The following is a 144,179-nucleotide window of genomic DNA, read 5'->3' as shown; positions in this document are numbered from 1 at the left end:
ATGAGCTGCACTACCTGAGCCACTTGTGTGGGTTGTAGAGTCCGTCTCATGCTACCACGAGTGTGAAAGCACCACCAACCAGTGGCGGATCTAGGATTTTTCTGAGTAAGGGGCCATCAAGGGGGCCATAGTATACATAGAGGGGCCAAGTATTTGTGGTAGATGTGGTGAAATACGGACCAATAAAAATGAAAGCCATTACATTAACGTTATGGCAAATCTTATCACCATGAGATGTAAGAATTCAGTGAACTTGTGTGCCATTTCACTAAATAACAATATCAGACATTTCATACATTACAGCATTAAGTGTTGTTACTCTCCCTAAATTATTGCTGACCTGATGAAAAGGGACTGGAGGTGTGCTGCTCTTGACCAGCCTCTGGTCTACTGTGTTCTGCTGCTCTCTCCCTCCTCTCACCCTGCTCATTTTCAGCTGGCAGACTCACTCTTTTGCTCAAAAACTGCTGAATTCCCACCTGAGACTGACCCTTACTTTTCATATTCTTCTCTATCACTGCCAAACATTATAGTTAATGTTAACACACAAATGCAAATTACAAACAAGTACATGAATTAGCAAAATGCTAACATTCATGTCCAAACACAAGTAGGGCCCCTGGTTAACATTGTTCTTAACTAACTTTGCTTCTTAAATTAATGTTTGTCAGATTTACACTATATGTGATAGCTATAAGTAAAAAGGGATTTATGACTTATCATTACCAACAAACTCCTCAAAATGTAGACTGGTTGTCGGTTAAAAAGCTTTCTCCGCGAGATCATTCAAATCTTCTTTTTCTTCTGTAAGCTTTATTCATGCTGAGCATTCCGTTTTGGCTCATTAGCGCTACTGGAGTTTCGGCATGGAAATGCATCCACCTATAATGTGATCCTTGCTCTTGGACGAAGGACAGATGAGTGACAGGACAGGGGCACTTCAGGGGGCCAATCAGATTTCAGATGGGGCCAATGCCCCTGTGGCCCTGCCCCTACAACTGCCCCTGCCACCAACATTCAAAAGTGACCAAAACATCCGCCAGAAAGCCTAGGTACTGAGAAGTGGTCTTTGGTTCCCGCCTGCAGAACCACTCCTTCATTGAGTGTGTCTTGCTAATTGGCAATAATTTCCACCTGTTGTCTATTCCATTTGCACAACAGCATGTGAAATTGATTGTCAATCAGTGTTGCTTCCTAAGTGGACAATTTGATTTCACAGAAGTTTGATTTACTTGGAGTTATATTGTGTTGTTTAAGTGTTCCCTTTATTTTTTTGAGCAGTGTACTTGTTTAGATTTAACCCACAAGAATAAAATATCAAGTGGTAAGAAATAAAACTACTTGTTCAGAAGTACTTTGTTTGGTTTGAGCAACAAAGCTACTCATTTATTGTTAGATTCAAAGTCCTCAAGACTTAGTCATAAAGAGTGTTTGCTTACATTTAGGGAAAAGATAATCTTTCAGAAAAAAGATAGGGCACATATTGATTTACTTTCTTTCAGCTTTGGAACTGACATGAACCTATTGATTCTCTATTGTTGAGAGACTGCTCAAGAGTTTTCTTATCACTGTCTTTTCTGAGACTCATGTAAGTTGCATCTGAGCCATAGAATTTTCTGACAGTCACAAACTGCTTGACTTGCATCCCATGGCATACATAATCATCCTCTGTTAAGATTTCTCCACATATCAAGGGCTTCCATTGAATTTGTATGAGAAGAGAGATTCAAAGAATTTATAATTTGATTGAGAAGGTCTGTTTCACAAATAGATTAGCTGAAATCAAAACATATTTTAGATAACTTTAGACAGTCTCATAAGCAGTCTGTGTGCTCATTCATAAGTCATCTGCAACACAAGCAGCCATTATGGGTAAAGGTGTCAAAAGATTGAGATTCCCTGGCTCATCTCTACTGGTGTTAAGAAATATATGTCCATAAAGTGTGGATGTTGGTAAGGTGTAGAGTGTGAAGTGCAAAAAAGTCTATGCTCTGGCTTACAGCAGAGCTTTAATGGCTCTGTGGAAGAAGCTGTGTTTAAGTCCTTCTGTCTGTGCCCTCATGGCCCTGAGCCTGCCAGAGGGGAGGGTGCCAAAAAGACTGTGCATGTTGTGTTTTAACCAGCCTGATTTTTTGGGTCGTTTTCTCAGTCGGGTAGAGTGAATTTGGTCCAGGGATGGGAGAGGGGCACCAATGATCTTTGATGCAGTTATAATGACCTGCTGCAGGGCTTTTCTTTCCTCTGAGGTGCAGCTAGAGAACCACACTGTGTATCCATAGCTCAGGACACTTTCGATGGTGCATTGGTAGAAAATGTGACGTGTTTTCGTGGGAGCCCAGTTTTCTTGAGGGACTCCAGGAAGAAGAGTCTCTGCTGGGTCTTCTTCACCGAGACTAAAACAGATACAGAAACACAAGGGAGGCAGGAATAAACAGGGGGGATTCAAGGAATAACACAAACCAGACTGAAACCAAAAACAGAAGTAGATAGGAACTAAAATCTGAAAATATAAATATTAAGAAACAAACCAGAATACAGAACTGTAATCGGAAAATACAAAACTAGAGAAAACAAAAACCAAGACCCAGGGACCGTGACTGTTTGACTCACAATGTAAATGGTGAATGGACTAGTTCTTATATAGCGCTTTTCTACTCTGTCTGAGCACTCACAGTGCTTATACAACATGTTTACATTTACCCATTCACACAAGCACTTCCATGAGTAACTAAGCTAAGTGCTTACTGTCTAACATTCACACACATTCATACAATGACGCTTGTGTCAGAGAGCAACTTGGGGTTCAGTATCTTGCATCATTTGAACAAGGAATTATATTGATGATTTGTAGTTGCATTTTAGGCATGGAACGCAGGAAGATCAACCATCAGTAAGCAACTGTGATCTGAAATTTGGAACTATAATTCCTGTTTCTTCTCTGCCCATGGACTGCAAACTTTGAGGACATAAGGGGACTTTGGAAGGAGTCATTGCTTACACATCTGGTTCCTGTTAAGTATGGCTAGGGTTAGGCTGCGTCCCTGGCCAGGAATCACCCTTATTCCTACTCTCACCTCTCAAGACCGGTAGTAAAAGTTAGTACCAAGGAAGTGTTAGAAAGCTCTTGATATGATTTCTTATGATTTGACTATATAATTTGTATTCCAATAAGTAGAGATCATTAGAAGGAATTGAGCATGATTTGTTGATAGGAAATACAATTATCTATTTCGTGATTAGACCCCAATGGCCCATCAAAGCAGAAGGGAATGCCAGTGGAGACAGGAATAAGGGAAGGACCATCCCCCACGGAAGTCGAGACGCTGGTGGTGGTGGTGGACTAGATTGTACTAGAAGTGAACGTTTGACAGCATGGGAAAGTAGAAGTGATAGAAATAGATAGTAAATAAAGAAGCAGCCAAACGCCTGAAAAAGTAGGCAGATGAGTAATTACAGATCTTTACAGAACTTATGCCTAAGCTTCATTTTAATAGTTCTTACAGTTTGTTCTAACCAACAAAATTAACAGATCCCTGATCCCTGACCACTAAAGTAACAACCTAGCCATTTTACCAAGTGCAAAGATCAACAAGGAGAGAACTGCTGTTACCAGGTATGGCTGTTGACTGACTAACAGGATTTTTCAGTTGGGTTGTGTCATCAAACATATGTGGGGTTGGCATCTGGATGTAGGCAGTTAGAGATAGGCATGTCTTCTCACCATCAGCTTAAATTAGTTTCTACATTTCCCATAGCCCAACTTCAATAGTTATCCAAATGGTCAATGTTGTTCCAAGGCTGTTCCAAGACGTTCTACCATTAATTAATGGTTTAATCTTAAATATGATCAATCTATCTATGGGCTACGTACCACAGGCCTTTAAGGTAGCCATAATAAAACCATTACTTAAAAAGCCATCACAGCTGTCTTAGCTAATTATAAGCCAATTTCTAACCTTTCTTTTATCTAAAAGATTCTCTAAAAAGTAGTTGTATAGCTAACTGCAGGGGAATGGTTTATTTGAAGAGTTTCAGTCAGGTTTAAGAATTCATTACATCCTGAACTGTCACAGTCACCTCAGTCTTCAGAGGCACCTGCTGCAGCGCCACCTTCAGAGTTGCCTGAGCCTGAAGGTCCAGAGCTGCTTGTGTCCAATGCCCAGAGAGTCTTCATCGACATCCAAGGAGTTTTGTCCGCATCAGCCACCTGCCAAGCCAGTTTGGAAATGTTCCTGCAATTATCCAGAACAGTTGGTTCTAAGGAGGGCTTTTTAAGCAAAGGAAAGATGCTGGCTGTTTTAAAGTAATCTGGGTTGCAGCCTGATGAAAGGGACTAATTTATAATAGAGAGAAGCCATGGGGAGACAAGTAGAAACTCTTTAATGAATTTAGGAGGGATAATGTCAATTGGGCAGGAGGAAGTGTGCATGTATAAAACAATATCAAGAAGATCTGTCATGGAAATTCATTTAAACTCAGAGAACAAAACTGGGTGAGAGTCCTGGAAAGGTTGAAAGGGTACAGACTGAAACTGTGACCTGATACAGTTGAGCTTGCCAGTAAAGAAATCTAAAAATGTTATGCAGTTATAAGAGGACACAGCAAGGAAAGTGGACTGAGGGGTACTGAGGAGTCTGCTGATGGTGTCAAACAAAAACCTTGGATGGTGTTTATTATCATTAATTGAACCAGCAAAAGAAGATGTTCTTGCATCTTTTATGGGTTGGTTGAGTGTAATATGACTTTTAATGGTGCTTGTTCATTATTGTTCATTAAAGATATGAGACTCACCAGTATTACTCTGGGTAGACAACACTGGCTGTAGAACTGTGTCAAAAAGTATACATTTGTGATCAGACAGTAGGTCAGACATATGCAAGGAGTTTATAGATAATCCAAGGATAAAAACTAGATTCAGTGTGTGGCCACCATTACTGTATGTGTGGGGCTAGTAACATGTTGCATTAAATTAAATGACTTTGCAATGTTTAGACATTATGGGGCAGTGCAGTTAGAGTGATCATCAATATGTAAATTAAAGTCATGTATCAAAATGATTTTGTCAAATTTAAGAACAACAGATGAGAGAAGATTCCAGAATTCATTCAGGGAATAACTGCAGGTAGATAACAATGTAGGACTGCTTTCTTGCATTTGCGCACTGTCTCTAAAATTAGTAATATCCTGTGATAAGAGTGCTGATGAAAAACTATGATGATTAAAAACTAGTTTATGCTTTTATTACTTCTAGGCTGAACTACTGTAATTCATTATTATCAGGTTGTCAAAAGAACTCCCTGAAAAGCCTTCAGTTGATCCAAAATGCTGCAGCTAGAGTACTGACAGGGACTAGAGAGCATATTTCTCCCATACTGGCTTCCCTTCATAGGCTCCCTGTTACAAGGTCTTCAATAATCAGGCCCCATTTTATCTTAAAGACATCACTGAACCATATTACTGCAGTAGAGCACTTCGCTCTCAGACTGTGGGCTTACTTGTTGTTCCTAGGATACTAAAAAGTAGAACGGGAGTCTCTTCCTATGTGGAACCAGGTCCCAGTTTGGATTTGGGAGACAGACACTCGGTGTATTTTTAAGTTTAGGCTTAAAAATAGACTGCTGGGGGCTGTCCATAAAGCACTTAGTTTTTCTTCACTTATCAGTCTGCATTTAATCGTTGGCTATTAATAATCTCTTGCTCTCTCCCACAGTGTGTCCTTTTGTCTGGTCTCTCTCTCTCCTCACCCTCAACCGGCGTGTGACTGGTTGGGGGAACTGGTCGCAGGCTCAGGGAGGAGCTGATGGCTGCCCCTTCCTGGTTCTGTCAGAGGTTTCTTCCTGTTAACAGGGGCCGTTTCATTTTTGGGGTTTTCTCTATGTTTTTGTATGGTGTTTACAATATAAAGAAACTTGAGGCGACTGTTGTTTTGATTTGGTGCTGTGTAATTCAAACTGAACTACTCTACTGTGAATTTCATCATAGTTTCATTTTATTTTGAGTTTCAGTGCACCAGTGCCAGAATCAGCCTCCAGCCAAATGAATAGTATTCACATTTGGCCTCTGACAGATGTAAATATTTGTCCCACATCTTTATTCATCATGTTTCTTTTTAAAATGGCTTGTTAAAGAAGTTAATAGGATTAGAAATAGTTACAAATCTATTGTATTACTGTATTATCATGACAGCAGGACCTGTATTATAATATTCAATAGAGCTGAATAGAAAAATTTAATTTAACCAAACAGTGGTAACCTGTGGCATTAAATGCTAACACATTTTTGGCTGTCTTATCCTCCCAGCATATGAGAACGTTAATTTCTCATACATCCTAAAAAACAAACAAACAAAAAACAAAACAAAAAAAAAACTTTAAAGCAGGGTCTCAGAGCAGGAGTCGCATCAAGCCTGAGAGAAAAGCCATCTTTTCTAGTTTTTGTTTTGTTGCAAGGCTGCTAAATCCCAGCAGAAAATATGCTTTTCATTTTAAATTTATCAAGCTGCAACCTAAGCAGAGCAGTGGAAAAACACTCTGACCTTGTTGACCTACAATTACACAGAAAAACAAGCTGTTTCCTCGAAACTTTTTCCTCAAACTGCTGTCTTGTTTCTCGGCGCTGTAGCTTGTAGGTATTCTGAAGCCACAAAAAATCATGAGTGTACTTTATTGCTCCTGTTCTCTAAACTGGTGCTCCATTGAAGTAACCAGTAACTAGTTTTATTAGAACCCGTTTTGTGTAATAAAATGATTCCTTCAGATGATTAAAATTCAAAGACTCCCTACTTTTTAATCTTTTTTAAAGGTACAGTGTGTAAAATCTTTAGTATATTGCATGAGGGAGGAGAGAGAGCAGTGGTAAAGGAGGAGAAAGTCACAATGAGATGATGAAAATATATATGTACAAATGTTAAATTTCTGTCTCCCCGTGTCCGTGTTTCCTTTGTCCAGTTCTTGTTCCTCTAGTGTAGGTGTTGTATTCCCTAAGTGTGCCTGCTTCCCTGTGTTGTGTTAGAGCTGCATTCCTGTTTCCATGTCTACTTCTTATTTTACTTTGGCAGACCTTTGTATTGTGTGGTTTGTGTTCAGTTTTGCTTCCCTTGTCTTATTAGTTACATTCGTTCAGCTGTGCTCTCTGGTGTGTACTATCTCCCTGATTATCCCATCTTTGTATATATAGTTTGTGTCCTCCTGTTCTTTGTCACGCCGTCCCACTTTGGGTAGTGTATTCCTGGTTCTGAGTTTCCCCATGCATTCCTAGTTTGAATTATTAACTCCAGCTGAGCTTTTCTAGTTTCCTTGTACCTGATGTGTAACCAGCAATAAAGCTGTGTATTTCTGAGTTCTCGTTGCCTCCTGAGTTCTGTGTTTGTGTCCTGCCTGCCACACTGCACAAGCAGGACTGGGCTGTGGTTACCTTCTTGAGAGAAATGGGGAACCGTGAGCCATGAACCACTCCGGAAGGCAAGTTACCATTTCATGGGACTCACCTGGTCCTGGGAGGTTCTGAATTGAATTGAATAGCTCAGATTCTGAGTCCAGTCTCGTAATTACATCTTCATCCAGCATCTATAGGACCATTTCAAATGTATACGTAGCAGCAATGACACCTTGGATGAGGAAATGTAAAAGAAAGAGAACATCTGAATGACAAGCAAACCTACTGATCAATATGTAGCAATATAACTAATTCTACACATGCATGCACGCAATACACAGACATACACAATAGAGTAATGGTACCTAGCTAATTTTACAAATCATTAAAAAAAAGCAAATTTGATGACAAACTCTCTTTCACACAATAGTTATGAATGCACACACATTTCTAATGTAATAAATTAAACCGCTACTTACATGTATCAGTTTTTGCGTTCTAAAATAATCTTCTTAATGAACGACACTCTATGTGGTCCACAAAATATATATTCCTGATAGTCACGGTTGATAAGAATTAAAAGTTCGCATGAAATTCCATAGGAAATGAATGCAGGTCATTTTTGACCCACTTGTGGAAGCTTGGTTTTGGGATTTTGTAAAATTCACAAAATAAATTTTATTATTATTTTATTATTATAGTGCAAGAAAACAAACACGGGTCATTTTTGACCCACTTATGCAACTAAGGTTTGACAAAGATCATTTTAAATGTAAGTCTTTCATTATTTATAGCCATTAGATATATTATGTGGAATCATATCTGATCAATATGATCAAATGATAAAATCTGTAATTAACACTATATTGTAATTACAATACCAATTTCTGGATTAGAAAAAAAGTAAATCTATTAATTTTATAGATCAGAATACATTTATTAAATATATTGTAAAGTTACATATAAAAACCCATAGTACAATTGATATAATCAAAATTGAACAGTGGATATTATTATTGCTTAGATAAAGCCATATGACAGTTTGTGTTGGCAAAAGCGTCATCTCTTTTCTCAGGCTTTTTCTGCACTGATGGTTAATTGTGGTTTAATATAACCTCAGTTTTCAGCCACTTAGGTTGCTGCTTGTGTGTGATATAGCTACGTGTATCTTTCACATACAAGCCATCAAATTTACTAGCAAGCCTTTATTGGTGTAGTCCTACATTTCTTGTTGCCATGACCCGTTAAAGGAACCTTATAAAGGAAATGTATTTAAAATAATTAAAAAATGAAAAAAAAGTTCTCCACAAGATTGTCATGGGGTGCAATAATTTTTACAAAAAGTAACAAAATGAGAGAAATCTACATATTATCATAGAAGGATGGCACCAATTCAGGATTAAATGTGCTATTTTTTAATATATTATTGTTACTTTTCTTATCAGTCTAATTAAAATGATTGGATGTGTGGTAAATGCATAAATCCTTTTTCACATAATTCTATTTTTTCTTTGGAAAAAAAATCTTGTTTTCCATCTCTTATCTCTTATTTTCCCTTTAGCATGCATCTTGGCTCACAGTCAGTCGTGTACAAGAGGTAAATTACTTATAGCCCCCGGCAGGGTTTTAAGTTACATTTTTATATTAGACTATTTTTGCTGTGACTGTTTATCATTAGAAGCACTCACCTGTATAACAATCTAACTAGTCTGCAGACCAGAATATTTCATCTTTGCTCATTGTCCTGTTGTGTCTGGTCCTTGTGCAATACACATATTTTTAGACTGTTAAATGTGGTTAAATTAATTACAACAACAGTCAGTAATGTGAACATACTGTATTTTAAAGGTAATCAGATAATGGCAAGTAAAAATTAATTAATACAGATACAAATGATTACAATATTATTTTTAATGACAATGTTGCTGGTTTGTTATAAGCTAAAAAGTAGTGTTTTACATAAATAGTTCAATATATTTCTGTATTAGCAGTGGTTTTATGATATATTCCCGTTAGCATGCAATTATGCACTGTAGCAGCAAAAATCAATAATAATTTAATTTCCTCAGTTTGAAAGTATGTTGATGGATGGTTTGCACCTAAAGCCAAACATCACTGTGTTAAGTTTACTTACAAACTGAATTAGAGTTTAATTGATTTTTTAATTGTATTAAATAAACGTGTTCATATGTGAATCTCTGAGAAACTGCTCGAACAACAGTTGATTTACAGCATGCACAGACTATTCTTTTTATATTCTGTTGCCCTGTTTGTGCAGTCAATCACATTATCTGTGCAGACTCAAAGACAATAAGCTGCTTCACAGCAGTAAAGGCCAACTAGCTGGAGATCCAACTGTGCAACCGTCATCACTAACTGACATTGCTTCAGAGGGGGATTAAGGTACTGAGAGAGGAGGCTTACTGGTAGATATAAAGGAATAAACGGTGTGATAAGCTCAATAATGCACTGCACACTGAATGAGCTACTGTCTGCTTTAAGTGATGAATAACCTGTTAAATAAATACAAAATTATCTAAGAGGCCATATAAGGGTCAAAATTGAGGTCCTGTTATCTCCCACTGTATGTTAATACATGATCTTTTTTTTTCAGAAAATATGTGGCTGTCTGATTTGTGAGATGTTCCAATGTCTGCATTAATCCCTCCATCAGTAAACGAACTGGGGCCTATACGACAAAGTAAGTTCAGCATACTCAAGATATCATTTCTTTATCTGGCTTCTGTTACTCGAACATCAGCAATCAGGCTAAGTGGCATCAAAAAATAGGGGAGGCCTCAGCAACATGTGACCAGTGACAAACATGCATACATCTACTGACAACAGAGTAGCAAATTTTACAAATTTACTAAAAAGAATGTTTAAAAAAAGTGGGGTGTGTGACTGGAAAAGCACTGTATAATGTGCAAAGTATAAAAAAATATTCCTTCAATTTAATTAAATTTTGAATATACAATGCACAATCACACAAACAGTTGCCTCAAAGTACTTTATATTTTAAGTTAAAAACCCTACAATATTTGAGAGACAACCCCCATATGAGCAGCTGGTGATGGTGGGGAGTAAGAACTACATTATTATAGGAAGAACCCAATCACTGCCGGGACCTGAAGGGTGAGGGCAAAAAAAAAACAAAGGATCTGCTTGTTAAGTTCAGAAATGATTGTTTCCGGGTCAAAGAGTCAACACCTAGTGTGTTTACATTAGGTTAACAACAGCCCTGTAGCTAGTTATGAGGGTCACCTAATCCAGCACTTGCATGAGCTTTATCAAGATGAAAAGTCTGAAGCTTGATCCTATAAGTAGAGAGAGTGTCTCCCCCAAATCCAATCTGAGAGCATTTCCGCAGGAGAGGAGGCTGATAACCAAAGGCTCTGTCTCCCATTCTATGATCATTTGTGTGCTTTAAATGCTTTAAGTGGTCAGACTGGAAAAGCTCTTGCTGTAATAAAATCCATTTAAAGCCAGGAAGGAAAACGGGAGAAAAAAGTCTTACAAGGTCTGTTTATAGACTTATTGGTATCATAGCACCATTGTTACACAAAGCTCTGGCTATACTTACAGTTTCAGTAAGGTGTTACTTAAATGTATGCAGGCTGCTCTTTTCTGTCTAAGAAAGCTGCATCTGTCTTCTCTTAGCCTAAACCCAGGTGGTTTAAATGGTATGAGAGCAAGTAAAGAAGAAATATAAAAACCTGTAAGTAGATATATTTGCATATTTGCATTTTTTTTAACATGGTCAACAAGAGATTAGGACAATATTGCAATAATAAAGCTTAGTAAAAAATGTTGTGGCCGAGAGGAGCAAGGAATAATTCTCTTCTTTAAAAAAAATAAAAAATATAAACCTTCTTATTTATGCATACGGCAGTCTGAAAGGTCTTTCAGGAGTACTGACACTATTTTCCAGAGATTGATTGGTTGTACATGCTGGTTTTGACCTCTTATCTCAAACATAACCGGCTCTTGAGCATGTTATAAGTGCAGCTTACAGTAAGTTACCATGGAGATACAACCCGATATGAAGTGAAGCCCCTTCATAACTCTCAAAATCCATGATTACTTTTCTAGGGTCCAAATCCTTCTTCATGGAACCAGCCTTTGGAAGCTTGCCATGGTCTTTGTTACCTCACCCACCGATTGGCGAAAAGGTAATGTTTTCAAAATAAAAAGAAACAATTATTAACTGATCACATTAAAAATTTCTGGAGTAGTTGCGAATGGTACAAAGAACGACTGATTAAAATTTGGTAGCAATACAGTGAAATGTCAAAGGTACATGTCACTAAAATTTTCTAACCTTTTGAAACTCCCTATCTCAAAAACTTTTGAAGCATAATTGATGAAACTTTGTATAAGTATTCCATAGGGGCCCAAGAACATATGATTTCATTTTTAAAATTCATATCACAGGTATAAACAATTACTGTTGATAATTCATTGTTTTTATCTTTTTTAAATTAAAATACTCACAATAATGCAACGTGAACTACAAAACCTACACAAAAATTGCATACACATATACAAGTCATATCTCAGTAAATGCTTGTTTTTCTTTTTTATTTTATTTGTTAGAGGATCGCAGTAGTGTACATAAACTGAATAAGATATATCCAGATTATATTTATACCATTATCTGTTCATGTGCATTTCATTTTTTTAAATAACTATTTCTTTATAAGTATAAAATCCTATTTTACAATGATTAGAAGGTAATAAATAAAATTTTTAGTCATTGTGATCTAGTAATTTATGATGGAGTACAACAGCATATCTATTGCAGCGTAATATTGGGGGTGGGCAAGGTATGTGCTCTACTGAGTATTGTTGTGTACTGTTGTCATTCTCAGTTTATTGGTATTGCTCTTATGTTCCACTGTGCCTTCCTTTTCCATGTCTTTCCTCTGCTCTTCATGTTGTCTGAATGAGTTTGGTAGTGGTCTTCTTTCAGTTTACTTCCTGTTTTATGTTGAAGGTTAGTTTCTCAGTGGTTTTCAGTGTTTTGACTTCCGTCGTTTTGCCCTCACCCTCCACCCCCTTGTTAATGACTGATTGAGTTCATCACTGAGTTCAGTTCATGCCTTTTTTTTTTCTATTTACTGTAAACATATCTGTTAAAACCAAAATTTGTAGCTGTCACAGAACATCATAATGAGGACATGTCAGAATATTTTTTAAATTTCCTCATTTTGATAAAATGATAAACTGAAGGAAGCGTATTTGTTGTCCTTACATAAACATGACATTTATGCTGACTAGGTCTTCTTTGAACTGTGGAAGCCATCAAGCCTTGTATAATTTACATTTCTGTCATTAAGCCAGACATCATACATCCATCCATACATCTTTTTCCACTTATCCAGGGCCTGGTCACGGGGGCACCAGCAAAAGAATAGAATAGAACTTTATTGTCATTATACATACAACGATACAACAAATTATATAACGACATTCCATCATAATATAACGAAATAGCGTTCGGAACAGCCATCCAGAGAACAGACAAGACTAACATAGGGGAGATGGGTGTCCGCAGCCACTGCTGTAAATGTCCAGAGAAGTAAATGTCCAGAATGATGAAAAGCCGGTCCAGTGTTCTGCAACCAGGACAAAAACTGTATTGTTCTTTTTGAATCAGAAGTTTGATAAATGGATGGATCCTCCTTTTCCAGCACCCTGGCATAGACCTTACCGGGGAGGCTGAGGAGCGTGATCCCCGATAGTTGGAGCACAACCTCCAGTCTCCCTTCTTAAAGATGGAGACCATCACCCTGGTCTGCCAATCCAGTGGCAGCACCCCAGATCTCCACGTGATGTTGCAGAGGCACATCAACCAAGACAACCCTACAACATACTGAGCCTTCAAGGAACTCAGGGTGAACCACATCCACCCCAGGGGTCCTGCCTCCAAGGAGTTGTCAGTGGGATTAAGGAGGTCCTTGAAGTATTCCTTCCAGCGCCTGACTATAGCCTCAGTTGAAGTCAACAGTGCCCCACCCGCACTATAAACCGTGTGAGTAGAGCACAGCTTTTCTCTCCTGAGTCACCTGACAGTTTGCCAGAATTGCTTCGAGGCCATCTGAAAGTCTTTTTCCATAGCCTCACAAAACCACTCCAACACCCGAGTTTTGGTTTCGGCCACCACTCAAGTTGCATTCTGCTTGGCCTGCCGGTACTCATCAACTGTCTTGGGAGTCCCACAGGCTGACCAGGCCCAATAGAACTCCTTCCTCAAGTTGATGGCTCCCTTCACCTCCGGTGACCACCATCTGGTTCAGGGATTGCCACTATGACAGGCACCAACCACCTTGCAGCCACAGCTCTGAGCAGCAGCCTCAAGAGTGGAAATGTGGAACATGGTTCATTCGGACTCAATGTCCTCAGCCTCCCTAGGGATGCTGTTGAAGTTCTGCCAGTGGTGGTAATTAAAGATCTCGTGGACTGGGGCCTTTGCCAGGCATCCCCAGTGCACCCCCACAGTGCGTTTAGGTGCTTCAGCTATGTCCGGCATCCTCGCCACCACCCGATCCAACTCACCACCAGGTGGTGATCAGTTGACAAATCAGCTCCTCTCTTCACCTGAGCGTCCAGAACATACGGCCACAGATCTGATGATACGATTACAAAATCGATCTGCGACCTAAGAGTGTCCTGGTGCCATGTGCACTTATGGACATCCTTATGTTCAAACATGATATTTGTTATGGAAAAACTGTGGTTTGCACAGAAGTCCAATAATTAAAAAACAAAACAAAAAAAAACAAAAAAAACATTCAGGTTCAGATCAGACAGTCCGTTCCTCCCAGTCACGCCCCCCCAGGTCTCACAGTCATTGCCCACATAAGCATTGAAGTCTCCCAGCAGAACGATGGAATCACTGGATGGAGCACCCTCGAGCACCCTGCCCAGCAACTCCAAGAAAGATGAGAACTCTGAACTATCTTTGGTGCATAAGTGCAAACAACAGTCAGTACCCTGGCCTAAAGGTGGAATTTTCGTCCAGCGGTAAAAACTCTGACGTACAGGCAACGTACAAGCTGAGGGGATACAAAAATACCCACCCCAGCTCGCCATGTCTCACCGAGCGCAACTCCAGACTGGAACAGAGTCCAGCCCCTCTCCAGGAGACTGGTTCCAGAGCCCAGGCCATGTGTTGAGGTGAGCCCGACTATATCTAGCCAGTATTTCTCAACCTCGCGGACTAGCTCAGGTTCCTTCCCCACCAGAGAGGTGAGATTCCACACCCCAATAGCCAGTCTCAATAATCGGGGATCGGTTCGGCAGGGCCTCTTCCTCGAACTCCCTCCCCAGGCCTGGCTCCAGGGTGGAGCCCCGGTAACCCTATCCCAGGCAGGGTAAACAGTTTCCTTGGTGACTTTGCAATCGCTCTTTGTCTGGCCCCTTACCCAGGACCAATTTGCCATGGGAGACCCTACCAGGAGGACAAGCCCCTGGACAACATAGATCCTGGGATCACTGCGACACGCAAACCCCTCCACCACAATACGGTGGTGATTCACAGCAGATTCTGTTATTAAGCCTAAAGCTTATACAGTAATAACACTTAAGCACCATCAGCCAGATAAGTAGTCTCTGGCAAAAGCAACCTTTTCGAAGAACATGAAAGTGCATTGTTGACTGAACCATGTTTTCCTCAGCTGCCAGTCTGGCCATATCTCATAAGATATTATGAAATAAACATTGTAGACAACAAATTAGGCTAGCATTTTAGACTGCTACAGGTCCCCCATGACTCTGAATTGGATAAGAGGAAGAAAATGGATGGATGGATGGATGGATGGATTCAGTCTTTATGCTGAGGTAGGCTTAAAAGATTTTTTTTCTTTTTTCCCCTTTCTTTTTTTATTTAAATTCCCATAAATCTGGCAAATTTTCCTATGTAGTTAATCAACATGTTTATTCCAGAGGCCTGTGCTATAAAGCAGAATTTGGGCCTAAACAAAGTAACTTCTTCCACAGCTTAGCACTTGGTTTTGGAACTTCAGTACTTCTGCCTGATTTACACCCAAAGTATGTCTCTCTCTCTCTCTCTCTCTCTCTCCCCCTCTCTCATGCACATACACATGCATACCTTTCAACAGATATGACTCATTATGAATTGGAGCTAATTTGTTTGTCTACATATAAGGCAAGTGATTGGTACAATACTAGCTGCCTGTCCATAGTTCTATAGCTTAATGAGGTAGGCTTCATATTCTGTCAACACATATTCAACACTCCATTCTCCTGGGCTCTCTTTTTATAATCAACACACCCACTCACTCAGTGAAGAATAATTCTGTAACTGCCATCAAACTGCTTCCATCTGTTTCTCCTGTTGGGTTAAACTCATAGCTTTGTATTCCCACTCTCTAAGGTGACATGGCCTTTGTTACTGGATTCAATCATTGACAGCCATCCTAAGCCTGACATAGTATATTTTTGGCTGATATGCCAGTATGATTTTCTTCCAAAGCCTCTGGGTTTCATAAATCCCTCAGCATCGAGGGATGCTTAGTATTGATGGCTCTACACAAACACATTTCCATTCCTTTTGGCCCTTCGTGGAAGAGAACAATCAAGTGGGGTTAGAAAGTCATACGGTACATTACAGTGACGGATTCCTGAAAGCCCAATAAAGACCCTTACATCAATGTCAGTTTCAATTGATTACTTTTAATGAGTGCAAATAAATAATGCAAGACCATTCACACACACTCCCACAGAGACAAACACACACACTTGCAAGAAACAGAAACTTTTGTTAAGTTTAATGCCCTTCAATTGTTTTGGGTTTGTTAAAATGTCATTGAGCAGAACTGCTTGTTAGCACTTTGCAAGCCACCAGATCCCAATCGCGCCAGTCAAACAATGGCAGAGGACTTTTCATTTCGTTACACCAGTCAGAATTTGTATTACTTTCTGAGATATCAAAATTTGCTCAAATAGCACAACCTTTTTTCAGCCTGTCCTCAGAGTGAAAACGTAGGTATTGGTCATTTCTGCAGGCATGAATTACGACCAATATTTACATTTTGGAAGGGGGGGAAAGCGACATCTAGTGGTCGTAGACAAAAGTGCGTTTAAAAAATGTATTCGGTTTTGTCCGGCAGACCACAAAAGAAGATTAAGTATCGATTTCGTCACATTCGTTATTCATGTACGGAAGTCATTATTTTGCCGTGGGATAGTTTGACAGCCTGGGCATGAACCATCAACCTTCCGATTGATAAATTACTATTCTATCCTCCAAGCCACGGCAACATTACCCAAGGACGTGTCCATACGACACGTGAAGCCGGAGGTAGGCGCGGTCATTTGGAAACGTAAATATAGGTCGTATTTCGGGGCCCTGCAGAAACGACGGATGCTTACATTTTGATTGGAGGACATGTTACCTTTTTTTGTTTGAGACACGTTTTCTTCTGGCTTTGGCTTCTTCTTCGGGAAAGTCCCAGCTAAAAAGACAGAGATATTTTATAAAACATCACAAAAAACATATGAGCTTTCTCTGGATCTGAGGCTTGGTATAGATTTTCGGAGATAATTTTGGGTATGCCTCATCTTTTCTGCTTTCAGTTAGTTTAACATTTTATTTCCAGAGCATCTAAAAACTGCTGCTCCAGCTATTTCCTCTGCCCATCTACAGTGTATCACAAAAGTGAGTACACCCCTCATATGTCTGCATATATTTAAGTATATCTTTTCATGGGACAACACTGAAAAAATGACACTTTGACACAATGAAAAGTAGTCTCTGTGCAGCTTATATTACAGTCTTCATGTAGAGCAACAATTCGTCTTTTACGATCCTCAGAGAGTTCTTCTTGGAACTTTCAGTGACCAGTATGAGAGCGTGTGAGAGCTGTACTACAAAATTGAACACACCTGCTCCCTATGCACACCTGAGACCTAGTAACACTAATGAGTCACATGACATTTTGGAGGGGAAATGACAAGCAGTGCTCAATTTGGACATTTACGGGTGTAGTCTCTTAGGGGTGTACTCACTTTTGTTGCTGCTGGTTTAGACATTAATGGCTTTATATTGAGTTAAAAATAAATTTACGCTGTTATATAAGCTGCACACAGACTACTTTTCATTGTGTCAAAGTGTCATTTTGTCAGTGTTGTCCGATGAAAAGATATACTTACCGTATTTTTCGGACCATAAGGCGCACCGCATTATAAGGTGCACTATCAATGAACGGGTCTATTTTCATACATAAGGCGCACCGGGTTATAAGGCGCATGATAAAACATATGTAGAGCGAAACAAAAGCGTCAGGTAAGTCGAACTTTATTCAACTCATTCACAATGACTCAGAATATTTTTCAGTTGTAACAAATACAGAAAAATACCCTAACATTTTAAATTCCTCATCTTCAGTGTCTCAGTTTAACAGTTGGGCGATTTCGGCATCAAGCATGCCGGGTTCCCTCTCGTCATTATCCGAGTCAGTGTCATTGTTGTTACTGTTTTGTTTTGGTTGCGGCACACAGCAACCATTTAATTGTTAATAAAAGGGCTGTTGAGACAGGCAACAGCGAGTTTTGTTGCACTAAAGCTGGCAATAGCGCCAGCCGCTGATCGCTAGATTACGCGCAAATATCCGGGGCAGCATAGATGAAAATAGGCCAGGAACATGTAGAATAAAATCCATCATCGTTTTCTGCAGTTTACTGTGTACGTTTCTATTTTTGGAACAATGTTTCCACTTCTTTTTGAATTTATCTCCGGCGGCTTCGGCTGCTTTCCACACCTGCTGCGCCGCACTCCCAGCTTGTTCCTGTCTAATATCGTCAGTAGAATCATTTTGTGAATCGATGATGGACGCACTAAAACATTTTGACATATTTTTGAGGGCAGTGTACTGTACCACATAAATTTGGTTCAAGGTCAGTAAGCACAAGAAGAATTCACACATAAGGCGCACCGGATTATAAGGCGTACTGCCGATTTTTGAGGAAATTTAAGGATTTTAAGTGCGCCTTATAGCCCGAAAAATATGGTAAATATCTGCAGAAATGTGAGGGGTGTACTCACTTTTGTGATACAGTGTACTTCATGTGTGCTTGGGGTTTAGTATGAATCTGTAGTTTTATATTCATGCAAATGGTGATTACTACATTACTAGTTAGATTCCTTGGTTGCTCAGCTACCATTTATTGACATGTCAGATAATAAGATATTCATTCTCTCCAGAGGATCAACCATATTTATCTGAGTCTTTTCTACAAGGAAGAATAACAGCACTTGTTCTTTTTTCAAATTCCTCAAATGGCTCAAGGCTTTACTTTCATGACTATTTATCAAACGGATACTGATTACAGCCACATTTGCCTTTGGTACTGAGATTGTTATACGACTCCAAAAATGGGAGAAGACATGAAAGAAGAATAATTGATTTATAATACACGCGACTGTTTCTGTAAGATTTCTCTTTTATGAATAACAGTTAACAGTTTTAGTTGATTAAATTTTAAGAATCCTTTTTTTTTTCTTGCATGACTGACCATGACTAATTTTATCCTTGTGCTTGAGAGACTTGTTGGTCCTCAAAATGATCACGTGTTATAAAAGGGTTCGAGTTGTAGCAGACTATTGAAAAACACAACAAACCGTTGGGAATTTGTTTGCTGTAAAGTGTAATGCATCTTTTTAATATGTACAATGGACAAAAGCAACATTGCATTCAATTTTTAGGCACATGAAGATTGTTGCTTTTTATAAAGTTGTTGAAGGAAGGAACAGCATGTTTGTTTTGGTTTCTTTTTTTGCCTACATCCTTTGAAGGAATTCCATGCTACTAACCTTTACTAACACAATTACATCCACACAGTGTTTCTGGTTATGTTATCCTGGAGGTGTGAGGAAGCTGCTGCGAGCACACTGCCATACACCATGCAGTGGCTCCATTGGGGTGCTTTACATTAAAGCTGGAGTCAGGGTCGCTGTCAGTCTCAGCATGGATCTTGTCTCCACAACGTATACATGTATATTTTATGAGCAAATGAAAATATAAACTTTGTTTCTTTACTGTATTTTTTTTTCCTCCATGGAAACATTAAAAACATGAACAGCTCTTACCCATCTGTGATTCGTCATCACTGCAACAACAAAACATATTTGAATATGCAAGATGCAGAAAGGGCAATAATTTCCACATACAATAATTTCCCCTATTTCTTTATGCAGCAGTAGGAACAGTGTCCTAATTCGAGTGCCAGAGGCTGGTCGGCGGTTTGCTCTGTCTTTGCCTCCACATAAATAACTGTCATTGCTTGCTGAATTAACTAACATGAGCTGAGGGTTAATTTCATATTGTTGCCCATGTGTCTGTGTTGCTTTTTTCTCTCTTTTGCTACTTTGCCTGCTTTGCATTCTGAATTCACTGATTAAGTAAACCTGATTAGCTGAGCCACCGCTGCCAAATTCACTCCGCAATTCCAAAGAGGATCTCTCTCTCTTCATTTTCTAGTCCTCTTTCTTATCTTTCAAACAGACAAATGGATGATGAGATTTGACAGGCTCATTTCTACCAACTGGGAGGTAATTTCCTGTTACTAACTTTTGTACTGATGAGCACCGCCAAAAGCAAGAGACCTGCAGGTAGATCAAATTGCAAACTACCTAAAGACTTTTTTTTTTTTTTAACTCCTCAAATTCAACACCACAGTACCTGGGTTATTACTTGTTTAGGAACTATTAAACCATTTTGGCTTAAAAAAAACAAAAACCCTTAAATACACTCCATTTGTACAACACCTTTGTCCTCACATTCTCCTGCAGTGTTCACTGTGTCCAAGACTTTTCATGTTAAACTGTGAGAAATTCTCTTTGCATAAATCTTCTGCATTTATACTGACAGCTGTCATACTATATGGGGTGATGTACAGCTAAATATCATACATGAGGTCATATACTACAGTTTAAAATCTGGAGGCCCAAACAGTGTATTACAAAATAACTCAACACCTGTATAGAGATAATTCTATAGGTCCTTCAAAATGTTCCACTTTGAACACTAATTTACAGATTTATATATTATTTATTTAATAGTGTTTCATTGGCAAAATTCTTGCATATAGTAGGACCATTATTCGTTTCTAGGTTCTATATAGGCTGTTTCATCAAGAATGCATTTCTGTATCAATCACCCAGTCTACACCCAGCTGTGATGGTTTGGAAAGTGTTTGAGTGCCATAACAGCTAAAGGTCAGGCACTGATTTCTATAAAAAGAATAATTATATAAACAATAATTTAACGATAGATACTATTAATAATATTAAGCCACTTAATTAGTAAACAGATCCTATAATTACTATTACACTGGTGATTGGCTAATTTTCAAAGTCTGCATTAGGGCTGGGCGATATGGACGAAAAATGATATCTCAATATTTTTTAGCCGAATGGCTATATATATATATATAAACAAGATGGCGCCGGTGAGGTCAGCAGCCGTCGTACCTGCTCATACGCTTTGTTTGTATATATTAGCTTTAGCTTTAATTTTCGACTTTATAATTCCGCCTGCTCTGTATCATATCACGTATGACAGACAGACTCTTTTTAATATCAGAATAAAGCACCCTGGCTGTATTCTGACACCTTTTTCTCCCGACCCGACTTGGCCCCGGGAGATCCTGCGCCAGTGGGCCAGCTCAAACAAAGGAGGGCGCGGAGCACCCAGGTCACAGACAAGGCCCTGAGGGAAAAGAGCCGGCGTAAGAGGGAGGCTGAGGCGTAGAGCACACCAAACACCACTGCCAAGCATCCTGTTGGCTAATGTCCAGTCACTGGATAACAAGCTGGACGAACTCAGGGCCAGGATACAGTTTCAGAGGGACATAAGGGACTGCAACATCATCTGTCTCACAGAGACATGGCTGACCCCCCTCATACCACGCCGTACAGCTGTACGGAGTTCTTCATTGTTCATCGCATGGACAGAACGAGTGAGTCTGGAAAATCAAGAGGAGGAGGTGTGTGCCTAATGATTAATAACAACTGGTGTGACAGTAGGAATGTCGTCCCTCTGAAACAATCATGTTCGCCTAACCTGGAGCTCCTAACCCTGAAATGCCGCCCCCACTACCTGCCCCGCGAGTTCACTTCGGTCATCTTCAGCGCCGTCTATATTCCACCTCAGGCGGACACAAACACGGCACTATCCGAGCTACATGAGGCTGTTTCCACCTATCAGGCTAACCAGTGTGATGCGGCTCTCATCATAGCCGGGGACTTTAACAGTGCAAACTTGAAAAAGGTGATACCGGAGTTTACTCAACACATCGACTGCCCCACCAGAGGAGAGAGGACCCTAGACCACTGCTACTCTCCATTCAAAGAGGGCTACAAAGCAAAGCCTCTTCCGCCCCTTTGGGAAGTCAGATCACACCTCTGTCCTTCTCATGCCGAAATACAAACAAAGGCTCAGGCAGGAACCCCCTGCTGTGAGAGAAGTGACACGGTGGTCTGATCAAACAGAGGCCGCTCTGCAGGGTGCGTTGGATTCAACCGACTGGGACATGTTTCGCAGCAGCGCGGGCGGAGACATCGAGGAGTTTACGGAAACGGTTGTGGGATTTATTGGGAAAGTTGTTGATGACACTTCACTTAGGAGGACCATCAGGACCTTTCCCAACCAGAAGCCGTGGGTGGATAAATCTGTCCGCGATGCTCTGAGGTCCCGCACCATTGCCTACAACTCCGGCCTCGCCTCTGGGAATATGGAGGACTACAAGGTTGCATCATACAACGTCCGCAGAGAAAGAGGCTAAACATCACCACCACACACACCCCCGGTGAGTGCCGATGCTTCTCTGGCTGATGAACTTAACAACTTCTTTGCGCACTTCGAGTCAGGAAGCCGACAGCCCGCTGCACTCAAGGCCGGAGGGGCGGAGACACTCACTGTGACGGAGCGCGACGTGAGGAGGGCGTTTAGACGTGTAAACACCAGGAAAGCGGCTGGACCAGACGGTATTATTGGACGTGTCCTTAAGACCTGCGCTGACCAGCTGGCGCCTGTGTTTACACCGATATTCAACCTCTCACTGAAACTGTGTGTGATTCCCACCTGCTTTAAAAAGCCCATCATTCAATTCAGTTTCAATTCAATTCAATTTTATTTATATAGCGCCAAATCACAACAAACTGTCGCCTCGAGGCGCTTTGTATTATGGGTAAAGACCCTAGTCTGGTCCCTGTCCCAAAGAAACCCCACCCCAGCAGCTCCAATGACTTCAGGCCCATAGCGCTCACCTCTGTGGTGATGAAGTGTTTTGAGAGACTCATCAAGACATTCATCACCTCCTCACTGCCCACCACCCTCGACCCACTACAGTTCGCATAGACAGATCCACAGACGACGCCATGTCCTTCCTTCTCCACAAGACCCTTTCACACATAGACACTGGTAAGGGGAACTATGTGAGAGTGCTGTTTGTAGATTACAGCTCAGCATTCAACACCATAGTTCCCTCCAGGCTGGTCTCTAAGCTGCTGGACCTGGGCCTGGGCCCATCCCTGTGCAGGTGGGTTCACAGCTTCCTGACCAGCAGACCACAGGTGGTACGAGTGGGTCACTTCACCTCATCCTCCCTCACCCTCAACACTGGATCCCCCCAGGGCTGTGTGCTCAGCCCTCTGCTGTACTCACTGTACACCCATGACTGCGTGGCCACGTCAGAGTCCAACGTCATCATCAAGTTTTCTGACGACACTGCTGTTGTGGGACTAATCTCCCACAGTGAGGAGACAGCCTACAGGAGAGAGGTCTCCCGCCTGGACAACTGGTGCCAGGAGAACCACCTCCTGCTCAACGTCAGCAAAACGAAGGAACTGATCGTGGACTTCAGCAGGAAGCAGCAGAGGGACTACCATCCACTTGTCATCAGTGGTGCTGAGGTGGAAAGAGTGGACACTTTCAAATACCTGGGAGTGACCATCTCACAGGACCTGTCCTGGACTCATCACATAAACATCACTGTGAAGAAGGCCAGACAGCGTCTGTACCTCCTCAGGCGGCTGAGAGACTTCAAGCTCCCACTCAAGGTGCTCAGGAACTTTTACACCTGCACCATCGAGAGCATCATGCGTGGGAGCATCACCACCTGGATGGGAAACTGCACTAAGCAGGAATTCATGGCTCTAAAAAGGGTGGTTCGTTGAGCTGAACGGACCATCAGAACCACCCTCCCCAACCTGCAGGACATTTACACCAAGCAGTGCAGGCTGAGGGCCATGAAGATCCTAAAACAGCCCAGCCACCCCGGACACTCTCTCTTCTTCCTGCTCCCATCAGGCCAGCGTTACCGCTGCCTGAGGACTAAGACTGAAAGGTTGAAGAAGAGTTTTTACCCACAAGCCATCCGTCTGCTCGACTCTGAGGCCTAACTGGACTATTATTGCACAATGTAAATATTATAATCTATAATTCCATGTAAAAGTGTGTATAGTGTATAATATATAGAGTATAGTGTATAGTGTGAATTACCTATTTTTATTTTTATTCTTCTTATTTATATGTGTGTGTATATATGGTTGCAGGTACAAAATACATTTCACTGTGCATTGTACTGTGTATAACTGTGCATGTGACAAATAAACACTATCTTATATATATATATATATATATATATATATATATATATATATATATATATATATATATATATATATATATATTCCCAAAAGGTATAAACAAAAAGGCACTTCTGAGTCAAAGCTACATGTCCCAAATGTCATACACATACTTTTATTAACATTCACCTGTGGATATACATGATAAATTGCTCAAACATAAACTATTGGCATATTTAAAAAATAATGCTCCTCAAATAAATTAATGCTTTTTTCCTCTGTAAAAAAAAAGACTCACAGCTGTGCTATTAAAATGTAAAAAGAAAAGATACAGAGCAGAAACAGCAAAAGGCTGAATGATTCTTTAAAAAGCCAGTCTGCAGTGAAGTAGACTTCACCAAAGTGCTTCGTCCTGTGGGTCCTCCTGTACATCCACTACAGAATTCCATCCTTCAGTCAGCAGGGTTATAGCTAGCTCAGTAAATCCATGGACATATACGCTGACGTATCACAACCACGGGCAGCGTCTACGTATCTGCCGGCTGCTTCACGAAAAACAAAACACGGCGACAGTGGAGGATTTCAGGTTTCCAAAAGTTGCCAACGTCACTGGAAAAAGTCGCTAAATTTGTCGCTAATCGCTTTCTGGAACGAAAAAAAATGTCACCAGGGAGGGTCTGAAAGCCGCTAAATCTAGCAACAAAGTCGGTAAGTTGGTAACACTGCCATGCTGTCGCTTCCAGCACGATTTACAGATGAAGCGGTGAGGGAGAGAGGCGGGGCAGTGTGAACTAGTGGATCTACAAGTATGATTGTAACACGACATAGACTATATCGATGTAAACGATATTGTCTCATCTTAGATCGCATATGAAAAAATATATAAACGAAAGGAGACAGAGCATTTGCCTCTGTGGCCCCCCATCTGTGAAATTCTCTCCCTGTCTCCCTGAGAGCGGAGGATTCGGTGGCGTCTTTTATATTGCATTTGCTTAAAGTTTTTTTTTTTCTTTGTACTGTGTTTTATTGTTCTAAAGCACTTCGTGGCAGCTGCCTTGAGAGGTGCTATATAAATAAAGTTTTACTTACTTATATTGACATTTCTTAAAAACTCACCCATCCCTAGTCTGCATTTAAAGAATAAACTTGAAAATTGCTTTTAGTATTTGCCTTACAGTTGGTACACTTTACAAGTGTCAAATTCAACTTTACAAGTGTAGTAAATTTAAAAGCATCATTAGAAACTACGTTCCTTTCTGTCACTTTAACTGTGTTCTGTTGACTGATTAGATTTTTTTTAATTTATACTGTTTAAATTATACTCAGTGTCATTGATATTGAGGACACTTTCTCAAGATTAATATAGTGAATAAATTAAAAAAAAAATAGTAAATGAAAAGTAGCCTTATCGTAAGTGCTTGCAAATTTTGAAAACTCCCTCCTGGAAAAGCTCCATCTTTTAAAGGTGGATCAAAGAATGATAATTCGATAAGGACATATAATTTATAAGTTCACAATATATCACAGTAACATAAAAATACATTTCAAATTTGTTTGAATCCAATTAAATTAAACATTGTTAAGTAAAGTCCCACATAAAGAAAGGAGAGAGGAACATGAAACAGGAGTTCAAACACTGATCAAGACACTGTTTGAGACCTTGTGGACAACCAGGATGGAGCTGAGAAGCAGGAGGGTTCCATGATAGAAAGTTTAAAGCAGTTATAGTATTACAATAAATTAGTGGTATGCTATGATGCAAATTCTGGTATCGATCCCATACAGTGGTTTGCAAAAGTATTCATACCCCTTGAACTTTTCCATATTTTGTCACATTACAACCACAAACATAAATATATTTCACTGGAATTTAATGTGAAAGACCAACACAAAGTGGTATACAATTAATTATGAAGTGGAAAGAAAATTACACATGATTTAAAACATTTTTTACAAACAAAAAACTGAAAAGTGTGGTGTGCAAAAATATTCAGCCCCTTTTCTCTGAGTGCAGCCAATTGCATTCAGAAGTTGTCTGATGACTGCTAATGACTAACAAGAGTCCACCTGTGTGTAATCTAATCTCAGTACAAATAAAGCTGCTCCGTGACGGCCTCAGAGGTTGGTTAAGAGAATATTGGGGAGTAAACAGCATCATGAAGTCCAAAGAACACAGCAGACAGGTCAGGAATAAGGTTGTGGAGAAGTTTAAAGCAGGCTTAGGCTATAAAAAGATTTCCCAAGCTTTGAACATCTCATGGAGCACTGTTCAATCCATTATCCGGAAATGGAAAGAGTATGGCACAACTGTAAACCTAGCAAGACAAGGCCGTCCACCTAAACTTACAGGCCGAACAAGGGCCTCCTCCCGGTGGGACATGCCTGGAACAAGTCACCCAAGAGGCGGCCAGGAGGCATCCTAATCAGATGCCCGAGTCACCTCAACTGGCTCCTTTCAATGTGGAGGAGCAGCGGCTCTACTCTGAGTCCCTCCCGGATGGCCGCACTCCTCACCTTATCTCTAAGGGAGAGGCCAGCCACCCTTCGAAGGAAACTCATTTCTGCCGCTTGTATTCGCGATCTTATTCTTTCAGTCACTACCCAAAGCTCGTGACCATAGGTGAGGGTAGGAACGTAGATCGACCGGTAAATTGAGAGCTTCGCTTTTACACTAAGCTCCCTCTTCACCACGACAGACCGGTGCCTTGTCCGCATCACTGCAGAACCAGCCCCAATCCGTCTGTCGATCTCCCGCTCCCTTCTCCCATCACTCGTGAATAAAACCCGAGATACTTGAACTTCTCCACTTGGGGCAGCCAGAGAGGGCACTCCACCCTTTTCCAGCTGAGGACCATGGCCTCAGACTTAGGTGCCGTTTACACGAGACCGTTTTCATTTTGAAACGGTGTCGTTTTGATGCGTTTCGGCCTTGCGTTTACACGACAACGGTGTCGTTTTGATGCGTTTCGCCCTTCTGTTTACACGACAACAGAGTGAAAACGATGTGTTTCAGAAACGGGGTCCAGAGTGGAGCGTTTCAGAAACGCACCGGCTTGCGTTTTCGTGTAAACACTTGAAACCGGGGTGATTTGAAAACGCTCGACTCGCACATGCGCACTATGGTTGCGACGGCCAGTTTTTCGCGCACGCGCAAACTGATAAACAGCACTCGCGGATTCACGAGTGCTTCTTATGCTTTTCCTGTGTTTTTACCGTTTTGTAATTCAGCGTTGTGTGCAGCAGCGATCCAACCTCATCATCTGTCCACACAAAACCTCTCACATTGGCCGTTTTGTAAGTAATGAACAATTTGCCGCACTACCTACTGTGTCACTCCACGCATGCGCGTCTTGCGTAAACAAACTGCAAAGAGAAAACCAACGCCAACTTGTGGCCTGGCATGGGAACTACATCGTTTTCATCGTTTCACATGTCCTCGTGTAAACGCGGATCGTTTCTGAAACGCCATCGTGTAAACGAAAGGCTGAAACGCATCAAAACGACACCGTTTCCAGTGAAAACGGCTTCGTGTAAACGGCACCTTAGAGGTGCTGATTCTCATGCCGGCCGCTTCACACTTGGCTGCGAACCGTTCCACTGCGAGCTGGAGGCAACCCCCTGATGAAGCCAACAGGACCGCATCATCTGCAAAGAGCAGAGATGAGACTCTGAGGCCACCAAGGAAGAAGCCTTCCGCCACCTGGCTATGGCTAGAAATTCTCTCCATAAAAATTATGAACAGAATCGATGACAAAGGGCAGCCCTGACGGAGTCCAACACCCACAGGAAACGAATCCGACTTATTACCGGCTATACGGACCAAGCTCTCATTGCGGTTGTACAGAGACTGAATGGCCCGCAGCAACGGGCCAGACACCCCATACTCCCGCAGGACCTCCCAAAGGATACCCTGAGGGACACGGTCGAATGCCTTCTCCAAGTCCACAAAGCACACGTAGACTGGTTGGGCAAACTCCCACGCACACTCAAATATCCTTGAGAGGATAAAGAGCTGGTCCAGCGTTCGGCGACCAGGACGAAAACCGCATTGTTCCTCCTGAATCGGAGGTTCAACTAACGGATGGACCCTCCTTTCCAGCACCCTGGCATTGACCTTACCGGGGAGGCTGAGGAGTGTGATCCCCCTTAAAGTTGGAGCACACCCTCCCGTCTCCCTTCTTAAAGATGGGGACCACCACCCCGGTCTGCCATTCTAATGGCACTGCCCCAGATCTCCACACGATGTTGCAGAGGCGTGTCAACCAAGACAGCCCTACAACATCCAGAGCCTTCAGGAACTCAGTTGTTTAAACAACTCCTAAACAACAATTAGTTGTGCACTGCACAAATGTGGTCTTTATGGAAGAGTGGCAAGAAGAAAGCCATTGTTATAAGAAAACCATAAAAAGTCACATTTGCAGTTTGCCAGAAGCCATGTTGGGGACACAGCAAACATGTGGAACAAGGTGCTTTGGTCAGATGAGACCAAAATTGAATTTTTTGGCCAAAATGCAAAACGCTATGTGTGGCAGAGAATTAACACTGCACATCACTCTGAACACACCATCCCCATTGTCAAATATGGTGGTGGCAGCATCATGCTCTGGGGCTGCTTCTCTTCAGCAGGGACAGGGAAGTTGGTCAGAGTTGATGGGAAGATGGATGGAGCCAAATACAGGGCAATCTTGGACGAAAACCTGTTGGAGTCTGCAAAAGACTTGAGACTGGGGCGGAGGTTCACCTTCCAGCAGACAATGACCCTAAACATAAAGCCAGGGCTACAATGGAATGGTTTAAAACAAATCATATTCATGTGTTAGAATGGCCCAGTCAAAGTCCAGACCTAAACCCAATCGAGAATTTGTGGCAAGATCTGAAAACTGCTGTTCACAAATGCTCTCCATCTAATCTGACTGAGCTTGAGCTGTTTTGCAAAGAAGAATGGGCAAAAATTTCAGTCACTAGATGTGCAAAGCTGGTGGAGACATACCCTAAAAGACTTGCAGCTGTAATTGCAGCAAAAGGTGGTTCCACAAAGTATTGACTCAGGGGGGCTGAATACTTTTGCACACCGCACTTTTGAGTTTTTTATTTGTAAAAATTGTTTTGGATCATATATAATTTTCTTTCCACTTTACAATTGTATACCACTTTGTGTTGGTCTTTCAGATTAAATTCCAGTGAAATATAGTTTTTGTGCTTGTTCATAGGGGGTCATTTTGACTGTTGGGTTTTCTCTATATTATTCTAGGGTCTTTACCCACAATACAAAGCGCCTTGAGGCGACTGTTGTGATTTGGCGCTATATAAATAAAATTGAATTGAATTGAATTGTAATGTGACAAAATATGGAAAAGTTCAAGGGGTATGAGTACTTTTGCAAGCCACTGTACAAGTAAATACAGGGCCAGTACTATGTTGTTTAAATGTGCTATATAAATAAAATAGACTTGACAGACAACATAAAAAGGTTATTATATTCAGACATGTTTCATGTTTGAGGACAGTTTCAATAAAATAATTTAACACAATTCAGTGGGATGAATATATTATTTGAATATCTGTATACAGTCTATAGGTAATCAGTCTGCTCAGGTAGCAACTATGATGGCAGAGTCATGAATGAAATGATACTTTGACAACTATATGAGTTACCTGTTATTCTTTGCCTCTGAAAGGACTGTGACAGTGGGGTCTGTCTCTGTGCTGGTGGTGTGGGTCTGTCTGATGGATTTCCTTCCTCCTCTCTTCTTTTCTTTTGCTGTTCATTCCAGGACAAAGCCCTCTTTTTTTGTGGTTTTTCATGTCTGTATTCATTTTATTAAGTTGGTGGTGTTGCCATAGTGGAGAATTTCCTTCGCTGTTTGCAGTGTTTTCATTCACAGCTGTAAAGTGCCTCTACAAGATGCTCTTCTTCCTCACTCACTGCTCAGTGCCGCCAAGTCACATGGCCATACAACAACTAAACACAGCAGGGCAGGGAGGAGGGGGCAGAGCAAAGTGCACCTGCATGAGAAGAGAGGTGCTTGCACAGACATGTCTCCTTTGTGATGAACAGGAGCAACGTACTGAACTTAAATGAGACAAAGTAAAGCAACAATCCTATCACGCTAGTTTCAATCCGATACCAATACCAGTGGCACTAATCAATCCGCCCATCCCTGCATTGAATTTAAATGATGAGGATTGGAGTGAGCAGCCTTAAGAGAGGTGAAAGATTTTGACAGTGTGTCAGTGAACAACAACAGTAGTCCATAACCACCCTAAATGAATAGAACAGAACAGAACCCGTGGGAGCAGGTTTCTTAGAGGGCATATATTTCATAAGTGCACAAAGCTGTTCTCAAAGCAAAACATGGCTATGCCGATGAATAATTTTATACATTTGTTATTCAGTAGCACTGATGCTGTCAGTTTTAAGAGGTCAAAACTTCAGCAACACTCGTAGTAAATACAACTGTAAGTGTTGCTGCCTGACTGACATGTTTTGGACAGTGGATTTTGTCACAGTCAACTTGTCATTGATGTGGAAATATGTCCAAAAAATAATAATTTGCATGTGTAGTGCAAACTCCACTGAATTGTAGAATTTGCTAATGTGCAAAAGGAACATAAGGGACATCAACACTTCATTTCATATATTTTTGTTTTTGTTTGGCTTTGTTTTTGTTTTTTTTTAATTATGTGATTTTTTACATCTGTGGGTGCCAATTTACCTCCTTTGTTCATATTTCTCAGTGCAAAATGTCAGCACAATAACCATTATCATTTATGAGCTATATACCCTAATATATAAAAGGCTGCTGCCAACATTTCAAAACATTTGATTCCTTCTTATATACTTGGGTCAGCCACTTTTTAATGATTACAAAGTCATTTAAAAATGATGCCAATCACACACATTTTCCCCAGGACATGCTTTTCTTGCTTTATGTTTCTGTCATCCCATTTCATTTCTTTCACACTTCTCCTTCTCTTGATGGTGTATAATTGAAGGGTGGACTGATTTGAAGTAAGATTCTACAGTGCTATCAAACAAAAAGCTATTAAATGCCAACAAAAATAACTTTATTTCAAGTTGGAAACTGGGCCAGTGTTTAGCACTGTCAGCGCTCTCTCTAGCTCACTCACTAAAAAGCTCAGTATTTTACCAACCAAACAGATGGGATCCCTTGGTGTTTGAATTTCATCTGTGAAAATGGTTTATTTAAATATTATTCTGGTATTGTCATTATAATACAAACTGTTGCAATGTTGCAGTACAGAAGCCTCACACAATAGCAAAGAAAAGAGAATCGTAATTCATCAGAATTTTTGACAGCTCAACAAACAGACAGGACCGCATTGAAATGAAATACATTAGAAGAAACAAATACATCTAGAGTGGGTGAAGAGTCGGCATTTAAGACAGAACAGAAAAATGGTTGTGTGATGTTTCTGAAATAACATCCCTGGATGAAGGAACTGCTGCTGTAGCCATCGTCGTGAACTGTTCTCCTCTTTGGTAATAGAGACCTTGCTACGTGTAAGCAATTCAGCCTCTCCCAAAACTCATACTAAACATCATTTTTCACCAATCAATCGCTGCTCCGATCTCTCCTTCTTTGTTATTCAGTATGTTGCAAGGACCCACAATAAAGGGAGTCCTCTAGATTAAGATGAAAGCGTTATAGAGGAGATGTTTCTAATATATATAGATAGATATATACTTTTTTTTTGTCAAATATATTTTACCCATTTTCATTTTGAAGAAATGAAAAACCCACTTTGGACTTGTTAACACTTGAATATGAGTACATGACACCATTGTTACAAGTACAGAACATCACTGGCCTCTGCCTTTTTAAATGGATTTTTAAAAAATGTTATCATGCTGATTATTTCATTTACAAGTTGTACAGTTCTGCATCTTTTTACATGAGGGTTGGACACACTGTCCACTCAGACTCTGCATGCTCTCCCAAAAGTTCTCTGGCACACATCCAAATCCCATTCTCAATACACTGGAATAGCTTTTTTCCCCCCCTTGCAAACTAAATCATATTACATAGCATGTTTCTTTTCAAAACAATCCATTGAGTGGCATACATGTGACAGTGATGTTAGATTAACTGTCTAAATATGCACTGAAGCTATTTGAAACTTGACGGATTAGACAGGGTTGCCCTCCATCGCCTGCACATCTTGTACCCAGACTTGATGCTTCCGATCAGGAGATGTCTCTGCTCTTATCCCAAAGCATGACAAGTTCTGTCAGCCTTTGAAGCTCAGAGCGGGATCAACAAGTTTTCACACAACTGGTATTTGGAAATGCATCTATACAATTTTATTTTACTTTGACTGCAAAGCAGAATGAAAGCTCAAAGTGAGGTGAATATTTAGCTTTTTTTTTTTATATATATATATATAACACACAGCACAGTAATCCTTTCAAAATATATCTGTACGATGTGTGATCAAAGAACAGGTCCATAAGAATTGAAAACCCTGATTTAAACTCATCTGATCTCTCATTCAAGATCATCTTCTCTGGAATATCCAGACAGCTTCCAGCACAGCTGCTATTTTACGATCACTCCCTGGAAATTTTGTTCTGACCACTTGCACTGTCTGCTCTGCGTTTTCACCATGGACCTCAAACTTGCACAGTGACCAAACATCAGCTTCTGTTTTTAGTTGTATAAGCACTTTGAGTGGTCAGCTAGAGTAGAAAAGCGCTATATAAGAACTAGTCCATTTACCATTTACCAATTGCTGGTATTGGGATCTGGGTCTCCAGCTATGATCAAGCAGTCCACAGTTTCCAAGCCCAAAGGCAGCACATCTGGTGAGATGGGAAATTAACAGCATACTCATCTTTTTTTTTTTTTTTTTGACATTCATAACGATGTGCAGCATGATGTTGTCCGTTAGGACGAGACTGTAAAAGCCAACTTCTGTAATATTGTTTTGAGGTGCCTAAGAGAGAACATCCACAGGCAATGACAGGAAGTTCCATCATGTGCCAGTACAGAGTGCATTGAAAACTGAGTTTTTTCACCCACACAACACAATCTTTGCTGACTACCTGCCTTATTTATCTCCCTGTAACTTCATCCATTTCCTGAAACTGAAAATACAGTTTTAACACAACTGAAGGACATCAGCACATATTGCAGAGACAAGCCAAGGATAAGACAAGACATCTACAGGGTGATCTAAAAATAGCACCTATACTGAAATCAGTCCAGAAGTGCACGAGAAGATGATCTTGAACAAGAGATTGATTTCAATTTCAGATGATGTAAAGTTCTGATTTTTAGAATGGCATTCCCAGAAATGTTATCGCTCCTTCAAGGTTATGTATGAAAGTCAGTTTATACCATATAACAAATGATGAATTCTATAATCACGCTTTCTATGTTTGACCATCTTGGGCTAAGCAAGAAATCATATGGGAAATATTAATTTCATTGCAGGGTGATTGGTGCTCTCTGGCTTATTTTATGGTAGATTACATTCACTTACAGTATCCCTCTTGAGACATAAATCAGCTATTCTACTATTCATAAATATTTCACTTTAAATTGGAACATTGGTGCACATTGTCCTTTTCAGCTAAAAAGTTAACATCAACAGAATAATCAGTTTCTCTTTTGGAGGTTATCCTGGATCATGCTAATGATCAAAGCTGTGTGCACTATGAAGCCCTCCACTCCTTTGCCTGTGTTTGTGTCAGATTGTCAAAGCGTTATATTTTTAATAAATGCTCTGCATGAATAAAACTCTCTATGGAATATCATCTGAAAATAAAGTAAAAAATATAATAATGTGAGGTTAAGAGAAAAATAAACACATTTCTCATAATGAGTATACCATCATTGTTTCACTGGATCTCATGTCACCACCCTGCCAGTTAAACTTCTACCTGGAAATGTGTGTCAGTGTGTGCATTAGGATTTAACATAGTACAAGCTATCCTCATCATCCAAAGTGGGTAAAGCCTCATTCATCCTCTATAATTATAGCAGGGAGGTGCACAGCATCTGAAGCATGTCATTTAGTAAAGGTCCAGATCAGTTAAAATTAATCATCCAATGGTCACATATCAGGATTTTGAATGACTCTTAAATTGTAACATCCTTTTTTATTCCTACCAAGGATGCAATACAAATTAAAATGACATAGGGACAAATTTCTTTCACATCAAAGTTAGCACATTAAAATAAAGCTAAATTCAACATATTGTAACACTGAACTCCAAATGTTTGACTTATGTAGTTCAACTAATGTATTATCCTCTCTTCTAAGCCTTCAGACCAAATAAGCATGCACATCCCAAATGTATCACTAACAAGATGTAAAATTATGCACAATGGAAATTTGGGTGGCTGATACAGCTGAAAGGAAAATTGGAAAATTTAACCTTTTGTTAACCTGTTGGTAAATGGTAACAGTCTAAATTAACACATACTTGAATATAAATTATCTCTTTGAGAGGGCTACGAGTGCCTATTCACATTGAAGTTCCATGGTCAATATGATGGGTGGCAGCTATGCATACAACACATACAGTAATTCTAGGTGCTTCAAATAAAACAGATATAGATACAGATCTAGAATTATAATTACACAAATATAGACTCTCCTTTTTTTTTTGTTCACTTTTGAGCAATGAACACATGAACTGGAACAGCAGAACCATAAGAAAGTCATTCTTCCATGAGATTTATCCAACAAGATACAGAGTCCAGTTGCCACATTGAAGCGTTGCACCTCAGGTGGTGTGAGGTTGACGTCTGTACAAAAGGTAATCCAACAGCTTTAAATGTGACTGGTGTTTACAGTGGCTAATATCAATGTGCTGGGTGCAAGAGCTGTAGTGGCTAGGACATGAGGGGGCCAACTGTGCTGTCCGCAATATGGTGAAGAAATGGGGATGGGGTCAGAGTGGGGCAGGGTTGGGGAGGAAGGGACGGGAGGGGACAGGAGGGAGTAAAACAGGCATTTTTTTTTTTTCTCATTCACTTTGAGAGCAAACAGAAAGAAAGAGAAAGAGAGAGAGAAAGATCTGGGCGCAAACCATGTCAGTTCCTCAAATTATAACAAGGCATTCCTCACCAAACCACATGCCACGAGGAGGACAGCCAGTCCATAGCTGGATGATATTCTTGTACCTGAGAAGATATGAAACAGAAGATTAAAAGCACTGTTAGCATTATAATTTCTGTGTAATATTCTCGATACAGAAACACTTGTTGATGGCCTGCAGCATATATGACTAAATGACTCTAATATTGTGTTTGGAAAGAATATGAGAACTGGAACATTAAAAAAAAATGTTGTTAGCAAGATCAGTTCCCTATTTCCACATTATTGTGTATCAATACACCACTACTGCACCTTTATAAATAATAACACCACATCAATGCTTTACAGAGGAGTAACATGTTCTTCTACCTCCTCTTAGCTCACCCATATCAGTAAGTAATGATTGCTATTATATTCTCACCTCTTTCCTTGAGCCAAATACCTTTTTTTAGCATATCATAGATGAATATTTCTTGAACAGTAAACTTGTGTTTTCTTCTGTTTTACCAGACCAAAATTAAAATGATTACTTCAACTACAGTATCAATAATCAGTAATCCATGACGCTCACCCCATATAACCAGCTATGTAGAGATTTATTGCTCCTCTTCAATCAAGCTAAAGTTTTACCATATCACCAATCAATATTTTAATGAGCGTATTGGGTTTAATTCTGTTTTGCTGGAGCAAAATTCTAACCTTTAAAACAACTATTGAAAGGTTTGTAACAAGCTGACTCAGTACTGGGAGTTACAGCTGCATCTGATATCATCTAACATGAACTAAAATTAGCAACCATTAGCTACCAGTAAAACCAGACCAGTTAAACTGTGGCATCAAAACCTACAATAATGTAAGAAAAAAAATATTCTATAGTTCTCAATACACATACACACTTACACACACACACACCTTTAGTATTTTGTTTTCATTGCTCACACTTGGTGACTTGTGCAGTTAGCTGTAGCTCAGTAGGTAGAGCAGGACACCTATTGATCAGCGGTTCGATTCCTGGCTACTCCAGGTTACATGCCAATGTATCCTTGGGCAAGATGCTTAACCGCAAGTTGCTCTCCGACTGTCCTGTCGGAGTATGAATGTGTGTGAATGTAAGCTAATTAAAAGCACTTAGCTTTGTAAACATGGAAGTGCTTGTATGAATGGGAGTGCATGGGTGAATGTAAACATGTTGTATAAGCGCTTTGAGTGCTCTGACTGAGTAGAAAAGCGCTATATAAGAACTAGTCCATTTATATTTATTTATTTTAATTTTAAAAAAACTACCTGCCTGTGTTTTAGAAAACTATTAAAAAAATAAATAAATAAAAAAAAACACTATAAAATAACAACACCAAGTGTGAGGCACTTCTAAATTTGTTCAAAAAGTACAAACAATTTCAAGTACACAATTTATGCACAGATTTGTGATAGTAAATCTGTGCATGAATTGTTAGTAAATTAGGGTCAGTGTCTAGTAACCAGTTTGTGCCCTGAAGCTGAAGCACATTTGTCCATGTCCACCTCTGAATGACTCACCCGGCTGCAGTTCCTGTTCCCAAGGGTGGCGCAACAAGTTATTAGGTTTAGGGCCAGGTGGGTTTAGATAACTTTTATCCCTCAATAAATTAAATCATAATTTGAAAACTGCATGTTGCATTTACTTGGGTTATTTTTGTCTAAAATTAGATGTTTTTTGAAGATCTAAAACATGTAAGTGTGATGAACATGCAAAAAAAAAAAAAAGTTTTTAGAAAACAGTGACACTCCCAGTAGACCTCACTCAGCTGGTATAAAATCTTTCATGGAAAATGAAAACCAAAACAAGGAGAGGAAAAGAAGTGGTTTTGTTTTTTTCTAGGAAGATAATATAGCAGATTTTTTTAACAATTGGAGTAAATGTGGAAACCCAAAAGATGGTTAAAGCGGGAGATTGGCATAAATTAAAAGTAAAACAAAAGTGCTTTTCAGATGGACATTCACTTGATGAGAGAGCCCTGTGAATTGAAATGATTCAAAACTACCATTCACCAGGCCTTACTTCTACCAGATAAGAAGTGCATAACAAACACTGCCTACGTATTAGCCTAATACTGTCTGTCATTTGAAAAAGGAAAATATGATCTCTGCAGCAACAGCACAGAAGGTGGAGGGTTGGGGGTGGCAGATGAAAAGTGTGACTTCAAGATACTTTTTAGAAGAAAGACTGATGATATGATATATGATAAACACTCAGAAGCAATTTAACTTATGAACTCTTTTTTTTTTTTTAAATTTTGACTCAATTCAATTTAATTTTATTAAAATTGCACCAAATCACAACAAACAGTCACCTGAAAGGGCTTTATATTGTACAGTAAAGATTGTACAATAATTACAATATTTCTATCAAATTGTCCGGGTAGCTTTACCCAAGAACTATGACACTATGTCAGGGTTGAACAAAAAACATTACTGAACATGTCTGCTACACAGGTTCAGGGTTTCACGGATCCCAGACCTAATCCCAGAAAGCCTGTCCATCTGAAAATTCAATCATTTGACCAATCAAAGAAACACAAAATAATTACAAAGTGCTGTGATTAAACTAGGAGAGACAGACAACCACAAAGAAAGTCACAATGACCAGAAAGACACTCAAACTGAACACTACAAGAAAAGAAAGATGCAAATTAGCCCAAAAAAGTGATTGGAAAGAGAGAAAAAAGATGTCACTGAGATGAAACATGACCAAAACGAGACAAAAGCAGACCAGAGACAGATATGGCTTAAAAGAAATGCAGATTGAACACAAAAACAGATGCAAAGAGAAAAGAGAAACAAATAGGCCACTATGACATACAAACTGACAGCAAAGAGATGCAAACAAAGTTGTCTTGTCTGCTTTTTCCTATAAAATAGGGAGGCTGTAATCTATGGGTGAATGACCTTATAAATGCACCCATTTAATGCCAGTACTTTTACTGAAATCCCTTGAAAACTGGAAGTAAACGGCTTTTGAAGTGCTCTGAAAACATTTTACATGGGCAGTTACTGTTGCCTCAGCTCTGACAAGCTGCTATCACCACTGCAGGCAACGCTGACTGTTTACTGAGCATCTGACATGACTAACAACTGCAAACTAGAACACAGCCTCCTCAGCCTAGAGTTTGATCCGCTTGCATCTTGGAGACATTGAGCCAGAACTGATGAGAGAAGAGTGACAGAGAAACAAGGCAGGATTTGAGAAATATTCACTAAATCTATTTGACATTTTACTAAATTCCTGTGTCAGACTGGACAATGGTTGTAGGAAGAAAATCTACCAGGGGAACACAATGTTCCTCACAGTTTAGCTCTGGATTGTCAGGGCTGCTGAGGGTTAGGGGATATAGGGACGATAGTGGAGGGTGCAGAGATGGAGGGCTTTGACCCTTTATTCCTCACCACCACATCTCATTTGGCTCGAGGTGATCTAGAGAACAGGAGTGCCACAGAGGAGCAGCAATCACTCTAGGCCAAAACATCCTTCACACAGAGAATAATTAATCAGCTTCCAGCTAGGAGACGGAGAAAGGCACAGATGCAGTGATACAGGAAAAAAAAATAAATCTGCTCATCCACTACACTTTTTTCAATAATTTACACTGAAACCACAGTTAAACATGTGCTGTTATATTTTCAAACAATTATTAACTGTTAATTATCTTAGGGTGGAGGATGTCCCTGTGATTATATCTATTTTTCACTGTTTTTTCTAAACAAAAGTAGCACCATGGAAGATTTTTCTGACGGTTTTGTGTTCCTATTCTAACATTGTGATAATCCTACCTCCTAGGTTTTGGGAACAATAATTAACTTGTTGACCTTTCTCTCTCTCCTGCACATACAAACCAGGCACCAGCTTTTCCCATAAATGTGCTGTTCTGTCTGGATTAAGCTATAACACACATTTAAATGTAAAAATCATTTCATGAAACGAAGCTGTCCTTTTAAAGGATTTCTAACATGATTTTCCTTATTTTCACTCATATATATCGTATTCAAGTAGAGGATGCTCGTATTAAATATGTTACAGGTTACACAAATAATCCCTATGAGTCAAAAACTTAGGCTCCAGACTGCCCTAAATTCTCAGTTTTTTCTGTTCTCAACATGTCTGTATGATATCACTGAGAGCCAACATCAGTATATGAACATTTTAGGCTAGTAGAGTCCAGTAATCTGTTAAATATGTTGAGTGTGTCATATTTGAAAAGGGCTGCAGAACTCTAAACACCTGTGTTCTGTTGCTGAAGTAAGACAACCTCATTAAAAATCTTGCCTCGGCCGCTAAACCCTTTCTTCTCAAGCTCTACAACAAACTGGCTACCTAGCAACTGGGGTGGCTGTAGCTCAGGAGGTAGAGCAGGTCATCTACTAATCAGAAAGTTGGTGGTTCGGTCCCTGGCTGCTCCAGTCTGTTGCCAAGTGTCTTAAGATACTGAGTTCCTCCCAGTGCGTTCACTGGCATGTAAACGCTAACGCTTAGGTGTATGAGTGTGTGTATGAGACTGGTTGCATAGAGTGCTTTGAGTACTCATGTAGAGTAGAAAAGTGCTATATAAAAAAACAGTCGAGAGTGTCTTGTCATATTTTAGTTGTATGGATCCTTTAACTTTTAATTTCAATAAATGTTTGGGGACAAAATAATTTCACATTATTTCTCAAAATCAGCAAAGATGAGAAAATGTAACCTATTTGGGTGGGAAATATTGCATGGCCAACAAGATCAATAACTCTAGGTTGGTTAGTAAGACTGAGAATGAGAGAATTATGTATATAATTATATATATTCAATTCAATTTTATTTATATAGAGCCAAATCAAAACAAACAGTTGCCTCAAGGCACTTTGTATTGCGGGTAAAGACCCTACAATAATACAGAAAAAACCCAACAGTCAAAACGACCCCCTATGAGCAGCACTTGGCGACAGTGGGAAGGAAAAACTCCCTTTAACAGGAAGAAACCTCCAGCAGAACCAGGCTCGGGGGGGGTCATCTGCTGGGACTGGTTGGGTCTGAGGGGAGAGAGACAGGACAGAAGGCATGCTGTGGAAGAGAGCCAGAGATTAATAATAACTAATGATTAAATGCAGAGTGGAGTATAAACAAAGTAAAAAAGGTGAATGAAAAAAAAACAGTCAGTGCATTATGGGAACCCCCCCAGCAGCCCAGGCCTAAAGCAGCTAAGGGATGGTTCAGGGTCACCTGATCCAGCTCTAACTATAAGCTTTATCATAAAGGAAAATTTTAAGCCTAATCTTAAAAATAGAGAGGGTGTCTGTCTCCCAAATCCCAATTGGGAGCTGGTTCCACAGAAGAGGGGCCTGAAAGCTGAAGGCTCTGCCTCCCATTCTACTCTTAATTATCCTAGGAACCACAAGTAAGCTTCCTAATAATACTGCCTAAGGGAAGCATGTATAATGTAAATAGAATTGGTCCTAGCACAGAACACTGTGGAACTGTAATTGGAAGTCTCACAGGAGCTTAGCTCAGTCATTCTCAACCACCCTCGAGGTGTGGCCTCTATCTCCTCCTATGGCCAGCATATTTTCCCAACAGAGTATCTGATGGCCAGCAGGGCATAGGTGCTGATTGCCCAGATCTTGTTCTTCCCATTCACCTGACGACTCTGGACTTGCCTTACTTTCTGCAGGTACTTGGCTTTCCTAGTGGTTTCTTTATGGTTCCCATTTGCCTGTGGGATTCCAAGGTACTTGTAATTATCATAAGTTTCTGCAATGGTAACTTCTAACAGTGTAATCCACTCAGTTCTGACTACATTCCCTCTATTTGTTTCCATCCAACTACAGTACAGTTCTCCAGTCCAAATGATATTCTGATGTCATTGCTGTAGATGTGGTGTGGATCAGTGAATCAATGTCTCATTCACTCCTGGCGTACAGCTTGATATCATCCATGTAGAGGTGGTGGATGATATTTGCTCCATTCTGTAGTTGGCATCGGTAGCCAGTCTTGTCTTGATCTGGCTGAGGGGGTTCTGGCCTATGCAGAACAGCAGCGGGGACAGAGCATCTCCTTGGTAAATCCCACACTTGGTGACTTGTGCAGTTGGCTTGAAGTTGGCCTCTAGTGTTGTTTTCCACATACCCACTGAGTTCTTGATGAAGGCTCTCAGAGCCCTGTTGATTTTCTACAGTTCTAGGCATTCCAGAATCTATGTGTGAGGCTTTCTTGTAATCAATCCAGGTGGTGCACAGGTTGGTCAGTCTGGTCTTACAGTCCCGATTGACTGTGCTATCTACCAGTAGCTGGTGTTGCCCCTCTGGTATGTCTGCCAATTCTCTGCTGGGCCCTGCTCATGTATTGAGCCATGTGCCTGTTCATCTTAGGCACTATGGTGCCTAACAGGAGCTTTCATGTTATGCCGAGGCAAGTTATTGGCTGGAAGTTGGATGGGACCGGTCCCTTCTGTGGATCCTTGGGGATCAGGACTGTCCAGTCTTTGGTGCATCTTATCCAGGAACAGCTTCCTCCTTTTGGCTTTACACCTGTGAGGACTTATGAGATCAGTGGATCCCTATTTAAGCTGGAGGAAGGCACCTGTTCGATGCCTGATTGTTGCTTTGACAATAGTCAGTGGAAATGGACTTCTGAATCTGCATGTTTGTCTGCCTATGTTCTGAGATCACTGTTGGACTTCTGTTTCCTTCTGTGCAGGAGACCTGGAGCCTGTATTTGTGAGTAACTTGAGGGAGAAAGTCTTGGTGAGGGATTGTGTGGAGGATCAGCTTTTATTTGGAAATGTTTAATGGCTGGTTTTGTGGAAACTTTGGACCAGTCTACATTGGAGCCCTCGAACCTCCCAAACTGCCTTGCATAATTCCATCTGAGAACACCTTTTGCTGTTTCATCACTGTACATGAACGCACCAAACTTCATTCTGCGAGTCTGCACTTTGAGTCCACTTTGACACTCAGTTATGACACATGGTATCTCAACTTCCTACCTGTTCCTTCTATAGGATCAGGGTACCTGTCAATATTTTCTGGAGGCCCTTATGAGAGAAAAAAAGTGCTTCCAACTTGCAGTAATCACCTATAGAATTGTTGATAAAGAATGACAGCTAAGGGGAACAGTAGAAGTTAAGACGTTTAGCTAAAGCTACACATCGGCTGTGCAGAAAGCCAGAATTGCCACATGACTGCAAAAGAAGTGCAGGGAGGTTTAGCTGACAGGGGACTTGCAATTCACTATTTCACTGTGCAGCAGTGCAGAATTTCAACAACTGAAGTTTACAAATACTGCAGACAGGACAAGTTAAAAAAGAGAGAAAACTGGAGCAACAGCTGATAAAAACCGCCACTTGCCATCTGTCCAGGATGGAAATATTTTGCTTTAGGATTGTGTTTCAATTCAGAGTAGGAAAAATTGCAAAGATACAAGTTGTGGAAGCAGCAGTCATGCAGTCCATTAAGAAAATAATTTTGGACATAATTGGACTTCCATTGCATCCAAAAGAGACCTCCGTGAACTCATTCAACCCCTAAACCCCACATAAATGAAACTCTATAAGAATATCTTTAATATTTCATGTGTGCAAGACAGCCTTTATATATCTCACAACTTGAAGGGATATGGAAGGAAAAGTGGCAATAATAATAATATTCATAGTAATCTTAAATCAAAAACTCGCTATCAAAACCTCAAAATCCATGAACTACTGATAAAAGGAATGACAAACGCAAATCTAGCGAGCTATTTTTACAACCAAATACAGCAGCAATACAATGCAGTGAGGCAGGGCTGCCTGATTGGGTTATAATGACCTCCTTCTGGATATAACCCAACAATGAAGGGTCACTGCACACTGTACAGCTGTGTAGGGTCATTTCTTCAGTGTTAGTTGTGACATCTTCCAGATACACTTTAAAATCTGCTGAACCGACTCTAAATTGTGCTCTAGTCCCTCCAGAACCTGGTGATTAAGTCACACTTGTACAAAACAGCAGAGAGATTGTTATTCATACATTATTGATTTGCTGTTGTGCTTCTATTGTTTTGTGTGGGATTTCCAAAGCCATTTTTCACTTTGCTTATCTGAGAGAACACAAACAATAAGGGAAGGCACATGTACTATAGATATGATTCTATCAGGTAAAAAAATAGTTCACCCATACTATCTGCAACTACACTATCTCATGTTCATATAAGATCTCTGAACCTAAATGTTGTAGTCATTACAGTCCTCCATAAGTCATACAGATTGCCAGTTGTGTCCAGTAAATCTGAGGTTTGCCCAAAAGATCATTTAGTTTAATGTTTATTTTTTTTTTATACATGGAAGTCGTAATACCAGAGACTGTTAAGATTGAATCTTTGCAGATCTAAAGACAAAAACACCACTTTTTCATGCACTTGTCACTTTAGAGAATCTCGGCACAAGGAGAAACTACCAAAATACCCATTTAGGTTTTATTTACTACATTTTATGCAAATTTGTGCAATTTTAATGAGAAAGCTCATTTATATATTTAAACAGAACTTGTTCAAAACTTGGAACACAACAAAATGGTACAGTGCTTAAGTACTGTCACATGCCTATGTGAGTTTTCTCCATATCCTCTGGCATATGCTTTACAAAGTCAAAATTCATAAGTATAAAGGATGAGGATTTTCAATAGCCAGTAAGTGTGGACACAACTTTTGGATGAAATTATGTAGTCACCACACTTGAAAGATCTTCCTTCTGTTTTCTTCTTTTTTTTTTTTTTTTACTTTGTAGCAAATAAACAAATCACAGGTATAACACAAAAGTTTTTTTTGTTTAATTGCTGAACATTTATCCTTAATGATATGTAGCTTCCAAAAAATAAAAAAATAAAATAAAAATAATTACAGATTTCTTCCAGAGCAAGGATGGGAAAAAATATAGTCATCCAATGTGCATTACTAATCTAAACTTGCAAAATAGTCTGCAGTTAAAACAGGGAGTTTGCAGACCTTAACAAGCTCTTGCACCTGACTGACTGAATGGAAATATGGTCCCAGCAGCTGTCAGTTGAAACAATGGAAAGAAAACAACTACTTCAAGGAGTAAAACAGATGATTGGTGTTCCCAGTCAGCTGTGTCTAAAATTTAGAAAAAGTAGAAGTACAGTAAAATAGGAAAGTTATAAAATGAAAACACAGACTGAAGATGTCAAAGTAACAGGATAGAAAACTCAAAACAATATGCCTTAACAGCAAACGCACAACACAGAGTTACAAAGGAGTCAGTTCTTGTGACAGAACCGTACGAGATGGGCTGAATGGACTCTGATTTACATACAGATAAGCCAAAAGAAAATCAGTATTAACACCTAAGCCAATAAAGAAAAAAAAAAGGTTACAGTGGGCTATTTCTTTGAGTTTTCTTTCTTTCTTTTCTCTTTTCTTTTTATTACCTTCAAACTTTATGGTATTTGTTCCCATTGTTACAAGTGCTGTGATTAAAGTCTGATGGACTTTACATGCAGTCCACTTCAGAAAACCTGACTTTTAAAAATGTGTCAGACAGCTGTAGCTTATTCAGAACTCTGATGTTAGAGTCCTTACTGAGAACAGAAAAGTGGCTCATATTGGTCCAGCTATTCAGAATCAGAATCAGAATCAGAATCAGAAGGTTTTTATTGCCATATGGGTGAACAGGTTCACAGCATTAGGAAATTGCTGCGGTACTTCGTGCTTACAGAAAAAAACAAATAAGTATAAAAACTATAAGACAATATACAAGTATACAAATTGCAAATATACAGAGATATTAGAGCTATAACTATAGCACAATATTACAAAATTACAAATTACTATTACTATTCAGATGCATCCCATTTTTAAAATGCTCTTGGTTTTAAAGCACTAAATTGTTTAAATCCAGAATGCTGCTCTCTTATCAGCCATCCAGACAGTTCAGATGGCTGGGGACAAAACAATGTTTTTATGTACCACATAGCTAAAACAAACTTTCAGGGAACCTGAAATCTCTTAAAACTCTCAGGGCTTAAGACCTGTCTGTTTGCTGCTATTGCTACCTTGAATTAGGTAAGACTTATTCCTAGTTTTCCCTGCACTGAAGCTGCTCTGGGATTATTTATTTATTTATTTGTTCAGTTACCTTATTATGTCTGTGCTTTGCCCAATTATTTTATTATGTATGTTTGTAAGATAGTCTTTTTTTCTATGTATCTGATTGCATTCTATGTCTCTTGCTCAACCGTGCATTCTCATTCTATCTAGTATTAACGTTATGACCACATACATAGTATTGTGTTGGTCCCCCTTTTGCTAAAGCAGCCCTGAGTATCTGATGGCCGGCAGGATTCCACTGGGCCCCTGAAGGTGCACTGTGGTATCTGGACCAAAATGTTAGCAACAGATCCTTTAAGTCCTGTAAGCTGTGAGGTGGGGCCTCCACGGATCACACTTATTTATCCAGCATATCCCACAGATGCTCAGTTGGATTGAGATCTGGGGAATTTCGAGACCAAGTCAACACCTCAAACCATTCCTGAACCATTTTTGCTTTGTGGCCGGGTGCATTATCCATTAAAAAAGTCAGGCATCAGGGAATACTGCTTCCATGAAAGGGTGTACATGTTCTCTAACAATGCTCAGGTAGGTGATATGTGTCAAAGTAACATTCACATGAATGGACCCAAGGTTTCCCAGCAGAACATTGCCCAAAGCGTCACAATGCTTATGCCAGCTTGACTTCTTCCCATAGTGCATCCTGGTGCCAGGCACTCCGTAGGTACGCAATGCGCAGGCACCTGGCCACCCATGTGATGTAAAAGAAAACATGATTCATGCCTCAGGTCTTCTGAGCTCCGAGTGGGCTGTGGATGGCCTGGGTCCCCTGGGTCCTTTCCTATTTACCTCTGGATCGCGGGGGGCATGGTTGCAGTTCTTACCCTCATTGAGTACATTCCACGACAGAGGCGCATACACACATTACTGCAAACAGCAAAACTGTGTGCATGTGTGTATATGTATATGCATTTGTATAGACATGTGAATGTGTGTATGTATGTATGTATCTTTGAGTATTTTTCTTTCCTTTCTCCCCTTTGTGCCCCCCCCCTGTTTTTTTTTTTTTTTCCAGATCATCGTTCCGATTCCGAAATCAGCCAGTCATGACAGGCTTTAAAAAAAAAAAAAAAAAAAATCATCAGATTCACCCGTTGATTCATCAGGCCAGGCCACCTTCTTCCATTGCTCCATGGGTCCAGTTCTGATGCTCACATGCCCATTGCTGACACTTCTGATAATGGATAAGGGTCAGCATGGCCACCCTGACTGGTCAGGCAGCATGTTTTCTGACACCTTTGTGTCAGAACCAGCATTAACCTCTTTGGTAGTCTGAGCGATAGTTCACCTGTTGGATCGGACCACACGGGCCAGCCTTAACGCCCCACATGCATCGATGAGCCTTGGCAGCACATGACCATGGAGCTGGTTCATCACTGTTCCTCAGACCACTTTTATACGTACTAACCACTGCAGACTGGAAACACCCCACAAAAGCTGCAGTTTTGGAGATGCTCTAAACCAGTTGTCTTCCTGTCACAATATGGTTTAGGGTGGGCCTATGTTGCCAGTGACAAGTTGTTACCACATGAACATGTCGAATGTATCAATCAGTTATGCATTCATAACATTTAGTTTCAAAACACAGAGACTTCACGATAGGATGTACTAACCAATAGGTGACGTAACAGTGGCTACATCCATCTTTACATGAGTTTTAGGGTTGAAAGGGAATATATAAATGAACTTGCCTTTTATTGTGCTTTTATGATTTCTTTCTCATCTGCTTGTCCTCCATTTTGGTATTGTCTCCCCAGATAACTGCAATAATGTCTGGGAATGCTATCTGAACTACAGCAGTTATCTCTTCCCAACAGTACCAATCACTTTGAAAGACTTGCATAAGAGTCTGCCACCTTCTTACAAGCACTGGGTGCTAGATTGTTTAAATTTGTTCAATTTCTAAATGATGTAAGCAATCCACATAGATCTGGAAAACAACAGCAATTATTCTCATAACCTCACAGATTCTTTCAGCTTTTTTGTGAGCTGTTTTTCACTTCCAAACTAACCTTGCCAGCGAGCACACTAAAGGTAAAGCCTGTGCCCCTGTGCTATCTTTAGAAAACAACAAAGGAAAAAAAAAGTGAATTATTATTGTTGTTGTTTTTGTATTCTGCTGTACATTTTAATTGATGAGCAAAGGGGAAAATGTAAAAAGAAGGCTCCAGTAACAAAACTGAATACACACATACACGAAAAGAGCTCTCATTTGAGTAGTAGCTTTTTATTTCATTTCACATTGCTGTGGCTAAAAGCACTTTCAGCCACTCCCTGTCATAGTTTCCTTGACAAGGTCACTGTGTCTTTACATGTCATTTGGGATGAATTTGCAGCTCAATTCTTACAGCTAAAGAGGAACGCTCATGTAAAAGTGGAGAAAAGGGTTTCCGGTGGAGAATTGGAGACTTCTGTACAAGATCTTAGGGTTTACAGCAGTATATGATGCCACTTTGAGTTTGTACTTTTTCCACACTTTCCCCACTGTGAGTAACTACAGACTGAATCATGTCAAAGTATAATGACTGGGAGTATCTAAGCTAGCAGAGACCTTTTCACTGAGTCCTTGGTACATGCTGAGATAGAATAGAGCCATACTGAATACCTTTCATTTTGTCCTACTTAACCTAACACAACACTCCTCATTTTGCCAAAATGTTTTTGGCTCGGTGGAACGGTGATGTGAAATATTGATTCCAGGCCAGTGAGGCAGTCAGGTTCAGTGAGGCAGGGAGGTAATTCACCACAGCACCTCCACAGGGAGCTCAAACTGGCATGGAGCCAGTTCTATCTATTGCTGCTGATCCCTGGCTGGCTGACCATCTCTTTGACTTGCTTGCTTATTTGTCTGGTGGCTCCAGTATATAACTTGCTTTCTGATTTGCTTGTTGACTGACAGACTCTAACCGACTCATAGACTGTCCAAACCAGAGGTGGATTCTGAGCTGACTGACTGCTTAAATACAAGTGGATGTAATTGGCATGAAGCATGACTGTTCAACTGTGATGAGGCAAAATGTGATAACACAGTCTAGTGAATAAAGCTCCTAAATTACCATCCACATCTAAAAGGACCACATCAGCAGTTTTGTATGTTTTAGGCTACATAACAACTATTTTTTAAACCGTGTAGCCATTAACTGAGAAAGGGAACAAACAACTCAGGGCTTCAATAGTTACTGTTGCTTTTCTCACACTGAAATACTGACAAATTTAATACTGACACTGATGATGGTCGCAGCTTCCATCCGCCTTATTCCTGTTAAATGGTAAATGGGTTGAACATAGTGCTTTTCTACACTACATGAGCTCTCAAACCACATTTTACAGCATGTCTCACTCACACATTCAAACACGCACTTTTTTCCTGTGTTTATGTGCTTTCTGTGTAACACTCACATACATCTACGCTCCAATGAATGCATCGGGAACACGGATACTTGACACACAGACTGGAGCAGCCACTGATCGAATCACCAACCTTCCGATAAGTAGATGTCCTGCTCGACCTCCTGAGGCACAGCCACCCACAATGTCTTTTAGGAGCCTTTTATGTTCATTAGCTGTGGCTCAGGAGGTAGAGCAGGTCATCTACTAATTGGAAGGTTGCTGGTTCAATCCCTTGCTGCTCCAGTCAGTGTGCCAATATGTCTTCGGGTAAGATACTGAACTCCAAGTTGCTCCCAATGCATTAATTGGAGTGTGGATGTTAGATAGAAATCAGTTAGAAAGCGCTTGCATGAATGTGTGAGGCATGCTGTCTTGAGTGCTCCTGTAGATTAGAAAAGCACCATATAAGAACCGGTTTATTTACCATTTCAACCTCCACCTTTTCATCATATTTCAAACACAATAGAGGATGTCTTTTAGTCGGAGGACAAATACCCCAGTTACAGATTCCTTTCACCCTCCCTTTAAGACAGGTTTCTATCCATTGGCTGCCCCTTGCTAACAGAAAGTTTGAATTGCAGGGCTTTTGTGCACACATAAAGAGCTGTGCACCTGAGCCTGACCATATTAGCGATATCCACTCTTGTACACTCTTGTATAAACAGCACTCAGTGACAAGAATAGGAAAAGCAGGCTGAAACTGAGTGTTTAGAGCAGTGTGAAGCCTGAGCCTTTGGCTCAAAGGGATTACTTGTAGTTGTACTGACCTCACTATTTAAAACTTTGGCCATGTTTACTGTGAACATCCAGCACTGAATGGCACAAAACAAGGAAGTGAGAATTTTCAATACGTGTTCTGGAAAAATTACACCATCTGTATCTATTTAGTGTACAGCACCAAATGGCTTCCTTGCAACATCTGGCTTTCACTATTGTTAAAACTTTTTTTTCCATTTTTAGGTTTCAGTTTTCCAAAACATTAGTTTTACAAACTCTTTTCTAGAAGTTTAATGTTGCCAGAAATGTAATGTAAATGTTATACTGTTATACTCACATTGTCTCTTTACAGAGGGACCTGTAAGGTTCATGATGCACAGAATTCAAAATACTGCACAAAATTTCACTTCACCTCGTATACTGCATATTTAAGGTTATTTTAATTTAAATGTTATTTTATTTTAGGACACATTTAATTATTTCACTATCCAGTTAATTATTTCATGGTTCCTGTGCTGCAGTGCATCATTAAATAATTTAAACTGTCCCCGCAGCTCGTCAGCAGACCCAAACATCTGACTGGTTATCCTGCACAGCTGGATAATGGACTGATGCAGTGTCACAGTCAGTTAGTGGTGGTGTGGACTTGTGGCAGCCTGGCATTCCTGAATACATTATGAATGAAATTGCAAGCAGAAATGGTGGAGGAACACTTCCCAATATGTAATGTTTTGAAATACTGGTGCTTCTGTGTCACAAAATACACGTTTAAGGCAAGAATGTCCCAGTGTAAATGACATTTTTGGAGGTGTCCCACTAATAGCCAGCTATCAGCTGACGGGGCGGTTGGAGCTCATGATACCCGCCGTGAACAGCACACTGTTTTCAAACCAGTGGAGCACTGTGAGTATATTTTGAACTGAATCAGTTGCTTATTTCCTGATGGTCAGGTGTGTTATATGTGTTTATAGCAACTTATTTTCACTTAAAACACGAGAAGAATTTTAACAGCAGGGTACACAGTAATGCCTTGTTGATGTCATCAATTATGCTGCTGTCGCACTAGGAGCTGTTGATGTGTTCCATTTCACAGAAGTCTGGTATTGCAGCTGAGAGCGACATCACTCCCTATCATGGATAAAGCCCAGTCAGTGTTATAGGTATGGCTCATTTAGCGAGTCACAAATGCACAACAGTAGTAGTACAGAAAGAAAGTTGTAGTTTTACTAATGTTTGCGTGCACTGCTGCCATCTTGGGCTGGGGCTGCTCTGACTTTCTGAGTTGGAAGTCCAGCTGGAGGCGGTGTTCCAGTTGAAAACTCTGACTGGGAACTCAGAAATTCTGAATTCCATTTCTGAGTGAACTTGCCAAGTAGGAAGTGGCAAGGTTGTAAGTACAAACTGTTGCACTTGTTATTGAGAAACACCCACAGACTACAGCAACGATTTTGACCAGATCAGCATTAGTCACATCACCTGACTTTAAAAGGTGAGGTTGATACACTGCAGCACAGGAACTATGAAACAACTAATTACATTGTGATATAATTAAACATGTTTTTAGATAAAATAATTTGATATTTTTATTAATGTATGAGTGACACAACCCTAAACATGTCTGCATTTTTTCATCCAGAATCCAAACTGGGTTCAATTCGCTGGTGATTGAAACTTCGAACCCAACGTTGACATTTTTTTAATGCTAAATGTGGTTGTTGGTTGTGGCCTGTCAAAAACCGTCAATGAAAATTAGGCTGTGTTTAAACCTTCAAATCTGATCCAGATTTAGGTCAAGATGGCTGAGATTTAAGGACCACTTATAGTCCTTTTATAGCCATACATATACATGATATAGACCAATATGATCACATCTCAAGCAGCACCCAGCATTCATACTTTTTTTATTTATTTTTTTAACTAATCAGTAAATACAGTAGGTGCAGAAAATATAGTATAAATGCAGTAGCAGACTCAAAGAAAGATTTATTTGCAATCTTGAAAATTGAAAATGCCACAGCTGAAGTACGGTATCATTTAAAACAAAGATGTTTACATTCATCCTCCATCAGTTTTCAGTGGTGTTCAGGTCTGGGCTTTGCCCCTGCTGAGCACTCACACACACTGTGTTAGACAGATTTACATGCACCCACAAGACAAACACAGAAGGACCCACATTAGGTTAATGAATGTCTAGAGCAACACTGCCATACCACGAGAATTCTTGAGCAGTATAAAAGCAGCCTTGAACAGCAGTCGTGCTGTTCCTAACCACCTACTGGAATGATGACTCATTGGTGTTCTTTCCTTAGACATATGCAGTTGAGGGAGTTTAAAAAAAATATGGTAGTTCTTTAAAACAAGGTCAGTGATTTTTTTTTTCTCTGTTTTTGGATGAATGCTTATGCAATCAAACTGAGTCCATATTTGTTTTTACCTTCATGCGGGAACAAGGCTGGCCTCAGGGGTAGAGGGACAAGTCTGGCTTTGGGGATATTTTTCTTTCTTTTTTTTTCCCCAGCTCCGGTCACCTCTGAGCTTTGACAGAACAACACTGCCAGGAACGATGGAGGCCGAGCTGTGATCTAACAACAGCTGACACACTGGTGGGGAGTAGCTGTGAACAAACCACTCTGCTACTGCAGCCGCTCCACCAGCCATAGTCGCATTCCCCCATCTGGAAAGTGCCTCATTGTTTACAGATGCAGCAATGCGGAAAAGGAAAATATCTGCACTCTCCCAGGTTTAATTTCATCTCAGCCCATTTGCCTATTGTGGCTCATCTGCCTCAGACCTGAGCGTAGCTGTAATAGAACTCTGTCGCCCTCAGCTGTAACACCTCTCTGCCACTCAGAGAAGGAGGCTAAGGCTGCCTGAGCAGCCACAGAGAGGCATTTATCAGTGTCAGACACACCACACACAGGACTCACTGCAACACAGTTGTCAGCATAATTTGGCTGCCTCATAATCTCACACTCTGCAGCCCTGGGGATTATTCAACTTTTTACCTCTATTCAGTGGCAAGTAATATCTCTCTGTGTTTTGCTGCACAGTGCAGAGGGCTATCTGAGCCTAGAGCAGGGTTCACTTTGTGTTTGAAATATCTGCCCAGTGGAGAAATGACTGGCATTTAGAGATGAGGGGCAGCACAATTATAGCATAGTCGAATAGTGAAAAAAAAAATAAATAAATTATTAGTGAGAATTTATACAAAGCGATCTGAGGGTGAAATGTAGGTTACTGCATAGGGATCTATGGTGTTCTAATGGTTCTAATGGTGAAATATAAATTCCCTCCCTTATCTTGTAAACAAAGAAATTGAAATGATCAAAGCCCGTACAAAACATAGTGTTCATGGGAATCTTAAGAATTGTACTTCATTTTGTTAAAGCCTTTTTTTTGTTTGAGATGTTCCCCACCAGAAAAACTTCAGATCATTCACTCTGTCACTTAAAGCAACTTAACAGCTCCGTTTCCCCCAGATAACCATCAACAACAAACAGGAAGAAATAACATGATTTTCTTCTATTTCTGGCAACAGGGCAGAAATAGTGCCAGAATAGTGTATATGGTGCATATATAAAGTTATTTTGATGTTACTGAAGTCATCTAGCTACTGTCTGGCTGGATCACTGTCCTGTCTTTGTTAGGGGCTAGCATTAGCCTTACCCACAGCAGCTATGCCAGCTGGAATTTTCATTTCGAGTAGGTTCACCCCAGTTAGGTAGGTAAAAGGGTTGATGCCAAATGAATTTCTTTCATTGTGTGAATTCCATACAATGATTTTGGAAGGCTCAGGAAGAAAAACACACCCACACACACAAAAACAACACATCTGTTGCTGTGTATTACCCTTTGCATAAGAGCGAGCTGACAGTTCACCACCAGAAAGAAAAAAATAAATAAATAAATAACTATTCTTTCTTTCAAAGATTTAAAACAATTTAACAGATACATTTTACAGATAGCCATCCTGTCATGGTGAGCAACAACAGACATAAGTACCATGGTTTTGTTATATTGCTGTAAAAAAAGGGATATGGGCAAATATAATAAATAGTGATTTGATATTATATTTGATATATATTTGACCACTTTTTGAGTAATGAAGTAATCTACCTACTACACTTGTTGGGCTAGCATAAGGTTATAACCCCGGGAATGACAATTTTCATTTTGAGCATGTTCATGGTGGGCAGGTCAAAGGGCAGACACCAAAAGGGCTGCTTGGTTAAAATTATATATATATATAATATAGTGATACAATATGAGAGATTGCTTTTTGAATATGGTTGTCTACCTTCTCTCTGGATCACTATCATGCCTTGGTTGGGCGGGGGTGTCCAGCTGATCCAGAGAGCCAGAATTGTCCTTTTGTCTTTTTTCCACTCATCCTCAGCAGGTTTAGGGGTGATGCTATGAAATAAGTGGCTGACTTTCATCAGCCTTTACTGAGCCTTTACTTACACACTGTAACATTTTAGCAAGAAAAGTTCTCACAACAGGCTTTTGTTTGTGTTTAATACATTTATTAAGTCCCTTTCTCTGTTACTCTGCTGCCTGTGGTGTATTACGTCTCACTAAATGGTGGGTTTTGTTCACGTTTGTATAAGTGCTCCAGTGGTAACATATATGACCTCAGCATCACAATTTTCAGTGAGCTTAAGGCACATGTTTTCCAGTTCTTTCAAATGCTAAATACTTTTGCGCTTATCAATGCAACTCAATAGGTATGACATCGCACACATCTTGAGAGATTTTCACCCTCACTATACTTAATGAAGGATAAAGGTATTGTTCATATTCTTTGCCATAATTGTCACAGCATTAAAATTCTTGTGGATTACAAGTAAAAAGAAGCAATTATAATTTCAAGCCTGTTTATGCAGCATTCTAATGGGATTTAAAGATCCTCCGGAATCTTCGTATGGTTTGGGGTGAACATTACACAATTATGGTGACATTATATGTTGCAACTGGACCTGTTGTTAATCCCTGTGTCTTTGTTTTATACAACTATTGGGCCAGTTAGGATGTAGCAAATTTAAAATTCTGTTGGAACAGGGTTACAGTTATAACAATTGTTGTAGTGACTAATAAATCTGTAAAATAATTGAGTACAGCTTTAGCTGGCCTATGACACTAAGCTATGGAGTCAGAGAGCCTGCAGTGAGGAGACACTCTGTAATAAGGTGTTTTTTTTTCAGATGCACCAGAGGAGTCCTGCCTGAAGAGTTCAGGCTGCTTATGAACATTTCTAAAACACAGCTGGGGGCCTGGCCATGTAGTGCCTTAGACATTAACAGTGAAGTCTTAAAATCATTTTGAAAACTCACAGGTGTTCATTGAAAAGGATGAAAGGGTAGAGTGTGTTATCATCTCCTAAAATTAGTTAAAAGCTTAAAGCAACATTTTGGGGATGCTAGAGGGAGGCGACTGACTTATAGCTGCCTGCTGAAAAAGAGAACTATAACATGCTAGATGAGATTAAATAAACCAGAGACTTCTTCAATATCCCCGGTTACTAAAAGTGTGAAAATTTAAAGCACTGATCTGCTGCAGTTTGCAACATTAGCATCTTGTTGAAAACTGGCAGGGCTCTGGTCCTCTTGATGCAATAACTGTTTACTTCCATCATTCCCAAGCAATTAGATTTCCTGGAAACCCCAGTAGATCATTTCCAAGTTAAGATTAACCGTGAGTCTAGAGAAAGTTCACTTGAGGCTCCTCACAGCCTTGACGAATGTTTGGAGTTTTATGAGCCTGTCCTGAAGATTCTTTGAGTGTAGCACAATCTTGACTAAGAAATATCACATGTAGCTATTTTTTCCTTTTTTCTTCAACAGCCCCTTTGCCATATACTGTGGTACATTAGTCCATCAAGGACAAGAGTATAACTCACGCCAGTATGAACACATTACTTGCAGCTCTATAGAAAATGCTGTGCAGATTAGCGAGGGGCCCGTGGAATGCCCGCAGGGTTCACTCCACATTGTTGGTGTGCTATGGGGTAAGAACATCAAACTCCATTGATGGACTTGCATGCTGCTGTGATCTTACATGCCTCACAGTCACAGTCAAATTTAAACATTGAAGTTTGCTGTAACCTTTTTAATGTGCAACCAGTCAGATGACAGCCTATTCTGATGTCATCTGAAAGCCTCATGACAGATGCTTTCAGTGTTCAGAACCTACAGTCTCTAAGAACTATATACCCTCCTACCACATTTAATTTGTCCACAGGTGACAGTCACACTCATGATGGTGAACTTTTATAAGGTATGCTAATTCTCAAAAGCGTGTAGAGCTTGTGTATTTTTTTCTTTGATCTCTTTACTTTCCTCTGGCATTTTCTCACTATTCTGCACAATTTTGTGAATTAAAAAGTTATTGGAGAGGATAAATAAAGCAAGACAACTGACTGCTAACAGACTGTGGCTAATGATCAGCTGTTAAGCTTGTCAGTACATTAGCTTAGCTGATAGCAAGTTTACTCAAACCAATCAGTCAGTTTTGAGGGGCTCTAATTGCTTCCTCTGAGTTCACCAAAGTAGACCTATGAAGCTAAATATTTGCTCAGATGAATTTGGATCCTTCAAGCAGGCTTTTAATGCTGAAAATCTTGTTAGTATATCAACTCTTAGAAGAGGCTCACAGTTCTGTGAAAAGGCACACAGTAATCAATGGTGTATTCTTGGCACCTGGCACACGCACTGGAAGTTTGTGCTCCAAATTGAAATCATGTGGTTTTAGTAGTCGTGTTGAGTGTTGCTATTATAGCCGTGCTGGTGTTTTTTCACTCCACTGAGAGCATGCTATTTTTTAAAACGAAAGTTCTATTGTAAGCTCAGTTGCTGTATAACCTCATTCTGAGGTCTACTGTTGTTATCTTGAATTTTAACCAAGCAGCCCTTTTAAGCAAAGTAGGTGACTCATAAATGTGTCAAGTGTGTTGCAAATCAGAATTTTATGGTTGTAGTGAAAAGTCAAGTAATAAAAGTCATAGGAGACTTTTTTGTGTTCCACAGTTTTTAATGTAACTCCCTGAGGGCCTTACCTGAGCCGGGGTTGTGTTTAGCTGTATTGGAGGATGTGTGAGAGGTGGAAGTTGAGACCACCCTCTGGTCTGAACTCATGTTGTCCTGGCCCAGCGGTGAGCTGGACTTTTTTGGCTTCTTGTTTTTCAGGTGCCGTAGGGAGTTCTTCTCGGGAGGCGGCAGTGGTCGCTGAGGCCTGGACGTGGTGTTGACCTTCAGCCAGGCTTGGGCTTTGTACTCCGCAATCTCTCCGTAGTTAGCTCGTGTCACCCGGCACTCGTACAGTCCTTCATCATTCTTGCTGACTCTGGAGATCTGCAGCTTGTGTGAGATGTCATTGCCCTGGACTTTCACTGTCTGTTAGAGTGATTAAAAGAGATCACATTGTCATAACATTGGATGATCTGATGAAATACCATAAGTTTCCTAGACTCACATGACACATGACTTTTGTACTGTGGGTTTTCCCATAAATTTGACATAAATTTAAATACATGTTCATTTAAATTTCAAGTGTATAAATGACAAAATAAAAAATAAAGTTCAGAGTAGTTTATTGTAATAAACTGCATGAGGTATGTTTTGTTTCACAGTACACCTTTTTTTCATGACATTTTCCTAAGGATGACTGTAAATAATTAAGTGTCAAGAACGGAAAACATCTGTCAAGGCTGCAAACCACTCTAAAACCCACAAATGTGCATTTGTTAATAAGGGGTGAAGGCGTGATCTGTACGGCTCTGAGAGCAGGGCAGCAAAGTCAGCCAAGCATGTTAATATGGCAGTTCAACTAGTCGTATGGGTGGCACACATGACAGGCAAATTTTTGCTCAGTTCATTTCACAACCCTCTCTCTCCCTCACTGATGTACAATTTTCACATATTTTTAAAGGAGACACTGAGTTAAGGTGAAAAAAGCGCACTGCAGATTAGGATTAGGGTAAAAGCTTGGTCTTGGTTAAATATTGAGAACATCAGCATATCCTCCTCATGTGTCAAGTCATGGTTAACTTGAATAAGTACAGATTCAGTGTGAACATTTTATGATTCTGCAGACTGAGTTTAATGAGAAACAGTTTTATTTTTTAATGAAAAACATTTTAGGTGGCGTCTAAGAGAAGCAGTTTCATATGCTACTAAAATAGGTGGACTCAACAGCGTGTACATGCACATTTAAATTTCCCATCTTCTGATTCAATTAATATTACCACTCAGAACGGGAAAAAAGCTCTCTATATCTGTCAACGTTCATTATGGCTTTGGGCACAAGAGGCTCTTGCAAAAAATTTAACTTTTTACTTGTGCTAACATCCCTAAAATAAAGAGTGTGTAACAGTGATGTTACAGAAGCAGTTCTAAAAAAAAACTGCAAAAGAAATAAAGTTTGTTAAAATCATATAGAAAACACGGATGAACAGTAGGTATCTCTGTTTTATGTTAGATATCGTAAACGAATTTTTAAAAAAATGACAAAAACAGGGTCTTTTGCTACATTCAGTTTCATTTGGAGTTCAGAAATTTTCCATCCAATCATCCTTCCATTCGCTTCCACTTATGCAGTTCAGGGTTGCAGGGGAGGGGGCTGCAGCCCATCCCAGCTAACCCCACTAAGTACATGTCTTTGGACTGTGGGAGAAAACCCACGCAGTCACGGGGAGAACATGCAAACCCAACATGGATAAATGCTGGCCAGATGGTAGATTCAAACCCAAGACCTTCTTGCTGTGAGGTAACAGTGCTAATTATCGCACCACTGTGCTGCCCCAATTCACAGTTAATAATAATAATAATAATAATGGCAAGAAACATTGCTGGCACTTACACTTGTGGAGGTGCATTATGTGTTAAGTGGAAAAACTAGAGGGACAAATATGTTCACGGCTGAAAAACTGACCGAGGAGGGAAAAAAGTCCCAGCAGTTTATTTGTTTCTGTCGGCCGCATCGCACATAAAACACCGGGAAACAACTGCAAGGTAATTAACACAGATGTGCTGCAATCATGATTATGATTTTTTCCATAATCGAGCAGCCTTACTCTGGAAGAGGCTGCAAAACTTTGTGAAAGGAGTCCGACATGGATCGACGAATCAGAGGACCTCAATATTGAGGTGAGTTACTGAGAACATAAAGAACTTTTCTGTCTCATATGATGGCAGAATGTAGTCACATTCCAACAGCAGCCGCCATAATGCTGGCTTAGAGATGAGACTTGAGGCGAGGATGATATTTTAGTAGGATGATATTTTTCTCTTTCCTTTGCATTTTCACCTCTTCAATGAAAGGGACCCCTTGACCAATGATAAAACATAGGTATGATGCTTCATATCTTGAGTCTGAAAGTGCTGGCATGAATTCAAATGTCCCTCCACAGCAGGTACGACTTCTCTTCCCTTCCACCTTTGGCATACTAGGTATGTGGCAGATCTCAGGCCACATATGTAAAACACAATTAGTTAGAAGGAAGATGTCCTTCCCGGCCTCTGAATTCAAATACAGTGGTGGGAACATGGCAGCTTCCTCAAACCGAAGCACGTGCTCATGCCTATGTATATTAATATGTAGATTCATTTAAGTTTATGAGAATCGTTCAGTTGTTGGAAGACATAATTACACACTAATCAATGTGTATTTATGAGTGCAATTTTATTTTCTATTAAAAATCACTCACTGTACCTTTAAAATTCCTTTTAAACCACTTTTTTTTTCTCTTTTTTGTTCCTGATTGGCCGCTTCTCCTTTAAACAGCAGGTGGGTAGAAAAAAACTGATGCCTGAGCTTTTGACTCACTTGCGCAGACACTGACCTCATTATTTGAAACTTTTCCAAGTTTAATAGGAGCATCATTGTAAAAGTATCTATATCACAGAAATTGGGAAGAGCTATAACAGGTTCACTTTAATAATAATATTACATCATTAATTAATAATGAAATGATTTTAGAATACAGTCACACTAATAGAAGACTGTCATATAGGCAAGGACTATGTATAACACAAAGAAACAGTGACCCAATTTCTAAGAAACCAGCATCTACAAACTTAGCTTGATCGTAAATCTGTCACTTTCCATTACACATGCCTGCCTGGCTGTCTCAGGGCTCCAATGAGGTCATTTAGAGGAAGGCTGCATGGTGCACTGGGCACAGAAGGCGCATACAGAGTGGCAGGAAAAAGGGGCGGAATAGTTGGTGGGGCATGAGCGCAGGGAGGGAACCACTTTGACAGTAATAATATACTGCCACTGATTTCACTGATTAGCTCCTTTCTCTGGTTGAAGGTGTATTATTCGAGGAAATCAGCTGCTGTTGTGTTGGCTCGGAATGAAACGCTGCCAACTTCGGTTACGATGGCTGGGAAGCACTGGGCTGTGTGATGTTTTCTTGTACTTACACTTATTTTCGTCCCCTCGTCATCAGGATCAGGCTCTGATATCATTTCCATCTGGAAATACAGAAAGAGAGAAAGAGAGCATTAGCAAAGTATAGAAACTTGCCACTTTGAGGACATATTTAGAGATGTATTTTATGCAAGTCTAGAGTCAGACACCCTAAAACCAACTAAGAGATGCCTACAACAACCTTGAGAGCACGCATGATCTATTCGCTGAAGGTTATAAATCTTTCAAAGCAACATCAACACACAGTTTATGGAATGAGTGACTGCATTGGTACCGTTCTGCCTTTAAAAGTAAATGGCACTCTTGCCACTGTTTCCGATTTATTTTTAGATTGTCTGAGTGCTTCTGTGGAGAAATTAAAGACGGCTTCCAGATGCTGCTGTGAATTTAGTGGAAAAAGAAAACAAAAGCGGTTCAAACCGGGATGCTGTGTGACAAATGAACAGTTTCCTGAGACAAATCACACCTCAAAACCTCTATCAGTTTCTGCAGTAAAAAGTAATATCACCCAGGAAAACTTATGACAAATAATAAAATGTCAGACGGCTGAGAATAGCTTTTTAGAAAAGCACAAAAAAACACAGAACAGCAGCATGGCTCCTGGGCTTACAAAATGCCTCTGTTTGAGCATAATTCTAGCATGGTGGCAAGCACTAAGCCTACAGCCTACATCATGGACCGAGCATTGATTTTAGAGGCTATAATTTATTTATCCCACATCGGATGCCAAATGGATGCGTGCCCGGGAAAAAAAAAAAAAAAAAAATAGAAAAGGCTGCTGACTACAAAGCTAAGGAGGAGCAAGAGCTGCACAGCACAAAAGGAAGTTTCTCCAGAGGACATGGAAGCTATTGGCTCTACAGTGGAGACAAAAAAATGAAGAGCAGGAGGAGAGAGGGATAAGATGGCTACTTATAAGCATTTGCTGCAGAGAATGTTCCTTCAAGTGCTGTAATTACCTCAGAGGAACCAGGGCGCTTTTCCCCAGAGGATGTTCAGTAGACAGGTGATTAATGAGAAGAATTAGGAGCCATAGCTTTGTCTGCCTGCATGTATGCACGACTCTTACATTGTGACTTCACAGATGGATCTGGCATCCTCTATTGTAACAAGGAGATGTCTTTAACGGCGAGGCACGATTAATTGTCCTCAGTCTCAACTTTGGAACGGTTTCAAGTCATCAATTTCAGCCTCTGCTTTTACAAACCGCTATAACAGTGGTTATATGGGCTGGGTGTGCAGTCTATAGATGTCACCTGAGGAAGATCAAGTTAGACTTCCAGCAGAAGAAAGATGCTCTGTTGTACCACATCCAGAGAGGCTGCTGTGTTAAGGAAAGCACTTTTAATGGACAGTAGTTTAATGACTTCTCAAACACTTCATCATGGAAACACCTGTAAAAATAATCAAATCACTTTAACAATACAGTCGAACTCTATTATTTTGCAGTGTCTAATCAGTTCTTGTAATAAAAAATAAACCATTTTTATTATTTGTTTTAATTAGTGTCCTGTGCTGGCTTTCCTTGGAGCCCATATTGTCAGTGTTCTACTGGTTTTTCAATCTTGAATTAATGGTGAATATCCAATCTTAGTTACCATTCTAACTACCCATCTGGAAATGTTATAAGAGTCCTGTCTGCCCCATCTCAGCCCTGTTTTTTTAACTTTCTGCCTCTGTCTCCCACTCACCTTCCACCTGACAAATATCTCCAGGCTTTGTTCCATCTTCCTAAATCTTCCCTTATATCCCAGATCTCAAACATCTCACAATGCATAGTAGAACAGCCTCATGGTTATTTATGAAATAACATGTGGTCTATTTGTTTGTGTATGTGTACATGAATTGTCCTGTTTTATGAAAGTCAGTAGGCTATGATGTTGAAATTGATGCATTTTATCAGGAAGTATGTTTTATGCCCACACCATGTAAAACCCAATTCCAAAACGAGGGATGTTGTGTAAAATGTAAATAAATACAGAATGCAATAATTTGCAATTCTCATAAACCCGTAAACTCATAAAACCAATGATTAGGTTAACTGGCAGCAGGTTAATAATGTGGACATACCAAGATTATCTGACAAAGGCAGAATTTTTCCAACGTAAAGATCGCTGTGAACACAATTCGCTGTACCACGCACAAATTCAGATTAAAGCTCTGTCATTTAACAAAGAATTCATATGTGAACACAACCGAGGAATGCCGCTGTCAAAGTGGAAAACCGCTTAGAGAAACATATGCTCCCAACCATGCAACGACTTTTCCAGGGAAGGCTAAATTGCAAACCGCATCTGTTACAACAACGCGGGTTTGTAGTAGAAGAGTCCAGGTGATGAACTGACCTGCCTGCAGTCCAGAACTTTCACCAATTGAAAACATTTGGCACATCATTAAATGTCACAAAGAAGACCCAGTCTTCTCCCTGAAGTCTCCCAAAAGTCCAGCCAGGGGTTTCCACAGTTCCCACACATTTACAGACAGTTGTTGAAAGAAGAGTAAACATGGCTCTGTCCCACCTTTTATGAGACCTGTCACTGCCATCAAATTCAAAATGAGCTAATATTTTTTAGGATAAAGTAAAATGTCTCAGTTTAATGATTAGATATGTTTTCTGTGTTGTGAATAAAATATTTATGTGCTGTCTAATAATACTTTATGTGATTTTTGTGCCATCTGTTTTTATTTACATTTTACACAACATCCCAATGTTTTTGGAATTGATGTTGTAGTTTTTGTGATCTTCCTCTCACAAGAATTATTACTCAGGTAACTTAAACAACCTGTGCGCATATCTAAGACATAATGAGGCTTAGACATAGTACTAAGTGAATAGAAATATGAGGGTGGATTATAAAACACTAGAGATGGAGGCTGTCATGCCTCTTTTCCGAAAGAGCTTGGACATGTTGGTGCAGCAGACATACCTACTCATTATCTTGTCTGTGGTTATTCTAGTAAAAATGCAGGTAAGTGTGTTTATTGTTTTTTTCTAGGCTTAGCATATACATAACACAAATCAATATGGAATTTGTTAAGTGCTCTAATTGGATGAGTCAGCCATGTTGATCATGTTGTGACTCTGTATGGAGCCGTTAATGAAGCTGTGAATGTTGCAAAGCTATGAATGTGGATAGTAGAAGTATAACTGAGAAAAAGTCTCTTTAGCCCATATTTTCTAACAAATTTACTGCTTATTTGACCAGTTATCATCACATTTGTCTGTTAATTGTATACATTCATTTTCAAAGTTATGGTCACCACTATATTTATTTAGATAGGTGCTTTAAAACGTGCCTAAATAACTGCAACACTTAGAAAGAATGTTGCTTAGTGGCAAGATTTGCTTCTAGAAGGACTTTGTTTATAAAGTGATTTTTAATCTTTGTACCAAGTGGTTTACAGTGCGTGTTCAGTACAGTTCATGTTCACCTTTATTCACACACACTCACACAGCAATGGAACCATGCCAAGTGGTTGTCAGCCATCAGGAGATGCTAAGGTTTCAGTGTCTTACCCAAACACAATCTTCCCTGAAACCTCACCTGCTGTATTTTGGTGTTCAAACCGTTTGTTTTGTTTTTGTCTAAACCAAACAAAACAGCAATGATGAAAGGAAAACAAGTGCAAAAAGTGTAAAAAAATCATTATCATCATCTTGTACCAGTTTTGTTCTGATGTTTTTTGAAATAAAACTCAGTGAACTGTTTGTGTGTGTCTTCCTTCCTCTTGTCTAATGTGAAGTGTCAAGTATCCACACAGTGTAATTATCAGACTGTCATGGATGTGGCTCAGTTTCGCCAGTGTTTTTGACTTTGAGTTTTGGACTTTCTAGTTTGCTTATTTAATTATTGTGATTCTTGGATTATTCAGTGTTTTATATTTGAAGAGTTCAGATGCAAAAGCTGCTAAATACCATCTCCATCATAAATGATAGAGCAATATTTACGGAAGCCTTTCCACACGTACTAGATGCCAATCAAATCTGTTTGTGTCATACACTAAAAACCGATCTCTGCCTAGTCTGAATTATCCATGTGTTGTCAAAAGCCACTAAAAACCACTTCCCATTGCCAGAAAAAGCCTCTACGTCCCCAAAACCAATAATAACAATAGATCGGATCATGTGACTTCAGGTGTTTTAAACATTGCAGTGCACCGAGGAACCGGCTACAAGGATCAGTATTGGCTGCTGAGCCTACTCGCTCGCCCTGTTTCCGAGGGTGTCTTGCACATTCCACTTGCCAGGGGATCAGACAGCAGAAGATGTTGGACAGGTGACTCTACATCTACCCCCACACAGGTCACAGCCCCCCTGTCCACATGCCTTCATCGTCACAGCCCCTGTGGCATCCTACCTACTATTCAATTCAATTTTATTTATATAACACCAAATCACAATAAACAGTCACCTCAAAGTGCTTTGTATAGTAGGTAAAGACCCCACAATAATTACAGAGAAAACCCAGCAGTCAAAACTATGAGCCCTTGGTGACAGTGGGAAAGAAAAAGTCCCTTTTAACAGGAAGAAACCTGCGGCAGAGCCAGGCTCAGGGAGTCATCTGCTGAGACCGGTTGGGGCTGAGGGGCGAAACACAGGACAAAAGACATGCTGTGGGAGAGAGACAGAGATTAATAACATGCACTGCGGGGTATAAACAGAGTAAAAAGAGGTGACTGAGGAGAAACACACATGCACCCGAGGCCTACTGCATAATAATTAATCGATTTTAAATTCAATTCTGGCTTTAACAGAGAGCCAGTTAAGAGAAGCCAGTATGGTAGAAATCTGCTCTCTCTTTCTAGTCCCTCTCAGTACTCTAGCTGCAGCATTTTGGATCAGCTGAAGGCTTTTCAGGGCGCTTTAAGAAGCCTGATGGTGATGAATTACAATAGTCCAGCCTAGAAATAATAACATGGTTCACTTCCTACCGAGGTACATCACCGCGGTAACCGATGCTGCAGGCCTAATCTGCTCCAGAGCGGGTTATGTTTCACATTAGAGATCAACAGGTATAAAATTTCCAATTACTGATCAATCAACCAGGAGTATTATTAGAAAGCATGCCATACCTTTTCATTGCTATGCAGATGATACCCTTCTGTATCTATCCTTGAAGACAGATGACACACCAATTAGCTCAACTGCAGGAATGTATTAAAAACATAAAGGCCTGGATGACCTCTAATTTCCTGCTTCTAAATTCAGATAAAACTGAAGTTATTGTACTAGGCCCTAAAAATCTTAGAAATATGGTGTCCAAAACTGTAGATGGCATTAGCTTGGCCTCCAGTAACACAGTGAGTAAATGGACTTGTTTTTATACAGCACTTTCCTCTTCAAGCACTCAACATGCCTCATTCCCCAGTTCATACAAACACACCTAAGTGCTTTCTATCCAACATTAACACTGATGAATGCATCAGAGAGCAACTGGAGATCCAGACATACAGACTGGAGCAGCCAGGACTCAAACCACCAACCTTCCAATTAGCAGGTGACCTACTGTACCTCCTGAGCTACAGCCACACCAACCCCATTAAGATGCTCTGCAAGGTTAGAATTTTATACTGAAGGAAACTGTTACAGTTTGGATTTTTACAGCAAGCAGAGCATATTGTAGTATCACTACACAGCAAATAATCCACACATTCAGATTGCAGTCAGCAACAATCAGAAGTCACATTTCTTTGTTTGACTTTGGCAAAATCAAGAGCCCAGCAATAAAAAATATATCTAGCTACCTCCAGCTGCTTGACCAAAATCAGCTAACATTCATATTATTGCTGCCAGTAACTTCCTTATTTTGCTCTGTGTTATATTTTACAAAGCAGAAAACACTGGCACACAGCACTGTGTAATTGTATTACTTAGAAGCACATTTAAAACTCCCCACTCTCTGACAGGACCTGGTAGTAATTAATTCACATTTAAACATAGATTTGAGTTTTTCTACGGAAACATTTGCATTGCCATTAACTGATATTTTTAAGCGTTTATGTTCAACAGCAAAAACTGCAGGTTGCTGGCAGGTTGTATGTGCTACAAGCAAAATTATATAAATGAATGTTTTATTGAAAGGTTAGGCATTGTGGTAAATGGACTTGTTCTTATATAGCACTTTTCTACTTTACTTGAGCACTCAAAACACTTCATACAACATGCCTCATTCACACAAGCACTTTTTTTTTATCTCTAAGTGCTTTCTATCTGACATTCACACACCATTGAACGAACACATCAGAGAGAAACTTGGGGTTCAGTATCTATCAAACAGTGAGGTATCAAACCACCGATCTTCCAATTAGTAGGTGACCAGCCAGTAAATAAATTAGCTTCCATTATGGTTGCTCCCCCTGGTGGAAACACACAGCATTATCACTGATTTTCTTACACTCTGCTTAGGGGCATTAACACTTGTGGCTACACCGACTATGTCAATGGCGGGGGACCTCATTACTGACACCAACCAGCCAAGCATCAGGCAAAGATTGATCAAGGATCCACAATGGTCCTGTCACAGAAAATCCAGTTTATGTGGCTGTATCTGTGAATATTACCTAAATTTTATAGTTTCAAAAAAATCATTTTGACACTATAAAATAGCTGATTCAGTAATTTCCCAGGCAAATCCCACATGTAACACAAACACGTTACACATAGCAAACTGCATGTCAGCAAAATTAGTGTCAGCTTTCAAGGCAACAGCTAATGTTAGCTTTGCCTTTTAAGTTATCTATTGCATAGCCACATATGAATATATATAGGTCAAGTTTGCATATGGTTGATATTAAACTTATTTTATGTTGCCATGAAGTTAAACACAGTTATCTTATTACAGTTTGTTCTGCTGTTTTTTTCTTTACTTCAGATTCATTGCAGCCTTGGATACAGCTTTGTGCAAGGTTCCTTCTGTTCAGGTTCTAACCTCTTTCTCCAGGATGCTGTCAATCAGCAGTTCAGTGGGAACATAATTTCTGAATTAATTCTAATCCGGTCTCCTCTTATCTTAAGTGCATAATCTCCTTGTCTCCTTACAGGCAGTGTTTGGGAAGGTCTTATCTCTCTCTAGTGATGATCTATTTAAAGCATTCCTCTGCTGGGGTTTCTAAAATGTCCACGGCATGTTTGACACAAACAATTGCACAATTTTGAGCAGGAACCACCAATATCCTTCATCAGTTTAAAATATGGATATATCCGACCACACCACCCTGAGCACACCTAATCTTGCCAAATCTTGGAAGACGAGCAGCGCTGGGCCTGGTTAGTTAGGAGACCATCTGGGAGCACAAGGTTTGATAAGTTTGGGGTTGCTGTGGCTCAGTTCCCAGCTCCACCAGTTTGTAAGCTGACTGGAATTTGGTTGACATCTTGGCTTGGGCAAGATACTAAACTCAAATTGCTTACATCCATGAGACTGTGAGCATGACAGAAAATGCTTAAGGGCATAAAATAAAGCACTATGTGGATGAGTCAATGTGGCTTTGTAGTAAAAAGTGCCTTGAGTGCTCAGTTGGAGTAGAAAAGCACCATATAAGTGCAGTCCATCTAGTTTAGATTTAACCAAAAATGACAGACATCTAATTAAATCATTGAGGTTATGAAGATGAGCCTCTACTTACTCTGACTACATATTTTAATTGGTCATCAATAGTCACGTTTTTTACATTAGGGAGCAGTTTCCCAGAAGCCTGGTTTTTCAAGCAGTTGTCTATATTACATCCTCTATCATGTTAGTTAGAGCTAACTTAGTGAATGCATTTAACCTGCTATATCGTAAGTTTAAGAAAAAAAGAGAGAAAAAAAAAAAAAACCCTCTGGCAGCCGACGTTCTGCAAACACGTAATTACTGAGTAACCTGAAAAAAAGGTTGTGTATGTGATACTGGCCAAATGTGAAACTGGATATTTTCTAATGCTATTTCTGATGGTTCAATACAAATTGAGTTCGCACTTGATATGTACTGCCTCGGGGACATATGCCATATGCTCACACTGTGGAGTCTGACACAGGCAAAATCTTTTGCCTTCTTCTGTTTACTTAAACCTTAAAAAGTTGTTACAAAATCCCTTACTACTCTATAACAACACTTAAGCCTAAACGAGGCTGGTGATTACTGACCCTGAGGGGTTACTGTAACCCGCTGCTGAGATCATTAAGTAGTACAAACCTGCACAAACTGTATACTCAGTCCAGCTTGACTGCTGCTAAAACCATTTCTCAGACACTCGTTGCCCTCCACACACAGTACAAACTGAACAGTGGAAATTAATTAATGAGTTTATTAATTAAAGAAAAAACTATGAAGACTGTGAAGGAGCGTCTCGGTTCAGATATTTTGTACAGAATTCCCAGATCACTCACTGCTTATATTCCAGATTGGTGGGTTTATAAGTTAAGTATAATCTTTATCCTGTATGCTGTGGTGATATTTTTTTTTTCCAGAGTATATTATGCAGATGGGACCTGTGCTAGATATTTACATTTCTTGACACATTCAGCTGCTTGGTAAATATTGAGATATGAATAGCACCATAATTTCAAATCACTTACTACAGCAACTTAAAAAAAAAGTGAAAAATAGATTAAAAACATATTTGAAAACTTTGTAGCATGACGGGGATAAAGCATGGGAGTCTAAAATTTCATAGAGACTCACATTTTTTCTCTGTATTATTGTAGGGTTGTTACCTTGCAATATAAAGCATGTGATTGGGTGCTATATAAAAAATTTGAACTGAACTGAACTGAATTGCTCTCCAAAAAGAACTAAACTGCTCATCTGCAGTTTACCAAAAATAATAAGAATCTGCTTCAATTGCTTTAATTCAGGACCTGCCCACTTTGTGTCACTAATGGTTACTTTGGCTTTCACTGCTACCTGTCACTGAATATGAATGACATGCCATGGTCTCTGGTAGCTACATTTGTGCTTGTATCCTGCTGTGTGGACACTTCCTTTAAAATAAATAATTTTTAAGGTCATATTTATGCAGAAATAGTTAAAAAAAAATCTTTTTTCTTCAAATGTGCAAAGACTATCTGAACAAAGCCACAGGTGTGCAGAGAAGATTTGTTGCTGCTAGAGAACATCATCAGGATTAGAGAAGTGCATGCATGGTTGACTTTACACAAACTGTGTAACATCCAAAACAGCATCGTCATGTGTAACATCACGAGCCGGCAACTAATCACAGCAAGCAGAGCCAACAGCTCTGACTGTGTGTTGGGGAGGATAAAAGGAATGGCAACACGAATCTTTTTTTATTTGTTTTTGGGCCAAAATGTCTTTGTACTGATTCCAGGTCATCTGAATGTGCCCTTCTTGTTCACATATTAAGATAAATCCATGTCTGGGTTCAGCTCTATCTATCAAACATTTTGAAACATTTCATCCAAACTGACTCTGCATTTACAGACATGAAAAGTAAAAAGAAAAAAAGAAGTCTTTACTTTATGAACATGAACCCATTAGTCAACCGGTGCTGTACAAGTGCAATTAAGGTAATTGTGACATAATTAATGTCCAATATCAATTCAGAATGCCTGCATTTATCACTCGCTGTAAAAGAGACATTTGTCTGCCACTAAGATGCTGCTGTGCATGTCAAATAATAAGGAAACCTTTCATAGAGATGAACTACCTTTGTCGCCTTTAACTGTTTCAACTCATCAAGGTCTTTCTTATCTGGATGGCTACCTGATGGATGTTCTTTGAAGTATGTTTCCAGGCTGTGACAGCAATGCAAAAGTTTGACACTGTTGGGATAAACCTCAATTATTTTCCCATTTATATTTCATTTCTTTCGCATGGGTGCCTTCTGAGCCAAAGCCACGGCTGTTCGTGAGTATCTCAATTTCAATCGCTTGTCTTTTTATTGCAAAAACCTTCCACCATGACACGCTGCCATTCTTCATGCAAATCTCAAATTGACTTCTTGTAAAATGTGCTCTGCAATTATTGTGCATCAAAAAAGCTTCATTGACTTTCTGAAACTAAATTAATGTCACATGAAGAAAAATGGTCATCGTTTAAACTGAAATACAGACTAGACCACCCGTTGCTGCTGCTGTGATTGCATATGGGAAAAGATCTCATTTGAGAGCCCTGACCCTGCATGATAGACATGCACCACCACTGAAAACACATTCAAGCAACAAAATATGAAATGAATTTACTCAGCAATCATAAGCTTCGCAAACACAAACACTCTGAGGAGGTTAAACCCAGGTCATAGACTTCATACGACACATTAAACCCTTTAATCTTAGGCTATAATACAGACTGTGAGGAAAAGCTTCTCAGTGCCAGTTTGCATTATGTAACCACAACTTAAAAGTAGTATTGAAATGGACAGAAAAAGACCCTTAAACCGACCTGTAATTATGATATTAAATTACAGAATATTACCTAAATGCTTCTGTGATTTTATATATATATCACAAAAAAATGCATTCTCATGAGAGTGCCTGCCTTTTTCACTCTTATGAGAGTGGAAAAGTTTAACATAAAAAAGATTTTTAATACCGGGTTTAAATTACAATTAACCACATGTTACATTAAGTTTTTTTAATTTTAAAACTTGTTATAGTAAGAGGATATTATTATCTTTGCCAGCATTTTCTTAATCACCAGCAAATGTCAGTCTCACTAAGTCATTATACTAATAAGCCATTAGCCATTAGCTCATAATTACTTCAAGATTAAGGATTGTGGTAAAAAAAAAAAAAAAAAAAAAAAAAAAAGAAAGAGAAAAGTTCAGCCTCATGTAAAACAGCAGCTTTCTTCACCTGAAAACGTGATCACATGGGCTGTTTGTGCAAGCTGACCTACAGCCATGTTAATAAAAGCATGTAAAATGTGCACTGTAAAGTGAAAATAAAGAGTACGCAGAAGTGAAATTTGAACATGGTCAAGAACTAAGAGGCAACCTCCAGGACTAAAAACTAAAAATACAAAAAAAACTGTAGTTCTTCTAATGGCCACTTGAGGTTGGCTCCAGAAGTGAGTCCATCCCCACTGATTCCCACGTTAAAATGCCCAAATTTAGAACTTAGAAAATGTGTTCACAAACTGGTACAAGACCCACCACAGAGGGGATATCATCGCGCTATTAATGAAAATTTAAAATAAATGTAGATGAATAGATGTAGAATAAATGTCACAGTAACATTACCATACCATACTAGAAACCCCTGCATCATCTTATTACCTTGTGCTAAACTATTTTGCCCTAATTTGGAGGTCTTGACTTAAACCTTTATTCAAATACTTTTAGTCACCACTGGGTTAGTAAAGATATAATACATATTCCAGCAAAATTATGTGTTCAACATTAACTAAACTCATTAAATAAAAACAATTTTAAGCATGCTGTAAGAGACTGATATTCTGTGATTATCTTTAACATTTCTACAAGTACTTTTTGGTAACCGCATCCTAGATCAGACATAAAAATGTCCACGGTCAATAAACTAGAGACAGTACAAACTTTGATTTTGTACATGGCTGTATACTTCATAATCTAACAATAAGCCAGATATAATGCTCACTTAGAAGGTATTCACATCATATTCTACTCATGTGTGTACAAAAATATTACTACATAATGCATCTATAGTAAATAAGCTGCTGATGTTAATGCATTATGTAACATCACTATAATCATAAGGCAACCATGTTGCCTACATTTGAGCACTATTGCTGAACCGTAGGTATGGCTTTAATATTGCTCAATGATGAGTCATAGTCTGCACTATTTCTGGCCATGACTCATTCAGGACCATATAGTGTTGCACAGCTTTGAATAGTAAAGAACACATATGCCAAATTTCATGGCTCAACTCCTTGTGGTTTTGGAGTCTGTAGACTGGAAAGGTAAAACCTCACGGACAGACACTGGGATGGACGAACAGACAGTCTGACATATGAATATCATGTTGCAAATCTTTGAGGAGTAAAGAACATCTTGTTGAACATAAATCTTCACAGACAGATGCCCAACAATGTAACAATATCCTCCCTCTTTATTTAATGTGGGAGGATAAAAACAGTTTTGGTCTCTTAGTTTCTGCTTTGTTTGAAAGCACCTGTAGATGCTAGCTCTTTGCTGTGCCTAACTGTTGCTAATTGGAGTCACAGAATTGGCTCTCTCCACACTGTTTGTGCTGTTGGTGCCATTTGCATGTTTCATAGACTTATATAACAAATAATATGGCTTGCTATGTGGTACAGCCATTCCAATATGTTTATGCTTCAGTTTTACTAGGTGAACTTTAACTAAACTTTTCCTGCTTGCTAGTAAATGCCACCCCCTCCAGCTGTTCATCAGGAAACATTGGAAAAATGGTAAATGAAAGAAAAACCGATGTAGCGTTTGCTTAGTCGTACTGAAAACTCAAAGCATTTTCACACTACAAGCTGTATTCACTGATTTACACACACATTTATAGCACTTATTCTTAGTCCTGTAATAGCTTTTAACTATCACTCATGCCAATGGATGCATCAGTGGAAAGTGTACAGTGTGACATATTGACTAGATTAGTACATGACTTGATGTACTGATCTAACTTATGAGCCACAACTGCCCTGCAACCTATAACTTTTATTACAATTTTTAATAAAAATGTTTGTGACTTCTCAAAACCTTAGCAGTTTGAGACAAAAGAGGTATTTCAAAACCTCATTCATATCCTCACCACGGCCAGGACTTAAAATCATGGCCCACCATGGCATCATACCTTACATGCCTTTCTTTTTGTTGTGTTGTGCTAACCCCAAGTGCCTTACAAAGTGACTCACTAGTGTTCTACATAAATAAAAACAGGGTGAATTGGTGCATATGACTCATAAGCTCAGCATTTCTGAGCTATACTCTACTGATTAGCATCAGCACATATGTTTTCTTCCTAGGAGAAAATACTGTGTCCTGGATTTCGATTTTACATTAAAAGATGAATATGAGACAAATGATCAATATCCCAGCTTTTATTTACAGGTATTTACATCTGGATCTCACATTTTTCTTGTGAGGAAATGTATTGGAACCTGTGACCTGTGTTTTTGTTGTGTGTGTCTTGATTGTCTTAATTACTCAAACAATAAATCAAACAGCAAACAACCTCCAGAGGGCAAGAATCTACTGTTTGAAGAACAACAAAAGTACAGAGGCCTCACAACAAGATGCAAACCACTAATTAGCAAGAACAATAGAAAGGCCAGACTAGCCTCAGAAATTCTGGGACAAAGTTTTATGGACTGATGAGACAAAGATTAACCTTTACCAAGGTGATGGAAATGGTAAAGTTTGGAGAAAGAAAGAATCTGCTCATGATCCCAAACATATGAGCTCATCATTTAAACACAGTGGAGGTAATGTCATGGTTTGGGCTTTCATGACTTCTTCTGGATCAGGGTCATTAATCTTCACTGACAATCTCACGCATAATGGCAGCAGTGCAATGAACTCAGAAGTCTACAGAAACCTTGTGTCTGTAAATTTAAAGAAAGATGCAACCAAACTGAACACACAAACCACACTGCCAAAACTATAAAGGAGTTTACCAAGGGGAAAAAGTGGAAGGTTTTGGACTGGCCCAGTCAATCTCCAGAGTTATACCTTATAGAGCATTTTACCTGCTAAAGAGGAGACTGAAGGGAGTAACCCCCAAAACAAAGCAACTGAGAGAGACTGTGCTGAAAGCCTGGAAAAACATCACAAAAGAAGAATGCTACAGTTTAGTGATGTCAGTGGGTCACAGGCTTGATGCAGTTATTGCACGCAAAGCATTTGCAACTAGAACATTTTTACTTTAATCTATTTTTATCTGTTCCAATATTTTGCTCACAAAAGAATGGGTGGATTCAGACAAAAGGTGCTGTCTTCTGAACTGTATATCAAATCCAGATGTAAATAAAAGCTGAGATGTTGATCTTTTCTCTCACTGATTTTTGATGTCAAACCCAAATGGTTTCAGTGTACAGCAAAAATAAAAGAGACTGGCCTCCCTGTTTCAAAACATATCAAGGGGCTATTTGGTGTTTTTGTACAAGTCTAAATGATTTGAAGTGTTCATCACATTAATACCCCCCTCCAAAAAAAATAAATAAATAAAATGTGATTCTCAAATAGATTTGCTGTTCTTAAAGTATTTGTGTACTTTATAAGCCAGATTCACTCCCTGACTGTGTCAGATCAGTGCTGTTAGTGTTAAATGTGTCTTTTGTCATATAACTGACACAATGTGAAATAATTTTGGGTGGTTCCTATGCAGCACCACTGGGGAATGATAGCAGAAAATGTATCAAAGACCTGAAACCCTGTCCCTCAGAATCAAAGAGGAAGGCTTTCTTTGTAGAGCCGCCATTTGCACTGATGTTCAATAACGATACAGGGAGACACCCATCATGGAATGGAGCTGATATGAAAGTTTTTCCAGCAACAGCCACAGGAAATAGACAAGCATGCAATATGAGGATATGTTTTGTGTAAGACAAACACAACTCACAACTGAATGCTCCCATTTTAGAACTAATTCTACGCCCTTGTACCCACTGTGAGTGAACGCAGTGAGTTCTTGGGCTTCTCTGAAGGATGTTGATGATGAATGTAGGGCATCTCTAGTTGAAGTAGATTAGGCAACCTCTGAAGCATCAAACACAACAAAGTGATGATGTTTAACAACGTGAAAGTATCAGTGGGGTATCTGGGGGCAAGGCCTTTGCAAAAGGCAGCTCAGAGAGCCAGAATATAGTAAGAAGCATTTTGCTTTGATTAATATCATGAAAAGACAAGTGCAATAAATCAAAAATTATTATTTGTGGCTCTAAAATGATGGCAACTACCAAGGCAAGCAGACTGGCTAAACAGATAAGATGCTGCAGTATGGAGAAAAATTAAAGGTAAGAATGGCATGTGACTGTTTTGAAAGTAAGTGCCTGTCTAAAAATACAGTTGATTTGACAAAAGCATAAACTGGTATCTTGAATATATAATTCAGCAATATCTTTTTTATTTTTCTTTGAAAGAGCCACAGTCTCTATGCTACAGTCTCTATGCACAATATGGAAATCCCTATATGCAATATTCTTACTAAGGGTTGGTAGGATATAGTTGGAGTGAAGTCTCTAGGTAGATGTTGTTAAATTTACATTTTCCAGGGGAAGTAATGTGTAAAACCCAACAGAAATATTAATACATTAAAATATTTTACATAAAATATAATTAGCAATGCACTCAACAACTGGTTAAACTTCATTTGCTGAAGAAGATTGTGTAATACAATAAAACGCTCTAGGATGATTACTAATGCTGACTGCTTCGTTTGTTTGTTTGTTTTGTTTTTGTGTCAAAGTCAAGAATGTGATTTTAATTTCATTATACTTCTATTTCAGTCTCTTGAACTGGTTTATTCTCTGTGTGCCTGTGTGAGTTTCCTCTGGCACTATGATTTTCTCCCACAGTCTAAAGATGTGCATGTTAGTGTAACTGATGATAAAGCACTGTATGAATGGATGGTTAACTGTGGCTTGTAGAGTAATGCACTTTGAGTCCATTCCATCATTGCAAATACTAAAAATAACGTACACAATTGAGAAGTACGCAATTGAATATATACTGTATATATATATATATATATATATATATATATATATTATGGCAACAAATTTGATACAAAGGAAGGATGTTACAATTAGAAAGCTTTGTATTCTTCTCCTGACACTGCTCTCTTCTTGACATTTGTCTTGACCCTTGTCCCATTCAGAGCTCATTTCTTTTGAACAGGCTCCATCATTCTCGTGCTCTGAATGAATAAAGGATCTGATTCATGAATCCCAACACAGCTATTTCGTCATTGCGTAACCTTTACGTACGTGTTCAGTTGTAGAGCTGCTGTCATGAAGTCCTTCCAATATGAGGAAAATACTGTCTGCACCAAACCTGTGACCCAGCTACAGAGCCATCATGTTACTGTGAAAGTAAGCAGACAACTTCATGACTGTCTTTGTACTCTATTTTTTAATCTGTATATTTGTATGTATGTATATTCACACACTACATTTATTGATTACAGTTTTGGCAACAGGAAATTGTTAAAAAAAAAACAAAATGAAGATTACCTTCAAGCTTAGGTTTTGATTTTACTTACTTTGATGTAAACTGCATTTACACACACACACACACACACACACACACACACACACACACACACACACACACACACACACACACACACACACACACACACATGGTGTGTGTGTGTGTATCTTGCCCCAGTATCCTTGGGCAAGATGCTGACCTGAAGTTGCTCTCCAATGTGTTCATTAGGGTGTGAATGTTAGATATGAAGCACTTAGGCATAAAAAAATGAGGCATGTTGTATAAAGTGCTTTGAGTGCTCAAGTAGACTAGAAAAGCACTATATAAGAACCAGTCCATCTATAATATGCTCTTGCATATTAACAGTATATTGCAACCCTGCACAACTCTTAACACACACTAAAGCACTTTATTGCACTGCACTTACGATGCTTCACATTCCATTACATTTAGTAATCCATCTGAAATTTTGTTTTTGCTTTGTTACTTTGTTAAAATATTTTATTTTGTTACATGTCATGCCACATTATTATTTAATATTTGTATTTAATTTTATAGTCATTTTACTTTATTGTATTCTTTTTGACTAGCTTAAACTTATTCATTGATTTGTTTAATCATGTTGGCTGTAGCTCTGCAGGTAGAGGAGGTCACCTACTAATCAGAAGGTTGGCGGCTCTTCCAGTTTGCATGCCAAAGTATCTTTGGGCAAGATACTGAACCCCGAGCTCTCCGATGTGTTCATCAGACTGTGAATGTTAGACAGAAAGCGCTTAGGCACAGAAAAAAGTGCTTGTATGAATGGGTGAATGAAGACATGTATAAAATGCCTTCAGTGCTCGAGTAGAAAAGCACTTTGTAAGAACCAATTTATTTACCATTTATTTTACTGAGCAACATTCTACTTATTTAAGCGTTTTGTCATATGATGGTTTGGTTCAACTGCTGTAACAAAAAAAAAATCCCAACTTTCCAGCTGTGGGGTAAATAAGGTATATCTTTAAAGGTTAAGTGATTAAACACTTCTTCAGTTTTGTGCTTGTGATGAGAAATTGTTGAGAAACCATCAAAGTGACTACTTCCAGTCTGAAGCCCCAGTTTATAGAGAAGAAAATATCTTTTGCACTTTTGCTACACTTGTTCTTCCATTGAAAATATGAACCTCCATAACCTCTTGAAAGTAACTAGGACAACTTCAGCTTCAATAAATTCAAAACCATGGCAGCTTCACTTTAAAGTCTTAAGATTTAGTCTCAGTCTTACAGGTTTGTTTACTCAGTTTACTGCAAGATCATCCATCTTGTAAAATACATATCAACAAATCCTCAGGGCAATGCAATTGAGGAGTAAATGCTGCATGTGTAAGGCCCTTAAAAACTGACAGCGTATTGATACTCAGTGACACATCTCCAATTATGATGGATGTGTTTGTTTGTCATCTTCAAGATGCATTACAGCCAGGACAGCTTAATAATATCCGATAATGAGTTTTGAATGTTGCGTGTATTTCCAATCCAATCTCTTCTGTAGCCGGGGCCCTTGGGAGTGATATGGCCCCTCCTGAAGAACTAAGTGAGGCCAGAGCCGGCGTAAAATACATAAAGCACAGTAGTGCACCCTATAAAGTGTTTCCTAATTACAAAGCTCACTGACTCCCACTTGAAAATGTTTTGGTTCTAAGCTTAGTTGTTAACTCTAATTACATCCCACAGCTGACAGGGGTCCCATTCACATGCAAACACTAATCCCCTTCACAGCCCATTGCTTTATGACAAGAGCTATGTTAATAACATGTAAAGTCTGCAATTGTGCGTGTAGAAAGCATGAAAGTGCTCAAATTGTGCACAATTATTTGATTACATTATCCAGTGAAGGGGAAGTGATTATTTGACACGTCAGTGTTACAGGAATTATAGACCAAAGAAACTTTCCTGTAGAACTATAAAATAGTTTCAAAGCACACAACACAACATAAAGAAGATACACACTATGCTTCATTAAACTGAAATAAAAAACTGAAACTCAAAGTTAGATGCATCGCTATTATCGAATTCAGCTTTCTTCAATACTTTTATACAGTCACACAACTATTGGAATAAGGATGTAGTCCCTGTGTATAACAGCAAGGTCAAAAAACAGAGATTCATCTTCTCAAGAGTGCCCATGCAGACATTCTCAGACACACACTTGACTCTTTCTGTATCTGAGTATCTGAATCCCGCAGTGTTCACAGCTTCAGCGAATTACAATTAGCGGGCCGGGCCAGAGGGGCTGCTGGAACGCTTTCAGCTTTTCTGCTCAAATTTCATCTAAATCCCTTACACAAACAAATCATCTGTCTCATGCATGTGAAGCAATTTCAGCATAAAACAAACCTAAAAGAGAAAGAACGAGATTTTCTTTAAAAGGTTTCTGTCTTCTTTAAGCTGTTTTATGGCTGGGGTCTGGTTTTATTCTACTGAATCTCCCTGATTCTTATTTTATTAACAAAAAAAGTTCCAGCAATGTTAAAAAGAACCAGGTATATGTAGGGTCCTGTAATTCCTTTTAGTATTATGATTAGTTAAAAAAAAAAAAAAATATATATATATATAAAAAAATACATAAAATAATATATATAAAATATATATATATATATATATATATATATATATATATATATATATATATATATATATATATATACATAAAAACAATTCATATAAGTGGAACCTTGCAGGCCAAAGTGTTTACAAAGTGAAATGAAAATAGGAATTCAGCGTTTCCATCAAATAAAATTATTGGTTTATAAAATTATTTTAGAACAGTCCAACGTGTTTTTTTTTTTTTTCCTCATGTATGTTTCACTTCATATTTTATAATTTTGTTGTGTTCAGAACTTTGGCTCATTTTGACAGATATTATCTTTATTTACCCACTTCACTCTATCTACTGTAGAAAACTACAGAATACAGTAAAAATACTACACTAAAAGCTACATTTTTTTTTTGTTTTCGCATTTAAGTCCTTCATTTTTATTTTTGCCAATGTTATTTTTTAATGTAATTAGTATTGACTGTTTATTTTTGTATATTTTATTCTATTTTATGATGTTTTGTCTTTTTTAACCTACTTCATTCAGCTTTGCTTTTCTGTGAATTATTTTCATTGCTTTTAATTTTATTGAAGTGCTCCCAGCAGAGACGTATTGTATTTGCTTATTGTTTTTTTTATTTGTTTGTTTGTTTTTTTAAACTGTTCTTTTATTGCTTTTAGTTATTTTAATAATCTGACTTGCTATCACCTTTTCAGTCATTTTTCAAGCACTTTGATTGCACTATGAGTCAAAGTGCTTGGCAGATGAAAGGTACTGTACACATATGAATATTGATTAATTGAGTTGGGGGGGGGTTGCAAAAAGCACAAAACCATGCATTTTTACAGTTTGCAACTTTAACATAACTCAAAAGAAATGCTGATTGGTCAGTATATTGCTGCTTGCAACTTTAACATGTAATGAATTAAACTGATTGTGTGTGTTTGTCTTTTGTTTATTTGAGTTTACTTTTGTCCATTTTAAATTACATTCTTTCATTATCTGTGAGGCAGCATCCCCACAGTAACAACAACATACTTAATAAGAAAAATGATCTCAGCATCCAGTGCAGGTACCTTTAGTATTGAACGTGCATCCATACTGTTAACAGAAAACACAGGGATGTTGCATCACTGTAGCTTGATGGTTGGACCCTGATGAGGGCCTTTGCAGCATGTTATCTACCCCTCTGCTCACATGACTTGTTTCTCTTCACTGAATAGTGTCTGATCAAAGCAATTAACAGTCAAAAAATAGTCAGAAAGATGAAATATTACGTTTGTTCTACTCTTTGAAAACTGTTACATTGGGTTTTGCTTCATATAGACACATGCAGTGATTAGTAGAGATAGCAAAACAGACATGTAGGCCTGAAAGCCTGTGGTGCTCAGTGGGTGGAAATGTCAGCCAGCTGAGTAATACATATATTAGACTTATATAATGAAGTTTATGCATAAGTTCAATAAGGAAGATCTGTAATCACTCATCTGCCTGCTTTCCCGGGTGTTCAGCTGCTCATCTATTCTTTACATCATTTTCATTTCCCTGTGCTGTCAAACTGCTGACATCATTGTCAATCTGAGCCAATCAACCTTCACTCTACTTACTTTAAATCTCAGTGCTCGTCTGTCAGTCTCCCTTTCAGACTCTCGTTTGTGCAACCCACCTCCTCCCAATCTCCGCCATACCCTGATCACTCAGAGCTCCATCCAAGCCTCCATCTTCATCTTCATCTTCACCACCAGGGACTAGACTGCTGGGGGGGTTCTATCCTAACTCCTATCAGTGCTGGGAATCCATTCTGCTGTGGGTCATCAGAGTGTAATCGCCAAAGAGCTTAATTGAATTCTGTATCTCAATAAATCATGTTCACTTCTTCCAAATGATCTCTTTTTATTGAAATATAGTGTTAATGTGACACTCTCAGCTGGTAGGTGGGTTAAAATTATTAAAGTGTCAGTGTTGAAGCAAGCTAAAACAGTTCACAAACTCTCCATATTACAATGATGAAACTGCACACAATTTTTTGATGAGGCTGCACTGGGAAAAGATGAGAGCAGCCAGCCAGTAATGCCCTCAAACTCCACACTAGTATGCACTGACAGAAACCTCTGCAGAGTCCCACTTACAGCACATGGAGTCCTTCTGTCTCCTGGTCCCTGGTGGTACTGTGTCTGGGCCAGGATGTGGTCCAGGTGACATTAAACTCCCACTGGCTAAATGCAGCGGCCTGTTGGCTCTCATCAGGGTAACAAGGCTTTGAAAAAAGTTGCTTGTACAAATTAATTGGTTAGTTTAGTGGTTTACACATTTGTCAACCAAACAAAAGATGTCTGGTTTGATCCTGGATGCAGATCCCTTTGGGGTGGTGTCGAGAAGGACATCTGGCATAAAAACCTGCAATAAAAAATGTGCAGAGCGAACTGCTTGTGAATAAGGAAGCAGCCAAATGTAGCTGCTTCTTCTTCTTTTTCTTCTGCTCAAGCGGAGTCTAAGTTATACGTTGTGGGAAATCTCTTACCATTTTGTACAATGTCATGAACATAGAGCTACAAAATGGAAAAAGGACAAGCGTTCTGGTATATTTATTTGTTGTCTGAATTCTGTTGGCCAGTCAGTTTTGTGCAGGTTTCATTGCATGCAGATAAACAGTCGGGGTGAAGAGCCAAAGGTGGATTGTGTATCCTGAAATGCAGTTGTGGGTCTTTGGGCCTTATAGTTTAGTGCTTAGTGGATACAATTTTGTTTATTGATCTTTATATTTCTTTGAGTATTTTGGAGTCTTAGATCTTCTGATAATTATAGCGTTAGACTTTAGTTTGTTTCCTCTGTGTCTCCTGCCTGATCCTCTTATGTCAGCTCCCCTACAGTATGTTAAGTTCATTCATGTGTGTGTTTTACCCATTTAGTTGTGGTTCTCACATCCTGTTTTATTTTTATAGTTACTTGTCGCTTGTGTTTAGTTTTACTTCTCCCTCCTGTCTCACTATCTTTGATTATTGTGACCTGTGTTTTGTTTCCCTCAGTTGTGTCCAATTCCCTGATTGCCATTGTCTGTACAGTACCAGTCAAAAGTTTGGACACACGGGTACCTGGGTGGCTTGGTGGTGAAGCCGGCGACCACATACACACGCCGCGGTGCGGGCGGCCCGGCCCGGCCCGGCGCTGATTTGCCCGCGTGTCATCCCCTGTATCTTTCCCCCATTTCCTGTCTCTCTCCACTGTCACAAAAAGCTGCTGTGGCCAAAAATGGAAAAAAAAAAAAAAAAAAAAGTTTGGACACACTTAGTGTGCCCAAATGTTTTATGTCGATGTCTCCCCCTCAGTCTTTGTCACAGTGCCTGTTGTTCCTTGTGTTTGCTGCTCGTTTGGAATTGCTTTGCTGTTTCAGTTCATGAGCTTTGTTACTCTGGACTTCTCATTAGGCATAATAAAGCTTTATTTTCTGTTTACCTCCATCTGCCTTTTGGGTCCACAGTTTGCATTTCATGACAATCTCACAACCAGTGGCTATCATATGATGAGATTTAGCTCTCCATTTGCATATAGTGACTGGTACACAAAATAGTAAATCTTGAACTGGATATCATGACATCATGCAAAGAACAACTACACTCGCTGTTAATGTTTACTAATCAGCAAAAGAGGCAAATACAGCTGAGAGTGACGAAGTTGTCATTAGTTTTGTAGATATTTGTTCAAAAATCAAAGCACTGGACTTCTTTTTACAAAAGAATACACTAGATGAAATGTTTAATTTTGTTGCAATACATTACATAATTATAGAGAAACAAATGTCAACTCCAAGGTAGTTTGAGGAGATAGAGGATCACTAAAGGGGGTAATCAGAGACGCTTGAATGAATGCACCAGAACTTATTGCCAATCCATCCAATAGCTGTCAAGACATTCCACTAAAAGCTAAAGATGTCAACTTTCTGTCATGCAAGATAAACGTCAGATGATCACCAAAGCCTAAACGTCCTCTGTCCTCAGGGGACCAACAACGTCTGTAGAACATTTCATGAAAGTCCAGATAAGTCCTGAGATCTTTGCAGCTACAATAAAAATAGCATGGCATTGCTTAAACATAACAAAAACCAAAATGTGCCTGAAATGGTGACCTTTTTTTCACATATTAAATATAAATATTTCCTTATTCTTGCCATAAATGTCTAGACTCAGGGCTAAAACTGTGCGTATGCACAAAGGTAGAACTATAATTTAGTCACATTTATAAAGCCCTGTGTAAGCATGCTACTTTTGCAGATCTCCATCATCGTCAGATTTTACACACATGCTTATGCCTTGTTCCCATTCCAGTTTTCCTTATTTCATGATGTGAATTGTTAAGATGAAGTACAAACAGTTGTACCAATTATCAGACAAGTCAATTATAGACAACAGAATAGAAAAGTGGAGCAGGAGATTGACAAGCAGATTGGCACAGTATCTGTACCAGTCTCCTGTGGTGAAGGCAAAGCTGCCATTTGATTGATTGCTCCTACTCTCACCTGTAGGCACTGACCAAATCAATAAGATTATGGGTACAAGGGATGGAAATTTGCCTCCTTTGAAAGCTACGTGTACTCAGTTTCCTAGACAAGGTGAGGAGCACAATCATTTGGAAGGGAGCCGGTTTATGTGGTTTGGATATCTGACTAGGATGTCTCCTGAACATCTTCACCTCTAAGGTGCTTCAGTAATGCTGGAATGATTATGTCTCTCAGTTTAAGTGGTAATGCCTGGGTATCGAGGTACCTAGAACTAGAAGAGGTGGCCTGCAACTTAGACTTGTGTAAGTGGTAGACTGGATTGTGGCTAGACTGAAGATAAGATCAATTTAACTTCTCAAGAAACTGAGAAGTTCACCTTGATAGAGAAGAGAAGGAAACATGGGTTTGTTGTTCTCAGCTCTGAAATCACAAATAGAAGAATAATTACTGAAGAAAACAAAGTAGCAGAGAACTGAGTCTGTAAGTTAATGTCAAAGAACCCTGGAAAAGTGTAGAGAAGAAACAGCCGGACTATAGAGGAGAGGTAAAAGAAAAAAAAATACCATTAATATAAGCTAAAAGAATAAAAGGAATGAAAAAATGCAGTACACACTAATTGATTTGCCTTGAAGTTAAGATAGTTAAGATAGGTGTGTGTGTTTAAAAACTTGTGCATGTTCTCTGTGTACAAATCATTCATTCTACCCCATTTTTCTTCACCTTCTTTTGAGTGGATTGTACTGGGTACTGCATCAAAATTTTACTTTTTTTTTGCTTCCTTTTAAATAAAACTGTTAAATTTAAGTAGGTACTTTAGTGTTTTTTTTTTTTTCTAAACCTGCAGGAAAATCATCTCTTCATATTCACCATCTCTTTCCCCTTACCTTTGTAGGCTGGCACGTGGCAACCAATAATCCAAGGATATAAACAGACAAGCATAGAAAAGGGCGTGATGAACAAGCATGAAAATGAATCGGCACCTTTGAGTAGCACTAATTGATTTGGCAGTTTAATTTTTGTAGTGGCTGGCTAATCCATTTCCAGGGAGACAAAAAGGTGAAATGGCACAGCTGGGAATGAGGGGACCGAGGCAAAGGCAGCCTCCGAAGCATACTGAATGGAGTAAGAGACACTGAGTGAAATGCCAATTCAAGTCGACGGCTTGCAGAATGACAAAGTACTTACCACCCCCAGTGGGAATGCCTAACGAGAGACGAGAGGTGACATTTGAGGATAATCCTAAATTGTGACAGCTTGAGACAATTTTTTAAAGCTCAACTAGGCCGTTTTCTTTGGAAGGGTCTATCAGACAGTGCCTACTCCTGTTTTATCTGGACATCGCTCGCTACAGTTTAAGCAATGCCTTTAGAGATTTATCCCTTCTTGTGGACAGATTTTCCATCGGTGACCACACTGAGAATCACATTTAATTTGGACAAAAGGGTGAAACTACAGAGGCTGAATTAACAGAAAACTCATCCTCTTCAAGCCCCAGCGCACCGCTTTTTAACCCATTAAAGCTTGATGTCAAACCTTCCAACTTCAAAATGAACTAATCTCTTGGGGAATATAGGAAATGCAATCGAGTTCTCTTTTCTCTTTGATAGAGACGTTATAATATGTCAGCAGTCTTGGCAATTTTTTTTCCCTTAAATTTCAGACCCACTTACTGATGAGCATAGCACAATATGGTCAAAATGCATTAAGATGTTTGGGGTAGATTCATAATGAGCGTGAAAAAAAAAAAAAAAAAAAACCATGAAAAGATTTATTGTGCACCCCATAAGACTTCAGGAGAACAGTAGTCTGGCTTCAAAGCACTACAGATGACTGTAGTCTGCTTACAGTAATGGTATGAGACTGTTAAAGAAGTGCCACGAGGGTGGTACAATAATGGAGCAGCACATGAAAAAAGTCTTTGAAATAAACTAGATCACAATTACAGGCGCAGCCAGACAAGCCAAGTTGTATCAAGTTGAATGACAATTAGCAGGATACTGTGTGTCAGCAGAGAACAAATATGGCAAAATTTGGCAGTCACTACTTTTACACTGAACATGTAAAACCAGGTTATCCAAATAGTAGTTAGTAGTAGTGAATAGCAACTTATTCTCAGTACCAGGGAAAATGAAACAAACAAACAACAACAGCAACAAAAAAAAAAAAAATCAAGAAGCTGTTAAGTCTTTGAGCTTTTTTGACTTCTTGTTTGCTATTCTGACTCCATCACTGGAAGTTACGAGTTTGTCTTACTTGGACCTTTAGATTTTATCTAGTTTATCTTACCAAGAGCTTTTCCTTCATGAATTTGCACAACAGTGTATCATTACTAAGGGTAAGTAACACAATCATGGGCTATTATTAGTGCCAAACTGGATTCTCACACTTCTGAAACAAATTCAAACTGCTCTTTGATATCCAGCTGTACCTTAAAGTCCAAACACTGACCTTTACTTTAAACAGTTTATTTAATTTATTTATTTAAATACTTTCTGATTTTCAGTTCAATTAAATTTCATGTATATAGCACCAAATCAAAACAACAGTTGCCTCAAGGCACTTCATACTGTAAGGTAAAGACCCTATAATAATACAGAGAAAACCCCACAGGTGTATAATACACCTGTGGCCATGGAAGTGACTGGAAAACCTGAATTCAATGGCTTGGATTGGTGAATGAATACTTTTAGCAATATAGTGTTGTAATTAAATGTAACGTAATTAAAAATATGGATTTATGATATATTCAAGACACTGCCTTTATATTTTAGACAGAGTTGAGATTGTATATTGACAGCTGGTTGGGCTTTAGCGGCTGTGAAAAGGATAAGTGGTAGAAGATGGATGGGTGTATGGATTGTATATTGACTTTTATGCAATTGTATGCATTACACTTTAAGTAACTTTATGTCAAAGTCTTCCATTTCTACATTTTCAATGTCTTTTACTGTTGAGGAAAATATAAAATCCAGCACTGCCTGCTTGACTTCCAGATTGTTACAGTTATTTACTTTCTATCCATTTTCTATTTCTCATCCAATTTAGGGTTCCAAGGGGGCTGAAGCCTGCCCCAGCTGTCACAGAGCAAGTAGCAGGATACAGCCTGGACAGGTCACCAGTTTACTGCAGGGCCAACACAGAGAGACAGAGAAGCATTCATGCCTGCTGCCACTATAGACTCACCAATTAACCTAACAAGCATGACTATGGAGGAGCCCTGGGTACCTAGAGAGAACCTAGAGAGCTCCACAGAAATGCGCCTCAGCCAGGAGATTTGAATTTAGGACCTTCTTACTGTGAGGCAACAGTTCAAACCACAACACCACTGTGTTGCCCCAATTGTGTAGGTTTTTTAAATCAAAATGCTAACACTTGCAATCTTCTACCAAGGTCATCTTAATAATAATAGTACTGAAAAAAGTTTACTAAATACAACGAGCATTTCAAAAAGTAACGTAAAATAATGATGAAATACCAAAAACATAAAAATAGTGAACCAGATCGGTGAGAAAACAGTTAATCCTAATAAGGGCAGAACAGACAATTATTTGGCTCACAGTAAAAAGAAACTGGAGGCAAAATATAAAAAAGACTGTAACAAGTGTCAGATTCAGAGAGTCTGTGTTGTTTGAGTGCAGTTGGTTTCACTATTAAAGGCAGGTCTCGGCTGATTTAGTTCAACATGTAAACTGATGTTACATTTAATTGATATAAGCTCTGCTTGACACGTGATAGCAAACTTTTGTGCGATATTATTGAGAGGTATGAGCAGACCATTTTTGTTTCAGGCAAGCACCCCTCCTGACACCCCTTCAAAACCACCGTTCACAAAGCAGGATAGGGTCAGCATCTGTTGTCTGACAGTCATCAGAGCTGAACTGGTGGCACTTTTTTTTTTTTTTATCAAAAATATTTTTGACTCTGAAAAATAAAAACCAAACCTTTCACCACAAGCCATCATTGTATATTGCCTACAACTTGACAACATAAGCAGTAAAAGGCAGTTTTCAGCACGCAAAAGGGCTAAGTGGTTCACTATTGATCACTTAAAACCACAGTATACCACACACAGCACGCTCATGTTTACCAACCAGCTCCAAGTGTGGTGCTTCATAGCAAAAAGAGTCCAAAAGGAAAAGAGGCAGGGTGTGCATCATTTACCTCAAAAAACCTCATTCTGCTTTTCTGTATTCACTCAGTGCTTCCTATTCTCTGAGGATGCGATCTGACAGTTGTTATTTCCAACAGTGTGAGTTTGAGCCGACAAAACCACGTCTCAAATTTTATTGGATCCCGTTGTCACATGGGGAGTGTTGTGCTTCACTGATGTCGGTATTTACAGGATCTGTTGCCGGTGTTTGGACTGCTTTATGGATCAGGACATGTTTAGCTAAAGGAATCAGTTCGGTGGATTCAATAAAATGCTTCAGTAGTAATTTAGTATTTGAAGATTATTCAGTTTATTATTGTATATGTAGACATGACTCACTGAGTTTTTCCAAGGATCTACTTGACCTGAGGTCATACTGGTCTCATCAGACCAGGTGGGTCCGACTGTATTGTTGCAGACATCCTGTCTACATGTCAGCATCTAATCCTGATGCTTTAATGGGTTTGAACAGAACAGAACTTTTCTTTTTTTTTTCCTTTTTTTACCTTTGCGGGCTTCAAGCTGTGCACTTGTGATCAAACTGCAGTTTGTCAGACCAATCAGTGTCCCATGAGATGTCCACGAGGAACAGCTACAGGCGTGTTTTAGGCTGTGATGATGATGATAGACAGATGGTTGATCCAGTCATCTGCCAAAAAAAAATCTAAAAGTGCTTTCTCTTTAAACAGCTTCCACGGAGGAGTTCTCAGATGGTTTTGTGTAACAAACCATCTGCTCTGTCAGGTTACACATTTTGGACCTGTTCAGATTATCCCAGGATCCCTTTTGATTCTGGCCTGATTACACATGCCAACAACCCAGACTTGTCTCACAGGCTCCACAGTTACTGTTTTAGTTGGCCAGGGCTTTAAAATGTATATAGACTGTTCCCCCTTGTGGACCACAATAGTACTTTTAGTTTAATTTTTAAAAATGTATATTTACAATTAAAAAGACGTACAACCAATGAAACAAGGCAGTGACATTTAAACATTAATGTTCTAATAGATTTTTCTGAACTATTTGTTCCTGACCTCCTGACAGCAGGAAAAAGAATTAAAATGGAGTATTGTTGGAAATAAAGTTGTTGATGAAAAATTGCCCACGAGAAAATCATCAGAACAAAAGGACTCAATAAAAACACAAAGAAGGAAATACTTCATCACAGGCTTGTTTGAGTTGTCATTACAGGGTCAGACTTTAAGTTTGTGAATGGCTCTTTTGTTGCTACCTGCATAGCTGTGCATTGTAAGCAATACAGAGGTGGGTGATGGGCTTTTATTTTTTGTTTCATTTTTGTTACTTAATTTAAAGTTACAGTGTGTAAAATCTCACCACAAGATGTCAGTAGATTGTTGATCACACAACTGCATTCTGTCTTCTTATTTTGCGATTTAAGTGCATAATTCTAGCTGCGGTGGCTGCTGCAGGCTGCCGGTTATCTGTCGTGAGTGCAGGCTGTCAGGACATTGTTTACTTCAGCTGTCAATATGTCTGTTAAGGCTGGAGGAGGTTGCACCTCCTCCTACGTGTTCTCTTTTCCTCCGCTTTAGATGTATTTCTTATGTGGCCCGTCTCTAGCCACATTCATAAAACACAATTAGGCGGAACAGCGATAGCCCTCTCGGCCACTTTATTCAATATGGCAGCTTGCACAAACCGGTGCCTGCTCCTGTGTATTTTAATGAATTAATTCTAAGTTTATGAGGATACATCAATTTGATGAAAGATGTACTTACACACTAATATATATTTTTGAGTACAACATTATTTTTTTCTACTAAATAGCCTAAAAAATGACTGACTGGACCTTTAACAAAAACAAGAAACTGAAAATCTTTGTTTAAGTGCACTCCAAAAAACCATAAAAACTGGGAATAAAACTTCAATGCATTTTTGCACTTCACAAAATCAAGCAACCTACATTCTAGAGCTTCAGTTTTCCCTAAGAGCAAACTGCTTACACAGACTGACTAATCCATAAACCACAGGAACTGTAGTTCTCAAAACTCCTGAGTCCAACTAACAGCCAGAATAGAATTGAAAGCAACTACATATTTCTACCTTAAAATTTACTCCTACAATAGACTGTATATAAAAGATGGATGTTGAATGTAGTGAAGCTTCTAGCTAAGGGTTGGTGTTGAGCACCTGGTTGTGATGAGCCAGGGGTAGAGCTGAGAATATTTGGCATACTGTACTCTTATACTGTAGGACTATTCTCTTATACCAGTATGAGAGAGTGCGAGAGCTGTACTACAAAACTGAACACACCTGCTCCCTATGCACAACTGAGACCTAGTAACACTAACGAGTCACATGACATTTTGGAGGGGAAATGACAAGCAGGGCTCAATTTGGACATTTACGGGTGTAGTCTCTTAAGGGTGTTCTCGCTTTTGTTGCCGCTGGTTTAGACATTAATGGCTGTATATTGAGTTATTTTGAGGGAAGAATGAATTTACACTGTTATATAAGCTGCACACAGACTTTTATCTTTTCATTGTGTCAAAGTGTCATTTTGTCAGTGTTGTCCCATGAAAAGATATACGTAAATATGTGCAGAAATGTGAGGGGTCTACTCACTTTTGTGATACACTGTACCTCCACTCAAAAGACCTGCAGCCTCTCTTTCATCCACCATCCACACTGCTGCACTAAACCATCCACTAAACCATCCACCTCCTCCTGCTGTAGGCTGAAAGCTATTCGGCTTCTCTGCTCTTGATATCACACTTTATTTTCTTGGATCTACACACTGTGGACTCTACACTCAGACAGTTCAGCGATGGTTCCCCGACTCAACAGTCCTCTGCAACTGTATTTATCAAGCTAGCTCTGGCTCATCTTAAAGCAAATTTCATTTCAAAATGTGTGTAAACAATCGTGTTGCTAGGCAATCTGGCATTCCACAATTACTGTTATTTGCATTAATTTCTATGGAGTCCAAATTGTGTCCTTGGTGGGTCTCTTTTTTTGTTTTTCTTTTTTTTTTTAATCCCACACACCCCAAAATTCAGTTTTAACCCCATTTTAGGAAACGTCAGGAAACATGGCATATGGTTTAAATTTAACATGAACTGAACAATTTTTAAAATGCCAAGGGTCAAAATGACCCCTTAGCAGTCAAATTGATTATGATTCATGTTCTGGCAGCTATAATATTATTGCTGTAGTATTAGGGAGCAGCTGAACAGGTGTACCTAATGAAGAGGTTGGTGGTATGACCTTCACCAGTAATGCATTGCTGGTAGGTAATATGGCATTAGCACACCAAAACAGATCTAGAATAATTCTGTCCGATGTGCAAACTTGCTACTGTACACCTGTAAGATCAAAGACAACGGCTGCAGTCAAAGCCCAAATTTAGTCAACAAAATGTGGGAAATGAATTTCCCTTTCATTTCATTTCTGTAAAAAAAAAGAAGAAGCCACAATATTTTACAGTAGACATTTTGACATATTCATGCTTGAATAATTGCTATAATTATTAAATAACTATAACTCATGTAGAGTATAATAACCATGTAAGATATGATCTTATTTCACAGAAATGAACTGGCACATCAATCATACATGCAGGACTACCATTTCTGTTATTTCAATGTCAGGAGTATTAATGGATTCTCTATTCAATGACAAAGTTAATTATGATGCAAAACAGAGTGAAGATAAACACGGGGTGATTAAGACGTCATGCATTAATATCTTAACAAGCTTAGGAACAGAGATGCGTCTGTGGCGTGGATGAAGGGGCAGTGATTTTGTCAGTCACAGAAGAAATGAATTGATGACACCAAAGGTATTGCACATCAGAGTTATTTAACAACTGGCCTCAAGTTTGAAATCAAACCTTTTCACTTTTCCCCAGTAAAACAGTCACGGAAGATGTGAGTCCTGCATTATTGAGATGCTGGGCTTCACCGGCGCTTTGATTTTATAAGCAATAGGCCTCTTTAAGCAGATAAAAAAGTTTGCAAGAGAGAGTCTCTTCAGAATACTTTGCTGTGAATCTATATCAGCTTTGAAGTTCAGATGCCTGACTTCAGAAAGTAATGAAATAGTTATCAAAAAATTTCCCAAAAGTTAAAAGGAAGGAATGAAAGCATGGAAGGGGAGAAATTTCACTTAGATGTCATGTTCCTTTAAAAGAGTGAAACTGCTAAAACTGGGCTTGATTTCTCATGCAAGAAATTAACTCCCTGGATAAAGTATATCAAACTTATATTACAATATTAAGACATTATTTGTAAAACATTTTCATAAATCAGAGGATATAGTCGTACTGCCAGTATTAAAGCTTTCACACAGTCCTGCCCTTCCGCTCCAGACCCACAAATTGTGTGCCCATCAACCTGACAGCCATTCATTCTGTAAGGTTTAATTGCATGTTGGTCATGGATAATGGATGGGCTTTTAATCTGAAGAGTAACCTTTGACAATTTCTTCGAATCACTCACCAGCAGGCATTAATATCTTCATCTGTTACATGAGGTAAGAAAACTAAGCAGTCAGCTGAGATGTCAGAGTTACAGGCACTGAGGCAAGTGATGAGAGAAATAAATATGACAAAAAATGGACTGCAGATGTTTGCAGTTATCACAGGAATAGTGTGATTTTAATGAGGCAATTGTAGGGAAGTATTGATTATCTGGAATATGACAAGGCCATGAAGGATCTGCTTCAAATGTCAACAAAACATTTTTGTTCTGACTGTGAAAAGTCGTAATTCAATTAGTTGGCCTGTTCTGAATTTGATCCACAGCAAAACATTTTTGCTGCCAGTCTGAATCCACTGAAAGGTTCTGTGGATTTTTATAGTGTCAAGGCATGAATCATAATCAATTTTAGTGACTTCCCCCATCAATCCCCTTGGCACCGCAATCAACCTGAATTTTCCTCTTAACATTTATGTCACTGCCGAGGTAAAACAGAGAATTTGCTGTTTCTTGTCCACAAAAGGCAAAATCTGATATTATTGCCGACTATCTTCTGTTTACTACAATGTCACCAATTAATCAAAATCCATCCATCCTCTTATCCTGTTCAGGGTTGTGGGGGGGCTGGAGCCTATCCCAGCTGTCATGGGGCGAGAGGCGGGGTACACCCTGTGCAGGTCGCCAGCCTGTCGCAGAGAGACAGACAACCATTTACACCTATGGGCAATTTAGAATCACCAATTAAACTAACTCCAGTAAGCACATGTCTTTGGACTGTGGGAGGAAACTGGGGTACCCGGTCGAAACCCATGCAGACACAGGGAGAACATGCAAACTCCACAAAGAGCGGCCCGGGTCAAGGCGAAATTGAACCCACGCCTTCTAGATATCATTGTAGCTGTGAGGTAGCAGTGCGAACCACTGCGCCACCGTGCTGCCCCCAATTAACCAAAATAATGTACAATAATATAATATACACAATTAATCACAATGTATATTAAAAACAATCCACCTTTCTATCTTTAAAGTCTTAGTGAATTTTTTTCAGCAGTAAATTACAGTAGGGTCCCACAGAGTGAGCTGGATGCACAGCATTTCTGTAGATTCTCAGTCAGATCCGCCCCTTAATCTTGTATGGCTTAACACGTGCATTTCAGTGCAATGCTCATCGACATACAATAAGCCTTTATCAAATTCCACTGTCGTCTCAGCATTACGCAGAGTGTGTCTTTTGGTGCCAATGGCCTGATACACTGACCACAGCAATAGCTGTAACAGAAAGATTGGGTTACCCTTTTAGACAGCTGCAAAGTCCCTGAAAGGGGGTTGGAAGAAGGGCATAGGTTGTGGGTTTATTAACCAGGAGGTTTGTGTCCTGTTAGGACCTTTGTGTTTTGATTTTTTTCAACAGAAAAGACACTAGCAGCAGTTTCTCATCTTTTAACTTCTTCGGCATGTTTACTTTCATTTCTATTCTATATGGTTTGCCTTCCATTTTCACACTGTTTTATGGGTTTTCTTTCAAAACTAAACCTTATTCCTGAGTTTTTAATGCATTAATATACTGATCAATTTAAAGTAACCTTTAGTCTTAAATACAATGAACTGAAAATAGAACCTTCGATGGTGATTTATTTATTTTTTCTCCTAAGAAAGAAGTGGGATTTAAATTCAATGGCTGGGATGCTGTACACTGATATCTTGGGAATTATAAAATCCAACTTATTTACCATTATATTGAACTACTCAAGCACATACACAGATAATTATGTGGCTAATTACTCATTTGCTACTAGTATGTGAAGGCAGTGTCTGTTATTGTCGGGACTGCTGATGTGGAGTAGAACAAATGTGGAAAATGTGGGCAATAATGAGGTAAATATTGGGCTTCTGGAAGCGCATAATTCTTTAAATGCAGCAGAGCAAAGCTTCACGTAAGCACATTTCCCTTCTGTTCTAATAACGGTATTAGATAAATGCCATAAGACCGATGCAGTTGTCCCATTGTTACACACATTTAATTTATCACTTGCAATGTAGATTGTGTTGTTAAAGAAAATAATTTTGTTCAAATGCTACAATACCTCAAACAAACGTACAATCCCGCTATGCACAGCATGGCTGACTATGAGCCAAAAAGAGGTGATAAATGTCCCCACTGTCAAATGTTTTTGACAGTCCAGTCCTCCGACCAGACTGTCCACATTCAGGCTTCAAGCCTGCTGGAATCAAAGCAGGAAGCATGTGATGGAAGATAAGTTTGCCTTTCTTTTCAGACTGGCTGAGGTACAGTGTTTAAAATATCACCACTAGATGTCAGTAGATTGCTGACTGCAGTCAACTGATTTCAAGTGCATAATCCTAGCTACGGTGGCCGCTGTGTGACATCTCTGGTTGGCATTCATCAGTGTTTACCTCAACTGTCAGTATTTTAGGTGTCCACTTCTGTTTATTCTGGAAGAGACTGTAAAGTCTGATGTGACTCAGTGAAGCTCATTTTTGCCTGATGGCAGCAATACTGATTTGAATTGTTGAGAATTCCCTGAACTTTCCTGTCGGTAAGCTCTGCTGTTTCTGCTGTTAGCTGGTGTTAGTGTCAGCTGAGACAGGAGGGTCACATGCCTAATACCTTGACAATGAGTAATTGCAACAATACCGGGAATAAATAAACATGTTTATGCGCATTTTGTGTGTTAGAGCCCTTCAGGAGATAAGACTTGAGTTAAGCAGAGAGAGGATGAGGTAGAAATGAGAGAGGCCAGAGAGCAGTGAGAAAGACATGATGAAAATATGTATCTACAAATGTTAAATGACCATATAATGCTTGAAAGAGCGATTTGTGCTCTTTAAATTAAAAGTATGTTACATGGCGTACTACGTATGTGGCCAGTCTCTAAGCACATACATAAAATGTGATTAGGCTGAACAGTGATGTCCACCTCTGCCACTGTATGGCAGAGATGTTTTTAATGGATTAATTTTCAGTGTCTGACAATGCATCAGTTTGTTGGGAGGCATAATTACACACCAATCAATGCATATTTCTGAGTACAACATTCTTTTTTCTATTAAATTATTGACCTTTCAGGCACTGTCTGGAGCCAGTTGGAGGAGACTCTGATCATGAACCCAGGCTAGACTCACTGTGTGCAAGTTCCTTTTTGCTAATTTTATTACTTATTAATTTGTTTGGGAATTTGGAAGCACAATATCCATTCTTTACAATATCCTGCATTATGCTGCAATCATTTAGCCATGACTTATTGAGGGGCCCTATAATAAACAATGTTAAACAATTAATTTTTTAAAATTCAGACATTAAAAGAGCAACTTTCCATGAATGCACACACACACACACACACACACACACACACGCACACACACACACACACACACTCCTCCACTCCCTTGAATATCGCACGTTAAATTTTTCTTTAAAGTCTGTTTAAAAAAAAAAAAACAACTTCTGAGTGTGCTTATTCAGGGTCCTCAGAGGATAAATCCGTTATATATATTATCTGTTATATAAATCCGATAACAGATGCCATGAACCCATACTGGGAAAAAATGAAATCAAAGCACAAGAGAATGGATGGATGGATTGATGGATGGATGGATGGATGGAAGGATGGATGGATGGATGGATGGATGGAAGGTTGGATGGATGGATGGCATTCCAGGCAACCCTGTGGTTGCCTTAAAAGATAATCCACCTATGATCAGAGGGCAACATTTACTTCATTGACAAGCCTGCCAGATAAAATTCCACTCCCTTATAGAGTAAGTAATCTGCATTCTCAATTACAGAAACAGACTGGACTTTATGAAGTCCATTTCTCATCTGTAATGGGAGGCCCTTTTCTAGTCTGGAGTGAGTGGTTAATGCCTTGACTTTATTACTATCATAGTCTCCCCACTGTTTCCCTCTCTCTACCTCCCTCTGTGTGGTTTGTGTGTTATGCCTTTTCACAGCTGTGTCCCCTCGTCTCTGTTTTCTTGTTTAGTGTGGCCTCGTGTCTCAGTGTTATTTGTCTTTTGGTTATTTTCTGTTTTATTTTGAAGGTTATTTTTGTGGTGTCTTGTTCTAATTTTGCTTTTTTTCATCCTTTGTCATTGTGTTGCACAATCTAACTGTCTTCACCTTTTTGTTGATTGTCTTACCTGTCTTCAGCTCCCTGCTCTGGTTCATCTTGTGATCAGTTCCCAATGCATTTATGGTCCTTTCTTCCTCAGTTTCTTTGTCAGATTGTTTGCTGTTCATGGTCATGTGCCCACCTGCTTTCCTAGATCACATCCTGCTTTATCCTGCTATTTCTGTCCTTTAGTTTCTTGAGTTTGTGTGAGCTTCCTCGTGTGTGATTTCCAAGTCATCCTGCTAGTTTTGTGCAGAACCTTTGTTCTTACTTTTTTAGTCAATAAAACTTTTTGGGATCTTGAAATTCTGCATCTTGCATCTGGGTCCACTCCTCCCTACAGCCTGACACTTTCAAAGTGTTTACCACATTAAAAGCTGCTGGTCAGTTTTCACTGAGGTTGCCTGAGTGACAAGTCCCACAATTTAATTGGTTCATGGAAAAGGAACAACAGTCACAAGAAAATAAATGAGAAAGATATAAAGGTTACACTGGTGACCTGTCCAGGGTGGAGCCTGTTCTTCACCTTGTGATAGCTGGGATAGGCTCCAGCCCCCCTGCAACTGTGCATGGGATAAGTGGAAGATGGATGGATGGATGGATGGATGGAACAAACTTGTGATTTGTGATAGCTCACATCCAAGCGTAATCTGGGGAAAAATACTCTCCTGAATTCTGTCCTGAATACTTCTTAGCTCTAAAGATGTTAATCAACAGCCAACAGATGAAGCTAGGGTGAGGGTGGGGAATCATATTTTATGGCTGCAGCGTTAAGTTAAACATAACTGCTGTGTTATGATCACTCAGAGGGAAAGAAAGATGTGCAGTACAATAAACTCCTGAAAAATAGTGAGGGAGGTATCTTGAGTTCCCACAGATTTTTCACTAGGTGCTTATTTGACAAAAATAAAACTAAAACTTAATAAAACAAAAGCTTTTGTAGCAAAATTGCTAAGGTTGAAACTGAAGCATGATTATCACTGCTGTGAGTGAGAGTAAGAGTGAAGAAAAAGTTAAAATGGTGACTGTAAATAAATAAAAAACATCTCTGCCTGTAATTACCTTCAACAATAACCTTGGCAGATGGGCTCATGTCTGATAAATAGGAAAAGTGCTAAAGAAAAAAGTCTCTGAGAAAGGAGGTTAGAAGTGCTAGAATGTGTCTGTCTTTTTTCCTCTGGCACATGTGTGCATACAGTTGCTGTATGAGCGAGCAGCAGGAGAACAAATAATGGCAGCCAGAGCTTCCATGCAGAGCAGTACTCAGTGTCCAAAGACCTGCTGGGTGCTCATTGTGCCGGTTCCAAATCTAGATGGCAAAGCTGCTAATTAAAAACAATATCAGCTGAAATCAGAGTATCACTTCTGTGAGTAAGGCAGATGTCAGGTGTGCAAGCTGAGATATTTTTCAATTTAAAAATTAACTAAATTTCAAAAATTAAAAAAACAAAATAAAAAAGAAAGCCGTACACACCAAATATCCAAATATTCTGTCAAAGAAAATACATGTCCAATTAGTTATATAGGAGCTTCATTTTTAATACATGGGGCTGTGTTTAAATCTTGCTCTTGTCAAATAAGTAGTAAAATATGGGTGTTAATATAAAATGCCAGACTTCATATCTGGAGTAGCTGCAAGCACACTGTAATCCAATAGAAGTGTCTAAAAGCAATAAATAATTTAGTGTTTGTTGTTCTAGGTTTTGATGGCAGTGTCTGGATAAGGAAAAGCAGGAAGCAGCTCACAGATGTATCAGCTCCAGCCTGACAAATTTAGAGTGATTTGGTCCACAGACTGCAACGAGCCTCAGTCACAGTTTCAATAAGTTATCTGCTCTAACCAGTCCTTGGTTTGGCTCTAATGTCACTGCATTACCAGCATGAATGCTGGTGTACTCTCTGTGATTGATACCTGCATCTTCAGGCAGATGTCAGTGATTTGCTTTGATTGACAGTTTGAAATGACTTTCTTTACTCACCCAAAGTGCTTTCTGTCTGCTTCCACCTGAGAATATTGAATCAGTCTTTCCTGCAGCAGTCCTTTTCCACTCCAAGCACACATACAAACACACACGATCTGTGATGTAAAGAATGTCTTCCTCTATGACTTCAAACTCCGTTCTGGCCTTCAGACTGTCATTGACCCAAGACTGATAGAACCCTCTCAATAGAATATCTGCAGTGTGGGAGGATTCAATTTCTATAAGCCAGCCACGATTCATTCATTTTGAATAAACAAGGTCTCGAGGACATGATTGCATTAACTTATTGTGCTGAATTATTCCTTCAATTTTCTCTGCGTAGATGCAGAAAGCAATGTCATGTGGTTTATATAATTTACAGTCACATTTCACTCTGCAGCAGCACCTTGGCAGCACACGTCAGTGTTGTGGCATCTCATCCACGGTTATGCGAGTGAAGAACACAGATAATACTTAAATAAAGCATTGCTGGAAGTGTAATTTTGGGGCCCCGAACGTAAAAGTGCAGCCGCTTCATCATCTCAAGCACTCTGTGGAAAATTGCCTAAATGTTAATCCAACTGTTGTACAAGCTTGTGACAGCTCCACTATCCATGTCCACACCAAGAACAATCCAGTTCTTTTTATTCTCTCTCTGTATCTGCACACAGTGATCCCATTTCTCATTGTTACATTACAGTTTAAGACAAACACATCAAAAAAAGAAAAAGAAAATAAATCTGACATTGGAAGTAATTCAAACGAAAGCCCAGCGGATGACTATAGATTAAAGTGGCTATTTAAATTAGGTGTAAGGAGTTAGTGTGGAATGAATGTGAAGTCTCAGGTGATGAGGCAGATCCACAGGATGACGCAGGTTTTAAATGAGCTCATTCCTGTGGGCTGGAATTAAAAATAGACATATAGACTGATGGAATTTTAAAAAGAGATACTTTAAGGTAAGTTTGACCCGCAGGGATAAGATTTGTTTATTTTAAATATAAGTTTCATTAAGGAATATCTTTGATTTTGACATTACAAAAATGAAAGGCCTTGTGGTATTTTCAGCTGGATCTGCAGCCCTGTGCAGCTCATATTTAGTTTGGGCTCATTGTTTGGAATTTTATGCCCATTTAAACCATATTTTTCATTCCTAAGGTCAGACATAAGAAAGCAAACTCACAACATGGAAAGTAGTTTAAAGAAAGAACTAAACCCCAGAATTTTGTTCAAATAAAAGCCTAGTTTTGATGCAGCTGAGGTATACTGAGGCCTCATGCAAATGTGAGAGCCAAGCAATATATTTTTGAGCCCTGGCTCAGCCCTCTGCCAAAGTTTTGGCAGGGAACAAAGTTTGTTTTTCATGCACTTTGCTGCTTTGGTTTTTATGTATTTATTAATTTTACATGTTTCTGTAATATAGTGAAGAACAATCATTTCTTTTTTCTTTCAGCTGCTCCTTCTGGGGCTCGCCAGAGCAGACCACCTGCCTCCATCTCACCCTTTCCTTAGGATCCTCCTCGGCCACACCGACCCTCAGCATGTTCTCCTTCACTATATTCACCATTCTGGTACATGGACTGGTTCTTATACAGCACCTTTCTACTCGAGCACTCAAAGCCCTTCATTCAGCAACATTCATACATTCATACAAGCACTTTTTTTCTGCACTTCTCCATCTAAATGCTTTCTATCTAACATTTGTGCACACATTCACACTCTGATGAGCGCACTGGGAGCAACTTGGGGTTCAGTATCTTGCCCAAGGATACTTTTGGTATGCAGACTGCAGCACCCAGGGATTGAACCACCAGTCTTCCAATAAGTAGATAACCTGCTCTAGCGTCTGACCCACAGCCATCTTCGCTGAAGTCTTCTTCTTTTCCTCCTGTCTGGCAGCTCCATAGTCAACATCTTTTGTCAAATATATCCACCATCCCTCCTCTGCACAAGTCCAAACCATCTCAGCTGTGCCCATTTTGTCTCCAAACCGCTTAACCTGAGCTGTTCTCTGATGCGCTCACTCTAATCTTGTCCATTCTGGTCTCTCCCAATGAAAATCTTATCATCTTCAACACTATCACCTCCAGCTCAGATGCCTGTCTTTTTGTTATTGCCATTGTCTCCAAACCATAGCAGGTCTTACTGCCATCTTGTAAACCTTCCCTTTCACTCTTGCTGTTATCCTTCTGTCACCAGCACTCATCTCCAGCCACTCCACCCTGCCTTCACTCCGTTCTTCACCACTCTGGTGCAGTGTCCATTGATTTGAATGACTGACAGCAGGTATTTCAAATCATCTACTTTCACTACCTCTGCTCTGTTCAGTTTCACTACTGCACCTCTCTCCTTCTACACACATGTATACTCTCTTGCTTCTACTGACTTTGATTCCTCTTCTCTCTAGTGCATACCTCCACCACTGCACCTGCTTCCTACTCTCACTACAGATCACAATGTGTTGTGCAGACAGAGTCTGAGGAGACTCCTACCAGGCCTCATCTGTCATTCTGTCCATCACCGTTGCAAACGAGCAGGGGCTCAGAGCTCATCCCTCCACCTCGAACCCATCTATCTACTGCACACCTCACGACTGTCTCGCTGTTCTCGTACATGACATGGTACACAACTTCACACACTTCTCTGCCACTCCTGACGTCCTTATGCAGTAGCACAGTTCTTCTGTTGGCACCCTGTCATATACTTTTTTTTTTTAGTTTAGTTTTTCTCTTGCATTTAGCAACATTCAATATGAAGCTTGATTTTAAAAACAACAAACATGTGTCACCACTTGAGTCAAAAACACACCCTCGTGACTGTGTTATTGCTGTGATATTGGATACAATGCTGTGTCACTACTATTGCACTATAATGCTGCTGGCACCTTATAGAGTCGTACTTCAAATTAGGTAATGAGTCATTGTAAAAGAAGGATGAAAAATTACCTTTATTTACTTACACTTATAAATGCTGCTGCCTACAATCTGCAAGCATCAGTAAAACATCGTTCAATATGTATTATTTTATATTGTCAAATATATCATTTTCGTAAGCTTTTTTTTTGAAAAATCATATAATTTTGAGGCACCCCTAAAATACACACTACAAGACTACGAGTTACAACACACTGCAGAGCAAATCTCATACGGAGCATTCCAAACTAATAACCTGATTAACCCTTTGGAGTCAACAGACACACCAGTGACAATGTCCTGAGATTTGTTTGGAGTGTATAGTTAGTGTGTTTACAGTGTTGTGTGGTCATGGACAAAAGCAGACTCTCCATGTGTCCAACAGGATGAATGACACACCTGGAAGTGTCAGGCCGGTGATGCGCCCCTCTGTCTTGTGTGGCATCTTATTGTGACACCTGAATGTTGTGTAAATAGTTGTACAGAAACACCTGCAGCATTGCTTGCATTTTAATGCAAATATAGAACTTTTTTGTTTGCTAAATTTGTAGATATGTTTTTGATTGAAAAATACAACTTATGTTTATATTTTAGGTTTTAAAACTGGCTCAATAAATATGTTTGTGGGTTTTACAGTTTAAAAAAAAAATCACCCCAGAGTCCAGAGGGTTAAAGAGACACACTTAAATAAAGAGTCAGTCTGCAGCATCATTGGATTCAGGCAAACATATAGTAACAAATCATCATCCTGATAAAGAACTGCTTACATCATGCACATTCAATATAAGAAAGCAAACAAGAAGAAAGCCTCTGTGACAAATGTAAAGAATTGAAGTCAGACACTGAGCAAAAAAAAGCATTTTAAAGTTCATGTCATCATTCATTACATTTACATTCATTACTAAGACATGCCATCCAGCAACACTATTAAGAAGAATGAAACCATTTTTAATACCAAGAACAGTATTTATCTACTAATCGTAGTCTTGAAAAGCGCCACAACAATAGAGAGCAAAGGGCTAATTTTCAAAACCTAAAGCGTCTTAGCCCACCAGCTAGCACACAATGGATTATCAGTAATAGATAAAACAAACTGTGGTGCCGCTGGACACTATATGAGAAAAGGACACTTAATAACCTCACAGCGGTTCTGGGAAATAAAATCCATCAGAACTTTTAAAACACCAGCTGCTATCGCCAGCTGTCATTGGGGGCCACTAAAATGAGACATGGCTATAGTGCAGCTTTAAAATAAACAGTCTGACATTTTGGGAAATGTGCATTGATTTCCATCTTACCCAGAGTCAGATGAGAGGATCAATATGATTTTCATCTCTGCACATCCTCTACAGAGATGCCTACGCATGGAATGAGGAAGGAAATTGTCCCTTTTTTCTTCTTTTTGCATCTTTTATCTTTTATCAGGTGCCGTTAGGCAACACCAGCTAATTTATCGACAGCATAGCATTTGCATATGTAGTTGATATTGTTAGGATTATTGCAACAAGTCTTTTAAACTAACTGACATAATATGTTTCTTATTGGTTGTTTAAATAATCCTGAAGACTACTTTCCTATCTGGTAGACATAAACAGGGCAAAATTATGTGTGAGCACTGGCATAAACAAATGTCATTCTTACATTTTTCATATGACAGTTTTATTTGACAATGCCAAAAGTTAATGTTTGGTTGAGTTTCCCAGCAATAAGGCTAGGTTTAGAGAAACACAGCTAAAGTTCAGAAACTGTTACGTCAGATAAGTGAAAGATGGATGTCTTGGATTAAAAAAAGAAAAAGAAAAGAACTTTAAAATTTAAAATAACATTTGATACATTCATCATTCTGATTTGCTAAAACTCTGATTTTACTGGCTAAAATCTTGAATAATAATGACCTTCACTGATTTCACCATCATTTCAAGTACTTATCTGATCCCAGAACAGATCTGACTAGCCAAGACATGGACTCCACACAGTTCTGAAGGAGCCCTTTGGAAAGTGAACATTTGTGCTGTTGTGGCCGGATATCACAGTTATCTGTGACTGATAATATGATTTTGGCTCACTGGTATAAGTTGAAAATATTTCTTGTTTAAATATTCCCATGATTTTTCCAACCGCTCGAGGTATGTGGCTGTCCACCCTGAGTTTGAGGATTCTGCCAGTTAAAAAGTAGTTGGCACCCTTCCTCTGAAGTCTTGGTCAAGGTGGAATCATCTGAATTTCTTTCTGAATGTATTCTGTTTTGGTTCTACTGACTTTTATTTCTCTTCTTTCCAGAGCATTCCTCCACCTCTCCAGGCTCTCCTTCACCTGCTCCCTACTCTCAGTACAGACCTTTTGCAAACATCACAGTACTGCTTACTGTGTGTCACCTGTCTTCTCTCTTTTAAGGTATGGCTCATTAGCTGTAGTTACTACAGTTCTGCACATCACCCATGTTCCTGAAAATCGATACCAGTACACTTCTTTATTCCTCAGGCATCATCTCTTCTCCCAGGTGGACTTTTTGACATGAAAGATAGTCTGGTCAAAAAGTCCAATGCCCTCTCTCCATACCTGTATGTCATCAGGACCAACTGCCTTTCCACTCTTCATCTTCATCATAGCTGCACTCACCTCCTTCTTCCATCTCTATCTCTCTGCCCAGCCAATCAATACAAGCCCTTTTCTCATTCCTTAGTGTCCAGCCTCAAATACAACTCACTATATGCCTTTTTTTGTCAATTCTTTCATTGCCACACACCTAGACTCCACAAACTCCTGTCTACTTTCTCCATCTCCCTAACTATCCCACGTTTTCCTTTCCTAACCTCTTTCTTTGAACATTTTCCTATACTTCCTCATTCCACCACTAAGTCTCCTTGTCATCTTTCCTCTGTCCAGAGAATACACCAAATATCTTCTTGTCAGTTTCCTTCAGCACTACAGCTGTATTATCCCAGTCATCTGGTAACTCTTCCCTATCACCAAGAGCCTGTCTCAAGTCCTTCCTGATCGGTCTTCCTTCTTTAACTTCACCCACTTAATCTTTGCCTCGGCCTTCATCTGCTTCCTATTCTTGATGCCCAAAGTCATCCAACCATCCAGTGCTGCCTAGCTACTTTTCTGGCATGACCTTGCAGTCGCCTATCTCGTTCAGATTGCACTTTCTGCATAAGATTTGGTCCACCTGTGTGCACCTTCCTCCACTCTTGTTCCTCCCTCTTCTTAAAGTACGTGCTCACAACAGCCATTTCCATCATTTTCACAAAATCCATCACCAACTATCCTTCCTCATTTCTCCTTAACACCATACCTACCCAGCATCTCCTTGTCACCTCTTTTCCCTTCACCTACGTGCCCATTGAAGTCTGCTCCAATCACCACTCTCTTCTCCCTGGGGAAGCTCTCTACCACTTCATCCAACTTACTCCAGAATCCCTGCTTCTCTTCTGACATCCAACCTGTGGGGCATTTGCACTGGCAACATTCAAAATCACCCATTCAATTTCCAGTTTCGAACTCATGACACTCTCTTCACTCCACAATATTCTCACATACTCTTCCTTCAAGATTACGCCTGTGCCATCTTACTTCTATTCTACACCATGGTAGAACAGCTGGAATCCACTTCCAATGCTCCTGGCCTTGCTTCCCTTCCAGCAGGTGGCCTACACACAATATATCTACCTCCTTTCTCTCCATCATATCAGCCAACTTTCTCCTTTTATGAGTCAACATGCCATGTGAATAAAGGCTTTAATCAAAGTTAATCAAAGCAAAGAGAAGTTCTTGACATTTTAACTTACAAGAACCCCAAACAAAAACAATTTGAATCCATAAAGCACTTCTTAAAAAAAAAAAATTAATAAAAAAAAAAAACTGAGGAAATCATTAGTCTAGCTCAATAAAATACCCATGCTGGATGGAAACAGAGTGCTGCCCTGCCTGAGTTATGCCGCTACACAATCACTGTAATTGTTTGGTGGCAGCCCCAATCGATAAAAGGATTATTGGCACCGACAACACATGAGTACATATCAGTCTGTGATCAGTGTCATAACTGTTCTAGTGCAACAATACATTGCATTTAATATCGTCGGACTGCTATCCAGCCAGTGGAGGCCTAAAGCAATTAAAGGCAGAATCAATGCCCTGAGTCAAAACACTGTGACAGCTCTATTATCCCTGGATATAGGAGGCCTAGTCGAGTCCCATTTCTCCACTTCTCTCTCTTCCTGTTGCATGGTGCACAAACACACCCACACAGACATTTTCTCTCACATCCGTCTTTTAACTATCTGCAGTGGAGTGGATACAGTACCGCACTATCACACATAATACACCGACCTTTCCCATATTCAGCCATTTTACTCCTTTTTTTCCAACATTCCTTCAGTCTGAAATAATCCCTTCTAGTATTTTCTTACTCTTTCCATCATTTCCTGCCTCTCCTTGTTCTGTCTCCCTGTCTGTCAGCAGCAGTCTTCTGCTGCTGAAATTCACCCCATCAATGTCAGCCGCACATCAGGACTGACAGTGCTTTCATCTAATCACACTCTTTAATGTTCTCAGGCTCTTTTAATCCTCCAAGGTATCACAGGTAAAATGATTTTTGGCTGCATTTGTTCTTTTTGACACATAATACTTTGCTTCATTGACCAGTGTAGCTACAGTGAGATTAAAATGATCCCAAATAAATCTTTCAAAATTGCATTCTCCCTCTTTTTTTTTTTTTTGGAGTATAACACTTGCGGCTATGATACACTAAGCCAACCAACCAAAGAACTAACCACTATTTAGGACATTCAGGTCATTCTTTCTGGGAATCTGGGGGTTTGGCACAGTCTACTTTCTGCAGTTAAAATAGTCTCATTTTCAAGCCAATTATCACATTTTCTGACTAAATATTTTCCTCCAAGATGCTGTTTTTTTAGCAGCAGGGTACGGGTTGTTGAAAACAATATGAGAACACCTTTTTTTTGAGGGCCCATCATTTCCTTCTAATTTCCTTAGAGGTTTTGTGTAATCTGGTACTAATACAGGAAATTAAGTTTCAAGTTTCAGTTCCATGTGTTGAATTTATAAGCAGTTGTTCCAGTGCTGCTCATAAATTCAGGTGAATTTTCTTTGAATGTCATCCACAGCTAATCAAAAGCATTGACCGGTCAACAGTACATAACTATGATACACACACACACCACAAACACACACATCGATCCATCCACTTTCTTGGAGTTATCCAGCTCACGGGGCTAACAGAGAGACAGACAGAACCACCAATTAACTTAATCCCATGCATGTCTTGGGTCTGTGGGAGGAAGCTGGAGCACTCAGAGAGCACACGTGCAGACATGCAGAGAACATGCAAACTCCACACAGAAAGGACAGAGGTGGATTCGAACCCAGAACCCTTGTTCTGTGAGAAGCGACTGTACTAACCAATGTACCTGCTCACTTAAAAATTTAAGTACTTTTTTTTAAAAAATAGTATAGCATCAAGTCAGTTAAACTTCTGGGATATTGATCTTGTCAGTTAAGTAGCAGAGGGGGTTATTAATCAGTTTCAGCTGCTCTGATGTTAATGAAATTAACAACAGGTGGGCAACAATGAGACAGCCTCCAAAACAGAAATGGCTTTATAGGTGGAGGAGACTGAAACATGAGCAAACATGAAGAGCAATACAATATATAAGGCAAAAACTGAGTCTTGAAAGATAGTATTTGGTATGACCACCTTTGTGGTCAATTTTTCATATCATTGCTTTAAGCAGTTTTCAGGAATAGTTCTCCAGGCTTTGTGACGGATGTTCAAATGTTCTTCTTTGGATGTTGCCTACCTTTTGCTCTGTTCTCAAGATGTTGAGGTCCAGGCTTTGAGGATCCCAATCCGTGTCCTATAGTAATCGATTGTGTCTTTTTCTTTCCGGGTATGTTTTCTAGATGCATGACCTGCATGGTTAATCAAAATATGATGGTACTTTTCTGCATTCATAAGTCAATCAATTGTGACAATTTCCCACCACCACTGGCTACAACACAGCTTCATCCCACGATAAAGCCTCATCTGAGTTTTAAAGATGGCTGTAGATACTCACTGTTGTACCTCTCTCCTGACCTCCTCAATACATATCAATAATGATTTGAACCAAAAATTTCTAATTTGGATTCATCACTGCATAATGTCACTGATTATTGGTCCAGTTCTTGTGTAATTTGGCACAACTTAGCCGTCCCATTTCCCTTCCTCAAGAATGGCTTCTTGCCATCCTTCCATTGAGACCATTTCTGATGGGGTTTCGGCAAACAGCAGATGGATCAGCTGAAGTGCCAGACATATCCCTCAGGTCCCGTGTCAGGCCTTTGCTGGATTTGTTCCCTATTTCTTAAGGAGATGAGTTTCAGATACTTCTTCTTTTGTCCTCTACTTGTTCAGTTTCCTCAAATTTTGTGTGTGATCTTTGGCATTTTTCATGGAGTCATCTAAAGAAATGGGACTAAATTGTGTTTTTGTGACAGGCTGCTAGTAACAAAGTGTCTTAAGACACAATTCAAAATTAGTTATTGGCTCTCAAGTTTTCTGTTAGGCGTAGACACAAAACTGGTTCATCCTTTGAGTTGGGTGCATTTTTTTATGGTTGAATGATTCATCGGTCAGTGTTAACAAACCTGTTCAGCAGTTTAATCAAAACAAAACAAAAAAACCCTCCAGTGAAAAATTTTCAGGATCAATGAGTACTGAAAATGACCGAAAAAGCAGTAAAAGAAAAAACTTTACGCTCAGAAAACCTGGATATCTACTGACCACAAAGACCACTTTAAAAAAAATAAAATTAAATAGTAAAAGTAACTGTAAAGATAGTCTGGCTGCTTGGAAGAAAAAAAGGATTAAATTGTATTTGAAGGCACATGTACCGCTCTCCATATAAATCTTGCATGAAAACACCAGAACAGTCGTCCCTTGCTATATCGCGGTTCACTTATTGTGACTTCACCGTATCCTGGATTTTTTCACTGTATGTATTTCACTGTATGAAAGCTCACACATGTTTTTGGGAGAAAAAAGTTTTTAGTTTGCTTTTAAAGAAAAACAGACCAGCTCTAGACCTATAAGGTGTCTACTAGGTAGTCACTGAGCAATATAGTGTATATGAAATCACTATTATACATATACATGTAAAAGAATTAAGAAGAATAGAGTTACACTAGGCAGCACGGTGTCCTCAGTTTGAATCCACCTTGGCCCGGGCATTTCTGTGTGCAATATGCATGTTCTCCCTGTGTCTGTGTGGCTTCTCTCTTGGTGCTCCAGCTTCCTCCCACAGTCCAAAGAAATGCAGTTAGTGGGCTTAGGTTAATTAGTGGTTCTAGATTGCCCATAGGTGTGACTATGAGAGTGAATGGTCGTCTGTCTCTCTGTGTTGGCCAGCTATGGCAGCTGGGATGGACTCCAGTCCCCCCGCGATCCTGATTTGGATAAGTGGAAGAAGACAGACAGATGCATCTACACTAGCTTGTTTAATTAATTCTAAAAAGCATTTTTATTTATTCAGTATAAGTAAATGTTTCTCTGGCATAAAGAGTTTTATTACATCATTAATTCTCTTTAGTTAGCCCCTGTGATGATCAGACTGTTTTCCCAACAAAATGGCAATAAACTTTCACATTGTGTTCCATTTTTGTTAAATATTTAATTCTTCAGACTTCTAAGTTAAAGTCGATTATCATTTTGTGAGCATTATATGGCGATTTTTTTTTTATTTAATTGTTATTATGATCATTTTATTTTATTTTCCTAATAAAGACATTGCAGCTGAATTGTGCTGGAGATGGAGACCAACAGAGAATCGTGAAATAAAATGAATATAATAATAATAATAAAATGAAATATAAATGTGAAACCTCAGAAAAAATCATTAAAAAATGTTTTTTTGGTTCAGTACCACTGGCATATGCTGAATAGTATATGTGTTGGTGGTACATTAGCACATAACAGCTGTCAGAGTTTTACATCAATCAGGGAGCAGAGCCGCGGATCTGTGATGAACAAAGTAAACTGTGTCCTGTGCCTGACTGTGCTTCTCATGACTGGCAGTACTGTGGCCAAGTTGTTGCACTGTGCATCACTGAGCTGTTTGATCATTTTTAGAAGTCCATAAATTGACTTCTGTTTTGGCCATTAGTGGAGACATAAATCAGATATAAATGTCAATTCCTTCAGCTTTGAAACAGACTTGTAAAGATGTCTGATAAGAGAGTCACTAAAAAGATATTTAATTGGGACATTTTACATGGTCATCCAAGGACTAATGAGTTGCAGTCATTATATTAACAGCTTCACATTCATTTAGAAGAGGTCATATTGTGAAAACCGGGCAGTATATAGTTGGGGATTTAAAGTGCCTTGAGGCAACTGTGTTGATTTGGTGTTTTATAAATAAAATCAAACTGAACTTAAATTGAACTGAACTCTGTGCACAGCCACAGTTGTCCAGAGAGTTGACCTGAGCTGATGTAGCTCATAGCTAAGTGTTGATACATTCATTGTGATATACCTTAAAGCAAAGAGATTAACTATTTGTGAGGTTTGTTGGCCCTGTATGCTGCCAGAAAAGAATACATTCACACATTACTCCTCAGAGAGCAAAGTTATTCTCGTCCTGTACTGGCCCACATCTACTGCTTTCATTTAACCCACATGCAGCATGTAATGATGGTGTTGACATGTGTTCCACTCCTAGTTGTCATATGTTGTCCACATATGGGCCAAAGTTGAGCCAAAAAATGTAATCAAGTAAGGAAGTAAACCAGGCCACTATTGGGACATGGTTAACTTGTGACTGACAAGTCATCACCATAAGTGAGTGATAAAAGTTAACACCACCTTCCACCTCAAATGGAAGTAAAAGTTCGTTTATCAGCATATGTGACATCTTATTAAAATAAATATAATTTCTTAAACAAGAACAATAAATGACAAAATAAAGAAATAGCTTCGGTGCTGGTGAACTATACGAGGTAAGATGAAGAGGACGCTCTCTCTGATGATGGCTGTGGAGAACCCTGCGTAACATGTTGCTCACAGTTTTCCTCTAAAATTTCACCAATCTGTAAATTCTCTGTGCTGAAACGCCAGTCAGACAGCTGCTGCTGATTCAACATGATGGGTTGCCAAAATGACCACTGATGAGGGGTGACTACAGCCAACAGACAATGCCAAACACGCTGCCAAAGCCGAAGGCGGCAATCAGCCACAGATGCTCAACAAAGGCCCAAAAGTGCCTGAATATCGTGTAGAGATGGTCAGATTTGACATGCTAAGTCTGCAGTTATTTTCCTGAGTCTATAATATATATTGTCATATCTATTTTATGAGGTACCTAATGTTAATGTTAATGTTAATGTTACCTAAAACCCCCTTCTTATCCCTCTGCAAGTTCTACACTATTTATTCATTTAAATGAATCCAGTAGCACTTCACCCACTGTGAAACAATATGCATGAATTCATGCTTCTCAATGGGAAAATAGCATCTCAAATATGTGAACAAGTGTATCAAATGTAAAATTTTGAATAGCAGGCACATATCTCCATCTTGCCTCACCTATGCTGCTTTGTCTCAGCAGTCCATCAACACAGTAAGGCGTCAGAGCTGTTGGTAAGCCTAATGCTTGCAGACAGACAGGGTTGACTGATGAGGATGCTGCCTGAGGAAGCCATACTTAATGCAGAGTTCCTACATGTTTTTTGTCACTCAGCTGTCACTAGGTTGCTCTAATGAAGTGTATCAGGTCCTGCAGCCTGCGAGCATCACCACACATGAGTGTTGTAGCTTAAAAAGCATCTCTAATGAAAAATGCAGTCATGCCCTACTTGACATTCAAAACATTCCACCCTGCCACATTGATAATATGATGGTCTGCAGTGGTCCTTCTTCAAGAGACACCTAGCACTCTAACACAAGTGACAAATATAGAGTGATGCTGAATGTTTACTGATGTGTACTCTAAGAACCATTTTGTTTAGTTCTTAGGCCATTCTAAGCATGAAGAAGATGAAACAATTTAATTATAATGTCAAGATAACATGCAAAAATTGTATAAGGAAATTTTTTAAGACAAATTAAAAACTGACAGTTCTTCCTTCTTTTGAATAACGTTTGAAAGGTTTAGTTTTATCCTTTAGCAGAGAATGAAAAGTCATGTGGAGAGGCTCAGTTGATATAGCGGCTCCAGGGATGACAGCGTTCACAGCTTTGGTCCACACTGAAATATCTTGAAATGTGAAATTTGGAACAGTCATTCCTGTAATCTTAAGGCTGTATTTAAATTATTGTTACTGAACAGTATTTTTAAAATGAATAAATAAAAAAACCTTGCTGGAAACCAGGTGTTTTTAGTTTTTAAATACATTTGATTGACTTTCTTTTCTTTGGGTTTGATTGTGAAGTGTTTGTAATTAGACAGCAACATCATTTAAATACATTTTTGATGGGTGGGAAGGGTCTTGTTTTGTTCATTGCAATATTTACCACAGAGGAGCTCTTTTTCTAATGCTGCCTCCTCCTCTGTCAAACTGTGGATTCCACACACACCTGAAAAACGGTTGATTTACGCAAAAATCTTTGCCTGGTTTTGATTTGAGGCCAATTTGTTATTTTTAAATTATTTAGAATCCAAACAAAATCGGGTCATTTATCAAATTTCAGTTCTGATATCTTCTATTTTTGTGACAATATGGGAAATGAAGATGGTAACCATGGCAAATGTTAGCATTGCCATTGTGAGAAAATCTAGATAGAGTGCTATGCCAAAACTACTCACTCACCCATCCAAATAATTGAATTCAGTCTGCACCTACTGTAGGCATGCAGACTGCTTTTACAAACATTTATGAAAAAATGGGCCACTCTCACGAGATCAGTGAATTCCAGCGTGGTACCGTGACTGGATGCCACCTGTCCAGCAAATCCAGTCATGAAATTTCCTCACTACTAAATATTACACAGTCAGCTGTTAGTGACATTTTAACAATGTGGAACCAATTGGGAACAACAGTAACTCAAGCCATGAAGTGGTAGGCCATGTAAAATGACAGAGAGAGTGGGGACAGGGGTTGCTGAGGTGCACAGTGTGCAGAAGTCACCAACTTTCTGGAGAGTCAATCACTACAGACCCCCAAACATCATGTGGCCTTCTGATTAAGAACAGCACATAGAAAGATTCATGGAATGTGTTTCCATGGCTGGGCAGATACCAAGCCTTACAGCACCAAGCACAATGCAAAGCATTGGATGCAGTGGAGTACAGCATGCTGCCACTGGACTCTTGAGCAGTGGAAACGTGTTCTCTGGCGTGAGGTCCATAAAGACATGGATGAGTGAATCTGGTGTGGAAGAACTTGACTGGCCTGCACAGAGTTCGGACCTCAACCCAATGGACCACCTCTGGGTTGACCTTTGGGTGGAGACTGCGAGCTAGGCCTTCTCATCCAACATCAGTGTATGACCTCACAAATGCGCTTCTGGAAGAATGGTCAAAATATCCCATAAACACACTCCTAAACCTTGGGGTAAAGCTAGCATGGAACTAAAGGAATCACGATTAGAGAGGAGGATTCTGCAACATGAAAGTTGGTAGTTGTTTTGTCCCTGTTCCCAATGGGCCAACTAGCAATCAAAATACATAATATATTAGCCAGTTAAGTTGCTGCAATGACACATGTGCACAGGATAAGCTTGCAGCTCGTTCAGAAACCATAATGTTGTGAAACTACTGTATATGCAACATAAGGGGTGTAACTTATTGAATTTGACTGGTAATTCTAGGCAGTTTTATAATAAAAGATATGGCTCTCTCCTCGTTCGTTTAGGTGGTGCTTTAGGTGGGATTTTGTTCTCAGTCCTGGTGGAAGTCTGTCAAATCCACATCACAGACATCCAGTACCAGTCAAAAGTTTGGACATACTCATTTTTGAGTGGTACTGGCTGCTGATGCTTTGACAGTGGTGTGATGTACTGGACTTGGAAATATTGGACACAAAGTGCAAACTCTGATCTTCTTGAAAGAGTGACAAAGCTTGCATGAAGAGGCAGACTGAGGCGGCAGCACAGTAAACACATGGCAACCATGAGATTGCAGTTCATATCCATGTGGGGAGGGTTAGTGTTCAGTTTTGTATTTTGTGAAAAAAATATACTAAAGGGTGCCTATAGTTTCAGAAGCTTGATGTATCTTAGAAATGAAGTCACAATCATTTTGCCCTTACAGTATGTATATATATCTTAAATGGTTAATTTGCCAAGTGTTCATATGTGAGTGATTTTTCCAGTGATTTTGCAGAACAGGGGTTCTGGGAGAAAACTGCTAAAATCTGAATGCTTCTCAGAGCACATTATCTCAGTAATGTATTCCCGTTCAGTTACACCCCTACGATGCACACAGAGGAGAAGAAAACCAGATGATCAATTGAGGCCGACAGTCCCAGGCCCCCCCAGTGGGTTAATCCAGCTGTACTTCTGTTAGTCATTAGAAATGACTCTGCACTATTTATGGTATCTCTAAAGGTTCCACTGAGTCACTGGGGCATATGTGTGGGGGGAGAGACAGCTACTTTGAGGTGGGGTATTCTTAGACAGTCTTGATATGGCTCCACTGTCTCAAACTTGTCAAAGATAATTATGTAGATGTTAGTTTGGATTGGGCAAAACATTTAAATCTATCCAGAAACCTTCAACAGTGGGCTTCCTGCCAAGACTTTGCTTATACTTCTACTCATTGTAATTCAGCTGACATATCCATTTTATTTAGGGTATATAATTTTCCCCTTTTGTTCAAAAAGTATGGGTGGAGTGGGAAGGGTTAAAAGTAATTCTTTCCACTAAATAAGGAACAATAGAGTAGGAGATCTAAAATCTGGCAGTTGGCATGTAATTATCTAAATCTCAGTGAAGGTAGGTGAATAAGGGGAGTCTGAGCCATTAGAGAAATTAATCATGATGGCCAATAAACGTCCACTACATTAGATCTAAGCTCCTCAGGGAAAGCATTATGGGCCATGAGTTCTGTAAGCTGAAACAAATCATCCTCCTCTCTTCCTCTGGCAATAAGCTGCTACCTTTATGATCTAGAGCAAAACTAAAAGCAATACTGTCTTCCTCATATATATATATATATATATATATATATATATATATATATATATATATATATATATATATATATATATATATAGACTTGTGGTCTCATAACCTCAGAATCAAATAATCTCTAGTGCATTTACTTAACCTCTTAACACCCACCAAATCACAGATGGCCTATTTAGGGTTAAGGGTAAAAGACTAGAAAATGTTTCTTAGATATTCATTTTGGAATTATTTGGTTATTTTATTATGTTGAAAGACTTCATTTGAGTACTCCAAATATCTGAAAATTCTACGTATACGTTAACGTCACCCTAACCGTACCCCCAACCTTAACAGTGACCTTATGGATGTGAAGAGGTACATAATTTACTTCATTTTGACATAATTCTCAGATATGATGTATTCAAATGTGAGGTTTACACAGTACATTTATTCATGATTCACCTTAAAACACTAAATGTATGACATATGGCCTGCACAGCTCTGGGGGTATATTGGGTCATTTGTGCATTGGAAGGTCACTGGTTCAATCCTCATGTCAAAGTGTTCTTGGATGAGCTTCTAAATGCCAAATTGCCTCTGATGCATCTTTGTAAGTGTGTGCATGAAATACAAAGTGCTTTTAATTTTCTTGTTTGTTATTATTTAATTGCTTTCACTGACAGTGACATGTATAATGACATGAACCCAATAACAAGGATTTATCTTAAGATATTATATATTAAAGAAAAAAAAGTCCTACATGAGTAGTATTTAAATTGCTTTCTTTTACAGTGCAAGGTCAAATCACTCTGTGTGGAAATTCAGTGATTGTGATTGAACATCTTGTGGTGCTTGAAGTGTCCCATGCTTAATATTATTCTATAAGTAAATTCCAAGTATTCTAGTCTGGTGAGGTACATTTAAACAAGAGCAGTAGAAATAGAAATCAGAGACAAGGCAATCTGCTTGTTGTCCCTCACTTTGTAGTTGATGGTTGGTAGTTGGTGGGCATTTTTTAGCTTCAAATGCAGGTAACCCACTAATGTATTCATCACCCTGCCATGTGTCAAACTCCCACTAGTAATCACTTCATTTGATTTTATCAAACATTTCCACTTGAGAAATGTTTAACCCAGAACCCACCTACACTGTGCTGCTAAGTGATTACAGTTACTGTACTTTGCTTGTTGCCATAACAAGTAACTGAGCTTCATTCATATTCCTTAGCGACTCCCATGATTCCAGCACTCGTGGTTGCTACAGGACTACTGGTCACTGTCTGCGTGGATGACACCAATTGTTTTTAAGGAAAAAAAAATAATAGAAGGTTGTGCTTTCAATTTTGAATTTTGTGACTAATGTAATTTGGGTGTTGGCTCTCACTGCGGTACTGTGTCAACTCCTGTTCCTGCTTATAATGCACAATGGTGCCGCTTAATTTGTGTAGCTTGATTAATTTATTACTTACTTGTACATAACAACTTATTTTCATAATGTAACCAACAACCCTTAGAAGTGTAAGATCCTATCTGCATTCTGACCAGTTTTGAGATATTAAGCATTTAAAATTGTTGCACTCAACAGCAAAAATTACACATGTAATAAGTCTCATTCACACATGATTATGACACACATATTCTAAATATCCAACCATCAATTTTCTTCCACTTATCCAACTCAGGTTCACGGGTGGACCAGTGCCTGTTCCAGCTAAAATAGTGAAAGAGGCCGGGTGCACACTGGACAGGTCACCAGTGTGTCGCAAGGCTAATACAGAAAGAGACAATCATTCACACCCCGGGGCAATTTAGAATCACAAATTAACCTAACCACACTAATTGCAGACATGGGGAGAACATGCAAACACAGAAAGGCCCGGGCCAGATGGTAGATTTTAACCCCGGGCCTTCTTGCTGTGAGGCAACAGTGCCACCACTGTTCCACCATGCTGCTTATATTCTTAATATATTATATCGAATGTTTTGTTTTTGTTTGTTTTTTATAGAAAAAAGTAAAATGCAGATAGAACCTTATAATTCCAAACAGAAAATTAGCTTTTATTATTAGAAGGTTTTGTCTGCAAAATGTGAAAATAGTCGCTGTTTTTTTTAGTAATAAAAAATATTTAACTTATAATTAGTTTTAAACCATAAAATTAGTGATTTCAGCCAAACTCAATGCATTCTGGGACATTTATTACATTCCTTTCGTGACAAACTGTCTTTACACGCATTTCCTTTTTGAAGAACTGGAAGAAGATAATGCTTATCAAAGTAATGTCTTTTTAAAAAATAATTCTAACATTAATGAAAAAAATAATTGTTAAGCCATACAGTAAATTACTAAAAGTTAAAAAAAAAAAAAACATGATTGGCTAACCACCACTTCCCTTCATCTCTTCATGCTGCTTTCTTTGCTGTCTCTTTGTCCGGTGCTTTTTTCATCTTACTTGCTTTTCTGGGGTTTGATATATTTGAAATAACAAGAACAGCTGTCTTGGATTCGTAATGGTGGAGGGGGGGTCAAAGTGCTGTTACAGTAAAGTCAGTGAACAAAGTGTGTGAAGTTTGATGCGTCTAGCTTGAACAGTAAGCATGTATGTATGAATTGGAACATCCTAAATGAGATCATTCTTGAGTTATTGCATTTACAAGATTTTCAGAAAACTTGACCTCTGACCTTTCCCTTTTGGTCAAAGTTGCCAAGATTCAAACAGTCAAGCTAAAGAGAAACAGGTCACTAACACTGCTCCACTGCCAACTCATAGAATGTATTAAAATTTACAGTCATTCTGCAATCAGTAACATTTTATAAGTGAGGTAACTTCAAAAACAACTACTAAATATTGCCAGGTACACTATGTTTGTGTTCTTATGTTAGCACTGACTGCAGATAAACAATACAAAGCTACAGTTGGCTCGCTAGCGTGATAGCTAACAATGCAAATAAATAGCTCACTACAATCTAAACTGATTAAAAGTTCAGGACTTGCCTGTCATTAGTTCATCATCAACTCATTTATGAACTCCTCAATCTTAAAAACATACCTGGCGTCCGATGAAACATTTTCTCGTCTATCACCTCGGGCCCATCCCTCGGCATTGTGCTGCACATAATACAACGGAGCAGCAATCGAGTGATTATTGGCTCAAAAATGTTTAATACAAAGTTAAAGCATGACTTTGAAGAGAGAACCTTTTTGTTTTCTGAATGAAATGGGCAAAGTTGCATATTATTGATAAGTAGTCAGAGAATAAGAAAATTAGGCTAATTTAATTACAGCAAAAATGTCAGATAGAACCTTATACTTCTAAAGGAATGAAATGCTTTAGCAGAAGCACACTTTCTGCAGAACTACCTGCAAATTATATTTATAGTACTCACTCATTGTGTCTTTAGGGAGTTGCTAGCTTAATGTAGCTATTAGCTTTGCTCCTAATCAAAACACCACCAACACATTAGCAGCAACTGTCTCACTGGCCCATTCCTGCTGTTTGTCAAATGTTTAGTTACTCCTCATCCTCCTTTAGCATTACTGGTACTTGAAATGAATGTTCTCTGGTTATAGCTTCGCACCATTGAAAATAACCCCATAGCTTAGCAGGCCCCTGTAATCAGTGTGGGTGAAGGTGGCTTTGCCCTGGTTAGCTGCCCTCCTGTGGATGTTCCCAAGCAGCCAGGAAATCAAGCTGGCTGAGTGACTGAGGAGGAAGCGTAGCCCGAAACAGACGTCTGCAGTACATGTTCATGTTTCAAATTGATTTTCCCCATTCGGCAGCACACCCACCGAGAAAAACAACACTCTGGTTACTCGTGACTTAGAAATGTGAAGCTAGAGACTCCAGCAACCAAAGCTGATTGTATTCTAGGGACCAGAGCAGGCAACACTAAAAGCAATTTGAAAGTGCTGGCTAAGCGTAAATGTCGATTTGGTAAGAACGTAAATTACGTCGGCAGTAATGACACCTGGTTCGATTAATCTGAGGTCACCAAAATTAATATTGAGTCAGCTTGCAAGCACAAATCTATGTCCCTCCACAACACACTGACACCAACGAGTTCTCCTCTGCCTTTGGCTACGAATGTAGTTGGTCTTCAGCCACATATGTGAAACATGATTAGTGTCCTTCCTGGGCACCATATTCATGCATGGGGGTGGGGTGACTGCTTTCATAAACCAGCACTCACTCCTGTGTATTTTTAAGGGAATAACTATAAGTTTATGAGAGTGCATCAGTTTGTTGGAAGACATCATTACAAACTCATTTTCCTTTTTCTGTTAAATAACCTAAACAAATTTTTGACTGTACTTTTAAGTATAAAAACTCAAAGACAATAAATATAACATCTTAAACTGCACCAAAGAGAAAATCAATTAAATGGAGACTACCAAACATTATGGATCTCTCGTCTAAGTCTCTGTTACTAATGATTTAACAATTGATCAGCATTGATTTATTCTACCTCGCAGAGACCGGGTTACAGCAGGATGAATATGTTAGTTTAAATGTATCAATACTGAGTCATACTGTCAGAAGCACAGGCCAAGGAGGTGTGGCAGCAATCTTTCACTCCAGCTCATTAATCAAACAAAGACTCAGAGTTTTATTCCATTTGAAAGTCGGACTCTTATTCTTGTCCACCCTGGAAAACTCAAAAAATGATTTTATTTATTGGTATTTATCATCCACTTGGCCCTTATTCAGAGATTCTAGCTCAATTCTCAGACTTTTTTTCTGGTTAAATGCTCAGTTCACTATAAAATTATTATAGTGGGTGATTCATGTAGATGCTGAGACTGACAGCCTCAACACTGCATTTAATCTATTATTAGACTCAACAGGCTTCTCTCAAAATGTGAATGAGCCCACCCACACTCTGGCTCCTGTCCTGACATATGGCATAGAAACTGAACTGATCATTTCTTAATAATGTTTAAATTTACAATAACAGGCTACATAGCAGTGGGAAATAAATCCCATTATGGTAGATGTCTTTCTGAAAGTGCTATAACTAAGTTTAAGGAAGTGATTCCTCCTCTGTTATCTTCTTTTATGCCATGTACCAACAATGCAGAACAGCTACTTAAGTCTTACTCCCTCAGAGGTTGATTATTTTGTTAATAGTGTTAAATCCTCACTGTGTATGGCTCTGGTTGAGGTGGCTCCTCTAAAAAGAGAAATCTCAAATCAGAAGTGCTTGACTCCCTGGTATAACTTTCAAATGCACAGTGGAAAACCAGTAAGATGGAGATGAAACTGTGCTTCACTACTCAAAAGACCTTGTACTTGGCTTGGAAAAAAAAAAAAAAAAACTCCATAATCTTAGGGCATCTTATTATATATCACTGAGAGAAGACAACAAGAATAACCCCAGATTTCTGTTCAGCACTGCAGCCATGCTGACAAGGAGTCAGAGCTCTATTGAACCAAGTCTTCAACTAACTTTAACTAGTAATAGCTTCGTGAATTTCTTCACAATAAAATGTTTAATTATTAGCAAAGACAATATTATATTGTAATTATATTGTATCATTATATTCTAATTACTTAAACTGTCAGGCCTTTGTGTCTTTAACATGTGCAAGTAATTTCTTGCTTCTAAACTGAAATAAAACTGGCCCAGAAAATCTTAGAAACATGGTGTTTAACCACATAGTTACTCTGCGTGTTATTACCTTGGCTTCCAGTGACACTGTGAGGAATCTTGGAGTCATTTGACCAGAATATGTCCTTCAATGTGCATATTAAATAAAGATGTAGGACTGCTTTCTTGCATTTGTATGATATCTCTGAAATTAGAAACATCCTGTCTTAGAGTGATGCTGAAAAACTAGTTCATGCATTTATTACTTCTAGGCTGGACTTCTGAAATTCGTTGTTATTATGGTGTTCTAAACATTCCTTAAAAAGCCTTCAGCTGATCCAGAAACTGCAATGAGAGGACTGACAGGGACCAGACAGAGAGAGACCATATTTATCCCATATTAGCTCCCTGTTAAATCAAGAATTGAATTTAAAATCCTTCTCCTCGCATACAAAGTCTGAAATAATCAGGCCCTATCATATCTTAAAGACTTCATAGTACCATATTATCCCAATAAAGCACTTTGCTCTCAGACTGCAGGCTTACAGTTTCTAAAAGTAGAATAGCAGAGCCTTTGGCTTTCAGGCCTCTCTTCTGTGGAACAAGCTTCCGGTTTGATTTTGGGAGACAGATTGTCTGATTGTTGGGGTTTCCTCTAAACAACAGCAATTTAATTATCAGTGTGACGGATTACACACCACAAAGTATCAAGAATCTGGTAACCTACCTTAGAACCTCATTCAGTCAATTTGTTCTTCACTTTGCTCCAGAAGAGAGAAAACAGCATAATTTAACATCAGAAAGACAAAACCTCTGAGCAACTCTATGATTAAAAGCATTCATTTACATTAGAGAATCACAGCATCAAGCTTCAAGATCTGTTGGAATTGACTCCACGTAGCTCTGGCACCACATTTAAATCACATTTGAAGCTAAGTTTTGAATAGAAAGGAAACAAATGAATCCGTCACCATTAGACTGTGTGCAAAGAGGTGTGGATGGTACTGTTGCAAGGCTGTGTTTCTCATCTAACTAGCAGAGGTGACACCTATCAGACAGCTATCAAAGTCAATCAACATGGCCATGCCCTTAACTTGAAGTCCTAATAAAATCCTAATTAGGTATAATATATATATATATATATATATATATATATATATATATATATATATATATATATATATATATATATATATATATATATCCTCACTTTTACATTTTTTTGAAGAGGGAAATTGGTTATAGAGACAAAGACTGTACTAGGCTGTCAAGATGTTAATTGGGCATTTTAATATGAGAGCCTTTGGGGACTGACTTGATTCTGGATTAAGTGTCCACCAGTCGACCTGCAGTTTTTGACACGTTTCTAAAACTTCATTTTCAACCCAAGAAGTTGCTGCTTGGAAAAAAAAAAGAGAGGACCACTGACGTATTGAAAACCTTACCAGAGCTTTGTTGATTACTTAGAGCCACCTAAATGATTGTTGTGGTAGGACTTGAAGTTCAAGCTAGTGCAGAAAAATGACGGCAGCTCAAGCTTCCAACAATGTACAGCTCGACTTTCACTGTTAACAAAATACATGGTAAAAAAAAAAAAAAACCCTTTGCCATAAGACTGCAATGTGATTAATAGGTAATATTCTTACCAAAATGAAATGTGGCCATGTAAAAAACATAATCAACACATTCTGCATATAAACAAATGGACATTTTGTGTTATGTAGAAAAATATGGAGAGCCACGGCAAGTAAAGGGCTGCAAGCTGGCAGTGTTTCCAACAATGGAAGAGCACTCCAACAGGGCTGGCATCAAAGGCATCGTCTGTCGGCATTTAGAGAAACGTCGGATTCAATTTGAAAAAGTACTTCTCTGTGTCTGACAACTGCTGTTGTGACACCAAATGAATTCCGTATCCTTTTGGTGTCAGTATAACAGAGAGGTCAAGAAGACCAGTGACAGCAAAGGATCTGCTGATTGAATTATCTGTGGCTGCTGTTACAGAAAGACACATGCAAGCTCCAACCCCCACCACACAACATCATCCCCCATCTCCCCCCTTGACACCAAAAGCAATAAAGTCAGATTGCTGTTGACGACCATGTGTCTGACTCTGGATTCTCCACCCTTGTGTACGATAAGAACAAATGTAATGTCACGCTTCAGATGGAAAATAATGAGTCTGTGTCAGATCAAAAAGAATGGAATGTGTAGCTCTGGATGTTCAGATTACCCGCTAGCAAGACAGGAAAGGGATTTTTCAAACCGTATTTATAATTATAGCTACTGACTAGGAAAAAGGTCCAAAGATTGCCTAGGTGGAGGCTAAAACCAGTGTAAAAGAGAAGCATTGATCTTTTGGATGAATACATGCATGTGATCAGGCAGCAGGAGCAGGTCCCATTTTCAATACAATCATGACTGCCATATCAGCAATAAAAGACAGAAAGCAGAGCTCTTGCATTCAGATCAACATGAGAAAAAAATAGCTGATTTCCATGGTGTTAAAGTTACAGTCAACCTTAACACCTCAATCATTAGGCATGCATTATAATCTGCCTCTGCTATCAAACAGCAAGGATAAACCATCTACCTAATCCATGTTTAATTTCCTGTCCCACAGTGATGTAGATAAGCCCTCTTTTCTGCCATCACTGGTCATTATCTGCTGCTGATTAAAGCACCAAAAGGAATATGGTGGATTAAGGGGAAGCTGGTAAATACTCTGTATTAGCTGCAGTGAACATACAGACATGTGAGTGCAGCAGGGAATGATGTGCATTCCACAGACGTTTAATATTTGTTTCTGCATCAGTAAGTGAGCAGTTGCTGACTCAAAGGCTGAGTGGTTGAAATAAGTGATGTATTAAAAAAGAAAAAGACTCTTCTGACCCAAATAACAGCCATGTTGTTTCTTTATCTGGTCACTGACCGATATAGCAACCTCAATCTTATCAATTTAAGCTTTTTCAAATTTTATTTATTTATTTTTTGATGCTCTGATCTGTGATCCAGCAAGTCTTCCCCAGGAAATTCAGTTTTTATATTACTGTGGGTTAAATAGAAGGCCAACTGGGTCATTAAACATTAAACATTTTGGAGACAAAATTAAATAAAAATACTTTTAAAAAAATACAATAAAATGAAGAAAGAAACCAGGATTTAACTTACAATGATTTACAGTTTTATCTGATGGCAATTTGTAGTACAAGTGGATATGCTGAAAAGAAGTGCATATATATATATATGTGCTTCTTTTATATATATATATATATATATATATATATATATATATATATATATATATATATATATATATATATATATATATATATATATAGTAAGTAACTTAAATCTCAGCAGTGATTTGGAAACCAACCTGACATTCACTCATATTCAGTGAATACTTGTTTGTACTGGTTATTGTGAACTCCTGGGCATACTGCTGCTGAGTGAAATTTCTATAATGAAAAAACACCATTTCAACACAACAGAACAGCTTTGTTGTGAACCAAAGTTTTTATTTTGGTGATTTTTTTTTAAAGAACAAAAAGTTTGGGTTTTTTTGTAAATCTGAACAATTTGCTTGCTGGTGTTAGCTCTATTTTTCCCTTGAGACATCTCTTTGGACCTCAATTTCAGAGTTCCAGTGAACAGCTACCAAATGCAAGGTCAGAGCTTTTATTTGCCTCATTTGTCATGGGAACAGGCCGTGAAACTGCTTGCTAGTCAATTGTTCAATTACTCTTAAACCTCTGAAAAAAAAGGGGGGGGGGGGGGGGGGGGGGGCTGTGTATAACATTGGCTGTTATTCTTAAATAGTTAATGCAATACTTCTGTTAATAAGAATTTATCTTATTTATCCCAAACACTGAGAAATTACAGCGTCACAGCAATCAAAGGAGAAAAAAATGAGCTCAGTAACATAAAAACAATATCAAAATAGCTCAAAAAGACAAAGCATCACATAAAAGAAAACACTCACCCATATACTGTAAACCTCTTGAATTAAAACTGCAAGTGTGCTTGTTTGGTTATTTTTTTTGGTTTGTTTGTTTTGTTTTTTTCTGATCAGAGGAAAAATTACAAAACTGTATTATTGTCCAAAACTTATGGACATCTACATGCACCATACTGCAGTGGAACGCTGTAATAATGAATAACTGATGGACCAGACTTATCCCTTAACACACAGACTATAGCCAAACAATTAAAATCACATTAATATTTGATAAATGATGAATACCATAGAAAGCAAATACAGAAGAAAAGTGAGGCCAAGGTTTTAAACTTAGTGGGCATTTATCCTTAAAGGATGGGATTGTGAGTGAGTGATGGGGAATATGACTGACTGTCCTGGTGTCAAAGAGAATGATAGGAGCTCCATCAGTGACTCTGCAATATCTCAAAGAAAAAAAAAAAGAAAAAGAAACCCACAGCTCTACTCCTCCATATCGATAAATCAGATTCAGATGCCTGTCTGCTTTTCTCTTCTTGGAAAAATCAAAGGGCTGGAGTGACTCATGGGACTGTCAGAATACAAACATGATGTGTTTTGAAATGGGAAGGTGACAGAGCAGATTTTTTTTACTCTTTCAGGGATTTTAACTTTGCTGTCCTTTTTAATTTGGCCTGCCTTTTATAGTATTTTGGCATTCTTCCAGCCCTGCAGTGTCTGATCTAGTCCTGGGCGCACATGTGACTGTCTGCGCTTACACATGGTAAAATGAGTAATAACTATTCTGAAAACGCACACATATGCACATTTAAAACAGTAAATAAGGCGAACCAATAAAGGAGCATTTTCCTGTTTCTGCTGGCCGTGTCTCTCTCCTTTAAATTCTCCTTTCCAACGTGACAGGAAAACCCTGATGTGGAACCTTAAATGGCTCTGTTGTTACAGCCAGGGTGGCTTCAGCCATGTTGAGTTTATTCATTTGCTGCGCAGGAGTGAGATGATGGAGGGAGGGATAAAAGGGATGGGCAGATGGAAAAAACATATGGGAGGTGTGATGCAATAAGGATACAGGATGCCTCTGGGGAAATATCTGGGAGAGATTCATACGTGCATGCAAAACAAATCCTCATTTACTGTCCCGTGTGTGTCTGAACAGCCCTGTATATTGGCCAGATTGTATGACATGAACAGCGTAGACTTGCAAAGCTGGGACTTAATGCTTCACTGACGCAAGCTGTTGCTGCTTCGCCACCATGATGAGGGAAGAAGAGCTAACGGTGTATATTTAGCTTAGTTTGAGGCTCTGCTGAATGTACACAAGTGTTTTCAGAATTCTACATCATAAAAGTGCAACAGCAACCAAGATTTTCATTTCAAAGACAGACAATTGTGCTATTTGTTAATCTGGTATGATTTAGGACTTTCATACTTAAGTTTGCTGAACTTACTATAATGCATAGACCCTGCAGCAAATGCCTGTTTCCATATTTCAAAGCTTCTGCTCTTGTTCATGAAATCTGGAAGGTGTGCTTTGTTCTCATGATACACCACAGCGTTTGCCACAGTTCTCCAACATGTTCTTAAACTGACCATTTTGGACTGCAGTTATTGGCAATTATTCTGCTCTGCAACCTCAGTGAGCACACAAGCCACTTCACAATCTACTGCTGGTTCTGGTTAGAGTGGTCCTCCGGCTCAGAGCTCGACTCCACAGCACAGTCAAACATGGTGGAGCAGGAACCTGTCCTACCATGAGAAAAGACACTTTCAGGATACCTCAACAGCTGCCCAGTGGGGACACACAACATGGGAAGGGTACAGGCTTGCTGGTTAGCGAAGACTGGAGTTTCAAAATAAGAGAGAGGGAATTGTTTACTCGTAAATCGATCATGGGTGGCATTGCTTCTCTGACAGACTGAAAACTAGTGCTGAAATGAGTCACAATTGGCAGTCATTAACCTGAATAACCCCTGCAAGTTAAGTCTGTGTGTGGACAGCAGCAGTATATACACTGTGTGTTGGATAATGCTACTTTTCAAAGTCATTTGTTACATTATGATATTACTGCCATTAAAATGTAATCCATAATATTAACGCATTGCCTCATTAGAGAACCAAAAATAAACTCCACTTTGCACTTATCTTATTCATATTAATTATATTGCCCAGAAGTTGTGTAGCCTCCTGTACATTTGTTGTCAGTTTGTAACAATGTCCCTTGGAGTAATAGCTAAAAGCTAACAGCTTTAGGTAAAAGCTGTGGTTGTGGTTTTGGAGCTGCAGCACTTTCATCGTTCTGTTCTTCAACAGGCCGTAACACAAGTGCTGTGGAGCCGTATGCAGCTTGCAGGTGCTTCTTAAAAAAAACAAAAAACAAAGTAGAGCAGCAACACTGATTATTACTGCAACATGAAATAGTGCAGATACTTCCAAATCCCTCTCTTCCATCATGCTGTCAGACTTGATGCTGCTGTCCAATCATTTTTGAGCTTTGTTTTCACTCTGTTTTGTTAAATCTGGCCACCAAACTTGGTTAGAGTTAGGAAAGCCATGACTGTAGTTTGGGTTAAAATGAACTCTTTCATTTAGGCCAAGGTCAGAAATGTAATTTTTCTCAATTATAAGTTTGAGGAGTTCTACTCCATCTAAAGATGACAGCACCTACTCATTACTAACTGTAACCAGTGTGCATATGTATGTCAGTGTGTTTGGTGTTAAAGTTAAAAAGATGCACAAACTGCACATAAACAGGAGCAGTCAAACACACTTAAATGTACATTTTTGACATTTGTGTGTGAGCTCAGTGTGTGCTGTCTCAAGTGCGCTGTCTGCTCTCTTTACACAAGCATTCATAAAGTCATTAAAAACATCTTAGAAATACAGCAGGACAGGAAGTTAGGAACAATGCTTCAAAATAATAGCCAGTTCACACGAGCACCAAAAAACAAATCCAGCTCTAGACAAGCACTGACTGGAGATGAGTAAACATGAAACTAAACAATATTATTACATGTAATCTAACCATAGCAACACACCCACTATAAAAATGCTACCGCACTCACATCCACCTACGTCAGGTCCACAGTCACATACTTCCATACAGGATCCCATGCCCACTAAACAGATTTTCAACGTATTGCTGAATTCTTCCAAGTTCACTTGTTTTTGTCTATTACACATTGATGGTTATAACTTGCTTGTCAAATCATTGGATTCAGGTGTTCCAGTCACTTCCACGGCCACAGGTGTATAAACCAAACACCTAGGCATGCAGACTGCTTCTACGAACATTTGTGAAAGAATGGCTCGCTCTCAGGAGCTCAGTGAAATCCAGCGTGGCGCTGTGATAGGATGCCATGCCCAGTCATGAAATTTCCTCACTTCTAAATATTCCACAGTCAGTGTTAGTGATATTATAACCAAGTGGAAGCAATTGGGAATGACAGCAACTCAGCCACAAAGTGGTAGGTTACATAAAATGGCAGAGTGGGGTCAGCAGCTGCTGAGGTCACAAACTTTCTGCAGAATCAATCACTAGAGAAACTCCATAGCTCAAGAGCAGTGAGTAGAGAGCTTCATGGAATAGGCTTCCATGGATGAGCAGCTGCATCCAAGCCTTACATCACCAAGCACAATGCCAAGCATCGCATGCAGTGGTGTAAAGCACGCCGCTGCTGGACCCTAGAGCAGTGGAGACGTGTTGTTCGGAGTGATGAATCACAGTTCTCTGTCTGGCAATCCGATGGACGAGTCTGGGTCTGGCAGTTGCCAGGAGAACAGTACTTGTCAGACTGCCAAGTGTAAAATTTGAGACAATTTCATGCTTCCAACTTTGTGGGAATAGTTTGGGGATGGCCCCTTCCTGTTCCAGCATGACTGCACAGCAGTGCACAAAGCAGGTCCATAAAGACATGAACTAGGTGCACAAACTGAGCTGGTACATGAAGTCCACTGGTTCACTAGGATTCATTCATGTTCTGCTGTGGGAAGACTGACAGACACACTGGCATTCAGATATCAGCAGAGATCTCAACAAGAGCCACGAAGTTTTAGCAACAAAAAGCCTGCTCACTTCTCAGGGGATTTGTCTAAAACACCACATAACCATGGCTAATTAGCTGCTCAGTCGTAACTTATGTTCATTTACAGCTTAAAACAGCTATCCCACATATTCCTCAGCCCCGCCGCTCACCTTGTAAGGTGAATATCTCAGTGCAGCATCCTTCAAATTGTCTCTCCATGCCCTTGTCAGCTGTCATTCAAACATAGACACCTGAGCTTCAGAGCCTAAAGGAATATTTTGGATCAATCTCTCATTTCAGATCTTATGTTTTTCATCCTTTCAATAATAAAAATAACTCACAGTGAATCACTATGAGATGATTTTTGACTGCAGGATGGAAAGACAACTGTCATTTCAGATGTTCAGGTTTATTTTTAAGAGGATGAAACTAACCTCATATGATTTGGGTCTTTTTTTTTCTTTTTTAAATAAATCCCATCATTTTTCTGTGTATCTGGAGAAATGCTTAAAAAATTGGCCCGACAGGAACAAAGTTAAAGCTGAAGAGAACAAATGTCAATTGTACAAAGTTTAGTATGAACATTCAATTGATAAGCTTTTTTGGAGAAATTCTCTCAGAAATATTTCTGTCTTATCAGTTCAACCATGGGCAATATTACAATGGGAACAGGAGGGGGCAGATGGCTCGCTGCATAATATTATATAATGTCAAATTATAGACTAAAGGCTCTTGTGGAAATTTTAGATTCAAACCAATACATTTTAGCAGCTCTCAGTGGTTTGGTCCACTATTTTGCATCTGTGGTTCTAAAATAAAACATTTATTTGCAGTTTCACAGCACTCTGTTACCTCTCACCTTTAGACCGTATATAATAGTTTTTGACTCTATAGCTTGAAGCCTTAATGTTAGCATTTTTGCTGCCACCATGTTAGTTTTTTTTCTGGAGCTGACAAGAGGTTTATTCATCAGCTGACACCAGCTTGCTTAGCAAACTTTATCAATAAAATTGATAGAAGCAGCATACAGAAACAGAAATCTATTAATCAGTGCAAGTAACAAACTAATAATATATTAGAAATTCACTCACCAAACCCGGATCATTCATTTCATGCATGCATTCATGGGAGGTCTTCTTTCCCAATGTCACGAAGTGCCTGCTCATAGGGGATCGTCTGATTGTTGGGGTTTTCTCTCTAATATTGTAGGATATTTACCTTACAGTACTCACTCAGCAGATCATATTATTTGTCAGGAAAATGAAAAATACTCCAAAAGGCACCAACAGGACAAACACAGTCTAGTTCAGTGGGTTAAATTTTATAGCTTTTCAGCTAACCCTCCTCTCACACACACACACACACACACACACACCACCACCACCACCACTGCCACCACCTTTGTGCCACCCCTTTTAACAATACTGGAAACAGCCCTGGGTCGTTACAGTAAAATCCAGTGATTTGAAAAGAACTGTTTTCTTCCACCACCACGGCTGAGCCTGTCAGTGGATTGCCTGACAGTCCACAGGTGGAATAACAAAGCAGTGGGCTCTTTCATGTGTTAGTGCACGCTCACACACAAACAGCAGCCTTCTGTGGAGAACTCATGTTCACTGTTTGCAAACCACTGCAGATCATTACAGATGTGTGCTTGAATGGCGGTTAGCAGACTATACCTGGTGCATGGTATTGACTCCGGGTGCAGTTATCTCAGCTTGAGTGGAGGAGGAGGCTGCACAAGCTGCAGTCACGCTGTGGTGGAGGGGCGGGGAGGCAGACAGTAAGGTCACTCAGAGAGCATGGCGGCCAATAGATTTTATGCTTCCTCGCTGTTACACCCAGTGGATTTATAAACTCACTTGTTAAGAGAGGTAAAGCTCGCAGTGGTTTGAGTGCATTTTGGTCAAAGTGCGCAGGTGGATGCCTTATATAACGGTCGTTTATATTCTTACCCCAGGCTTCAGCTGATCTCTATTTTCTCTGGCGGCTGAGGGTGACCTCATATCATGTCCACCTACTTTTTTTCTTGAAAAAAAAACAAAAAAAACAAAAAACAAATATCACCTTTAGGAACACATCACAGAGCATTTTAACACAAAAGCACTGTGATGTGTTTCAGGTAGATCTAGGTTTGAATCCAGCAGCAGTCTCGCCATTCATGCACTCCAGGCAGTATTTGAGTAATGAAATGCAGTATAAATTTTTAAACAGCACACATCTGCACCAAGTCTCCAGCATCATCTCAGACTTTTTTCTAAACCTTTACTTACAGCTTTGAAATTCATACAGTCAAGGTGTGGCCGTTATGATATTTCAGATATGCAAAGATGTTTGTCCCCCACACGCAGAAAGAATTACACTGATTCTAAGCTGTTTTTATTTTCATGCATTTATCCCCAACCTCTGCAGAATAATAAGTAACTGTGAACTCACAGAGCACTAGCTGAAACGATCAGAACTGTTACCTCCACAGATAAAACTCAGCTTTTCTCCCCTTTCCTCTCTTTTATCCAAACATAATCCCAAGCCAAATAGAATTACCAGTGGACGGGGTGGTAAAGATTTACTCAATAAATTGATCTTATGGCAAACAACAGTGGGCGGATTAGCTGGATAAAAAAGAGAGATCAAAGCCCAAAAAGATTTATATCCACCTCTTCAGAATAAGAGGGATTTAGGGTTTAAAACTAAAAAAAAAATCACTAATGTATCTTTTAATTCAAATATATGGAAATGAGGCTCTGTCCACCATGCATGACATAACCTTCAAGTGGGCTTTGAACATCTATGAGGAAGGTCAAAGCAGCAGCCTTTCCAGTCAGTATGCAGACAAAGATCCAATATTCTAAATTTGTGCCTTCACAATGAATTTGAAATGAAGCAATCAAAATGTAATTTAAGTGTAGACCTTCAGCTTTAATTCAAGAGCTTTAACAAAATATTGCATTAACCATTTGTGCATAGTGCCTCCATTTCCAGAGGCTCGAAAGTAATTGGTCAAACCAACATAATTAGAAATCTAAGCATTGTTTTCAGTAGTTTAATTCAAATCCTTTGCGAGCAATGACAGCCTGAAGTCAGAAATCTCAAAATAAAAACAAAGCCTGCACGCTAATTAACATTGCTCACTTCAATTTTCTGTATCATTTTATTTTTTGGCCATTCAATTCAATTAACCTACACAAAACCAATTTAACTAGCCAAACTCAGTGAGCTGAGATGGTGACAAACTGGTTACAAGAACCATTAAAATGTATCCCTGCCTATGATTCTAGCAAGAAGTTCAGCTACTACCAAATACAGCAAAAAGTTATGTTATGATAGTTATGATTTGATTCTGAAGCTATGAAAAGGTTAGCAATTAAAAAATCAATATAAAACAGGACCAAGTAGCTCCTGTTAATAATACGTCAGGGTTCTGTTGGTCTGGTTCTGTATTTACTAACAGTGTTACATCCTCACTGCATCCAGCTCCGGATACTGTGGCTCCTAAAAAAGAAGGCAACAAATCAGACAGGCTTGATTCCCTGGTGTAGCTAATAAACTCGTGCCATTAAGCAAATAACTCGTAAGCTGGAGAGGAAATGGTTTTGCTCGACTTGAAAAGACCTTTGTTTGGCCTGGAAAAATAGTTTTTTACTCTTAAAAAAAAAAAAAAAAAAAACCCTCCATAAAGCTGAGACAGCTTACTATCCATCACTGTTCAAGGAAAACAGGAAAAACTCCAGGTTTCTCTTCAGCACTGAAAACGAGTCAGGACTCGGCTGAGCCAAGTTTTCCTGTAACTTTAGTAATGACTTCATGAAGTTTTTCACAAATAAAACTTTGACCATTAGAAAAAAATATTCACAGATGTCCCAGAGACATATTAAATATAGCAACTTTAATGTTGACTGATATGTAGACCATTTCTCTCCAATTACTTCAGTAATTTATTCCCCTAAATAATCAAGATGTCTATTAGACTTCATTCCTAAAAGACTGTTCAAAGAAGTCTTACCATTAATTAATACTTCAATTTTAAATATGTTCAAGTTATCTCTATTAACAGGATACGTACCACAAGCTTTCAAGTTGGCTGCAAATAAAGCACTAATTAAAAAAACCTTTACTTGATCCAGCTGTCTTCGGTTATTATACACCAATTTCCAACCGTCCTTTTATTTCATAAATTCTTGAAAGAGTAGTTATAAAGCAGCTAACTGTTCATCTGCAGAGGAATGGTTTATTTGTGTATACTACACAGTACAGAAACAGCATTAGTGAAGGTTACAAATGATCTTCTTATTGGCTCTGACAGTGGACTCTTCTCTGCAGCTTTTGATTCTGCTGACAACAATATTTTAATACAGAGATTTTAACACACCAAAGTTATTAAAGGAAATGTGCTGCAGTGGTTTGAATCGTAATAATCTGATAGATTTTGTTTTGTTGTTCATGTACATGAGGAGTCTTTTCACACATGAAAATTAATCATGGAGTTCCACAGGGTTCTGTGCTAGGACCAATTCTATTTATATCTGTGTAGGTTCTCAGAGACTACTATGACCTCATAGTAGTCTCTGGAGCTTGAAAAAGGGGTGATTGGACTTCTTTTTGTTTCTTGAAGACGTTTCACCTCTCATCTGAAAGGCTTCTTCAGTTCTCAAACCAAAAGGTGGAGAGACCCAGGTATTTAAACCCCAGTGGGCGTAGTCCCCTGGAGGTGGTTGTGACCCACTATTATTCATGTGTATAATCACATGCGCCAAGGTGTGAAAGGAGGTGTGGGTCATTACAATCAGTGGTTTTGGGTGAAACCAAATTGGGACTGAACAGAGGTGTGAATGGGGCTGAGGCACCTGGGGAGGGCGCTCAGGATCGGGCTGTAAGCAGGGGAAAGTTGGTGATGTAATCCACCTCCTCTGTTCAATGATGGTTGTTCATTGAACACTTCATATGTTTATATGTCCACTGTGAACAATTACTGCAAGAACAACTTGCAGTAATCGATTAAACCCAAGCACACTTATGTTATGCAGGAGGACAACGATCCAAAACACACCGGCAAGTCCACCTCTGAATGGTTAAAAAAAAATGAAGGTTTTGGAGTGGCCTAGTCAAAGTTCAGATTTAAATCTAATTGAGATGCTTTGGACTTAAACTGGCCGTTCATGCTTGGAAACCCTCCAATGTGGCTGAATTAAAACAATTCCCCAAAGAAGAGTGGGACAAAATTCCTCCACGGTGATCTGAAAGACGCATTGTCAGTTATTACAAACACTTGACAGCAGCTTTTACTGCCAAGGGTATGACTACTTATTAGGTTTAGAGGGCAGTTACTTTTTCAGGTCAGTTTGGACAGCTTTTTTTCTTTTTTTATCTTAATAAAAAAAAATCATTTAAAAAATTGCACTTTGTATTTACTCAGGATATCTTTGTACAATATTGTTTTTCGATGATCTGAAATATTTAAATGTAAAAATTATGCAAAAAAATATACTTGTATGAATGACAGAAAGGTAGAAAAAAATGAAAGGCAGAATTCTCCTGCAATATTATTTATTCCTTCAAAAGGATGATATGACATCATTTGTCTTAGCCACTAATTCACATTTGGTCACTAAGAGTTGTCACTTTTTGGTCACTTTTTTTTAACAATACTATTAGCTCTTTGGCATTTACAGTATATGGACAAAAGTACCGGGACACCTACGGGAGCTGCTCGGCCGCGGTAACCCATGCCATGTGTGAAGCTCCCTTCACGCAGGTTTTGAGCTGATGTTAATGCCACAGGAGGTGCAGCACACTGACCCCGCTCCGTAACTTTACATGGTCTACCACTTCATGGCTGAGTAGCTGTGGTTTCTAAATGCTTCCACTTTGCAATAATACCATGTACCTTTGCTCATGGAATATCTAGGATGGAAGAAATTTCACAAAATCACTTGTCACAATGGTGGCATCCTATTACAGAGCTTTGCATTAATTTTTTAATGCTTTTCAGTCCTTTTTGGTACATCATTTAACAACCATATCACCAGTGACCCATCGAGGGTTAGGGTTGGGCTTTAGCCATATACTAAATTAATACATACATTTTCAGAAATCAAAGGATATTAACTTTCAAATCAAGTGTCATACATTGTGGCTTTAAGACTGTTAAAAAGAGGTGGGCTTTAATCAAACCTTAACCCTACATTGGTCATCAGTGCATTCTCTTCACTTAACTACATAATTCTAAGAAAGAAAGAAAAAAAACAAATGAATTACCCTCAGGTTTTCCCATCATGTGTGAGGTGCAGGTTTAACCCAAACCACAGTAAAAACATGTCCGTTCAGTGGTATTTCTGTGCTGCTAAAGTCACGTATCCACTATGTCCATTACGTTCACTGGAGCTGGGGAGAAGGCACAACATGAGCTCATCGCTACCGCATGTGTGTGGAAACAGAGCCGGCCTGAGAAGGCAGTTAAAATTCCTCAAAATCACCGCCCAGACATGGTGCAAGTGCTCCTTCTGGAGCTCAGCGTCCCCTGCAGACTTGAATTCAGTGAGCCCTTAATAATGACTCATTCTTTTACAAATCTTTGTAAAGGCAGACTGCATGGTTAGACGCTTGATTTTATAGACCTTTCGTAACAGGACCGAAAACACCTGTGTATATGTGTCATCGTTTACTGATGCAGAGTTGCGCATGGTTTAATTGAATTCATGAAAAGAAGACTTTGACACAGATGCTATGATGAACGGACGGACTACACACCTCTCACTCTCGTTCTCTCCATCTCATTATGTTTATCTTGGGCAGCTGATTTCTAAAATGTACCCTGCTTTGAAAATTGAAATAAAAAATTCAGTGATGTGACACTTGCCTCTTTTTCAATGACAGAACTGATTCACAAGACCACCATAAAACTACTTCTCCCTGCTCTTAGCTTAAAAGCTCACATTCTCATATTCATTCACATAAATGCGCACCAAATTATATTCTTTGAGAGGTACACTCTAGCCTTTTTGGATTATAATCCAACACAGCAGAAACAATGCTGCATAATCATAGATGAAATGACAACTGAGACATCCTCAGTTAGAGAACTGCAGCGAAAGTGCCATATAGACTGATGACCCTGTATTTTCACAGCAATCTGCTCCTGTTCTGTAACAGCAAATGTTTAGCTCCCACTCATGCTCTCCGATCACTCTCCTCTTCTCTGTGTATCTTTACTCTATGACTTGATTCAACAACATCACAAATGTAGCGAATCCCGTCAGCGGCACGACTCCTCTTTGTCATGGAGGTGTGAATATTTGTTTCTGTCTGTCTGTGTTTGTGCATAATTATGAACTGGCAGCTTGTCATTTATAATCTGAGAGGAGAATCGTTCACCACTTGTTCTGGAAACTGAAGCCAAACAGCCGCTCTCGCTATTGGCATGTTTGTTTTCTTTTCTTTTAGTCTAACCATGTCCAAGGCTCAGAGCTTTTAGGAAAAGTAATGAGCGCAGACACGTCAGGAATATAATTTTTTGTTATTACAAAAGCTGTTGAGTGAAAGAAATTACTGCTATGAATTGGGCATTCGTTTTTCTTATCTTAATCATGATGCTCAGAACCTACAAGTATATATGTTCTGAGAATCCGGCCAGAAATAAGCAGTGGAGCAGCGAATGTGGATTAATAGCTGAAAACAGTCCCCATGAAACGCATCATTTCATCCTGTTATCATCTGACAGTCAACACTGATCTCTGATCCCAAACCACAATCATTTCTTTCCCATATCAAACGATTAACTGCACCTAATGGTCTTCACCAAATCATAGCTAAGCATAAATCTAAATAAATCTTAAACAGACCTGTGAAAGTGATCAGATTGATTTATTATTTTTGGACATGATATTGTTACAGAAAACATTACAACACCAAGTTTGCCCCCATGCAGAAATAATTATTTAGGAGATGCAAATGTAATATAAATATTAAATATTACAGAGCAAATATAAAATGTTATTATGGAACATCAATTTGATATTAAGGGCAACTGTGGAAAAAGCAGACAGTTATCAGCTCCTGAAGTGACAATCTCACAGTGTTTCACATACCTCCCACATCTCTGCAGTCCATATGTTTTTAGGACTTCTGTCTTTGTGTGAGGTAACAGAGAAAACGTAGGAAGAAGCCCTGTGACAGATGTGTTGTGTAGATAAAATATATAGTTTGGGCATAAATCTTGTGCACTGACATCTGTGCTTATGTATTTTTAGTTGTTTTATTGGCAGTGATAAAAAGTAAGTTGTCACAATGTTAGATTTTAACTACATGATGCTTAGGCTGGGACCCTCTGAATGACTGCAATTTGTAAGAATTAGAAAGGTTTTGAATCCATTTAAAATATTTTCAGTCTTATATATCAGTAATAAATGTTCACTCAGCTAAGCATAGATTCAGACTTCCTTACTGTCACTTTCTCCACTGACAAAATAGAATCAATGATCCAATCCAGTTTTAAAACATGTAAACTCTCAGGCAAGTTTAGTCTTCAGTGCGATGACAGCTCACAGCTTCTAAATCATTTTGCAGATTTTTTTCCCCCAAAATAAACCATCCTGGGCATTTTTTTTTTTTTTTTTATTTTGACCTGAAAAAGCAGCCTTAAATTCAGCCTGTCACACCTCAGCAACTGTGAGGCCAAAATGACCAACTGTGGGCTCTGTGGATCTGAGACACTTGGAAATACAATAAGACCTTAGAGGTCCCTATCACCAGGTTAGAGGAAGAGCTGAAAAACACATGCACAAATTGATATTTTTGCAACCTAACAAAGTTGTGCATTTGGAATATAATGATGACTCACTCTTGTTGTGAATATGGTTGAAAAATTTTCCACTGCAACACAAATGACGCACATCTACTTTGGTCCTAGTAGTACTAGATGACCTCTTCACTCAATGCACCATTCCTACTTCGATCTGCTGTCTTTTGAATTGGCAGCTGGTTGGGTTTTAATAACAGATATAGGCCGGTCTTGGTAGAGGTAGCTCCAGGGTGGAGAGAGTGAAAGGCTAAATAATCTCAGGGAGCCTTGCATTAATTTTTTAATGCTTTTCAGTCCTTTTTGGTCCATCATTTAACAACCATATCACCAGTGACCCATCGAGGGTTAGGGTTGGGCTTTAGCCATATACTAAATCAATACATACATTTTCAGAAAGCAATGGATATTAACTTTCAAATCAAGTGTCATACATTGTGGCTTTAAGACTGTTAAAAAGAGGTGGGCTTTAATCAAACCTTAACCCTACATTGGTCATCAGTGACCGGGTGTATTCTCTTCACTTAACTACATAATTCTAAGAAAGAAAGAAAGAAACAAATGTATTACCCTCAGGTTTTCCCATCATGTGTGAGGTGCAGGTTTAACCCAAACCACAGTAAAAACATGTCCGTTCAGTGGTATTTCTGTGCTGCTAAAGTCATGTATCCACTATGCCCATTACCTTCACTGGAGCTGGGGAGAAGGCACAACATGAGCTCATCGCTACCGCATGTGTGTGGAAACAGAGCCGGCCTGAGAAGGCAGTTAAAATTCCTCAAAATCACCGCCCAGACATGGTGCAAGTGCTCCTTCTGGAGCTCAGCGTCCTCTACAGACCATCTCAAAGATGCCAATGAGCGTTAAAAGGACCAAACTCACAGAGCTTTGCACTGAGAGCCAGAGCAATGGCTGGAGCTCCTGCTGTGAGACAGCTGAAGCTGGCGTCTGGGTGGCCTGCAAGCCACTCATTCAATCGAACTCTCAAGTTCCTTGGAGTAAAAAGATACTGCAGTGCAGAGAAGCCGCTATCCTGAGCACTGCTGAAAAAAGAAGTGAAGTGGTTGAAACCAAGTGTGGGGATCGGTGGAGCAATGCACCACTTAGACAGAACGTGTATCTATAGTCCCTAGTGGGACTATATATACACTATATATCTATATCTGTTGATTATAGATGGTCCTGAATTCAATACTGTTGGCATGTCTTAGTAGCATCAGAACTTGTATTTCACAACAATAATCCAAAAATATATTCATGCTGATGTGATTACCCAAATGAACTGATTTTAGCATTCTGTGAGAAGTTAATTGTCGTGCTTTAGAATAAAGACCCATAACCAAATCCTGCTGCATATGAGAAACATTAGAGCTGAGAGAACCAGGAAATCCTTTTCTCACTGATTTGAGTGGACCCAGGAAGCTTCAGAAGAACTGAGTTTTACTGTTAAATAATCCATAAATCTGTGGATGTGTATTACATTTTTCAGTGGCTACATGTCAGCTGAATCCACTTTCTACTTATTCACAGCACATATTTGTAAGAATACTCGATACGATCCCTCTGCAGTGTTGCTTCTGGGTACCGTACCCACTTTCACACTCACGAAGCCACGCTATTTTTTTTAATCTCTTTCCTCAATAGAATGACTCTGATATTATAATAATTGATAATATTGTTTGTTTTACATGATAAAAATGTCTGGGAAAACACATTAGCTACCCGGGCCATCTACACATGACACCTACAGCAGCACTGAGCCATGGACACCCGTGCTGTGAAGCTGCCAGCACACAGTTTTTGTGCTGATGTTATTGCCAGATCAGTGGCAACTTTTTTGGCACTATGTGCATCAGCACTCAGCAACACCGCTCTGTAACGTTACGTGGTGTGCTGCTTCATGGCTGAGTTGCTGTGGTTCCTAAATGCTTCCACTTTGCAATAATCCCACACACCCTTGATCACGGAATATCTGGGATGGAAGGAATTTTACAAACTGACTTGTTGCAATGGTGGCATCATATTACAGTGCCACACTCAAGTCCAGTGAGTTCTTTAGAATGACCCGTTCTTTCACAAATCTTTGTAAAGGCAGACTGCAGAGCCAGACCTGTGGCAATGGCACTGAAAACATCTGAATTCAAAGTGTGTGTGTGTGTGTGTGTGTGTGTGTGTGTGTGTGTGTGTGTGTGTGTGTGTGTGTGTGTGTGTGTCTCCTCGCTTCTTTCTTTAAGATTGTAAACATTAGGGTTTTTCCAATCCTTACCATTACGGTAAATCTTCTCTAAATTATGCTTATTTTGTCTATTTTATAGCAAAAAGGGATCACATAATAGAAACCACACAGCAATATGCTTGCATATATATATATGTTTTTGTGTTAGAAATATTCCAAAGAATTGACTAAGACGTATTCTAGCTTTGAAAAAAATCTCACAGTTGAATATCTGTACAGATAAGAAATGAACCTGGGTCGTTAAGAGTTGAAGATGAAGTATCCGCCCACCTCTCCCCCCTCTGCTCTATTTCAGCATTGAGCTGCTGTCTGTCTTCTCGAGTCTTTTCATGTCATCCTTTCAAACATCCAAGTCTTATTTTTCATGCATGCGGTGTGGATTTCCATAAACATTTGCATTCTAAGACATTGTGTTCATTTCCTCTACATTTCCAGGAGACCAAGCAGCCTCTCTCTGTCTTACACACACACACAGACTGCCATTCAAACTGCAACATTGCAGGACAATCGCACACAGCAGCTTTCATTTTAAACAGCCGTCCCTGATAAGAAATATGGGTAACAATGTGATGTCTGCATCAATAGGCCACTTCAACCCAACATCCAAGAGTCATGTGGGATCAAACCCACATCAAAGCCTGGCCGATGCTGCTATGAGAGCCGGGCAACAATGGAAGAATAATTAAAACCACATGGATATCCAGCTACCTCCCGTCATACACATCTCTCTCTTTCGCTTTGTCACAGAAATTTACAGAGCACCGTTTGATGTCTGTCATGACAATACAACAGCCCTTGCACACCATAAAATGCAGCTACTCGCCACACAATATGTAAGCAAGTCATTTCCATCCATTTGATTGCAGTAAACACTCTCATCCACTAAGCAGCTGATCATTATTTGCTGTCATAACTAGCAGTAATGCAGCAGCAATACATAACAAAATGCCAAAGTGCCTCCAATGCACTGTTAAATGAGGCAACGTGCAGGGATATGCTTTGGCTGTATTGATTCAACCACTTTTTATCCATCCATGAATAGTCAGGCTCATTTACTTCATTTATCATGTAATTAATATCCAGAACGAGCTATTTTTTCCCCTTTTCCACCCTCCACACTTCTCTTTGATTAATGCTCTTATTTTTCTTCTTGATGGGGCTGCTTTCTGCTTGGAGTGTGGAGGGATTTTTTTTTAAAACCGTTTCAAAGGAAAGAGGGAGCCCAAGTAGTCAAACTAAATATAAAAACTTAAAGCCACAGATTGAAATTTCAAGAGAAAAGTTGTGGAAATGAGAAAAGCTTAAATCATGAAACTGTGTGGATGGATTCTTAGCTGCGGTTCAACTATCTGTTAAGTTTTGATCACTTCATGGAAGCAGCCGGGGGTATTTGAAGGTAACAACACGTTGTTCCATATAGGAAAATATACCAATAAAAAGTTCTGGCACGAGTGGCCCTGGGGCTGCTACAGGGGCACGAGGCTTGATAGAACAAGGTGCTTGTGCAGAATAGCGGGGATGCAAATTGGATGCCCTTATTTTCTTTATGAGTGGGTGTGCTTGAAGCAAAACTCGCACAGCTCTCGACAGGGAAAGGGCACAGAGAGAGACAGAGAGATTCCCTTGTACCTCTTGAGCATCGATGTCCTCCTCGCTGTCGCTCGGCTCCGGCGCTTTCACGAACCACCACTGGATCTCCAAATACACGGAGGCGGTTCCGCTTTGGAAAGCGCACGCCATTTCTATGTTTTGACCCTCTTTGACGGTCATGTTGGAGGGCAGGTCCGTGAAGCGACCTGCGGAGGTGAGAAGGAGCAGGAGGGGGAGTGAGGTTGGGTAATAATGATGAGGCTAGTTTGTGCGTTGTCTACATGCACAGAATGACTTAAATCTCCTGCTCGTAGATGACCGCAGCAGCTGCGTTACCGAGGCACGCATTTAACACAAGGTGCGTTCTTGTTTTTAATTAGAGAAGATGCCCCCACCCCCGCACCCCCCGGCCCATTTCCCCCCGTCACAGATAATGACGCGTCTTCATCTGAAATTTACATAACGCACGCCTGCACCGAGGCTACATCATTCACAAACTAAATTAGGAGCAGGCACGAGCTTTTCCCCCATTTCTCATGATATATGTATGTGTGTGTGTGTGTGTGTGTGTGTGTGTGTGTGTGTGTGTGTGTGTGTGTGTGTGTTTGTGTGTCTATAGCCGCCGCGGAGCTGTTTGAAACCGTGTTAAAATCCCAAATGAGCTGCGCTTTCCTGTGCTTACTTTTATTCTGATTTAGTCCAAAGGATACAACCACACACATTCATAAAGTAGTTTGTTCTGAGGGGGCTGTAGCCTTGTGTTGAGTGGTGACGACATGAAAATTGCAAACTTTTAAACCAAAGCGCCATTTCCATCCTTTCTAACAAACTCCCGCACTGCTCGAACTATTCAGAGGTTTGCATCGGTGATGTGACTAAAGGGGAAAAGAAGAACGAGCGCACAGATGCAGTTTGAAAGTGGTCAGCTACACGAAGCAGGCACACGGAATCTGGCGCGCCGTGTTTCAGGACCGCGGACAGACGCATGCAGCTGCAGCTATCCGCGGTGCTGAAAGCTTTTCGTGAAAGGCAGCCTTTAAGATAAGTTTGAACTCCCCATCAAACAATGCCATGAAAGAAATGCAAGAAAAAACGAGGGGAAAAGAGCCCCCCTCTCACATCCCCCACCCCCTTCTCTACACGACGTGAAACGACTTGATCTTAAACAATCACCAGTTGCATTTGTTTTTTCGTCATCGCCTTTAGGAGAAGCATTCATCCCGAGATCGCTTTCTCTCCCTTTTTTCAGCCACTAAAATTTTTTCCTTCAAAACAGCCTCCTTTTCCCCTTTTCCCCCAGCAAGGCTGCGCACTTTTAACACTTTCTCCCACCAGTGCAGGGCAGCAAAGCCAGACACGATCGCGCTCGCACACAAACACAGTTTATTTGGGCTTTTTTTTTTTTTTTTTTGAGAAAATGCGCCGTCCTTACCTTCGAAAGAGAATCCGAATTGAACGCAAAATCCGGTTAAGAAAACAAATCCAACAGTATCATGAGAGGTCCACATCATTCCAAGGTAAAGGGGGTTTTTTTTCTTTTTACATCAGCCGAAGGAGGAGAGAAAAAAAGACGAATCTTTCCAAGGTGGAAAAAAAATCCTGCACACCAGCAAAATCAAACAGTTGCTAGGCGAGTGTGTTTAAACGGAGATTTCCGAAGGCTGAACATGCTGAAAACTACAGCTTGTCGCTGCTGAAGTTCTTTTTTTTTCTCCTTCCTTCCTTCCCTCTCTCTATGCCTCTCTGCGGGAGAGACCGTCGACTGCCTGGTTGCAATGAAGTCTGTGAAATAACCGTGTTGCGGTCTTCTTCTGCGCTACCGGAGAGACGTCAGTCTAGTGGATCACTGTGGCATCCACACTCTCCCCACACCTCTGCAAATGTAGTCCTCATCCGGCCCTTTTCCCTGTCACCTTGACCGCTTAATTTAAACAAAAGCAGCACCGGGCGTTTCGTTCTCAATTATTACTTCTTAACGAGCTTCATTTATTTTGACATTTTTTAAAATGCTGTCCAAATGATGCAAATACAGAGATGCAAAGGCCATTCGCTGCTGCTTATTAACAAAACACAAGTAAAGGGAACCATAAAGTTGTCTAACCTACACAGGGGTGCGTATTTAGTGTGGGTGTGTCCAAGTCCGGGGTGCGTACGCAGTCAGGAGCTCGTCAAAAGAGGCTCCAAAAACATTGTAGCTTCAGGTGAGAGCAAATGAGGAAGAGGACAGTTTACAGGTGGATCAGCCACTCGATGTGCCAAAAATGATCGTCTATCAAAAAGCGATCTCCGGTGTTTTTTTTGTTTGTTTGTTTGTTTTTTAATATCTGTGCTTATGTTGGTTAATAGCATGCATATATATATATATATATATATATATATATATATATATATATATATATATATATATATATATATATATATATATATATTACATTATATTTATTATATCCTTTGTGGCCACTGTTTTTATACGACCGTTAGGTTATATTTGTTGCGATTTTTTCTTCCTCGTGGCCTGATCTGTCTACATTTTAATGTCAGTGCGAGTTTTTACCTCTATTAAAAAAAAAAAGAAAGAAAAAAAAAAAACTGATTGCAGCACTTTGTGACAGAAATGTCTTTTATGGATCAAAATGATTGATATCATTCACCAGAGATATGTTTGAGATATGTGTGACAAATTATAGGCCAACAACTCATTTACAACAGTTTAAATACCGGGAATCACTTTTTGGCAGCCGGTAACTTTTTGGCTAGTGCGGGGCGAGCGCAGCGCGTCCCGAGTCATTAAGCTAGAAAAGCTCCTGCTGTAATTTGGTGTCACTCTTCCGGGCAGAGTGATAACATTTTGGCCTTTGTTGCAGTGACGGATGCTGATACCGGGAAAGAGCACACTTTGGGGAGGAGCACACGTGTCTATAGGTGGACTGGTATGAGTAGCTGCTTGTTCACTGTAGTTTATTCGTTAGAGCTTTTCTCAATTTATTCGGCACTTTAAGTTCTCAACCCTAAAGTCTTATTTATCAAAACAGTTGGAAATGCAGCAAGATACCGGCGATAAAGGCTGCTACGCTCCCAGAACCTTTAATTCCTGTGTCAAAAAGAGTTTGTATCTCCACTCCTCAAAAGGTGCAGACCGCTCTGCTATGTCCTCCTCCCCACACAAGAACCCAGATCAGCTGATTGTCGCAAGTGCGCATTTTTTTTCTTATTCTCCGCTTGTCCTGCAGAGAACAAGAACCTTTACAACGCAAGTAACGACATAATTGTAACTGTAATGTGATTACTGAATTTAATAGAATAACACGTGACATTACCGGATTACTGAAAAATTTGATGTGATTACTGGAACACGTTACACTCAAAACCGGGAACTAAACCACTGTAATTTTACACTCTGTGAATAAATTAGCAAGCAATAGAAATGTTTTCAGTGCAGTTTCACACTATTTCCTGACATCTCATCAGGAACTGCAGTGTGTCTCATTAAAAAATAAATAAATAAAAATAAGTATTGATGACTTCACTGCACAGAATTTGCAAAGTCATCCAGAGGGCAGGAAAAACACTCAAAACTCTTTTAAATGAAGCTTAGGCATATGTTCAGTAAGGAAGACCTGAAATCACTCATCTGCATTGACCTCCACTTTCCCACGCTGTCAGACTCAATGCTGATCTCATCTCCTCTAGTCCAATCATCTTTCTGTCCACCTTCCTTGAGCCAATCAGACTCCGCTCAGCGTGCTTTAAATATCACCGCTTATCGGTCATCCAGATACCCACCACCCACCACCTACCCTTCACCACACAAGAGCTTCTTCCAAGCCTCCATCTCAGTCTCCACCACCTGTGTCTACTTTCTGTATCTCTACTGTGATTTCTTTCAGCTTCAATGGGCAATCAGAGTGTAATCACTAAACACCGATTTGTATTATCAATAAATCATGTTCAATTTCTCCTAATGAGCTCTCCTTATTGAACTAGTTGCACACAGTTTTTATTCTACACTATTAAGTCATTTTGATAACATTCACCCACACAGTCACCGCGAATGGGGGAAATTTGATGTTCAGTATCTTGCCTGGGGATATTTCAGCATCTGGACTGAAGGAGCCAGTGACTGAACCAGCAATCTTTGACTGAACCATAGCTGCTCCCTGACGTACAAGTACTAAAGATGGTGACTTATAACGTACTCTCCACTATAAAACAAGTGATGAACAAACTGAATGTTGTAATAAAAACAATTCCAGCTACCGTATGTCTGAATACAAACACACATAACTTTCACATATGCAGTAATTTGAACCAAGTATACTCTTTTGCTCTTTACAATTCAAACAGCTTATTGAGATGTAGAAATACTGTCTGTATGTTTTCAGTCCTGTGTAGTAGTGCAGCAGGAAGACGTGTGTAT

At 39.3% G+C, this 144,179-nt stretch overlaps 1 protein-coding gene across 1 annotated transcript; it reads right to left on the bottom strand.

The window, feature by feature from the left end:
* Positions 1 to 31,170: 31,170 nt before the first annotated feature.
* vstm2a (V-set and transmembrane domain containing 2A) lies at positions 31,171 to 141,283 on the bottom strand. The gene is made up of 5 exons (XM_030757161.1): positions 141,195 to 141,283; positions 139,802 to 139,968; positions 59,693 to 59,743; positions 56,323 to 56,659; positions 31,171 to 35,142 (listed from the first exon to the last, which is right to left on the bottom strand). Exons 1-5 carry the CDS (start codon positions 141,271 to 141,273, stop codon positions 35,066 to 35,068), a joined length of 711 nt encoding a protein of 236 aa, XP_030613021.1. The 5' UTR covers positions 141,274 to 141,283; the 3' UTR covers positions 31,171 to 35,065.
* Positions 141,284 to 144,179: the final 2,896 nt, after the last annotated feature.

The sequence above is a fragment of the Archocentrus centrarchus genome, chromosome 20 (assembly GCF_007364275.1).
Source record: "Archocentrus centrarchus isolate MPI-CPG fArcCen1 chromosome 20, fArcCen1, whole genome shotgun sequence".
NCBI lineage: Eukaryota > Metazoa > Chordata > Actinopteri > Cichliformes > Cichlidae > Archocentrus > Archocentrus centrarchus.
The sequence above is the reverse complement of the archived record's forward strand: the minus strand, read 5'-3'. Positions and strand labels throughout refer to the sequence as shown.

What these genes read in the sequence shown, in the direction of transcription:
- vstm2a (XM_030757161.1), bottom strand. Translation starts at nt 141,273, where the DNA reads ATGATGTGGACCTCTCATGATACTGTTGGATTTGTTTTCTTAACCGGA. An exon ending in AGGACATCGATGCTCAAGAG is followed by an intron (nt 59,744 to 139,801) that starts GTACAAGGGAAT and finishes CTGTATTTCCAG; the next exon opens with ATGGAAATGATATCAGAGCC. An exon ending in TAAACACAACCCCGGCTCAG is followed by an intron (nt 35,143 to 56,322) that starts GTAAGGCCCTCA and finishes ATATCTTCTCAG; the next exon opens with GTACAAGAATATCATCCAGC.